General features: G+C 34.4%; 3 protein-coding genes and 1 pseudogene across 4 annotated transcripts; 2 read left to right on the top strand and 2 right to left on the bottom strand.

Moving 5' to 3' along the window:
- The first annotated feature begins 27,603 nt into the window (after nt 1–27,603).
- On the top strand, nt 27,604–27,720 carry LOC145243326 (5S ribosomal RNA; annotated as a pseudogene).
- A 3,402-nt stretch (nt 27,721–31,122) lies between these two features.
- LOC145242197 (uncharacterized) lies at nt 31,123–51,058 on the bottom strand. The gene is made up of 2 exons (XM_080105193.1): nt 50,610–51,058; nt 31,123–45,140 (listed from the first exon to the last, which is right to left on the bottom strand). The coding sequence occupies exon 2, from the start codon at nt 45,016–45,018 to the stop codon at nt 44,164–44,166; it is 855 nt and encodes a 284-aa protein (XP_079961319.1). The 5' UTR covers nt 45,019–45,140; nt 50,610–51,058; the 3' UTR covers nt 31,123–44,163.
- A 22,429-nt stretch (nt 51,059–73,487) lies between these two features.
- LOC145242196 (uncharacterized) lies at nt 73,488–111,102 on the bottom strand. 2 transcript variants are annotated; one of them, XM_080105192.1, is made up of 2 exons: nt 110,982–111,102; nt 73,488–78,646 (listed from the first exon to the last, which is right to left on the bottom strand). In XM_080105192.1, the coding sequence occupies exon 2, from the start codon at nt 77,183–77,185 to the stop codon at nt 75,551–75,553; it is 1,635 nt and encodes a 544-aa protein (XP_079961318.1). In that variant the 5' UTR covers nt 77,186–78,646; nt 110,982–111,102; the 3' UTR covers nt 73,488–75,550. The 2 variants fall into 2 exon arrangements, with proteins under 2 accessions (XP_079961318.1, XP_079961317.1); XM_080105191.1 differs by lacking the exon at nt 110,982–111,102 and adding an exon at nt 94,140–95,719.
- Nucleotides 111,103–111,330: 228 nt separating this feature from the next.
- LOC145242190 (uncharacterized) lies at nt 111,331–127,909 on the top strand. Its single transcript, XM_080105185.1, has 2 exons — nt 111,331–111,473; nt 125,647–127,909. Exon 2 carries the CDS (start codon nt 125,683–125,685, stop codon nt 127,774–127,776), a length of 2,094 nt encoding a protein of 697 aa, XP_079961311.1. The 5' UTR covers nt 111,331–111,473; nt 125,647–125,682; the 3' UTR covers nt 127,777–127,909.
- The last annotated feature ends 16,270 nt before the right edge of the window (nt 127,910–144,179 follow it).

Below are 144,179 nucleotides of genomic sequence, written 5' to 3'. Positions count from 1 at the left end.
CAATGTGTTATAGTCTGATAGGACATCTTTCAATTTGTTATAGTCTGATAGCACATCTTTCAACTTGTTATAGTCTGATAGCACATCTTTCAATTTGTTATAGTCTGATAGCACATCCTTCAATTTGTTATAGTCTGATAGCACATCTTTCAATTTGTTATAGTCTGATAGCACATCCTTCAATTTGTTATAGTCTGATAGCACATCATTCAATTTGTTATAGTCTGTAAGGGCATCCTTCAATGTGTTATAGTCTGATAGGACATCTTTCAATTTGTTATAGTCTGATAGCACATCTTTCAATTTGTTATAGTCTGATAGCACATCTTTCAATTTGTTATAGTCTGATAGCACATCATTCAATTTGTTATAGTCTGTAAGGGCATCCTTCAATTTGTTATAGTCTGATAGCACATCTTTCAATTTGTTATAGTCTGATAGCACATCTTTCAATTTGTTATAGTCTGATAGCACATCATTCAATTTGTTATAGTCTGTAAGGGCATCCTTCAATTTGTTATAGTCTGATAGCACATCTTTCAATTTGTTATAGTCTGATAGCACATCTTTCAATTTGTTATAGTCTGATAGCACATCATTCAATTTGTTATAGTCTGTAAGGGCATCCTTCAATTTGTTATAGTCTGATAGCACATCTTTCAATTTGTTATAGTCTGATAGGACATCTTTCAATTTGTTATAGTCTGATAGCACATCATTCAATTTGTTATAGTCTGTAAGGGCATCCTTCAATTTGTTATAGTCTGATAGCACATCTTTCAATTTGTTATAGTCTGATAGGACATCTTTCAATTTGTTATAGTCTGATAGCACATCATTCAATTTGTTATAGTCTGTAAGGGCATCCTTCAATTTGTTATAGTCTGATAGGACATCTTTCAATTTGTTATAGTCTGATAGCACATCATTCAATTTGTTATAGTCTGTAAGGGCATCCTTCAATTTGTTATAGTCTGGTAGGACATCTTTCAATTTGTTATAGTCTGTAAGGGCATCCTTCAATTTGTTATAGTCTGATAGCACATCTTTCAATTTGTTATAGTCTGATAGCACATCTTTCAATTTGTTATAGTCTGATAGCACATCATTCAATTTGTTATAGTCTGTAAGGGCATCCTTCAATTTGTTATAGTCTGGTAGGACATCTTTCAATTTGTTATAGTCTGATAGCACATCTTTTAATTTGTTATAGTCTGATAGCACATCTTTTAATTTGTTATAGTCTGATAGGACATCTTTCAATTTGTTAGGGTCTGATAGCACATCCTTCAATTTGTTATAGTCTGATAGCACATCCTTCAATTTGTTATAATCATTAAGGGCATCCTTCAATGTGTTATAGTCTGATAGGACATCTTTCAATTTGTTAGTGTCTGATAGCACATCTTTCAACTTGTTATAGTCTGATAGCACATCTTTCAATTTGTTATAGTCTGATAGCACATCCTTCAATTTGTTATAGTCTGATAGCACATCATTCAATTTGTTATAGTCTGTAAGGGCATCCTTCAATGTGTTATAGTCTGATAGGACATCTTTCAATTTGTTATAGTCTGATAGCACATCTTTCAACTTGTTATAGTCTGATAGCACATCTTTCAATTTGTTATAGTCTGATAGCACATCCTTCAATTTGTTATAGTCTGATAGCACATCATTCAATTTGTCATAGTCTGTAAGGGCATCCTTCAATGTGTTATAGTCTGATAGGACATCTTTCAATTTGTTATAGTCTGATAGCACATCTTTCAATTTGTTATAGTCTGATAGCACATCTTTCAATTTGTTATAGTCTGATAGCACATCATTCAATTTGTTATAGTCTGTAAGGGCATCCTTCAATTTGTTATAGTCTGATAGCACATCTTTCAATTTGTTATAGTCTGATAGCACATCTTTTAATTTGTTATAGTCTGATAGCACATCATTCAATTTGTTATAGTCTGTAAGGGCATCCTTCAATGTGTTATAGTCTGATAGGACATCTTTCAATTTGTTATAGTCTGATAGCACATCATTCAATTTGTTATAGTCTGATAGCACATCTTTCAATTTGTTATAGTCTGATAGCACATCATTCAATTTGTTATAGTCTGTAAGGGCATCCTTCAATTTGTTATAGTCTGGTAGGACATCTTTCAATTTGTTATAGTCTGATAGCACATCTTTTAATTTGTTATAGTCTGATAGCACATCTTTTAATTTGTTATAGTCTGATAGGACATCTTTCAATTTGTTATAGTCTGATAGCACATCATTCAATTTGTTATAGTCTGTAAGGGCATCCTTCAATTTGTTATAGTCTGGTAGGACATCTTTCAATTTGTTATAGTCTGTAAGGGCATCCTTCAATTTGTTATAGTCTTATAGCACATCTTTCAATTTGTTATAGTCTGATAGGACATCTTTCAATTTGTTATAGTCTGATAGCACATCATTCAATTTGTTATAGTCTGTAAGGGCATCCTTCAATTTGTTATAGTCTGGTAGGACATCTTTCAATTTGTTATAGTCTGATAGCACATCTTTTAATTTGTTATAGTCTGATAGCACATCTTTTAATTTGTTATAGTCTGATAGGACATCTTTCAATTTGTTAGGGTCTGATAGCACATCCTTCAATTTGTTATAGTCTGATAGCACATCCTTCAATTTGTTATAATCATTAAGGGGATCCTTCAATGTGTTATAGTCTGATAGGACATCTTTCAATTTGTAATAGTCTGATAGCACATCTTTCAACTTGTTATAGTCTGATAGCACATCTTTCAATTTGTCATAGTCTGATAGCACATCCTTCAATTTGTTATAGTCTGATAGCACATCATTCAATTTGTTATAGTCTGTAAGGGCATCCTTCAATGTGTTATAGTCTGATAGGACATCTTTCAATTTGTTATAGTCTGGTAGCACATCTTTCAATTTGTTATAGTCTGATAGCACATCTTTCAATTTGTTATAGTCTGATAGCACATCATTCAATTTGTTATAGTCTGTAAGGGCATCTTTCAATTTGTTATAGTCTGATAGCACATCTTTCAATTTGTTATAGTCTGATAGGACATCTTTCAATTTGTTATAGTCTGATAGCACATCATTCAATTTGTTATAGTCTGTAAGGGCATCCTTCAATTTGTTATAGTCTGATAGCACATCTTTCAATTTGTTATAGTCTGATAGCACATCTTTCAATTTGTTATAGTCTGATAGCACATCATTCAATTTGTTATAGTCTGTAAGGGCATCCTTCAATTTGTTATAGTCTGATAGCACATCTTTCAATTTGTTATAGTCTGATAGGACATCTTTCAATTTGTTATAGTCTGATAGCACATCATTCAATTTGTTATAGTCTGTAAGCACATCTTTCAATTTGTTATAGTCTGATAGCACATCTTTCAATTTGTTATAGTCTGATAGCACATCTTTCAATTTGTTATAGTCTGATAGCACATCATTCAATTTGTTATAGTCTGTAAGGGCATCCTTCAATTTGTTATAGTCTGATAGCACATCTTTCAATTTGTTATAGTCTGATAGCACATCTTTCAATTTGTTATAGTCTGATAGCACATCATTCAATTTGTTATAGTCTGTAAGGGCATCCTTCAATTTGTTATAGTCTGATAGCACATCTTTCAATTTGTTATAGTCTGATAGCACATCTTTCAATTTGTTATAGTCTGATAGCACATCTTTCAATTTGTTATAGTCTGATAGCACATCATTCAATTTGTTATAGTCTGTAAGGGCATCCTTCAATTTGTTAGGGTCTGATAGCACATCTTTCAATTTGTTATAGTCTGATAGCACATCCTTCAATTTGTTATAATCATTAAGGGCATCCTTCAATGTGTTATAGTCTGATAGCACATCTTTCAATTTGTTATAGTCTGATAGCACATCTTTCAACTTGTTATAGTCTGATAGCACATCTTTCAATTTGTTATAGTCTGATAGCACATCCTTCAATTTGTTATAGTCTGATAGCACATCTTTCAATTTGTTATAGTCTGATAGCACATCCTTCAATTTGTTATAGTCTGATAGCACATCATTCAATTTGTTATAGTCTGTAAGGGCATCCTTCAATGTGTTATAGTCTGATAGGACATCTTTCAATTTGTTATAGTCTGATAGCACATCTTTCAATTTGTTATAGTCTGATAGCACATCTTTCAATTTGTTATAGTCTGATAGCACATCATTCAATTTGTTATAGTCTGTAAGGGCATCCTTCAATTTGTTATAGTCTAGTAGCACATCTTTCAATTTGTTATAGTCTGATAGGACATCTTTCAATTTGTTATAGTCTGATAGCACATCATTCAATTTGTTATAGTCTGTAAGGGCATCCTTCAATTTGTTATAGTCTGATAGCACATCTTTCAATTTGTTATAGTCTGATAGGACATCTTTCAATTTGTTATAGTCTGATAGCACATCATTCAATTTGTTATAGTCTGTAAGGGCATCCTTCAATTTGTTATAGTCTGATAGCACATCTTTCAATTTGTTATAGTCTGATAGGACATCTTTCAATTTGTTATAGTCTGATAGCACATCATTCAATTTGTTATAGTCTGTAAGGGCATCCTTCAATTTGTTATAGTCTGATAGCACATCTTTCAACTTGTTATAGTCTGATAGCACATCTTTCAATTTGTTATAGTCTGATAGCACATCATTCAATTTGTTATAGTCTGTAAGGGCATCCTTCAATTTGTTATAGTCTGATAGCACATCTTTCAATTTGTTATAGTCTGATAGGACATCTTTCAATTTGTTATAGTCTGATAGCACATCTTTCAATTTGTTATAGTCTGATAGCACATCATTCAATTTGTTATAGTCTGTAAGGGCATCCTTCAATTTGTTAGGGTCTGATAGCACATCCTTCAATTTGTTATAGTCTGATAGCACATCCTTCAATTTGTTATAATCATTAAGGGCATCCTTCAATGTGTTATAGTCTGATAGGACATCTTTCAATTTGTTATAGTCTGATAGCACATCTTTCAACTTGTTATAGTCTGATAGCACATCTTTCAATTTGTTATAGTCTGATAGCACATCATTCAATTTGTTATAGTCTGATAGCACATCCTTCAATTTGTTATAGTCTGATAGCACATCATTCAATTTGTTATAGTCTGTAAGGGCATCCTTCAATGTGTTATAGTCTGATAGGACATCTTTCAATTTGTTATAGTCTGATAGCACATCTTTCAATTTGTTATAGTCTGATAGCACATCTTTCAATTTGTTATAGTCTGATAGCACATCATTCAATTTGTTATAGTCTGTAAGGGCATCCTTCAATTTGTTATAGTCTGATAGCACATCCTTCAATTTGTTATAATCATTAAGGGCATCCTTCAATGTGTTATAGTCTGATAGGACATCTTTCAATTTGTTATAGTCTGATAGCACATCTTTCAACTTGTTATAGTCTGATAGCACATCTTTCAATTTGTTATAGTCTGATAGCACATCATTCAATTTGTTATAGTCTGATAGCACATCCTTCAATTTGTTATAGTCTGATAGCACATCATTCAATTTGTTATAGTCTGTAAGGGCATCCTTCAATGTGTTATAGTCTGATAGGACATCTTTCAATTTGTTATAGTCTGATAGCACATCTTTCAATTTGTTATAGTCTGATAGCACATCTTTCAATTTGTTATAGTCTGATAGCACATCATTCAATTTGTTATAGTCTGTAAGGGCATCCTTCAATTTGTTATAGTCTGATAGCACATCTTTCAATTTGTTATAGTCTGATAGGACATCTTTCAATTTGTTATAGTCTGATAGCACATCATTCAATTTGTTATAGTCTGTAAGGGCATCCTTCAATTTGTTATAGTCTGATAGCACATCTTTCAATTTGTTATAGTCTGATAGCACATCTTTCAATTTGTTATAGTCTGATAGCACATCATTCAATTTGTTATAGTCTGTAAGGGCATCCTTCAATTTGTTATAGTCTGATAGCACATCTTTCAATTTGTTATAGTCTGATAGGACATCTTTCAATTTGTTATAGTCTGATAGCACATCTTTCAATTTGTTATAGTCTGATAGCACATCATTCAATTTGTTATAGTCTGTAAGTGCATCCTTCACTTTGTTAGGGTCTGATAGCACATCCTTCAATTTGTTATAGTCTGATAGCACATCCTTCAATTTGTTATAATCATTAAGGGCATCCTTCAATGTGTTATAGTCTGATAGGACATCTTTCAATTTGTTATAGTCTGATAGCACATCTTTCAACTTGTTATAGTCTGATAGCACATCTTTCAATTTGTTATAGTCTGATAGCACATCATTCAATTTGTTATAGTCTGATAGCACATCCTTCAATTTGTTATAGTCTGATAGCACATCATTCAATTTGTTATAGTCTGTAAGGGCATCCTTCAATGTGTTATAGTCTGATAGGACATCTTTCAATTTGTTATAGTCTGATAGCACATCTTTCAATTTGTTATAGTCTGATAGCACATCTTTCAATTTGTTATAGTCTGATAGCACATCATTCAATTTGTTATAGTCTGTAAGGGCATCCTTCAATTTGTTATAGTCTGATAGCACATCCTTCAATTTGTTATAATCATTAAGGGCATCCTTCAATGTGTTATAGTCTGATAGGACATCTTTCAATTTGTTATAGTCTGATAGCACATCTTTCAACTTGTTATAGTCTGATAGCACATCTTTCAATTTGTTATAGTCTGATAGCACATCATTCAATTTGTTATAGTCTGTAAGGGCATCCTTCAATTTGTTATAGTCTGATAGCACATCTTTCAATTTGTTATAGTCTGATAGGACATCTTTCAATTTGTTATAGTCTGATAGCACATCATTCAATTTGTTATAGTCTGTAAGGGCATCCTTCAATTTGTTATAGTCTGATAGCACATCTTTCAATTTGTTATAGTCTGATAGCACATCTTTCAATTTGTTATAGTCTGATAGCACATCTTTTAATTTGTTATAGTCTGATAGCACATCTTTTAATTTGTTATAGTCTGTAAGGGCATCCTTCAATTTGTTAGGGTCTGATAGCACATCCTTCAATTTGTTATAGTCTGATAGCACATCCTTCAATTTGTTATAATCATTAAGGGCATCCTTCAATTTGTTATAGTCTGATAGGACATCTTTCAATTTGTTATAGTCTGATAGCACATCTTTCAACTTGTTATAGTCTGATAGCACATCTTTCAATTTGTTATAGTCTGATAGCACATCTTTCAATTTGTTATAGTCTGATAGCACATCCTTCAATTTGTTATAGTCTGATAGCACATCTTTCAATTTGTTATAGTCTGATAGCACATCCTTCAATTTGTTATAGTCTGATAGCACATCATTCAATTTGTTATAGTCTGTAAGGGCATCCTTCAATGTGTTATAGTCTGATAGGACATCTTTCAATTTGTTATAGTCTGATAGCACATCTTTCAATTTGTTATAGTCTGATAGCACATCTTTCAATTTGTTATAGTCTGATAGCACATCATTCAATTTGTTATAGTCTGTAAGGGCATCCTTCAATTTGTTATAGTCTGATAGCACATCTTTCAATTTGTTATAGTCTGATAGGACATCTTTCAATTTGTTATAGTCTGATAGCACATCATTCAATTTGTTATAGTCTGTAAGGGCATCCTTCAATTTGTTATAGTCTGATAGCACATCTTTCAATTTGTTATAGTCTGATAGGACATCTTTCAATTTGTTATAGTCTGATAGCACATCATTCAATTTGTTATAGTCTGATAGCACATCTTTCAATTTGTTATAGTCTGATAGCACATCTTTCAATTTGTTATAGTCTGATAGCACATCATTCAATTTGTTATAGTCTGTAAGGGCATCCTTCAATTTGTTATAGTCTGATAGCACATCTTTCAATTTGTTATAGTCTGATAGGACATCTTTCAATTTGTTATAGTCTGATAGCACATCATTCAATTTGTTATAGTCTGTAAGGGCATCCTTCAATTTGTTATAGTCTGATAGCACATCTTTCAATTTGTTATAGTCTGATAGCACATCTTTCAATTTGTTATAGTCTGATAGCACATCATTCAATTTGTTATAGTCTGTAAGGGCATCCTTCAATTTGTTATAGTCTGATAGCACATCTTTCAATTTGTTATAGTCTGATAGGACATCTTTCAATTTGTTATAGTCTGATAGCACATCATTCAATTTGTTATAGTCTGTAAGGGCATCCTTAAATTTGTTATAGTCTGATAGCACATCTTTCAATTTGTTATAGTCTGATAGGACATCTTTGAATTTGTTATAGTCTGATAGCACATCATTCAATTTGTTATAGTCTGTAAGGGCATCATTCAATTTGTTATAGTCTGATAGCACATCTTTCAATTTGTTATAGTCTGATAGCACATCTTTCAATTTGTTATAGTCTGATAGCACATCTTTCAATTTGTTATAGTCTGATAGCACATCTTTCAATTTGTTATAGTCTGATAGCACATCTTTCAATTTGTTATAGTCTGATAGGACATCTTTCAATTTGTTATAGTCTGTAAGGGCATCCTTCAATTTGTTATAGTCTGATAGCACATCTTTCAATTTGTTATAGTCTGATAGGACATCTTTCAATTTGTTATAGTCTGATAGCACATCATTCAATTTGTTATAGTCTGTAAGGGCATCCTTCAATTTGTTATAGTCTGATAGCACATCTTTCAATTTGTTATAGTCTGATAGGACATCTTTCAATTTGTTATAGTCTGATAGCACATCCTTCAATTTGTTATAGTCTGTAAGGGCATCCTTCAATTTGTTATAGTCTGATAGCACATCTTTCAATTTGTTATAGTCTGTAAGGGCATCCTTCAATTTGTTATAATCCGTAAGGGCATCCTTTAATTTGTTATAGTCTGGTAGGGCATCTTTCCATTTTTTATAGCCTGATAGCACATCTTTCAATTTGTTATAGTCTGTAAGGGCATCCTTCAATTTGTTATAGTCTGATAGCACATCCTTCAATTTGTTATAGTCTGATAGCACATCCTTCAATTTGTTATAGTCTGATAGCACATCCTTCAATTTGTTATAGTCTGTAAGGGCATCCTTCAATTTGTTATAGTCTGATAGGACATCATTCAACTTGTTATAGTCTGATAGCATATCTTTCAATTTTTTATAGTCTGATAGCACATCTTTCAATTTGTTATAGTCTGGTAGGGCATCTTCTAATTTGTTATAGTGTGATAGCACATCTTTCAATTTGTTATAGTCTGTAAGGGCATCCTTCAATTTGTTATAATCCGTAAGGGCATCCTCAATTTCTTATAGTCTGATAGGATATCCTTCAATTTGTTATAGTCTGATAGCACATCCTTCAATTTTTTATAGTCTGATAGCACATCTTTCAATTTGTTATAGTCTGTAAGGGCATCCTTCAATTTGTCATAATCTGATAGGACATCTTTCAATTTGTTATAGTCTGATAGCACATCCTTCAATTTGTTATAGTCTGTAAGGGCATCCTTCAATTTGTTATAGTCTGATAGGACATCTTTCAATTTGTTATAGTCTGATAGCACATCTTTCAATTTGTTATAGTCTGATAGCACATCCTTCAATTTGTTATAGTCTGATAGCACATCTTTCAATTTGTTATAGTCTGTAAGGGCATCCTTCAATTTGTTATAATCTGATAGCACATCTTTCAATTTGTTATAGTCTGATAGGACATCTTTCAATTAGTCATAGTCTGATAGCACATCCTTCAAAGCATTGTTTCGTAATGTTAAAATGAAAGCATTGGAAAACTCAGAAATTTTATCGTAATTCAAATCGTCCCATCACTGTGTGTATGTATATATATGTATGTATATATATATATATATATATATATATATATATATATATATGTATGTATATATATATGTATATCTATATATATATATTTATGTATATATATACATATATGTATATATATTGTTACATGTGGGGGTAAAAGGTGAGGATTTTAGTCAGAAATAAACGTAGGGGTATGATAAGAAGTTTCCGAGAAGAATGAAAACTGTTTATCTTCGTAACACATTGACAAAAGGGGGGTTGTACGGGAAAGCAAACACCCAAGAAGTTTCTCTTTATCGCATATGTGACACAGCAAAAATAAAATAATAATGCAAGTGGATGGAAACGCAAGGACGAACACAATAAAAAATGCGAGAAAATAATGAAATAACAAACTCTTTTCCAAACGATACAAAAATAGATTTATTTAAGATAAAAAAAGGAAGGGTTTAATGAAAGAAAAAGAAATGTATTCAAAATTATCGAATCTGGAATATATCTATGTGTATGGAAATGAGCGAAAGTCCTTTGGTGGCAGGGGGTAATCAAAGTCTTTGCACTTAGAAGTTTCTTTTGTTTTCCCTTTTTTTGGTTTCTTTTGCTGGGGTGTTTCACAACTCGACGACGACGCAGTTAATCCAAGATATTTCCTTCAGCGTGGAAAAAGTTCACATAGCCATCTCTCGTGTTTTCTTTTCTTGCTCGCGCGTTATATATCTGTCGCTTTCATGAGGGATAAGATATCACATCGTGCATTCGGCACATCCATGTCTCTTTCGCATGATGGGAAAAAGCCATCGTCTCTTTCGTGAGGAAGTAAATTCATTGCATTCTCTCGCATGACTGGAGAAGGGTGCGTCGTCCGCATCTCATATATCCATATCCTTTTTGCATGAGGGGAAGAAGTCACCCCCCTCCTCCGACGAGGAGAGAGACCTCTCTTAACAGGTCAGCGACCCAAACCGAAAAGAGCGACTTCCGCTAGTGTCCAGTTAAAAAAAGGGAAAAGGAGAATCAATAACTCTTCCGGTCTCCCCCTCCTTCCTCTCTACTTCACAATCCAGTCTAAAAATAGACTTGACGAAATCTCCAGCCGGTAAAGTCTCTGCAAGTTTTAAAGGGGTGGGGGTACATTAGTAGACTCTTGCTCAGTTCTAAAACGACTACTGCACTAGCCTATCTTGTGGGAATTCTGTTTTTATTTTATTTTTATATCTTGGTGACGAAATATGAACAACAAAAACGATATATATCGTCAGCCTAAAATTAAATATTTAAATTTTGATTTAAATACATAGTCCAATTTAAAGATCATGTCACAATATATATGTATATATATATATATATATATATATATATATATATATATATATATGTATATGTGTCTAACCTCAGAAGATTCCAAGCTAAAACACTTGTTAGTGATGGACTTGTTAGGGAACTGTTGTATGCTGATGATGCTGACCTGGTAACACACTCCCCAGTAGATATGCAACTAGTGATGGATCTCTTTACAAATGCTTGTACCTGCTTCGGACTGACAGCATTAAGAAAACTAAAGTCATGTACACTCCCACTCCTGATGATCTGTATGTGGAAGCTGATATCTTCGTCTGTGGAAAGCGCCTTGAAGTCATAAAAAATTTTGTCTACCTTGGGAGTGCCTTATCAAATGATGGCACTCTTAATGCGGAAATAAGACAGAGAATCAGCAAGGCATCTGATGCTTTTGGAAGGTTACAAGATAGAATATGGTTTGATTGTGATCTAACTCTGACAACTAAAATTTCAGTATATCAAACATATGTAGTACCATCCCTACTCTACGCATCTGAAACTTGGACCTTTTACCAGTCACATATAGAATTGCTCGAGAGGTTCCATCAGCACTGCCTTAGACACATTCTTGGTTTAAAGTGGTATAGCTTTGTCCCTGATACATATGTCTTAAAAAAGGCCCAAACAACCAGTATTGCTACCATTGTTATTAAGAACCAGTTGCGTTGGGCGGGTCATCTCATCAGGTTTGAAGACTATCGACTCCCAAAACAATTGTTCTATGGTGAGCTCTTTCTTGGAAAAAGACCCCAGCACAAGCCCAAAAAACGTGATAGCATCAAGGAGAGTCTGGTGAGCTTTCATATTTATGTTGACAGTTGGGAGACCCTAGCATGTGATCGCAAGCAGTGGAGGACACTGATATACAAGGGTGCAGAATACTTTGAAGCAGCCAAAATAGACCGAGCAAAGCTTAAGAGAGCATGTAGGAAATGCCAAACCTTGCCGCACAACCATGGAGATCTCTGGATCTGTAAGGTGTGTGATCAGGCTCTGTTGTCTAAGGCAGGTTTTGTTAATCACATGAGAGCCCACGATAATACAGGTTCCGCTGCTGTTAGTTTCATACAAATCAGTGAACGTTTTCAGTGTCATGTCTGCTTGAGAGTGTGCAAGTCGCTGGCAGGGCTAAAAAGTCATATTCGGGCGCATGGATTTTAGTGACTGAGGGAGTGGCTCTCGTCTGACAAGACGTTGCAATCATCATCATATATATATATATATATATAAAGCTGAATGTCTGTGTGTGTGTCTGGTCACGAATAGGCTCCTATATGGTTGACTATTTTAAAAAAACTGATTACATATAATGATAGAAGATTTATCGAGACACAGGAATGGGTATGTTTGATCTGGCAGAACGGTGGTTCATTAAAATTGTGGGGTCTGCGTTCGCGCCTGGTCCATAAAGTATGAAAATAAAAAATTTAAAAATTAAAAAAAAAACGTTTACAAATGTTTTTGATATAGATGTACATAAGAATACTTCGATAAGTATGTTTTAACTTAAATAGGGATGGTATAATAAAATTGTGGAGTCTGCGTTCGCGCCTGGCCTCCATAGAATGGAAATAGGCACAGACTTTAATAAAGACTTTTCATATCTATTTGCGTAAGTATACTTTGATAATTATGTTTCAGTTTGAAGAAATATGGTATAATAAAAGTATGGGGTGTTCGTTTGCACCTCACCTCCATAGAATGGAAATATGTCACAAAGTTTAACAAGGTTTTTTAATATAGATCCAAAGAATATTGTGATAAGTGTTTCAGTGTGAACAGGTATGGTATAATAAATTATGGGGTTTATCTATTTTATTTTTACTTTCATCATATTTTGCTTCAGTTTTGATACCCCCAAATTCACCCCAAATTTACAACCCTTCCTTTTCATAACCTATCATACTTTAATAAATCAGAGTCCATTTTCTGTAGGCTGTTTTTGAACCCAGTCAACGACGGGTACTTTTGCTAGTATATATATATATATATATATATATATATATATATATATATATATATATATATATATATATATATATATATATATCGCTGTTTGATGGTACAAAACTTATAAATAGCTTTGAAGAAAATAGCCGGTAAAACTCGAGGGGCCCTTCATCAACAGATTAATTTATTAATTAATTAATCGTTTTTCTATGATCAACGATTAACTCCCGATGAGTCTGCTGATGAAAGGGGACCCTTGGGATTTGCCGGCTATTTTCTTCAAAGCAATATATATATATATATATATATATATATATATATATAGTAATGTTTCGTACATTTATAAGCTACAATCAACATCCAAATGAATGCTTTGACGATAATTACGGTTTTCCAAAGGCGAACAATTAAAAGATACATCTGCCTTACTTAAAAATTGCTAGGTTTATTTATGGTGTCTTTTACATATAAAAAAAACCCACCCAATACTTTTGCTGATGAGGAGACTTTGTTTAGAAAAAAACCCAAAAAACTATAAGTCAAAATTATTGTCCGTGGCTTAATGTCTATCACAATAAAAACATTGTTTCCGAAACGATCGTACAAATTATTGACTTTGTTGTTGTTCCTTCTTATGAAACAGATTTTTAATTTTTATTTCTAATTTGAATTTTAAACTATCAATCACATTACTAAATATTAAAGTAGCTCTAGGATATTTGCCTATCGAGCTTATTATATATCTGAATTACAAGCACTGTTCATTTCTTGTGTTTTAATTAAATTAGTAATTTTACTATCACATTAAAATACACTCTGCTCTTTAGACTACTGTTCTAACCCCCTTTAAATATATATGTATATATATATATATATATATATATATATATATATATATATATATATATATATATATATATATATATATATAAAGTACATAGGTTTAATAAAATATGTTGAGAAACACTTTAGCAAGAGTTAAACACATATTTATCATTATTATCCGGAAAGGAAAGTCAAATAGAGGTGAAAGTCCTTAATCCGCAGAGTTTCAAAGAAAGACTTTTTTTATCGTCAGAGGAGGGGGGTTAGCAAAATGCATAAAGAAATTTTGCTTGTAAAGTATTTAAAGAAACTAAGTATGAAAAAGATCATGCCAGCGTGAAAAGGAAAGATAGAACAATGAAACAGATGGAGTGGGGTAATATATATATATATATATATATATATATATATATATATATGTGTGTGTGTATATATATATATATATATATATATATATATATATATATATATATAATCATTATTTTTATACCTACAAACACTAGTGATTCATGCTTTTCATATCAATAGTGCAGGAAGTGAGAATTCTTACCGGTCAGATGATTCGAAGCCAGCTACAATGTTACCTTTGACTCCATTTACTAAGACGTTACTTTCAGGTTACTAACAATTGCTATGAGAATTAGGGAAATTTAACGCCTATAAACATTAAAAAATTCAAAGAACATGACCCAAGAGAGCATTGGCATAGTCTTCAAACACAACTCCTTACAGTTACAAACTACAACATTCTTATTTTGAAAGCATTGCAGACCTCTCTCTCTCAAAAAAGTATAAAAGGCATACCTCTGTTTATGCTCATCTTAAAAACAAGCATAAGAAAGTTTTTTAGTTCAATTTTCCTATAATATGATTCCAGTCGGAAACCCAAGTTGCTCATGATGCACTATCACCAACCTGCATTTGTGACTGAGCAGTTAAAAATAACCTTAAACAATTTATTTTTAACAGAAATCCCTCCAGACAAGGCATGAAACCACCTGATGTAAGTGGCTAAAAAACATACTACTTCAAGGTCAAAAACTTGTCAACGATAAGTGGCAGATGGAATAGATTCTGACCACAAAAAGCAGCAATTTTTCTCTCTTTGTCAGAAACACGACTCCTTAAATGTGAGGACTAACAGAGAAAATAAGGGAAATGAGAGTTCTGCGTAATTAATCTTGACTTACAATCTCAGATGCCCTAAAGTTGAAGATGGAAGAAATTGTAGTATCACTTCATTCTTTGATAGAGTTAACCATCAGATCTAATAAATTTACTGTTTCACAGAAGAAGCAAAAAAGTCGAAGGATAAACTACCAGTATCCACCAAAGTTTCTATGCCAAATCAAGGTTGCCAACAGACTATTTCTATCAACTCCGAAGTGGAAGGTATAAATCTCATTCTAAAAATTGCTTGCCAGCCCAGATTTCTTGTGCTGACACCAATAGTTAAGCATGTTGCAGCAAACACAAGACTTATTAGTCAATCAGATGAATCAGATGAATCAAGTTGAATCAGATGGGTCAGATGAATCAGATGAATCAAGTTGAATCAGATGAATCAGATGAATCAGATGAATCAAGTTGAATCAGATGAATCAGATGAATCTGATGAATCAAGTTGAATCAGATGAATCAGATGAATCTGATGAATCAAGTTGAATCAGATGAATCAGATGAATCAAGTTGAATCAGATGAATCAAGTTGAATCAGATGAATCAGATGAATCAAGTTGAATCAGATGAATCCGATGAATCAAGTTGAATCAGATGAATCAGATGAATCAAGTTGAATCAGATGAATCAAGTTGAATCAGATGAATCAGATGAATCAAGTTGAATCCCTACAACAAACCATTGGCATAATATCCCGGATAGCAGTAGCACTCCCCAGTACAGTTGCTTCCTTCCAGACATCGATGGCATTAAAACTGGTGGAATACAGAATAAAACATTTGTTTTCATATCCGGGGTTGCCAAGAGCTCAACCAATAATTATGCATCTTATATCTTAATACACAGGCCTTGTGTATCAAAGATCGTTTTGACATAAGCTTGCACCTGTAGCACAATAATAATTATCAAATGTATCCAAAGGTCATCTGAATACAAAATTATAAACCAGACAGGCACCCACGTGTAAAAGCAACAAACTTGGAGTTGTCAGACAGAAAATAAGTTAAAACTACGATGTTTGTAAGGTCGTTTTCAGCAAAAGGTTACACAGGTGTAATTAAAGTCAGTCCAGTGAATCACGAGGACTGAATGAAATGCCTTTGGGGTGTGGTTACAGTGGCAGTAACAAATGTTTATAGAATCACAACCAAAAAGAATATCATTATTAGTTAACCATTGGGCCCGAGAAGAACCAACTCGTCAAATTCCTATGTATGCATCTCCCTCATAACACCAGAAACTACTCATAACCGTCACCAAGAATAAATTGTTGTACTTTTTTTATATAACAGTATGTCATTGTTCTTTTAAACACAGTAAAAGTAGAATACTTTGAGGCAATTTCCAATCTCGGGAACTCAGATGAACAAACTTAAATTACAGCCCCCAGAATTGAGGCACAACCAGAGGGGAAATCTACAAACCAAATCCAAGTTAAATTTTCCACTTATCCATATTCAAAAATCTTTCTAAATGAAGCCAATAATTTTAACTGGGGCGAACAATGTTTGAATTTTTAGAAAGTGTTCTCTCTAAATAAACAAAAATAGACGAACACTGAAGGCCGAGCTTTAAATAAGCAGGGCTGCTAAAGAAACTGGCCTGCATATGCAGAATGAGAAGATTATGCACTCGTTTCTCTGGCTACTCCTGATAACTACCCCCAGGAACTCCGAACTTCCCTGGTCGAACTAGAAACAAAAGCAGAAAAAAAAAGAGTCAGTTTTGTAACTTCCTCACAAATACCCAAGAAGAGAGACGAAAGTCCAAATCACTATACTATGGTCATTCCTTGAAAATTATTGTAACAAACACTTGCTCTATACCAAAGGTTCTCAATCAAGGGGTAAATTTACCGCTAAGGAGTAAAAAATTATATGGTCACGAGTAAATAATTGAAGTACCTGAAACTTTAAAAATAATTTTTTTTGTTATATCAAAGAAATACAATACAAATTAACTCATAATTTTACATTTAGAAAGAAATTGATTTTCTTTATTTTTGTGATACGAATGCATAATATTTTTTTTATACAAAAAATAAAAAAAGGTTCTTTTTGACCTTCTAAAGCAGAGGTTCTCAACCAGAGGTAAATTTACCCCTAGGGGGGGTAAAAAATTATATAATTAGGGGTAAATAATTGAAGTGCCTGATAATTCCAAAATAATTATTTCTTTTCAGATTGTGTTATATCTAAAAAAAAAAAAAAGTACATACTTGGAGTCAAGGGCCATAAACCGCCTGAAAGCCAAGGATAATATGACAGTAGCCTTGTTAGAAACAGCTCTTTGCATAACCAAATATGATTGACTCAATAAATCAGTAGTGTTTCTACTGATAATGGTTCTGGTGTTTCTGTTCATTATTTTTTATAATACAAATTAACTTCATAATTTTTTCATTTTGATTTTCTTTATTTTTGTGATACGAATGTTTAATGCTATTGTGTTTAAAGTTAGTTCTTATTTTAGTCCATCTATTTCTTATGTTGTTAAAAGTTGTCTCTTAATGATTGACATAATTATTTCAATCATTAAGAGACAACTTTTAACAACATGCCAAGAAATAGATGGACTCAAATTAGAACTAACTTTAAAAACGGGCGGAAAAAAGGGAATATCTGCCTTAATACAAAAATGCTAGTTTATTTTTGGTGTCTTTAACCCCCCCCCACCTGCATTTTTTTTTTTGCTGATGAGGTGACTTTGTTTAAATATAAAAAAATCTTTTTATCAAATTATTGTTCAAGACATATTGTCTATTTCAATAAAACATCGTTTCCGAAACGATCGTACACACTATTGATTTTGTTTGTTTTCTCCTTTTGAAACTGATTTTCAATTAAAAAAATTACGAATCATTTTAATCAATATTAAAATAGCTCTAGGATATCTATACCTACCGATCTTATTATATATCTACATTACAACGAGCACTGTTTTTCTCTTTTAATAGTATTAGTACATTTACTAATACATTAAAATAAACTCTGCTCTTTAGACTCGAGGTCTAATTCCCTCAAAATTATATATATATATATATATATATATATATATATATATATATATATATATATATGTATATATATATAAATTTTGAGGGAATTAGACCTCTCTCTCTCTCTCTCTCTATATATATATATATATATATATATATATATATATATATATATAACTACTTCATTTACTCACATAAAATTAATATACGAAAGTATAGATTTATGCGTAAACTTTAAGTATTTACTTCAAAAGTGCTCAATACGTAGGTAGAGCTAGTTTGTAATTTATAAAATATATATGGCGATTAAGTTACACTGAATATTCGACGTTTCATTCACTCTAGGATTCCTCAGGCTTATGCGCGAATTCTGTGGTTGTTTATCGTTTTTATATGGTCCTCTTCTATTGAGGATTTAGTTAGCCAATCAGCTTTCTAGTATCCACCGCGCCGCTTCCTATCAGCCAATGGGCATGCATTTTATCGGACAAAGGATCTGTTTTAAAACAAGGTTAGTGTTTTTTTTGTTTTTTTTTTTTGTTTTTTTTTTGTTAGTTTATATATAAATATATATATGTGTACATACATATATGCACATATATATACATATATATATATACATACATATATGTGTGATCGTTTATGTATATTCATGTTTATTTAATTTATTTATTTGTTTATTTTCTATTGTTTTTGTTATTGTTATTGTTTTAGTTTTAAAACTAACAAAAACAATAGAAAATAAATAAATAAATAAATAAATTAAATAAATATGAATATACATAAACGATCACACATATATGTATGTATATATATATATGTATATATATGTGCATATATGTATGTACACATATATATATTTATATATAAACTAACAAAAAAAAAACAAAAAAAAAACAAAAAAAAACACTAACCTAGTTTTAAAACAGATCCTTTGTCCGATAAGATGCATGCCGATTGGCTGATAGGAAGCGGCGCGGTGGATACTAGAAAGCTGATTGGCTAACTAAATCCTCAATAAAAGAGGACCATATAAAAACGATAAACAACCACAGAATTTGTGCATAAGCCTGAGGAATCCTAGAGTGGATGAAATGCCGAATATTCAGTGTAGCTTAATCGCCATATATATTTTATAAATTTATATATATATATATATATATATATATATATATATATATATATATATATATATATATATATATATATATATATATATATATACACATATATCAGCTGCCGAGAGTGCTCTCTTCTTTTAGCGAAAAGTTTTGCATTATCGCTAATAGCAGCCGGCGATCTCTCTTACCAGAGTGCTCAACCTACAAAGGCATATAATATGTATGCCTGCAGATTCTCAAACATGAAACATGATTTTGAGAGCCATCGATTTGAGAAAAGTTGATAAAACTTGTAGCATCAACGACGCCATCGCCGCACAAAATATGTAACGGTCGTACCCCCCCCCTGCTTCCCGCACCAATATGTGTCACGTTCCCTGAAACGCCATCAAGTGTCTCCAAACAAACACACTGACAACACCTTTCATTTGACAACGATGACAGACTGATACAAGGAAGAAGTTAATTACATATAGTTTTAAGATAAACAGGTTTCCTTGTCATCGCCTGGTTGGACCCGGAAGCGAGATGGGAACGGCCGAGGTAAGATGTGAGTGCTGCCTGAGAAGTAGGTATTAGATAGATTTGATGCCAACGATTGCCAAGACAAACAAGTCTTACCCTTTTAAGCGAACTACCCGATACGGCCAGGTGTCAAGATAAGATAAGCATATAAGTTAGTTGTAAGAAAACAAAACGCCCATGATACTTGGTGAGTTTGGGAAATAAGAAAGACAAGATAATTACGGTATTCAAACTTAAGCGTAATAGACGAACGAAGGTGCTAATGTAAAAGTCAATGTAATCTCAAAAGAATAAAGGACAAAATTTACTCATATGAAATAATTTAGTTGACAACTGAAGACAACGAATTCTAAAGAGTTGTGAGCAATTAATCTCACAAACTCAATACTCCCTGGCAGAGGCAAAAATAATTCCACAATTACAAAACCATACCTTTAAACTCAAATTTTATTCAGTTATAACATCAAAGAAAGGTTATTGGTCTGGGTACAGTCCTTGCAAAACGGTTGGTCAGTTTTGCCTCCCAAATTGGGAGCCAGTAGTTAACTTCCTTTGTTGGAATGGTAGCGTGGTTTTCCTTCGAAAAGGTCCATGATAATTTATGGTGTTCTCGGCAAGAGTTCTGGTGCCTTTAATTAGGCATAAATCGAGTCCCTTGTGACTCTAATTGAATTGAGAAAAGTTCAAACATTTAGGCGATATAAACATGATAAAAATGTTCAAATGATGCCATCCTCTAATTGGGATATCTTCGGCACAATGTAAAGGTGTCTCTGCTTGTAGAAATTTCAAGTCCTTTTTCACCAAACATTTAGGTGACATAAATGTGAAGAAATTGTTGCGGCTCCATTCTCGATAAAGCATTCTTCTCGGAGCCGACTTTTGGTGAGTCTCGCTCTTGCCAGAGGTTATTTAGACTGAAAAACAAATGGATGTTTACAAAAAAGGCGCCAAGTAATTATCTTGGACCATACAAATTAACCAATCACAGGCTGCCTACAAGAAATGTGCGTAGGCGGCTTAAAACATGAAAAAGGCATTGTAACTGGAATTTCTCACAGAATACGTAAAGAAATGAGAATTCAAAGTGTCCAAAAGAAAGAATTGTTAAAAAAAAAAAAATGAATGCTTATTTAGAATTAAACCTATTTTAAAAAACTAAATTGCAGAAAAAATCTTTATAATGTACATACCCGTCACAGAACGGAGATATCATATTCTAAAAAATCATGTAGATTGATCAAGTAGTGTTTTTTTTTTTTAATTAATAAGAAAATAAAAATTTATGATTTTTAGCGATTAATGTAAAATCGTTAGCATTACAAGGCTAATCTCGCAAGTTTGAATTATTGCTGAATTATCTGTCCGTGTTATATATTTTTTTCAAGATGGCCACACAAGACAGGCCCTTTTTACTTACTTATAAAATTTGATTTTTTTTAGTTAAAAATAAAAACTACTTGATCAATTTACGTGATTTTTGGGATATGACATCTTCGTTCCATGATGAGTACATTTTTTTGAAAATAAGTTAATTCTAAATAAGCACCAAAAACTGAGTACATGTATTCATTTCGACTGGCGCCGTGTGCGTTTACACGTGTGAAAATGAATAGATATGGCGATGTGTGTGTGTGTGTGTGTGTGTGTGTGTGTGTGTGTGTGTGTGTGTGTGTATTAGCATGCCTATATTCTGTTAGTGCGAGAGTGTCTCTCTCTCTCTCTATGAACATGTGTACATGTACATTTGTTGAGTGGTGTTTATGTGTAAGACAAAGTGTTATTCTAACATTTAAAACAACTTTATTTATTCGTCTTCGTTAACCTGTGATAAAAGGAAGATGTGATAAAAATAATATGAGTAAAGGAATTCGTCCATCAATATGCACGAAAGAAAAACCTTAGAAAACTCACGCGTTGTTAAATAAATGTCTCGTTAGTAGGGAAGAATAGCTCATATATGAAGGGTAGGATGAATTTCCTGTTTGTAAGGAGTCCATATTAGAATAATTATCCGTACATACGTCTTAGTAGTTCGTGTTATATTAAGTCCGCATGTGTGAGGCTGTTGGATCCTTGGAGCTTCTTGTCGAACTCAAGGGCCAAACAGCCCGGGGGGGGGGGGGGTTGCGGATGAATTCTGTTGCATCCCAAAAGAAAAGTTTGAAGGTTGGCCTGAACAACGTGGAGTTCTTGACAGTGCCTTGTCCTGGCCAAGAAAAAAGAAAGAGCCTAGCTAGCACTCCCTTTTATAATCTCTTGTTTTGTACCTTGTTCGCCTGTGAGATGGTCTCTGATTGAGATACCCACAAAGGAAGTTAAATGCTTGTATCAATCAGTGGTGAGCTTAAAAATTTAGCACAGATTCAAAATCATCATGGTGGCTGTCACTGCTGCTGCTTGTACGAGGGTCGTTCCAAAAGTAATGTCTCCTATTTTTTATTCTGCCCAAATGGATCAGAGGGGATTTCAAATTGCATTGTTATGATGACTAAACTTATGCATTTATGGACTGAAAGTTTCATCACTCTGTTGCAGATATTGATGGTGTGTGAATCTAAGAAAGCAACCCTTGTCATTGACCTGCATCAGAAGCGAAGATGCTTCATTGAATTTCCTACAAAAGTGCATTGAGAATGGTGATGACTATGTAGAAAAATAAATTTTGGAGCACAAAAGGTTGCTCGTTTTAATGGTACCACTCCTGTCTTCGTAGCTCTTCAACTTTTGGAGTTAAAGAAATAGGAGGCTATTCTTTAGAAATAATTCCGTAGCACCACTGCTCCTACATACCTGCTTCACTAGCAGTACAGAGTCGTCCATGAATATTCTTGTCATGTTGTGCTAGCCTTTCAGGTGCCTGGTTGGTTTGTGATATGTGCACGTGTGTTGTCTCTGAAAAATAAGGAAAAAAGATAGAAAAAAACCTGCGTGTTTAGATTTTTATAGTACGCACTGTAATTTGGAGTGAATGTTTTTTTGCATTTTAATCAGTTGAAAGAACCTGCTGATCTGAACTTTTGCCCAATCAAAAGTCGATATGTAATAGCAACATTCACTGTACTGATGCTCCAAACACTACAAGTCTGTCATGCATACGAACTGCTATTCGCTTATCCCATCAAACAGTACACTTCTTGCATAACTTAGTAAAGAATAGATCCAATGATTCACATGTGTTGAGCTTCCTTTTGTGGAATGTGTTGTGAAAATACACTCCTAGGCAAAAAAAAATTGAATGTGACTAATTTGGAGGATATATTTTGAAACAAAGGTCAATAAAATTGATTTTGCTTAATTTTGAATACTTATTTTGAATAAAATTTACAAAAACACAAAGAAAATTGTCATGTAACTAATATCCGATAGCTCCTATGTCTATTGTAATTCGTTTTGGTATGTTGTCTGTCAGCTCCTTACATTATTGCGAAGTGATATTTTCCATATCGTCTTTTGTTGACTTCCAGAGCGACATTTTGTTTGGAAATTTTCTACCAGCCAATTTTCTTTTAACTGAACTCCACAAGTTCTTGATCAAGTTAAGATCTGATTTTGTACAGGACAGAACATTGTGATAAAAAAAAGTTATAGTTTGACCGCGTTTTGGTTAATTTTGTAGTGTGAACTGGGCCATTGTCATACAGAAACAAGACATTTTCCCGGAAAGAGGAGGAAAACAAAAAACAAAAAAATAAATAAATAAAAATCTGAATCTCCTGAACAAGAATCTTTTATGATTCGAAAATTTGAATTCAATTTTAATAAATAGATATGTTTATTAAAAGAAAATTTTGCACTTGTCTGGTCTTAAAACTGTTAAATTTGGAATCTTAAATATCAACAGTGCTTCTTAAGCAATGGATTTCCTACAATTTTTGAACTGTTGAAAGTAATTTTTTTTTTAATGCCTATTCTTAGGTGTTGACACATTCATCACACAGAATTTTTAGTTAATAATGAAGACAACGAAAAAAATTTCATTTTAACATTTAAAATGAAATTTATTGTTACCTTTTTTAATTCAATATTTTTCAATATTTAGCCATTCTGACTAAATTACAAAATATACAAAATATTTTCCGATATTATCAATATTATAATATTGTGGAGCTCAGTTAAAAGAAAATTGGCTGGTAGAAAATTTCAAACAAAATATCGCTCTAGGAGTCAACTAAAGACGATATGGAAAATATCACTTCAAAATAATGTAAGGAGCTGACAGACAGCATAACCAAATGAATTACAATAGACGTAGGAGATATCGGATATTAGTTAAATGACAATTTTCTTTGTGTTTTTGTAAATTTTATTCAAAATAAGTATTCAAAATTAAGCAAGATCAATTTTATTGACCTTTGTTTCAAAATATATCCTCCAAATTAGTCACATTCAATTTGGATTTGTTTTCTCCGAATCTAACCGTCATTAAATAATAACATCGTCACAATCTTTTTCTTTAAATAAAATAGTTATTATTTGGGTTTTCTCTCAAAATAATTTCAAATAATGACTTTTCGTCACAAATTCTTTTCTAATTTTTTGGATTTTTAGTTAATAATGAAAACAACAAAAGGAAGTCTCAGTCTAACATTTAAAAACTTTATTGGTTATATTTGTTAGTAAGAATACGTGAGAGAAACGGGTTAATAGCTGAAAGTGTTCGTGTTGTAAACGTATATTAAATATTATACAGGCTTGTAGAAGGAGAACAAAACACTGTTCATGCGCACTTGTATCTATAGTAGTCGTTGAAAGAGTTTCTGATGTGGAGACGCAGATTAGACAGGTCGGTTTAATGAGAAAGAAAGAAAAAAGTGTTCAGTGGATACGTGTGTTAGAGATAGCCATGTTGGCCTTGTATGTACTCACACTATCCCAGATGATGTCTGCTGCCAGTAAGAGCCGGGAAGAAAAAGGAGGGAGTCTACTGCTGGTTAAACATTTTATACACCAGGTCGCATGACCGAGAGCTAGCCTACGATTGGACAAGCTAGGAAGAAAGTGGAGTTAAAATCTCTAGCCCCGAGAATTCGCTCCTGCTTATGTTTGTTGCAATTTATGTTTGTTGCAATTTTCGTCTGCTACAAATGAACTATTTAATGCCTTATTGTTCAGATATCTCATTGTAGCACAGCTTCCTATTCTACTAGTTTCTTTCCAAGAACTGCAGGTTTATGAAACTCTCTTCATGCTGACTGTTTGCCTCCTATCCATAGTTTTGTTCGTGTGATAATTATCTCTTGTTCTTGTTAGCTCTCACATCAAATGCCATCACACCTTATCTGGGACGATTTGCATAAAAAGAAAAAAAAATGATAGTGAAAATCAACTCAAAACTATATTTCTCACAATTCCATGCCTAACTGGTTTGAAAACAATCAACCTTGAATCTCTAATTTGATCTTTGAAGATATTGTTCGAAAGCATTATCCATAAAAACAACCGCCAACTCATTGGCCAAATAATTCTCTGAAATTATTCCAAGTAGAAGTTCAGTATCAAGTAACAAAGTTCATACTATCTATAATATTCTTTTGTGATAACAAAGGATTTCTGCTAATCATCCCAATGATATCAATGTTTCGTTATCTCTGGTTAGATCTTTGTTTTTAATTGTCTTATCAGTTTCTTCAAACTGAGGATGGGGTATCCTACTGGATGTCAAATATTCACACACTAACTCAGTCCAACTGAGAGATCTTTTTAAGATTCTGACCGTCCCTTTAAGTGCAATTGTTTGCAGCTCTCATACACTTGGATCACCGGGTATATTTGCCAAGTAGTTTTTGAAATCCTTTTTCATGAGTCCGGTTGCTCTTATAATTGTTAGAGTAATAGAGATCTTCCTAAGATTCCAGTTTCTTTTCATGTCATACATAAGACGTTTGGTATTTCGTTATCTTTTCCCTCTCAGCTCTGTTTAACCAAGCATCATTGAAGACACTGACTTCTACTAAGGTTGCTTCTTTCTTCTTCTTGTCCCATATCACTATGTCACGTTTTATGGCCTTGTTTTCTAGGTATATAGCTGTAGAAATTGCATAGCCATAGTGGATGGTGTATGACTTATTTCCAACTGTTTTTTCTGGTAAACATGTTCCTAGGATTTGCTGCTACATTCGATATTCAATTTTTTACAGATTGTCCAGTAGAGATATTTAAACACTCCATTATGTTACATCGTATAGTAGCCGTCCTCCAGCAGAATCTTACAATTGGATGTCAGACACACTGATATGAGCATTCTTACTACAGTTTACTGAACCGTATTACTTTCGTGCTAGTTCATATCACATTGGAAGCAGGTGTTCCTAATTTTGTGACTTTCAGGGTCAACAAGCTCTCTCTACCCTGTTTGTTTTTTCAACAGAGTCTGCGTTTCCGAGATGTACTGCATTCACCACAGCTGAGGAATTTCACTTACCACCTGTATGGTAAACCTCCAGGATATCAGAGGGAGGCTAACAAGTGTTACACCTTGCCCAAGGGTGACCTGAAATTGTATGCTCATCCCTCTGAGGTATTATATATATCTAGTTTACCTGAATACATACAGCACCTAGTATTTCCAAATGATCACTCATTTAGTACTGGCCAGGCTAAATATTACTTACCTTCTGTGATCTAATAAGAACTAGTTTGTCATCGTTGCTTAACTTTGGTGATCTGATGGGAACCTGTGTGTCAAACGTGATTATGCCGTATATCTGTTTTTGATGGCCCCAGAACATCCCCTATATCTCATACCTTTGGGCTGAGTGGGTTTGTCAGGACAACCTGGCGTGAGGATCCTTCACTCTACAAGTAAACCCTGACCAAATATTCAAAATAACATATTCAAAGCCCAAATAAGATCCTCTAGACATAGTTATACACTGTCTTATACGAGGAAAAGGACATAAAAAAGGAGCAAAAAATTTCTTTGATATTTCATTCATTTTACTCTGAGACACATATTCTTTCATTCATTTATAAATTTTAAAGTTTATTATCATTTTTTCGTTTTTTCGTCTTCATGCTGAGTTTAGACATTTCATTGATGACTTTGGATTTCTCCTGCCTGTTACCAACTTACATGTGCTGTCCCCTAGTATAACATTGTCTGGGAACCAACACGTTGTAACCTTGGTCACAAAGTAGACAAAGAATAGAAAAGAACTTCAACTCGCGTTTTCTTTGTTACGACATTTATTTCCTCATTGTTACAGCCATGATGTCACCCATGTGATCTCGAATGTCACCCATGTCTCTAATGTGATCTTGAACATGCTCTATATCTCAAATGTGATTATCCCCTTTCTCTTTTTTATAGCTTTTTTTTCTTTACTGATAACATCATTTCGCATGTATTTGCATATGTGCGCCCATGCTGTTATACTAGGATCAAGTACTCACAATATCCTAAGTGTCCTATTGTGTGACTTTCGGTCATCAACATCGATGTGGGACATATATGATACTGTTTCAGATGATTGACAGAGGATGATGTAGTTGCATCCATTGAGATGATGCTGTGCAAATTTATTACATTTTTTTACAGTGAGGATGGCAATAATCTCCATCCGATATGTTGAAGCGAAGATTGTGTTGTTTGACGATTCAATGTCACTAGAACATGTACCTGGCTGCAAATTAAAAAAATACAAAACACAAAAATATTTATGCGATTAAAAAAAAAAAAATAGTGAAATAAAAATAAAGCAAAAAAATCATCCAGTAGGTCCAGAGATCAGAGTGGGGTAAAAGTTTTTACTGATTTGTCGAAGGGCATTTTAAACCATTGTAATTTACAGCATAATTGCGTTGAAACACCGGTTCTCATCAGATCACCGAAGTTAAGCAACATTAAGCCTGGTTAGTATTAGATGGGTGACCATTTGGGAATTCTAGGTACTGTATGTGCTCTCCGCTTATCTCAGCACCTGTACATACATTTCACTTGCCATTGGTATTTAACAATGTCAACTCGGGAGAGGTGTGGTTGGAGATTGCGCAGCTCCTGCCATAAAAATTTCACGCGCAGGCATCCCTTCGTGGGTATCCATAGTCTGTCAAAGACTGAAAGAGCCTGTGTGTAATTTATTTTATGCATATTGCTTTTACTTAAACATATCACCATGATTGATTTATAACTTTTTCTTCTGAGGATCACAAAACTATAGCCTTATGTTAAAACCAAGAGAGGATATTGAACATAAGTTGGATTCATATTTCCCATGGAAAGCTAAAGAACTTTACAAGCAAAGCATTTATAGGCTCGTTGACAGATAGAATCAAGTTATAGCGAGTAAAGGGCATTAGTAGTATAAATAAAAATTTTCAAAAACAAAAAGTCTTTCATTTTCAAGATGAAATTTTAAATCAGCAAATACTTTTACACTGACCTAATGTTATTTTTAAGTTTTAGATATATACACAAATATATTGCAAAAGTTTCATTGTAATTTATTTTATACATATCGTTATTACTTAAACATATCATCACGATTGATTTATAAGTTTTTCTTTCATATTTTTAAAGCATCGTTCATATTTTTAAAGCATCATTCATATTTTTGAAGCATCATTCAGATTTTTGAAGCATCGTTCAGATTTTTAAAGCATCATTCAGATTTTTAAAGCATCGTTCATATTTTTAAAGCATCATTCATATTTTTAAAGCATCGTTCATATTTTTAAAGCATCGTTAAAGCATCATTCATATTTTTAAAGCATCATTCAGATTTTTAAAGCATCGTTCATATTTTTAAAGCATCGTTAAAGCATCATTCAGATTTTTAAAGCATCATTCATATTTTTAAAGCATCGTTCATATTTTTAAAGCATCATTAAAGCATCATTCAGATTTTTAAAGCATCATTCATATTTTTAAAGCATCGTTCATATTTTTAAAGCATCATTCAGATTTTTGAAGCATCATTCATATTTTTAAAGCATCGTTCATATTTTTAAAGCATCGTTCATATTTTTAAAGCATCGTTAAAGCATCATTCAGATTTTTAAAGCATCATTCATATTTTTAAAGCATCGTTCATATTTTTAAAGCATCGTTCATATTTTTAAAGCATCATTAAAGCATCATTCAGATTTTTAAAGCATCATTCAGATTTTTAAAGCATCATTCAGATTTTTAAAGCATCGTTCATATTTTTAAAGCATCATTCATATTTTTAAAGCATCGTTCATATTTTTAAAGCATCGTTAAAGCATCATTCAGATTTTTAAAGCATCATTCATATTTTTAAAGCATCGTTCATATTTTTAAAGCATCATTAAAGCATCATTCAGATTTTGAAAGCATCATTCAGATTTTTAAAGCATCATTCAGATTTTTGAAGCATCATTCAGATTTTTAAAGCATCGTTTATATTTTTAAAGCATCGTTCATATTTTTAAAGCATCGTTAAAGCATCATTCAGATTTTTAAAGCATCATTCAGATTTTTAAAGCATTGTTCATATTTTTAAAGCATCGTTCATATTTTTAAAGCATCATTAAAGCATCATTCATATTTTTAAAGCATCATTCATATTTTTAAAGCATCGTTCAGATTTTTAAAGCATCATTCATATTTTTAAAGCATCGTTCAAATTTTTAAAGCATCGTTAAAGCATCATTCATATTTTTAAAGCATCATTCAGATTTTTAAAGCATCGTTCATATTTTTAAAGCATCATTCATATTTTTAAAGCATCGTTCATATTTTTAAAGCATCGTTAAAGCATCATTCATATTTTTAAAGCATCATTCAGATTTTTAAAGCATCGTTCATATTTTTAAAGCATCGTTAAAGCATCATTCAGATTTTTAAAGCATCATTCATATTTTTAAAGCATCGTTCATATTTTTAAAGCATCATTAAAGCATCATTCAGATTTTTAAAGCATCATTCATATTTTTAAAGCATCGTTCATATTTTTAAAGCATCATTCAGATTTTTGAAGCATCATTCAGATTTTTAAAGCATCGTTCATATTTTTAAAGCATCGTTCATATTTTTAAAGCATCGTTAAAGCATCATTCAGATTTTTAAAGCATCATTCATATTTTTAAAGCATCGTTCATATTTTTAAAGCATCGTTCATATTTTTAAAGCATCATTAAAGCATCATTCAGATTTTGAAAGCATCATTCAGATTTTTAAAGCATCATTCAGATTTTTAAAGCATCGTTCATATTTTTAAAGCATCATTCATATTTTTAAAGCATCGTTCATATTTTTAAAGCATCGTTAAAGCATCATTCAGATTTTTAAAGCATCATTCATATTTTTAAAGCATCGTTCATATTTTTAAAGCATCATTAAAGCATCATTCAGATTTTTAAAGCATCATTCAGATTTTTAAAGCATCGTTCATATTTTTAAAGCATCATTCAGATTTTTGAAGCATCATTCAGATTTTTAAAGCATCGTTCATATTTTTATGCAAGATTTTAACTCATGTTAACCCAAAAATAACCTTCTGACCCACCGACGAAATGTTGCATCCCTCTGCCTGTTCTACAAGTATTTTAATGGTAAATGCTCTGACGAACTGCAAGCACTTGTGCCCCCCCACAACGTAAATACCCTCAACAAACCCGACAAGCAGCTAAATCTCACCCCTACACAGTAGAGATCCCTAGATGTAAGAGACCCTTCTACTCCAGTAGTTTCTTCTCCAGAACTGCTTCCCCAACTGTAGTGACATGCAGAAGTTCAAGTGTAACGTGAACCGATATCTTACTGCTCAACTCCCTACATAGTATCTCAGTAGCTTATGTCCCTGATAGTAGCCCCCTACACCAAAGAAGCAATGTGCCTTGTTTGGGGTGAAAATGTAAAAAAAAATGTAAAAAAGATGTAAAAAAAAAATTTTTTTAAAACAGAAATAGAGTCATCTTCCATCAAGATAATGCTTGTCCTCGCATTGCATTACTGACAAAAAATCTCATAGGAGATTAGTTTGGAAATCTTGACCCATCCTACATATTCTCTTGACCTAACTCACTTTTATTATCACTTATTTTGAGGATCACAAAACCAATTAGATGGTCTTAGGTTAACTTCCCAAGAGGAGATTGAACACGCGTTAGATCCATATTACACATCAAAATGTAAAGATTTTACAAGCATTTATAAGCTCGTCGACAGATGGAGTCAAGTTATAGAGAACAAAAGTCGTTATTGTTATCAATAAAGATTTTTAAAAACATCAAATTTCATCTTAAAAATGAAAAACTAAGTAGACAAAAAACTTTTGCATCAACATAATAGTTAAAAATAATTTTTGAATGCTTTAATAAAAAAAAAAATTTCTGAAATCCGAGTCAGTTTGAAAATGCATGCTTTGTTTACATTGGATGCTTAATTGATGTCAGATTCAGTATCATGCTAAACTCAGTCCTTTCAGCAGCGGGCATAGCTAGAATATCATCATCATCATCATCATCATCAACTTAATGTCTGTTTTACTTGCCAGCATGTAAAAGACGACGTTTAGAACTTGAATTTCAAACTAGCATATCTCTGATTAAGTCTTTACTTATCCCTCTTTCTCTCAAATCTTCCTGATCATTTCTTTCTGTTTTATTTGGCCTTCTCCTGCCAACTGATCCTGCTAACTCAACTGCTCTACATCTACTGCCCAGTAGTCTCATTCATTCTTTCAATATGATTAAGCCAACAAAGTCTTCTATACACATCTGTCTGAGTACTCGGACCACTGCACCACAGGTCCTCAGTGGTTAGACTACTTTGAAAAATCAATTGTAAAAGTCACCTTCTCCTGAAAGTTGAAGATTCAGTTTTCACTGTGGGCAACTGAAAAATACAATCGCGAATTACTTAGGACCTCTATTCAGCCATGGCTGACACAATGAGAGCATGCTACTCCCATGAAGTAAATAAAGGGTTCCGTTCGAAATTCTGACCAAATTCCCAAGTTTGACAGAAACATTCTCGAGTTCGACAAGATTTTCAGGTTGGAGATATCATTGGCCAAGACTTTGTGAAAATGACACTCAAGATGAGAACAGTAGTCTGAAGAATCCAAATAATATGAATGGCCATAATCTCATTACATTTTTAGGACAAAGTGTATTTATGCAAATATGCAGGGCATTGAAAGGAACAGGTTTAGCATAGCACCAGCTCTGATGTCACCCAACATCTAAACATTTTCACAAACATATACAAAACATGCATTTTTTAATCTTTATTGAGAACAAGTTATAATTCATGCATTAAATAAAAGGGAACTTTTCGAATTCCATAAAGGTTTCCAAGTTTGACAAAGTTTTTCTGAGTTTGAAAAGATACCTTTGAAAAATGTCAGAGGTTTACATCAGGTGAAATGTTGCAAAAATATCAAGCAAGCTGCAAATACCAATCTGAATAATCGGAAATGTTTTTTGGGTTTTTTTCTGTATAATTTTTATAATCATACAAGGTGTCCCAAAATTAACAATCTATTTTGAAATATAAATTAGCATCAAAATAGACGGTTAATTTTGAGACATGCCATACATTGCATTCCCAAACAGCTATTCTCTCAAGTTGTCTCAATTGGTAAAGGTTGTTCAAATTAAGGTCTAATGACTGTCTCAAAAGCTCTCTGAAGAATGCTGCCATCAGCGCTGTTAATACAGGTTGGTTGTTGGTTGTTTTTGTTTTACTGCATCTCAACCCTTTTTAGGTTATTTAATGCCGAATCCAGTGATTTTGAAGAAAAATTTTTTAATAGAATATATTCGTTATATATCTAATCGGTTTCTATTCAACCCATAGTTGGGACCCTAACAGGTACTACCACTCCGGGTCAGAGTGGACCTGGGAGCAATGACAATTAAAAGGTGGCTCTACACTCCCCGAATCCCACAAGCTTGGGCCTTACCATCAGATATAATTTAAGGTCATATCCAGGACCTGTAAATACAGAGGTATTAGCTTCAAACTGAGCTGATTGGAGGGTCACTGATTGGTCAGTGAAAAGAATCTGAGTCTACATTTTTTTTTTTTTTTTTTTTAAAGATGAGGATTGATAATTCGTATTACTCAGACTACTCTTCTTATCTTCCCTGTTATTCTTATATATCGGTTGATGTAACCCCCAACCTTCTTCAGGTGAATTGTGTCGAACTCAGAAATCTGTATGGAATTTTGAATGGAACCCAGTCATGGCTGACAGAATGAGAACATGCTGCTCATGCAGATTAAATAAAGTGGAATTCTGTACAGATTCCAGAGTCTGACAAGGTACACCGGAAGAAGATTGCAGATTACATCAGCCAAAACGTTGTAGGAATAACATTCAAGATGAGAAGAGTAGTTTGAATGATCCAAACAATAGAAAGTCTGAGTCTTATCAGTCCAAACATGGGTGACTGAATGACGTCGCTAAAAAGGACAAGTTCAAGTCTTTCAAATTTCAGATTCATGTGTAAATCGCACGGGAGTGAGCCTGTCTATTCAGAACTAGACAGTAAGTTACATGCAGTTCATTTTTTTTTTTTTTTTTTTTTTTTTGCGAATGAGACACCACTTAACAAGGCTAAAAGTCACTTGAGCATAAATATTAATGAGATAAATGGATTGTTTCTATTTACTAGTTAGACTTTAAATCTTTTTCTTTTTTTATGCAGGGGTTATTCAGCTTCACAAAAAAAGGTCACTCCGTATGAGAGAGAAATAAAAAAAATGAAAAAAGGGGTTCTCCTTCCCCAAACAACGACAGAACATTTTTATCCCAGTCTGAAGGCCAGATTGATTGTCACTTGAACAATGAAGAATATTATGAAAGGATTGAAAATGATGAATGGAATTAATAAAATTTGATTACTTATTATGAGGACGGTTTATGGCAAGTATTTGTATACAAATACAAAGATTGCGTAGCTTCGCTAATCAAAAATTTTCAAATTAAAAAAACAAAACACTGAAATAAAAATAAAAAGTGCCTTATTCTTCCTCCATACTCTCCCTCTTTATTGTGTAGCTAATAACAAATGTGACTTGACTTTTTAAAAACCTTTATTCACGCCAAATAAGGCATATTTTTACTAAGAATGTACTGTGATAGGAGCCAAATTTATAAGAGACCAACCTGAATGGGGAGTTGTGCAACAAAATACTTGTTCACATAACATTTAAATTTCTGCATGTTGGCACAGTCGGGGATTGAGGAAACAAGAAAGGAATTCAAAAGGCTAGCAGTATGGGAAAAGCAGCTATTCAAATAAGCTTTCCAGCATCTAGGGACAACTACAGTGAAGGATTGGGATTTGCTAATAGTCCGGTGGATCGTAGGTATCTTCATTGAGGGGATACAAATGCAGTAATTTAATCAGAACACATTCTGTGGAAATACTTGTAAAATAAGCACAGTTATACAATACTGTGGCGATGCAACAGGGGCTGGATCATGGTAGACAGTGCATGTCCTATAAGGTTAGAAATTCTTTTTTCTACCTTATCCAAGAAAGAGAGGCTTATGATTTGTGCACAAGCCCAGATGCGATAACAATACTCAATGTATGGGCAAATGGTGGATTTATTAATATAGGGTATTGGCAGGTGTGAGAAGTTTTCTAGGCTGTTAGAGGGAGCCTGCCTTCTTTGCAGCAAACTTGGCAATATCCTCTATATATTCTAATTTATGTTATTGAGAAGTAATTAAACAAGCTGATAATTTTACATAAAACGGGCAATTAAAAAATGGGGAGGGGAGGGGTATAATTCTATGTCCTCTTCCTACTTTTGTTTTTCTTCTCTGTAGCTAAGTCTTCCTAACCTCCATGTATGTGTTCTGTATTTACTTTTACTTTTCATCCTCATATCTCATGTTGAGTTAAAACATTTCATAAATGACTTCCAACTTGTGTCTGTTGCCATTTCACTTGTGCCACATGATAGGATCAGGTCAATTAATTCCCTTCATATTCTTAAACGGCCTACGACACAGCTTTGAGATATCGACATCAACATGGAACACACTTTGGAGCATTTCAGATGTTTCATGGTGGGTGACATGGCCATGCTAGTTGAGACATCATTGCACAGCAGAATTTCTCAGAAAGCCTTTACGTTGTTGCCACATTTGGGCAGGAGCTGCTAGAAAGGACTTGTCCTGCCTTGATAGAGTTCAAAATAGACTTCGTAGCCTCGTAGGGGATGTCCTTTTCTCTTCCCTGCAACCTCTTTCTCACAGAAGAGATGTTGCGAGTTTGTCTCTGCTTTATCATTATTTTCATGGCAAGTACTCGGCAGAGCTCCAATCTATGGTTCCTTCCTCGCCAAACTTTCACAAGAAACACCCGTCTAGCAGAAAACACTATCACTAATTTCCCCCGCTCTTTATCTATACCTAAACCTAAGCGTAGATTCCATGAGCAAAGCTTCTTTCTTAGAACTGCACGCCTATGGAATTGTCCTCTGTTTTCCTGCTTTCCAGCTGACTACGATATGGTTGTCTTCAAGTCTAATGTAAACAAGTTTTTGATGAACCATTCCATATAAGTTAACAAATTTATCGACTTTCCATTACTAACGATTACTATATTGTCCAATTTCTACTGTACAAACCCTTATCCCCGAGTGGCCTCTTGGCCTTGATAAGTGGTGATAAGTGGTGTAAAAAACACAAAAAAGAAAAAAAAACTATTTATTTTTCAGCAAACATGCTGCAGTGAAGATCGTTTCGTTTTGACATTTCGTCATCAATCACGTTTTGCAGCCAAACAAGAGAACAGGTTGGATATGTAGCAGTGATGGGTGGGACAATTCCAATATTTTTCCTCCGATTCCGATACAATTACCGATTCTGATTTTTTTTATAAATTTCTAAATATTTACTATAAACTTGCTCTTTTTTCCCCAATTACAATAACGACACATGTTAAATGTGCAGATATTTTCTCAAACGTAAAAAAGTACACTTGTGAAGGATGATCTATAGACTTTAGTTTTACTGATAGTTTAAAATCAATAAATATTTAATAGAAAATTAATAGAAAATTAATAGAAAATTAATAGAAACAATCTAAACAGTTGGTAAGATCTCATTATTTTTTCTATACTACCAGCAGTGGAAGATTTTGTTTTGAAAAAAAGAATCAAATAAAAAAAGACAAAAGAATCATTTTTTTGCATCAGAAAATAAATACAAATTTTTCTGATTCCTATTCTGATACCCTCAAAAGTTCAAATTTTTTCCGGTTTCCAATTCATTGTCCCAACATTAATATGTAGTACACACAGCTTCTCTCATATACAATGGATTCGAGTATTTTTGTAAAATTGTTGACAGCTACTTGAAGAGTGTTCATTTGGTTTACAAATGTTGTTTTATTAGATATCATAACGCAGTTTAGTGTGTGTGAAAATAAATAAATTATATTAAAATTCTGTTTAATTGGAATTCATTCTTTTGGTCTTTTGTTTTTGATAAAATTTATATCTACATAGAATTTAATCTTTTTTCTAATCCAATCCATCCTCTCGTGTCATTTATAGTTTTTTCTCCTGAGTTAGATTACTATTTTTAGTAACAGGTGATTTAATTTTTAACATCAATGTTTTTCAACTATGTGCATAATATTGCGTGTCACTACGCATATAAAAATAGTTCCATCTTAAAAAAAAATGGCCACTCATCAATATGGTTGACTTAATATAGGATTTTAAGTTGTCTTTCACTAAAATATCCAAGTAAAGAAAAATTTAGCTTTATCTCTAATTTGCTATGAATTATATTAAGAAAATTCAATGTGTTAGCTGTTGAAATGAATCTTACATGAACAATTAAAGTTGCACTTGTGTTATTGTTGTATATTTTCAAAAAATAATGAGATTTTGCATAATGTTTACACTTGCTTGATCTCATAATCATTGCTTTCATTATGATTAATTTATATTCATCACAAGATGACATGATACATTTGTAAGAATTTTTCACTTGTTTATAGCTTGCATATTTAGTTTGATGCCTCCGTTCAGTCTTAAGAGACAATGGATACTCCTTGTAAGGATAGCTGCACAAGTAATTGTGAGGTATGCGCAATCCCCAACCACACCTCTCCTGAATCAGTACTGCTATATTTAATTATGGGTTGTGAATATTTACTTCTGGTTCAATAGCACACAAGACAGCAAATTTTCTAATTTCCAACAAATTTTGAAGACTATAATTTAGTGTGGAATTGTGTTACGAAAATAAATTTGCACTTCTGTGCCATTTTTATTTTTTTTATAGTTTCTCAAGAGATAATGAGATTTTACCAACTATTTAGATTGTTTCCATTAATTTTCTATTAATTTTCTATTAATTTTCTAATTTCCAACAAACTTTGAACAGTCATAATTTAGTGTGGAATTGTGATACTAGAATAATTTCGGTATCATATTTTGTTTTCATGTTTTGCAAAGATCTATATGCTAACATCAAAATATTTTAGACATAATAAAAATAAAATTTTGGCTTGCGACAGTCTTTAAGATTTGTCAGTTCTCCCACTGCAATGAATTGTGTTTTCACGGTAACAAAATATTTAAACATATTCTGTAGGATTAAATTTGGCTTGACTTTTTTTCTTTTTTTTTTTTGTTACCTGTGGATGTTAGACTGAGGAGTATCAATGATGACCTCTCAGCTGGAGTTTTATTATCCATGTCAATCAGTAGTTGTTACCCTAATAGACAAAATACCTATAATTCTCAATGGTGATGTTCTTGAAAAGGTTGAAGGTTTCAAATACCTTAACAGCATCATTACAGCTACGAGTCAAGACGAAGTTAAAATCAAAGCGCAAAGTGATCTTGTATGTCATGTCTTCTGCCAACTTAATTCCCAACTTCAGTGAAGATTTTAAATATGGTGCAGCACCAAAGTAAGGATCTACCAAGTGTTGGTACGCATAATACTTCCTTATAGCAGCAAGTCTTGACCAAACAGAATAGAAAACATCAAGTGGTTTAAAACTTTCAGTAACCAGTGCTTGTGTTACATCCTTCATGTCCAATAACAGCACTTAATCTCAGACAACCAAGCATATTTCCTCTGTAAAAATCAACTCCCTCCAACAAGTCATCCTCATGAGACATATGCGCGGTCAACTGTAAGAGTTTATCTATGAAACAACTGCCCCTGCTCCCGTAAAGTGATGGAAAACTCGATGTGCTGAACAATGAAAAACATTGTTGATGATGGTTAAAGTAGATCTGGAACCCAACACGAGCCTCTGTGTCTACCGAGTTCAGATTTGAAATAGCAAGTGGCAATAAATTACCCAATCATCGACATAATCATTGGGCATAGTCGACCTTTGTGAGAAGGACAGTGGTGAAGATAGGTGGAGTCACCTCAACCTACTCTGGGTGAATGCCATTTCAAGTACAAGTATATAATCTCACCAATGTGTACAGGCAATTCTGTTCCAGCAAGTTGACAGCCAACAAATAATTGAAAATGTTATTACTGTATGTAAATGTGTGAGAGTTATTCCCCTTTGCTCGTTTGTCGATATTAATGAAAAAGGCATACTACTTATACACTGCCTTTTTTTTTTTCTGGTATTAATTAACAAGCCAGACCTACAGGTTCAATACTGTTCTTTTGAAATGACCAGTATGATGCACCATGTGTAATATTGTCATATCAGCTAAAATTTTCTTTTTTTTTAATACTAATGTTTCATCCATAACCCAAACCAAAAGTCAACTGAGGATAAGGATTAGTGAGATTTTCGGTACTTATTTAGAATTACACTTATTTAAAAAACAAAAAATAAAAATACAGATAAATCTTTTCGTCACAGAATGAAGATGTCATATTCCAAAAATCACATGCATTGATCAAGTATATATATTTTTTTTTTAAATAAAAAAATCAAATTTTATGAGAAAGTTAGAAAGAGGGCCATGAGCGGCTGTATTGTTTTAGAATGTTAAAATTCAAAAACCGACAACTCAATTCGATTACCGAGATTTATAGACCGTGCTATTTTATTATTTCAATACAATAAAATAGCGCGGTATGCAAACCTCTAAATCGTTAATTGCTAAAAATCGTAAAATTTGATTTTCTTAAAAAAAAAACCTACTTGATCAATTTATGTGAGTTTTGGAATATGACATTTTCCTTCCATGACAAGTATATATATTATAAATTTTTTTTTTTTTTTTTCAAATAAATGTAATTCTAAATATGCACCAGATTTTCTATTGGATGATTGAACAATTGAGAATTATGATTAATTGAGATGACAACGTCACAGATATTTGTTGACATTAGACTTGAAAACAAGTATGCTGCAATCTGTCGGGGAAACATTCTTGTTGTGATGTGTTCGTCAGGTGAGGATTTCTTAGAAAGAAACTTTGTTCATACGAGTTCAGCTAGATTATAGGTACATGGAAGAAAAAAGAGTTCTTAGTATTGTTGGTAATAAAACAAGTTCTTGCAGAGAAGGTTTTACAGGTAAAGTGAGTGTGTTGGGGGAAGGAGTAACGAAAGCTTGAAATTCAGTCGAACACCTACCATGGAAATACCGATAGATTAGGGAAAGACATCTCGTGTGTGAAAAAGGAGAAGAGAAGAGATCAACTCTCACAACAGGAAAAAAGAGGTAAGTACATGAGAAATTCCTTGGAATTTGTAGTAGTCACAAATAAAATAAAGATCTATTTTCCCTCGCGGATCAATGTCGATGCCAAATGATTCGGCCACACACTGACAAATCCGTTGGCAGGATGCATTAATTCCATGTCCCCATAAGAAATTTCTTTAGCCCCTTTAGATTCTTTAGAATCACGGTTGGCCAACAGAGAGAACCCGACAAGCATCAAAGACAGACCTCTCTACTTTCTTTCCTGCCCCTGTTCACTCCAGCATAGACGATTTTCGCTAAAGATAACTCCTGGCCAATCTGGACCACCCCAAAGAACTGCTGTCGGACCGGCGATATCCAAAGAACTTTCTACTCTTACTTTTTTCTTAAATGGACGCAGTCCAACTTTTGACTGCTAAAACAAATCTTTTGCTGTTTTGCTTTAAAAGAGGTTTTGTTTATTCCATGCTATGTATTTGACTATTCATTAATATATCATTTGCATCCCTAAAAATGATTCCAAATTCAATTCAGATTTAAAATTTATAGTTTATTCTCAGTTTTCACATCGGAGAATCTGTTGCATTAAATTTATGATGATTATGTGCGTTCAAATAAGTATCCTCCATCATCCAAGCTCGCATTCTCATCGTTTGGCCCATGCCCCAACTCCTCTCCACCATGTGCACTAAAAGAGAATCCTATTTTGTACAGCAGCCATTTTGGGATACCTTAAAAGAGATTGTTCCGAAAGAATAGGATCAAATAGTCAAAAAAATTACAAAAATATAAAATTGATGGATCAGGTCATGCAATTGATAGGAAAATAATTGAGGAGCAAATAAGAAATTCGATAAACATATGAAATGCAGTTTGGTTTTATACTTTGGTAAATTATTAATGATGCTATATTTATCTGGAGACAAACAGAAGAGAAGTATCTTGGTAAGATGAAGAACCTGTATTTTGCTTTTGTGGATTTGGAGAAAGTTTTTGCAAGAGTGTCAAGGGATAATGTAAACCAGGGAAAATGAATGATTGGTGAAGATTATTCAAGCAATGCACACTAATGCCCAAAGTTTTTTAGGATTAACAGCACATTTGGTGACAATTATGACGTTTAAGTGTGTGTTCATACAGATTTGTACTAAGTCCATTGCTTTTTATTTGTGTCTTAGACGTGTTTTCTATGGCGTTTCATATGAGTTGTCCAGAAGAGATGCTGTGTGTTTATGACTTAGTACTTCCTCGTAAAACGATGGAAGGCTTACATGCTAAGTTAAAGACTTAGAGAAATGCTATGGAAATAAAGGGCTAAGAGTGAATATTACCAAGACCAAAGTAATGTTCAGCAGTTGTAGAAAGAATGAGTTTCCCCTGTTTAGTTTGTGGAAAGGGGGTTTGGAGTAATTAAATCTTTTCTGTGATACTTGTAAGCATCGAGTACACAATAAAAGTGGTGAAATTAGAGGTAGATTCAGAGATGATAATCAGTTTGTGTACAAAACATGTAAGACAATGGCGACGGATGAGAATTCAGATATGGAGAAAGTATATTTGGATGATGCTATTGTGGTCATCAAGGTTTGTTATCTTGCTGATATCATTAGAGGACAAGGAGAAACTGATTCTGTGGTGATTGCAAGAATTAAGAATTGATGGAGTAAGTTCTAGGTCTTTCTGCCATAACTAACTAGCAGAGTATTACCAATGTCAACCAAGGGAAGAGTCTATCAGGCATGTGTATGCAGTGTGATCATGGAAATAAAACTTGATTATTGAGGGTTGAGGATATGTGTTGCATGGAGAGAAATAATACAAGAATAATACAATGGATGTGTAATGTGAGTCGTAAAGACAAAGATGACCTCAGAGGAAGATAAAATCGGGACAGCATATGTAGATGTATACAGAAGAGGAACCTTTATTGATATTATTAACATTAAAAGAAGTACTTGGGTTGGTAGATGTTCAGTTGAGGTAGCATGGTCAGTTGGCCAAGGTTAACACGAGAGAAAGTGATAACGATAGATTTAAGAAAAACTGCTGTTCTTATTTAAAGTTTTTAAAAGAGTTGAGGATATGTGCTGCATGGAGAGAAATGATATGAGAATTATATGATGTGTGTGTAATGTGAGTCTTGGCTTAGATCTGGTGACTTCAGAGGAAGATTAAATCTGGACATGTTAAGTCCATTGCTTTTTATTTGTGTGGTGATTTGTTTTCATTATGATTAGTTTCTAATGGATTTAGTATGAGTATAACTCAGTGCAGAATAGAAGACTTTGTTGGTTTAAACATATTCAATAAAAAGGATGAGATTGCTTGGATTAGTAGATGTAGAACAATTGAGGCAGCAGAGTCAGTTGGTAGAAGAAGGTCAAATAAAACATAGAAAGGAGTGATATAAGAGAGAGAGAGAGAGAGAGAGAGAGAGAGAGAGGGTGATAAGTAAAGAGAGAGAGAAGGTGATAAGTAAAGAGAGGGAGGGTGATAAGTAAAGAGAGAGATGGTGATAAGTAAAGAGAGGGAGGGTGATAAGTAAAGAGAGAGAGGGTGATAAGTAAAGAGAGAGAGGATGATAAGTAAAGAGAGAGAGGGTGATAAGTAAAGAGAGAGAGGGTGATAAGTAAAGAGAGGGAGGGTGATAAGTAAAGAGAGAGAGGGTGATAAGTAAAGAGAGAGAGGGTGATAAGTAAAGAGAGGGAGGGTGATAAGTAAAGAGAGAGAGGGTGATAAGTAAAGAGAGAGAGGGTGATAAGTAAAGAGAGGGAGGGTGATAAGTAAAGAGAGAGAGGGTGATAAGTAAAGAGAGAGAGGGTGATAAGTAAAGAGAGGGAGGGTGATAAGTAAAGAGAGAGAGGGTGATAAGTAAAGACCTGATCAAGGATATGTTAGTTTGGAAGTCAACTTCTGAAAGTCGGCATTATAAGAAAATACTTGGGTTCGTAGATGCTTGAGTTGAGGTAGCAGGTTTAGGGTTAGAGTTAAGGTGATGGATTTAGGACAACGAGGAATAAGTAAAGATCCAGTTGGGAGTCAAATTGTAAAAGTCGTCCAACACATGCCAGCATGTAAAAGCAGATGTTAAGCCGACAATGACAATGATCAGACGAGTCCACGGTTGTTTACATTTATACAAAACTATGGGATCTGCACTGTCTTAGAATTGTTTTCCATGGAGTTTTATGTGGGTTGTCCAAAAGAAATGCTGCATGGTGATTATTTAGTACTTGCCAGTGAAGCAATGGAAAGCCTCCTAGTTAAGTCAGATATTTGAAAGAATGTTATGGAAATAAAGTGATAAGAGTGAAGATGAAATAATTGTCTCAATTATGTGTTTGTTGATGTTTTTTTTTTTTTGACATGGAGTTCACCACTTATCAAGGCCCAATGGCCACTCAGGGATAAAGGTTATTTTGTGTACAGTAATCAAAGGGATAGCGTAGCAATAGTATTGGAGAATTGGTAAGGTGTCATTACTTAGGGGGGGGGCGGTTCATCAGGAATTTGTTTGTGTTGGACTTGAAGACATCCAGGTTGAAGTAGGGAGAGAAACAGGCAAGCAGAACAGAGTTGCACAGGTGTGCAGTTCTAAGAAAGAAGCTTTGTTCATGGTATCTACGTTTTGATTTAGGCACAGATAGGGAGTGGGGAAAATTATTGAAAATTATTGTATCTTGAGAATTTCTGAAGTACCCTTTCCTGCAAACCTCACATTGGAATGACTTGTGTGAGTTTGTTTATACATCATGAGGTACACATTCCTGGAAAAGGTCTTTGCGCACACATTACATTTAACTTGCTTCTCGTCAAGTTCTGAAAGTCGTCCAACACATGCTAGCATCGTTAATCCGAATATGATGATGATGATGATGATGATGATGATGATGATGATGATACTGCATAACGATGATGCAAATCCACATTTATTTACAACCATGCAAAATTATGGAACACAAATATGAAATATTTGCCTCGTTTATGTTGGAGTAAAAATCCGGCCAGAGATATGTTGGTTTGGAAGTCAAGTTCTTAAAGTCGTCCAACACATGCCAGCATGTATAAAAAGTAGATGTTAAGCTGGATATGACGCTGATGATGATGATGCAAGTTCCTGGTCATTTACATTTACTTAAAAGATTAAATATTCACCTCATTTATTATGCGTCTGTCAATGTATCTTGAGGTGGGAATTTCTGAAGTAGCCTTTCCTTCAAACCTCACATTGGAATGACTTGTTTTCTCTATCTGTGTGTGTGTATGGGTATATGGGTATATGCATTCTTGGAAAAGGTCTTTGTGCAAATATTACACTTAACTAGCTTCTCATCAAGTTCTGAAAGTCGTCCAACACATGCTTGCAGCGTTAATCCGAATATGACAACGATTACGATGACGATAACAATGATGCTGTAAGTCCACATTCATTTACATTTATGCAAAATTATGGAACACAAAGATGAAATATTCACCTCATTTGTAATGGGTCCGTCAATGTATCTTGAGGTAGGCTTCCTTCAAACCTCACATTGGAATGACTTGTTTTCCGTATGTGTGCATGCGCATGTGCATCACGAGATACCCATTCTTGGAAAAGGTTTTGTGCACACATTATATTTGACTAGTCGTCCAACACATGCTAGCAGTGTTAATCCGAATATGACGATGATTACGATGATGACGATAATGATGACACGGTAAGTCCACGTTCATTTACATTTAAGCAAAATTATGGAACACAAAGACGAATTATTTGCCTCATTTATTATGCGTCCGTCGATGTATCTTGAGGTGGGAATTTCTGAAGTATCCTTTCCCGCAAACCTCACACCGGAATGGTTTGTCACCTGTGTGTGTTCTCATATGCATCACGAGATATGCGTTCTTGGAGAACGTCTTTGCACACACGTTGCATTCAAATGGTTTTTCGCCCGTGTGCGTTCTCATGTGCATCAGCAGGGAAGCCCGCGTCGAGACGTTCTTGCCGCACAGCTCGCACTGGTATGGCTTTTCTCCACTGTGAATACGAGAATGCTGGAGACAGTTGCCGCTGTCGGCAAACCTCTTGCTGCACACCATGCACTGAAATGGTTTCTCTCCTGTATGCGTTCGAATGTGCGTTAACAGCGTGGTGTTCTCAGCAAAGTTCTTGCCACACACTTCGCAATGGAACGGTCTTTCACCTGTGTGACGGCGCAGGTGCTTCGACAGATGCACGTTCTGTGAAAACTGTTGCCCGCACGTGTCGCAGTTGAACTTTTTCTCACCGGTGTGCGTCCGTCGGTGCCGCGCCAGGTTAACATTCTGCGAAAACCGCTTGCCGCAGTCATCGCAGCGGAATGGCCGCTCGCCAGTGTGGGTCCTCATGTGGGTCAGCAGGTGCACCTTCTGCGAAAACTGTTTGCAGCACGTGTCACAGTGGAACCGTTTCTCGCCGCTGTGCTTCTGCATGTGCGCGAGCAGCCGCGAATTGTTCGGAAAGGTCTTTTTACAAAGGCGGCAACTCACGCCACTCTTCATGCTCATCTTCTCGGGTCTTGGCTCTTCTTCGGCGGGAGTGTGGTTCTCCTCCTCTTCCTCCTCCTCCTCCTCCTCTTCCTTTGGAAGACTCATTCTTTATTTTAGAAAAGCATGGAAGACGTACGATTAAAAAAGAAAGACACAACTTGAAACGGGATTACTCTCTTGGATGGACAAATTTCAATCTTGATGGACTGTGTGGAACGGACCAGATCCTTAAAAAGAAAAAAAAAAAAACACAAAGATTAAATGCTTAGAAAAGGGTAAGACATTAAAATATAAGTACTTTGTACATAAGAATGAAGCATTAGGAAAACAATACACAATATGTATATTTGTTCAATCGATTATTGTATTAAATGTGAGTATTTATTTACTCCCCCACCGAGCAAATTAGGCACAAGGCCGATTTTTAATGTGAGGAGTGAAGGGAGAGGGAAGGGAAAACGGGGACCAGCTCCCGAGAGGTGGGAAATGGGAGCTGGTTAGAGGTCAGGTATGTGGAGTTTCCCCCCACATCTGGTCTTTGCTTGCAGTATCTGTCGGAACAGATACTACACTTTAATCTTGTCGCCCGGGCCCTGGAGGGCTGGATTTATTTGCTTCCCCACTGAGCAAATTAGGCACAAGGCCGTTTTTTAATGTGGAGAGAGAGGGAGGGGGAGAGGGAAAGGGGGGACCAGCTCCTGAGAGGTGGGAAATGGGAGCTGGATAGTAACTGTGGTCTGTAGGGTGATCCCTACATTGACCAAGTTCAGATATGTGGGGTTACCCCCACATATGGTCTTTGCTAGTCATAGCTTGTCTTTGCTTGCAGCATCTGCCAAAACAGATACTACACTTTGATCTTGTCCCCCGTGCCGTGTGATGAAAACGATAAAGTTGTTGTCCTAAAGAAAACAACACTACAGCTTTATTTTAAAACTTTTATTGAAAAATCAATTTAGGTAACTTGATTATGTAGTAAAGTTGACATCTATTCAATGTAACCGCGTTCAGCCTCAATCACCGCCTTGATACAGGTTCGGAACTGGGAGCATACCTTTTCCACAAGCACTGGCGGGAGCGTGGTGAATACTCAGCAGACGGCGGCAATCAGGTTGGCTTTGGTGTTGTGGGAGATCATGTTGGTGACATTCTCAATGTATGACCAAACAAAGTAGCAAAGTAGTCCAGCGGGTTTTCAGGTCAGGGAAGAAGGGGGGGGGGTCAATGAAAGAAGGGTACAAAGTTGTAGCCCTCCTTCTGAAACCAAGCCTGGGTCTCTTTGGACTTTTGGGCCAGCACCAAGTCTTGCTGCCACACCCAGGGTCTGCCAGCAGCCACCTGATTACACCAGGGAATCACCACACTCTTCAGCATATCTAGATACATATTGGTGTTGACTTTCACGCCGACTTTGAAGATGTGAGGTCGCATGATGTGGCCCTCACTTGAAACCACACCAAAGACCATAACCATGGCAGGAAACTTTATTTTCATCACCTTGGGCATGCCCCTGTTATTCGTGAGAATCTAGCAATGGCTCTGACTGTTGTGCACCTGGTCTTAACAGAAGTTCTTTTCGTCTGAAATGAACGAGAGCATGTTTGGCTTCTTGAGATGTTCCATTTTGGTGAGCAACCTGACAAACTTGATTTGCCTGAGGTTCTCTGTTTTCTAAGTCAAGATCTGGCTTAAGTCCTCCTTCATAAATGCATTCACAGTTGTGTGTGAGATTCAAAATCTCTGGAAATTTGCCAAATATGCTGTTGGGGAGTTTCATAAATGGTTGCCTGGACCTTTTCAATGAACTCTTTGGTCTGAGTCTATCTGGTGGTGTCCTCAGACTTGGGCTTCCACTCAACCACCTTCAAAGGGTCGTCCGATGCGTTGAGCTGTGCTCTTAAGCATTAAACTGTCCGGATTTGCATTTTGAGGGTGCTGGCAATGGTCCTGTTGTCATAACTTGGATTGGTACAGAGCATGAGTTGTATAGCAGCCCATCTCAGATCTCGCTTGTTGAACATCGTGTTACTTTCAGACATGATAGAAGGCTTGTATCGCTCTTGAAATTTGTACACGACTGGTAAACTAGCCTGCAGCAAAAAAAAGAAAACCGGTTTTCATCAAACAGGATAGGAATAATGTCATCTTTTATATGGCGATAATTTTATCGTTCCACCTCGTACATAGAAGATACTGCCAAGTCTGCTACAAAAAAGATGGGCTCCTTCTATCGGGCTATAACACTTCTCACATCTGCTAGTATCCTGTATCTCTGTAAAGTCATTATTCGCTCATGCATGGAGTATTGATGTCACATCCGAACTGGTGCACCAACCACTAGTGTCTGTCTCTCTCTGTCTCTCTCTCTCTCTCTCTGTCTCTCTCTCTCTCTCTCTTAGACAGGGATAAAAAAGTAGAAGTACTTGTCATATCTGACAAGTACTTTCACAGAATGTGCTCCAATAAACTTAATGCACTTTGTACCTCCTTCAACATAAAAAATAACTCAACCCACCTGACTAACCACAAAATCCCACCCATTCACTGTAGAGCTCCCCAAATGTCAGAAAACTTTTTACTCTAACCTCTTTCCTCAGATCATTTGCCTTTGGAATTCCCTCTCTGCCCCCTGTCTTCCTGACTGTACGAACATGCAGAAATTTAAATGTAATGTAAACAAACATCTTGCTGCCTTACTCACCACTTACAATGCCCTCTTCAAATATGACTCATAATTACAGTAGTCGCTTACATCTTGGTGGTAATATGCTTTGCTAAAGGTGAATTAAAATTTAAAAAAAAAATGTTATTTATTTCTGGATTTTTGAGATGGTGATCGACTATTTGGACTACTGTTCTCATCTCAAGTTTAAATCTTAAACCGTTTTGGCCGATGTAACCTCCGACCTTGTTTCAGAAAAATTACAATATCATCACATTTGACATTTTTGTTTTATTGTTATAAAACTAATAATGTTGTAAAAATAGTTGAAAAAATAGTTGAGAAATCTTTCTTTTTTTCTTTTCTTACAATTCTTAGTAAAATAGAGTTACCTCTCTTAGAACAATAGGTTGGCCTTCGCACCAAGATCAAAGTGTAGTATTCAGATGCTACACTTCAGTTTCTTGTTCTCTGTCAGTGGAGATGAAATCCTTCACGATTGAGACATTTTTTTTTTTTTTTTGCTCCTTTTCTCTAGGTTAAAAAATGACCCTGATATCTAACTCTGTCCCCTGGTGAGGCATTATAGATAGAACCCCTAAATACTGGTATAAAATTATTTTTGCATGATTGATGACATTTATTAAAGGGTTTTCTCTTAGTATTTTGCTCAATTTTCCATTTTTGGATGATTATCGATGGTCGTCGAAATGGCTATAACAAAACAGCCTTCTTTTCTGTCCCCCCCCTTTTAATTCAGCAGACTTGACACTAAACACTTAATACTTAAAACACACCAAAAAAATATATTCCGGTAGATAACAACGTAACTTATCTTGCTTTTAGTAATATTTATTTTGGTACCGTGCTGAAATAATAACGTTATTATTTAAAAAGCCATTCTTGACATGGGAAGGGGAGGGTGTTTGGTACCTATTCTGTACTTTAACCTTACAATTGAATAATAAAAAAAACATATCATAAAACTAACTTTAATTAAACTTGGAAATACGATTTTAAAAAAATAGCGCGGATCAGTAAGTGCATTACTGCATTAGCACTTTTATTTTTGTTAGCTATTGTAAAACATACCCCAAAATGTACATGGGATGCCTGTTTTTTTTTTTTTTTTTTTTTTTTTTTTAATTATTTTATTTAACTTTAACCTAATTAAACTTATTAACTGTTTGTCAACGACCGAAATCTTTTGAAATAGCAACAACGGTTTCCTGTAGCATAGGCACCGCCAAAATTGGGGGGGCAGGTCAGTACTTTTTGACGGACCGTCTTTTTAAAAATCTACCAAAAATTAGGTAATTATCCGATCAATACGAAATTTTCAGCGATTATTAGGAGAAGAATGAACTTTATAACAGTGTACTTATTTTTCATAAACGATATTTATATATATATATTTTTTTGCTTACAAACCCCCCCCCTTGTTTTGAAGTGGGAACAAATATGGTTAAAATAATCATCTGAAACTGAACAAAACATATTGTGTTGTTGTAAGGGACAGAATTATAGATTAAAAAAAAAAAAAAAAAATTGTTTGCATACCTTATTTTGACGTCTGAATATCAGAACTTCGATTGTGTTTAATTATCCCGCTTTTGAGTTTTGAAGTGTGAAATTCGGTGAATATGTTAAGTAAAATAATTAATTTAAGTTAAGCAAAACAAAAAAAAAATTTTTTTTTAATATTTATACGAAAAAAGCCATTTTAAAATTTTTGATAAATAAATTAACATTTTTTTTTTAGCGAGCCGAATAATGCATGAACATTATTAAACAGGGCATGCTTTGAATAATCGATACAAAAAAAAAATTCGATAAATGTTGTGCCCTTTGTGTTAAAAATAGCATCATTTTTTTCGATCCCGTTTGAAAACGTTTGCCGCCTTTCGACTACGGTGGACCAAACGCGCTGAAATAATTTTTTTTTATTCTGCTTTAAATTGCCCCCCCCCCCATTTTGGGGAGTCTGGCCCCCACACACATACACATTAAAAACCAAACTCATACAAATGGTCACCCATCTGGTACTGGCCAGCCTCAGCTTAATAATACATTGAAATGTTCGTCACTGAAAAATAAGTTTTTTTGGCCTGTTTGGTCTTCCATAGTTTTCTTCTTATAATCCGCAAACGTGAACAGAGTCGATCTCGACTCTACATGGACGCGAAATATCTGGTTACCTATATGAATAAGTGGAATTATTTGACATTCAGGTACTTATATTATAATATTTTTGCATATTCTCTTAGAAAATCATCCTAAATCTTAGTTAGACAATAAATAAATAAATTAATTATTTCAAAAACCTTTTTTTTTAAATATTTAAGTACGTTTTTTGTGCAAGACAAAAAATGTCAATTGTTAATTTTTTGGGAAAATTTAACATTTAAAATTTAATTAAAAATAGTAGAAAAAGTTTTACATTATTCTGTTTGCTATATGATAAAATTCAGGGTTTTATCTCTCTGGAAAAAAAAAAGTTACCCAGAAATAATGGATTTTAATAAATGTAATTTAGTTTTAAAAAACAACAACAACTTGATTTTGCGGCCATTTTTGGCGGTGCCTCTGAGAGGCACCGCCAAAAATGGCCGCAAAATCTCTCTGATTCTACTTGCTTTTGCTTGAGGTATGTGAGGGAGAAAAAGTGCTAGTAGAATCAAGGATATATTTGCTACAAGAGTACCTAATAAAGGGTCTTCTTTTTTTCCCCCCATGTTTTAACAAAAATTCTCGAACAAAAAAAAAATGTAAAAGTTGTGTCAATGTTTACCCGTCTGAATCATGGGAAAAAAAGTTGTTTTTTTTTTTAATTTGACAGATCAGTTTAATTCAACCTTTCTCCGGTTGTTTACGCACATTTTTAACCGGTAAAAGTCGGTTTAATTTGGTTCTAATTCTGTAGAAACACCAAGGGAAAAACATTAATTATTTTCGAACGCTCCTAGAACCGAATTTTGTTTTTGAAAAAAAAAAAAAAAAAAAATGTTGCTTTTTTTTTTATTATTAAACTTACCTTTTTCCTTTCTTTTTTATCTCTTTGTTTATTTATTGTTCTCTCTTTCTCTTTTTTCTGGGAGTTATTATCATTATTTTATGGCTGAGTGTTTGAGTTCAAAACAAAACAACCCATATAAAAATCAACATTTCTTTCGTTTCGTTTTAATATATATTATGATATAATCTCACCGAATTAAACATTTCAAATATATATACATTAATTCTGAGTTTTTAGAGAAAGAAATTTCGACTGGTTTGAAGATCATAGTCAAGAGAAAAAAAAAAGAAAAAAAGGCATTTAATACGAGAAAATTTCTCAATAAGAGAATGTGTTATTTTTTTTTTTACAGTCACAATAATAAAGAATTTTTTTTTAAGGGGGAGGCGGAAGTGACCGGTGAACGTGGATATTTTGACCCTAATCAGAAAAAGGCCACTAAATTTCCAACTAGGCAGCCTACGAGATGACCATGGATCCGCTCCTACACTTTTGAATGGCCTTGTGCCTAGATTGTTTGTAAGAATTGTACTTTTCATAAATAAATAATTTTTGTTTCAAAATTTGTCATCTGTTCTCTTCTCGGTCGGAGGGTAAGAAGTCTTTCTCGACTGGGACATTTTTTTTTATTTCAATCCAAAGTGTCTCTTAGCGTCTGGTAACTTTTTAGGGCGTTTCTACAGAATTGGGACGAGATTTTCGGAAATCGTAAAACTGAATTCCACATGAAAACAATAGTATCTACGTATTCTTCGTATTTTTAAGATAAATAGGAAAAAAATTATGAAAATTGATAGGTAGAAAAATTTTTATTAAAGAAAATAAAAATAGAATTTTATGAAACCGAGCGTAAAACACAGGAGAGTTCAAAAGGGAGGTAATTTTCCGATCGAATTAAACAAAGATGGCGGCAATTTTTCTTGTACTAATACGATTAAAGTTGTTGTTTTTTTTTTAATAATTCAGTAATATTCAGGTAATTTCGACTGCACAATTTGGAAGCTATCAGTGTAGGTAGCTTATTAGAATTATTGAATAATTGACAAAAATCAGTTGAAACCATTGTTTTTTTTTTGTTTTTTTTTATCTGAAAACTTCATTTATCGACTACAAAATCTCCTCCTAATAATGTAGGAGCATCTTCTTTTTTTCTGCTTGGCTGAAGTATGGTTCTGTCCAATCGTATGAGGTCCATTCTCCCATGCTTTATACTCTCTCTCTCTCTCTTTTTTTTTTTTTTTCTGGATTATTGCTAATTACTTGATAATCGCAAATTGCCAGTGAGTTGCTCAGGCATTTTTTGTAGGTTAAAATGCACTTATAGTCTGCTGGCTGACTTTATGTTTTATCTCTTAAAGGGTGAAAAAAAAAGATTAAAACGAAACGTAAATTGTAATGACTGCATGAATTACTTGCGTCCAAAACGGCAAAACGCCTGCCTACATCAGATCGACATTGTAAATTAAAAACAAAGCACCCCCCCCCAAACTCACACACATTGCGATAAAGGAAATAAGCAGGATACTATTTTCCATTCACCCAAAGAGGTTAGATAAAAGATCAAATCTAGGTTTGATGAAATTGTTACTTTAGAACGAACGAACTGGATTCGAACTTGGCACATCCATCAAGAATGTCGTTTTGGTATCAATATGGGTGAGAATATTGCGTAAAAATATGAATGAGGTTTTAATAATCTGAAAGAAAATGTTTTAATTAATCATGATGATTATATTTAAGTAATAAAAATAAACACAAAATAAATTACAATGGGTTAAAAATGCCTCTTCTACAAACTGGCAAAAAGTTTTTCACCAACCTGATGTTAAGAGGATACCAATAAAGTAAGTTTATCAGAATACATTCTGTGGCAAAAACAAGCACAGGGATGCAATACTGCAATGATGTTACAGGGATTGGAGATTGGCAGACAGTGTGGTATCTATAAGGTTGAATTCTTTTTTGCACCCTTTTAAAAAGGGAGAGACTAGTGATTGATGCACCAGTCCAAGTGTAGTGGATTTATAGAGATTATAGGATACTGGCAGGTGTGACAAGTTAAATTTAGTCACAAATAACTGGTTTATGCTGTGTCATATGAATTACTTTCTTATGTGTCACATCTATTAATTTTAACATGTTGTGTTAGAAGGATTACTTGCAAATGTTGTGTCACATCTTTTTTTTTTTTTTTTTTACTCACGTTTACATCCAATCACATCACCATTTGGACATAAGGGTCTGCTATTTGGGATCATACCTAGGAAAGAATTACAAGATGTTTGTTTACGTTACATTTAAACTTCTGTATATCAGTACAGTCAGGGAAGCAGGTAGCATGGAGGGAATTCCAAAGTGTAACTGTTTTAGGGAAGAAACTAGTAGAATAGAAATCTTTCTGGTATTTAGGGACCTCAACAGTGAAAAGGGTGCGATTTTGTTGTTAAGCAGGTTTGTCGGGGATATGTACGTCAGGAGGTACAAGTGCAACGAGTTCATCAGAGAACATTCCATTAAAATATTTGTAAAACAGGCACAGAGATGCAATATTGTGGCGATGAAACAGGGGTTGGAACTTAGTTGACAAGTGGGACATATTAGATTGAAGTTTCTTTTTTGGACTCTATCCATGAGGGAGAGACTAGTGGTAGATGCACCATCCCAGATGTGGCAACAATACTCCATGCGTGGGCAAATGGTGGCCTTGTAGAGGTACAGGATACTCTCAGGTGTGAGTAGTCTTCTAGCTCGATAGAGGGAACCCATCTTTTTTGCAGCAGCCTTTGCAATGTCCTTAATGTATTTGTTCCAGTTCATATTGCCTGTGAATGTTAGGCCGAGGAGTTTGAAAGAAGGATTCTCATGTAGAGTGTTATTTGTCAATTTATTAATTTTAACATGTATTAGAGAGGTGAGTTTCACGTGTTGTGTCACATCTATTACCTTTAACATGTTGTGTTACATGAATTAATTTTCACATGTTGTGTCACATCTTTTAATTTTAACATGTTACAGGTATGACTTTCACATGTGTCACATCTATTAAATTTAACATGTGTTACAAGGATGACTTTCACATTTTTTTTTTTTTTTACACAGGCATCACCACATTATCAAGGCCAAGAGGCCACTCGAGGATAAGGATTAAAGAGTGTACAGTAGAAATTGGACAATATAGTAATCAATTCGGTAAATTTGGTAACTTATGTGGAATGGCTCATCAAGAACTTGTTTACATTAGACTTGAAGACAACCATATTGTAGTCAGCCGGAAAGCAGGAAAACGGAAGACAATTCCACAGGCGTGCAGTTCTAAGAAAGAAGCTTTGTTCATGGGCTCTACGTTTAGGTTTAGGCACAGATAAAGAGTGGGGGGGGGGAATTATTGATGGTGTTTTCAGCTTGACGAGTGTTTCTTGTGAAAGTTTGGCGAGGGGGGAACCATAGACTGAAGCTCAGTCGAACACTTTCCATGAAAATAACGATAAAGCAGAGACAAACTCGCAACATTTCTTCTGTGAGATAGAGGCTGAAGGGAAGAGAAAAGGACATCTCCTACAAGGCTACGAAGTCTATTTTGAACTCTATCAAGGCAGGACAAGTCCTTTCCAGCAGCTCCTGCCAAGATGTGGCAACAGTATTCCATCCTTGGACGTACCTGGCTCTTATATAGATAGAGAATTGCATCAGCAGTGAGATATCTACTGTGTCACATTTATTACCTTTAACATATCATGTTACAGAGATAGCTTTCACATGTGTCACATCTATTAATTTTAACATGTGTTACAGGAATGACTTTTAAATGTGTCACATCTATTACCTTTAACATGTCACGTTACAGGGATGACTATCACATGTTGTGTCACATCTATTAATTTTAACATGTGTTACAGGAATGACTTTTAAATGTGTCACATCTATTACCTTTAATATGTCATGTTACAGGGATGACTATCACATGTTGTGTCACATTTATTACTTTTAACGTGTGTTAAAGGGATGACTTTCACATGTGTCACATCTATTACTTTTAACGTGTCATGTTACAAGGATGACTTTCACATCACACAAGAGTTTTCTTTTATCCTTACCAAGAGATAATCTACTTGAGTGTTTTCTCTTCCAGATTCATACATTTTTTTTTTTTTTTGAACATCATATTCATGTCAAATAAGACAGATTGTCACTGAGAGGTAAGAAGCAATCTGAATGCCTACAGAGGAACTCTAAGTAAACAGTTGCGCAGCGAACTGTCTGTTCGCATTACCATAAACTGGAGTGACTTTGGCCACTTGGAGTACTCTGAGCCATTAATAAAAATTTTTAAAATAATGCGTAAATAACTCTACAGTAAATATTTGTTGCTGCACTACAATGTGTCTGTAAAATTATGAAATCGTATAAAACCTGGAAATTATGTTTAAAATGCAGAGATCATATAATATTTATGTATTATTATTATCATTATTTATTTATTTTTATTTTTAATGGCTCAAAGTCACCCTGAGTGGTCTGAGTCACCCCAGCTTGCAGTATATTTAAATTTTTGCATGTTTGTAGTTGGGAAAGCAGGGAATAGAGATAATTCCAAAATGTTGCAGTTTGAGGAAAGAAACTTTCAGAACACAAGGCTCTCTGGCATCAGGGAACCTCTATAGTGAAGGTGTGGGATTTTGCTGCTTTTCAGGTTAGTCAGGGATATCTATGTCAAAGGGGCACCAGTAATACAAATTTGTCGAAGCACATTCCATTAAAATACTTGTAAAACAGGTACAGGAATCCATCATTGGGGCGATGGGACAGGGGTTGGAGCTTGGTTGATAATCCAAGACCTAAACTCTTTTCTGAACCCTGTGTAACAGAGAAAGACTAGTGGTTGATGCACCAGCCCTAATGTAGCAATAATATTCCGTGCACATAATGATATGGTTTTCTTTTTTCTTGAAAACTAATTCTGCAACCAATATATTAATGTTCATGATCCGTCAAAATTTGAAAAGAATTTGGAAGCATTTAAACTGTCATTTGGCAAATCTTTTCTGGCTTTCATTTTTTTCTAGCAAAGATACTGTAATAATCGAATTCAACTGTTAACCTCCTTTTTGAAAAAATATAAAAGCAAAAAAACTAAATGAAAGTAAAAAGACTCCTAAACAATGCTGAGTTGATACAACTGTAGAAATCAAATGTTTTAATTGATTATTTTCTCTGCTTATTTAAATTAGCCCATCAACAAATGGAATAGCTTGGCGTATGGATACACTTTATTAAACTAGTTTTTCAAAGTGCACCTATGTAAGTGTTTTTCCTGCTTTTAAACAGTTGGAATCAAATCACACAAGAAATCAGATGTAGTAAGGTTAGTCTTGTCCATATCACCCAGAACAAAATCTGCCAAGATACATGTTATCCTACTTTTGAAGAAAATTTTTTAGCGCTTCTACACTATCAGAACGAAATTTTGTAGTCAATAAATGGAGTTTTCAGAAAAAAACAAACAAACAATGGTTTCAACTAATTTTTTGTCAATTCTAATAAATTACAATGTTAGTTTCCAAATTATGCAGTCGAAATTACCTGAATATTACTGAATTATTAAAAAAAAAGAACAACTTTAATCGTGTTAGCAGGTGAAAAATTGTGGCCATTTTGTATTTATAAAATAAATCGAAACGGAACGTTACTTCCCGTTAGAACTGTCCTATGTCTTACATAAGCAAATATGATTGTTTTCTTCAAATTTTCTAATTTCTTTAATAAATAATTTTCTACCTTATCAATTTTCCTAATTTTTGGATATAATCATCTTAAAAATATGAGAAATACGTAGATACCATTGTTTTCATGTGAAATTAAGTTTTACGATTTCCAAAATTTCGTCCCAATAGTGTACAAGCGCCAATTATTTTTTTAAATGTTGTGAAAATTTGAATTTAAATTTGTAAGTTTAAGAAGCCAATACCACGCCAAATTATTTTACTTTTAAATAAATATTAATTTAATTAAAATTAACAAAATTTCGATGATATTGCATCATCTTCAGGCATTGAAATTTTGCATGATGTTCAGTGATTTTTTTCAAATGTTTTAATCAAGAAAATCACGGTGGCTCACATGAAATGAATTAAAAAAAATTTTTCTTGCATAAATTTGAAATTGTAAATTTAAGAAACTAATACAATAAAGCATTATATCATGAAAACTTGGTTGATTTTAAATAAATAAATATTGATTCAATAAAAATAAGTTTTGCGTTATATTGACTTATTAAATTTGGAATTTTCAATTTTATTATTGTCTGTTGTTAATCCCTTTCTATTAGTGCCAAAATAAAAATATATATATATATTCTGTCAAACACCAGTTCTGTTCTCTTCTTTTTCTTCTGTAAACCAGAGAGATTTTCTGTTTCGAACATTGAGTCAGAAGGATTGTTTAATTTAAACAGCAGCCTCAGAGAGTTCTCAGACACCCACATGAAAAATGTGTCCTCTTTTGTTCCAATCAATGACTCTAAACAAAATTACCTTCCTTTGGAAGATATACTTCTGGAAGAACTTTGGCAGCTAACCCTATCTTACTTTATTTTCTTCACTGTGATACTGTCTTAACTGTTGGCTATCTGTGTTTAAGAGTGCAGGTTACTTAAATAAATATCATTGTTGTTTATAAAGGGGTTTTCCCGTTCATTTGACGATCTTTTGTTTAACTAAACTATCATAGGAGCTTGCTCTACAGTTGCTGCAAAGATAAGCTCCTATGCACCAACACACATGCTTTTTCCTGTATTAAAACAGCTGGAGTTAAACTGCACAAGGAATTGGACCTGTTAAGGCTGGTTCAATCCAACTTACCCAGCTAGAACGAAGTCTGCTAGAATATGTGATGTCACTTTCTGTAAAGGTTTTTATTGCCTGTTTTTAATCCCTTCCAGTATTGCCGAAATACAAGATATTTTCTCTTATACAACAATGCTTTTTGGCTAGGAGCAAAGTGTAGTAACTGTTCTGATATTAAACTTCATTTTTTTCTATCCTCGGTCAGTAGAAAAGAAATCCTAGATTGAATCAATTTTTACTTTCCTTCTGTGGTAATGGTGTGGAATGGCATAGCAATAAATGCCCATGGTTGGTGTATGTCTGATGTAGAGAAGCACTGACATGTGAACCTGGAACCCTTCTGTTACAAGAATAATACAAATATACAAATTTAGGCGCTGTTGAGGTCACAGTATAAAAAAACAGGTTTTTTTTGTTTGACACAAGTCTTTTATTTTTGCATGTTGCCTCATTCGCTTGTGAGTTTATCGTTGGTTAAAGAGAAAAAAAGAAAAGAAAAGGACTGCTGCTATTTAAGTGAAAAAGCAAACATTTCAATGTGGGTGAAAGAACACAAAAATAATCCGACTTGAATGTGTATTTTGTTCTCAATTTGAAAGAAGTTTTGACTAAAATAAGAAATTAATTCCCTAAAAAATATCACTCGGTCACGAAAGAATAATTACAGATAATCTTTCATCTTCCAATTTGAAGTGACATTTTAAATGAGTTAAATTTTCCCAGCATTTAAAACTGACCATTTTCTAAGTCTGTTCTTGTGAGAAGGAAATTAAATAGGGACAATATCATTGTCTATTTTTTCTTCTTTGGGCCAGAGAGATTTTCTATGTAACTGTTTTGAACATGAAACCAAAAGGACTGTCAGCTTCAACTAACATTTTATTTATAATATTTAAAGACATCCAATCATCTCAACTGCATTTATTATAATCACTATTATACAGCAAAAGACTCCTAAGCAATGCTTAGATACAGCTATCATAGCCTTGTGTCCCTGGAGGGGCACAGGCCATCCACAACTTTGTAGACGCTTTTATAGCGAGGAGTTCTTTTTTTCAGTGTGAGAGTGCTGGTCCCATACCTAACCTTTCCATAAGGTACATACAGCGCCTAGCCTTCTCAAATGATCACCCATCTGGTACTGGCCAGGCTCAACATTGTTTAACTTCGGTGATCTGAGGAGAATCGGTGTGCCAACGTGATTGTGCCGTACACAGCTATATCTATGGCTACAAAATTCTTCAGGCTGTTTTTATGTCGCAGAAAGATGCGGTACGTAGGGAGAGAGCCATGTGATATCACGTTATCAATCCATTTTGTAACATAAAAAAAAGACTATTAATGAAATGAAAGAAAGAAAGAATTGTACATTTATAATATAACTAGCAAGGAGACCCGACATTGCCTGGGATTGAATGATGATCAGCAGACATGTTTTACACTTCCATATTTTTATTATCATCGAAATCGGTGAAATCGCACATTTTTCAATCAAATCGATTGATTGCCTGCACTAATTGGAGATCCATCATGGTGCACTGGGAGGAAGCTTCACATGCCTCCCCACAGTGACTTAGTCCACAATACATTGTAGTTGACATTGCACTGTTGAGAACCTATTGTTGATTTTATAAAATTATTTTTTAATTAAATTTTAAAATGCAAAAGTCAAGTTTTATGGCTCAGTTGTGCTCTGAACAGAAACATTCATTTCGAACGCATCCCTGTCATATTAAAGAATTTACTGTTGATTTTATGCGCCCAGCCTTACTGCTTATGCGGTGATAATAGCTTAAATTTAAGTTTAAAATGAAAAAGTCAAGTATCATGTTGTAATTGTGCTTTAAGCAGAAACATTCATTTCAAACGAGCCCCTGTCATATCAAAGAACCTACTGTTGATTTTATATGTTGTGCCTTTTGGCTTGCATGGTAATAAAACTTCTCAAATGCACTTTTGATGTTAGGCTGTGTAAGGTGTTAACTTTGGTGAAATGACATGTTCCTTCTTTCATCGGATTATTTCAATTATCGATTATTAATACTTATCAAAGGCATTCTGATACAAAACGTATCTAAAAACACTGCCAGATACATAAAGTACCTTCATGTGAAATTTCATAAAAATCGACCCAGCCATTTTTGAGTCCATAGGGAACGAACACACAGACATACAAAATTCCTTTTATAAAATAGTAGAAAAAAGATAAAGATTTATGAATGAAATTTTAAAAATCTGATTTAAAAAAAAAAAAGTGAATTATGAAATTAAATCTACCACAATGCATTTCCAAAAACGAAAAAAAAAACAACAAAAAAAGCTCTTGAGCAACATTGAGTAGTAGTAGTACGTTTTGATGCACTATTTTTTTTTTCTTGGCGTAAATAGACAAAGTTTAGTACACAGTAATCGTCCAGTGATGTATGAATACAGTTTATTGCATTAGCTCTTTGAAGTTTGCCGATGCAAGAGTTTTTTTTTTTTCAGCTTTCAAATAGTTTGAGTCAGACCTCACAAAGAATTGGACGCACTAAAGCAAGTCCCACACTGAGTCTTGGATATTCAGCACAACAGCAATATCAGATGAAAATTTAAAAATTATATTCTTTTATGCATTGTATCTTTAGCGATTAGGCAATCCCATCTTTAAAAATAAGGGGGATGGCGATAACGTAAATATGAACATGAAATTGCCTTAGCATATTATAAATAGGGCTATGACAACAGCATATTCTTTTCATTGTTTTGACTCTCGAGTATATTATCCGACATAGTTAGACACAATTAATCAACCGAGAACCACATCACTCTACATAAAAACATATAAAATATCAATGGATATATACATGAGAATAAAAAGAAGGAAAAGAATATGCTGTTGTCATAGCCCTAATTATAAAATTTAATTTAGAAAAAAAAAACAAAAAAGACAGAAGATAACAAAAAACTAAATTATCATTTTCACCCTTTGTTTTGGTAATTTACCCAAGCAGACATACTCTCAGCTATAAACAGTAACAGATCAACAGGTACTGCTCAGTGTGAAGGTGGGTGCTTATGCCTGTGTTGATTTCATTCGACAATGATCATGATGATGATGATGATGGCCCTTTCCCTGAATCAATGCTATTAGGCCCCAATAGACCACTCTTTGTATGAAACTGTATTACTTTATATAATCTTTATTTATATCTAATAAGAATGTCTACCTAAATAAATAAATATACAACGTTTGTGTGTTTGTATATACACCCATAACTTTCTCAGCTGAGCAGATTTTAACCCAATTGAGAACCTTTGGAACATCATGAAGTCTCGCCTCTATGCAAATGGATGCCAATTTAAGAGCGAAGATGAGTTGTAGGATGCTCTCCAAGAGGTATCACGAGGAATAACTGTTGACAAAATCACAAATTTGACTAATTCTGTGGACAAACGTCTTTTACAAATCATTCATAAAAAAGGATTACATATCTCCAACTAATTATATCAACGTAGAAATTGCTATGTAGTTATTGTGTTTTAAGCATTTTTCCTAGTTCATTTAATGTTTGAAAATTATTTCAATAAACAAGTTATGGATATATTGTGTTTTTTCTCAACCTTGTTAATAACTTGACACACTGAAATCAACAGACAGTCCTATCTTCTGCCATAGTTTCGCTAATATTACTTAAAATACTTTTATTTTCTGACTGGAGTAGCTGAATAGTATTGTAAGCACTTTCTCAAAGTTTCATGGATTTTTATTAACTCGTTCCTTAAATATTTAAAAAATGTAAACTCGTTAATAATTTGATACACAGTGTAGATAAGAAATAGGATATCTACCTAAATCAATAGACAACGTTTGTGTGTTTGAATATACATCAATGACTTTCTCAACTGAGCAAATACAGAATTGAATTCTGATTTACAAGTACACATCAATAAGGCATATAAAGTGATGAAGATGGGGACAATGAGCAAGTGGATGCAGTGTGAAAAGATCATCCAATGTATTCTTCCCAATTATATCCAATTCACTAACACTGACTCTATACAATTCAAATGTTGCACTACTAGTAGTTACAGGCTGTCCGTCTGTGGAGCACAATACCACGGGCTGCTTCCCAGCTGACTATAACATAGTCGTTTTCAAGTCTAATGTAAATAAGTTCTTGTTGAGCCGTCTTTTTAAATAATCCAATCTTACTCAAGTTCCACCATTACTGATCATCATGGTGTTGTCTCACTGTCTACTTAACACTCATTAACTTTTATCCTCAAGCAATCTTTCGGCCTTGATAAGCGGTGACACCCTAGTAAGAAACAAAAAACAAAAAATGGCTCTTTACAAACAAACATCTGTATCTATATATAAAAATAGCACAATACTACAGGGTTGCTTCCCAGTTGACTATAACATGGTCGTTTTCAAATCTAATGTAAATAAGTTTTTAATGAGTTCTTTTAATTAATCAAACCCGACCCAATTTCCACCATTACTGATCATTACAGCATCCTCGAGTAATCTTTGGGCCTTGATAAGCGGTAATCCCCTAATAAAAAGCAAAAAACAAAGAAAGGCTCTTTACAAACAAACATCTGTATCTATATATAAAGTTAGTTATGTGTATAGATTTGTGTTTACAGGATAGACGCCTACACCAATCATAATGAATTTTGAAACACAGCTATTAGGTGTAAGGGAATGTAATGTGGGCTATATTTACTTTTATACAAAAGAGATAAAAAGGTGGAAGCTCTTCATGAAAATTCAAATACCTCCGATTTTGATGAAATTTTAACATTTGATATCAAACAACATTTAATAAATATTTCTCAAATTTCAGTTTCTTTAAAATATTTAGAGTCTTTAGAGGTGAGTCGAAAATTCAAATATTTCAGATTTGCATTGAATTTGGTCCATAATTATTCGACACCAATTAAGCAAGATTTCCTGAATTTCAATTTATTCATATCACTTTTAGACATCTTCTAGAATCCAAATTATGTAATGGATTTTGATCAAAATTGGAATAAGAATTCTAGACATAAGGTTTAATGGCATTATATGTTGATTTTAATCTTCATAAAAGGCAATAAAAGTGGTACAAAAAAATTTTCTTTTACCTTTCCTGGGACGGGTATTCTTCTAGTTTGTTATATTTTCTAATATTTTTATATTGTTATGATAATTTACTCAAACACACATGTACTCTCTAAGCTGTAAACACTAGCAGGTCCCGCTTTTAGGAGAAGTCTATATTCCAGCAGACAACCTTGATAGTTGGACCAAACAGTTTTCTTGGTAAACCTCTAATTTGTGTGTGTTTTATATTACTGTTCATTTTTTTTTTTTTTGTTTACTCAATTTCTCTGTTTTGTGTTTATTTTTGACCACAAGACCACAACATCATTCTAAATATATAAATATGTGCATTCAGTCTTTTTTCAGTAATTACTGTAGATAAGTTACAAGACTCAGCATTCCTATCCTGTTGCGGTTAATTCATCTTTAAAGTTGTTGCTGTTGTTGTTTCACCATGTTTTGGTCAACTCATCCTCTGGCCTTCTTCAGGTGATTAACCGCAACAGGATAGGAATGCTGAGTCTTGTAACTTATCTCCAGTAATTACTACCTTCCATAGTTGTCTCACTATGTTTGGGCCAATTAATACTCTGACCTGCAGATAGCAGTTTCAATCCTACCCAAGCAGGCCAAAGGATTAGTTGGCCAAAACGTGGTGAGACAACAACTATGGAAGGCAATAATTACTGCGGATACAGTTACAAGATTCAGCATTCCTATCCTGTTGCGGTTAATCACCTGAAGAAGGTCAGACGGTGAGTAGGGCAAAACATGGTGGAAAAACAACTATGAAGATGAGGATAACAGTCCGTAAAAAGAATGAATCCACAAATCATGAAGCCTCATCTCAAAGGATAAAAAAAAAAAAAAAAAAGAAAAAAAAAGCCCTTGTTCTGTCAAATTGGCATATAATTCTGTTCAATTCTAGGAGGGTCTACCTTCTAGATTTTATCTTCTCTCTGAGAAGCAGTTTACTGCTAATCACCTGAGGTGCCCCTATCAAGGAATGCCGATGGGACTTTTCAGGCATCTTTGTAGACCAGAGTGCGCTGGCTTTTAAAAACCACATGATTTTGTGTCTGGAGAGGAGGTAAATAAAATATATTTGTATAATTTTTATTTAATTATTTGGACTATTACCCTCATCTTCTAGTTGTTTTTCACAATTATTCCTCTGGCCTTCGTCAGGTTAACTGCGATGGAATAGGAATGTCGAATCCTCCAACTACATCCACGGCAATTGCTGCCTTCAATAGCTGTTGCTATCTCACCACGGTTTGGTCAACTAATCCTCTGACCGGCTTTGGGTGGGATCGAAACTGCTACCTCCAGACAATTCTCACCTGGAATCGTAGATATTCCACATCTCTATCCACTGCACCACAGGCCCCGAAGGGTATTCAAAGTTGGATTTTTTGGTCTTATAAATCCACTTATTCTTCCAATTGTCGGGTCCGTACAGATTGTTATTGAATTAGTTTGGAATTATTTTGGAGTTGAGTAAATTGTATTTTTTTTTTTTTTTTAATTATTTGGACTTTTTTCATGACGTTTCAGACAATTATTCCTCTGGCCTTCGTCAGGTTAACCACGACGAGATAGGAATGTCGAATCCTCCAACTATATTTACAGCAATTGCTGCCTTCAATAGCTGTTGTCATCTCACTACCGTTTGGTCAAAACAACAACTAGAAGATGAGGATAAAAGTCGAAATAATTAAATAAAAAATTATACAAATTACTCATCTCCAGAATAATTTCAAACTAATTCAATAATAAAATATATTTGTTTGGTGTTTAATGACTTCATCAACCACTCTAGGGTCATTTTAAGGCTAAACAAATTTTCTTTTTTTTCTTTTTAAAATCAGCATATATGAAATATGCCAGGATTAAGGATCACTGGTGCTATATTTATTCTGAGACAAATACAAGATGAGAAGCTTGCAGATGCGTATCTGGTTTATGAAACCCTTTTGTCTTGTAGAATAGAAGTGGTTATTACTCTATTTTTAGATTTTCCAGTACAGTCCAATTGTTTTATTTGTACAGCGTTGAAGAGTTTTTCTTGGTTGTTTACTTGGAAGAACTGGTATCTTATTGTTTCAAATTCTTTAAACTCAATTAGTATGTGTTTAATGGACATAAGTTTTGCTTCATTTAGTGGTTATAGTCAGTTAATGTACTTTCTAACTTCTAGCGTAGCACTACCGGAAACTGTGACAAGGCAAATAAGTGCCTTCACTTTTTTACTTTCACACCTATATCTCGCCTGTGCATGTACTCTTCTTTTTATTATGCTTTTTCCTATCTTTCTTTTTTTATTATTCAATAATAATTGAAAAGTTTTTGGGGTCGTATTTTGATTAAGAATTATTGAAATTAGTTTTATTATTTTTTTTTTTTTTTAGAATTATTGAAAACACTTTTTAGAATCGTTTAAAACTATTTTGGAAATATTATTATTGGATACATTTTTCATGATGTTTGAAACTTTGTTATTTTGATTTCAATAATTTAATTTGTTATTTAGATTTCAATATATTTATTTTTATATATTGTCATAAATATATATTTATTACATAAATTCAAATAAAAAAAACAACTTATTTTTAAAATTAAAAAAAAAATTTATTTTTATAATTTTATAAACATATTTTTCTTATAAAATTTCAAATAAATTAAAAACTTTTATTTTTTAATTTTGTAATTAAAAGAGCAAATAAAGAGTAATGTGTCATTTTTATCATTTTGTTAATTTTTATCGTATACTTGTGAATAATGTCCTTTTCTTATATTTCATTTCGATAAATCGCCAAAAAAGTGAAGAAACTGATTTGCCTTGTCACTGCTTCTGGTAGCCCTACGCTGGAAGTTAGGAAGTATGTAAGCTGACTATAACCTATTTAGTTTATTCTGTCATCGGACAGCAAAGGATAAATCATTCCAGAGTGAAGCAATCTTTATTTTTGTTCCAATCCAGAATGCCCCTTTTTGGGGAGCTAGATTTTTCCCCCCACATGAAAAACCAACTTTGTGTTTAACTTTTTCTCTCGTGAGGGTGCAAATAAACAAGAATCATGAAAGTATGATACAAAAATGTTGAATTTTACAGTTCAGGAATCAAAGGAGAGAATTGCTGTCAACTTTCTGATAAGTCAAGATGATCTACAAAAAAAAAAAAAAAAAAAAAGAATGGATGGCAAAGCTATTGAGGTTGTTGAAAAGTTTTATTACATTGGTGATAACATTGGAGGACAAGGGGTAGCAGGTGCTACTGTGATTGCAAGAGTTAGGAGTGGGTGAAGTAAGTTCAGAGAATTTCTGTCATTACTAATCAGCAGAGAGTTATCAGTCGACAAAGGGAAGAGTCTATCAGGTATATGTACTGTGTGATGATATATGGAAGTGACACTTGGCCAGTGAGGGTTGAGGAAATGTGTTGCATGGATGAAATGATATGAGAATATGATGGATGTGTAATGTGAGTCTTAAAGAAAGACAAATCTATTTATTTCAGATGAAGAATAAAATCAAGATAGTATAGGAAGATGTGTGCAGAACAGGAGATTTAGATGGCATGGCTACGTTGAAAGAATGGATGGCAGTTCTTGGGGAAGTAGATGCAGAACAGTTGAAGATACATGGGAAGACCAAGAAAACATGGAAGGAAATGATAAGAACTGACTTGAGCAAAAGAGAGAAAAGTAAATATCTGGCCAGAGATAGGTTAGTTTGGAAGTCAATTTCTTAATTTCTTAAAACCAACATTTAAAAGCTCAAGGAGGAGGAGGAGGTGGTGGTGGTGGTGGTGGTCATCATCATCATCATCATCATCATCATCAGGTCATAGTTTTAAGAATCATTGAAATTAGTTTTATTATTTTTTTTTACAAATTATTGAAAGTTGGTTTCCAATTCCACGTAAAAGCCAGAAGTCCTCAGACTGATTTCCCCCTTTTTTCTTTTGTTTTTGTAAAACTGATGAATCTATAAATTGATAGTCAAAATGAGTGTATGTGCATGTGTCTGTATGCATACACATATATTTGTATGAGTGTGTAGATGTGCATAGATATATCTGTGTGAAATTTTTTGTATGTGTTTGTTTGCGCATGAAATCAAGTTGGAAAGAAAGTAATGTCATTTTTTTTTTTTTTTTACTTCATCATTTTGCAGCCTCCCTAAGCTGTAAAAAGTCCTAAATTTTTTTTGATAAACTGGTGTCTCAATATCTTGCTTTATCTTTCAGGTATAGTAATCAGTGGGAAAATATTAAGTTTAACTATCGCAGTCGCCAAAAAATAGATATTAGTGAGGATCATCGGAGACATTGCATGCTCTACGAATTTCAAAAAAAGGAAACTCAGCTGCAGAAGCTACAAAGAAATATTCGGGCTGTCTATCGGATGAATGTTCTGAATGATCAAAAATGTCAACGATGGGTTGCAAAATTTTCTTCTGGAAACTTTAACCTGACAGATTGGCGACGTCTGGGAAGGCCAAAATCAATTGATGAAGAAAATTGATGCAGGAAAGATGGTGGGATCCTTCTACCGCTCCAGAAGATATCTCACTACTGATGCAATTCTCTATCTATATAAAAGCCAAGTACGGCCAAGGATGGAATACTGTTGCCATATCTGGGCAGGAGCTGCCAAAAACAGCCTATCATGCCTTGACAGAGTACAAAATAGACTTCGTGGTTTAGTGGGGGATGCCCTTTTCTCTACCCTGCAACCCCTCTCCCACAGAAGAGACGTTGCGAGCCTATCCTTGTTTTATCGTTATTTTCATGGCAGGTGCTCGTCTGAACTCCAATCCCTGGTCCCCCCTCGCCAAACTTTCACGAAAAACACCCGTCTAGCTGAATCCACTGTGAAAAATTTCCCCCACTCTATATCTGTGCCTAAATCAAAACGCGGATTTCATGAGCAAAGCTTCTTTCTTAGAACTGCACGCCTGTGGAACTCTGTTCCGTCTGCCTGCTTCCCTCCGGACTACAACTTGGATGTCTTCAAGTCTAATGTTAACAAATTCCTAATGAACCGCCCCCCTAATTAAACACTTCATAAAATCTCCTCACTAACGTGATGTACTTGCAATAACCCTTATCCCTGAGTGGCTTCCGGGCCTTGATAAGTGGTGATCACTGTGTAAAAAAAAAAAAAAAAAAAAAAGAAAAAAAGACACCATTAAAGACGATGTGGAGGCCAATCCAAAGTTAACCAGCAGAGAATTAGTTCAACAATTCAAAACAACTTATACCCCAATCATTTCATGCTTTCACGGGTTAAGAAAAATTTGACAAACTTGACACCAACTTCTACATGATTTGACTAACACTCAACAAAATCAAAGATTGATTGTTTGCATATTTTTGCGTTCTAGAAATTGCTGAGAACCATTTTTGCAAAGAAGATGAACTGGAGATGAAAAATGAGTTCTTCACAAGAATACCCAATACAAAAGACAATAGTTAGACTGAAACCAAAGTCCATAACCTGTTCCAAAACAAGGACTACATCCAAAGAAGGTTATGATCTCTTTATGATGGGACATGAAAGGATTGATTCATTATGAGTTACTTGAGCGTAATCAAACAATCACATCAGTAAAATATTGGTCACAACTGGACGATCTAAGAACTGCTCTATTAAAAAAATGGCAGGCATTACTCAATAGGAAGGGTGCAGTGCTTTAGCATTATAACATGAGACCTCACACAGCAAGGGTCACTTAGGAAAAGGTCACAAGTTTCACTAGGGAAGTTTTGCCTCATCTGCCTTATTCATCTGATATTGCTCCATCCGACTACTATCTTTTCCGGCACTTGCAGAATCACTTAAGCAATAAAATTTATGAAAATGACAACCAACTAAAAAAATGACCAGAATTTGTTTTTCTCTCAAAAATCAAAGAAAGTTTTTGAAGAAAACATCAAGACGCTTGTTGATCGTTGGACAGAAGTCATATAAAATATTGTAAAGATTAAAAATGCCCTAATGTGAATGTTTCCGATAAAATGTTTTGGACAAAAACGACATTACTTTCTTTACAACCTTTTATATGCACACACACATATATATATATATATATATATATATATATATATATATATATATAGTAGCGTCCAAAACTAAGGAACAAAATTTTAAAATTTAATATTTGTTAGAAAACTGGCAGACCCCGCAAAACTTCAGCAAGAGAGAATCAAATAATACAGTGTATGTCATTAAGTGACCATTTTAAGTTTTGCACAGAAATTAAAAGGGTTATGAATAGTACCTCATGTGTTAATGTGTCAAGACAGACTGTTTCTAGATGACTGCCAGAAATAGAGCGGTTTTAAAAGCATTAACTATTTTGCCGTATCATTGTAGGATTTAACAACCCTGCCTACAACACTCTTGGAACGTTTCACTTTCTCTGAAATCTCTCTAATGGTGTGCTTGTCCTTGTGTAGCTTCACAATAGCTTGTCTCACAGAGTAATCAACTTTTTGGCGTTTCGCCATGGTGCCAACTGATGCAACGTTTACAAATGACTAAGTAAGACTTATTCTTTAGAGGAAATCAAACAATTTGAATATAGCATAGTGTTTACATTGTTTTTCTCAATTTTGTCCCTTACTTTTGGACGTTCCTATTTTGAAAATAAATAAATAATTGTTACAATTCTTTTTCTATACTTTGCAAATGATTCAAATTTTAGTATGTTATTATGGATAATAGCAACTACCAGTTGTCAAAATTTCAGCTTTTCACAGTTGTTATTTCTAACAAATATTAGGTTTTAAAATTTTGTCTCTTAGTTTTGAATGCTACTGTATATATTATTTTAGCATAAGTAAAAAATATATATTAATTTAAAATATATTAATTATATAAGAAATTTTTCAGAAAATAATATATAAAAATATTTTCAGTTAAATCATTCTTGTATTACGCCTTCGTAAATATTAAATTTTTCAAAAGATTTTACTACAGTAAATTTTATGGATTATTTCATATGCATGACTTTGAATTTCAAAGAATTCACATTTGAGCCTTTTAAAAAAAAACTTGCTATTTGTTCTGGAATATAATTTTTTAAAAAACTCGCTATTCGTTCTGGAATATACATTAAAAAAAAAACGCGCTATTCGTTCTGGAATATATATTAAAAAGAACCCTCACAATTCGTTCTGGAATATATATTAAAAAAAAACCCTCACAATTCGTTCTGGAATATACATAAAATCAAACCTCGCTATTCGTTTTGGAATATACATTTAAAAAAAAATCCTCGCTATTCGTTCTGGAATATAAATTAAAAAAAACGTCACAATTCGTTCTGGAATATACATTTAAAAAAAAACCTCGCTATTCGTTCTGGAATATAAATTAAAAAAAAAACCTTGCTATTCGTTCTGGAATATAAATTAAAAAAAAAAACCTTGCTATTCGTTCTGGAATATACATAAAAAAAACCTCGCTATTCGAGCTGGAATATACATAAAAAAAAAACTCGCTATTCGTCCTGGAATATACATTAAAAAAAAAACGCGCTATTCGTTCTGGAATATACATTAAAAAAAAAACCTCGCTATTCGTTCTGGAATATACATTTAAAAAACCCTCAGAATTCGTTCTGGAATATACATTAAAAAAAAAACCTCGCTATTCGTTCTGGAATATACATAAAAAAAAACTCGCTATTCGTTCTGGAATATACATTAAAAAAAAAAACCTCGCTATTCGTTCTGGAATATAAATTAAAAAAAAAACCTCGCTATTCGTTTTGAAATATACATAAAAAAAAACCTCGCTATTCGTTCTGGAATATACATTAAAAAAAAAAACTCGCTATTTGTTCTGGAATATACATAAAAAAAAAACTCGCTATTTGTTCTGGAATATACATAAAAAAAAAAACCTTGCTATTTGTTCTGGAATATACCAGTATTGATTGTTTTGGATTTTAAAATTGTTCTTGTATCCTCATTCATTCAACCATAGAATATCCTTTTCAAACAATCATTTTAGATTTAATTTTCTATTTATGTGCTAATAAGCTATATTTATAATTACCCATATCTATTTTTCGAATAAAATTTCCTCTGATGAGATGAGCCATTTATTGCAAATCTATGGATCAACTTTCTGTATTCCTTGTCAAGCAATAAATCTTGTTGGGAATTTACATAATTTAATTCAAAATTTCCATATATACATATATATATATATATATATATATATATATATATATAACTACTTCATTTAATCACATAAATTAATATACGAAAGTATAATTTTATGCGTAAACTAAGTATTTACTTCAACAGTGCTCAATATATAGATAGAGTTAGGTAGTAAGTTAGAAAAATATATATGGCAATTAAGCTACACAGAATATTCCACATTTCATCCACATTAGGATAAGCCAGTGTGGATGAAATGCGGAACATATATATATATATACATATATATATATATATATATATATATATATATATATATATATATATATATATATATATATGCATGATTACTTCATTTAATCACATAAATTAATATATGAAGATATAATTTTATGTGTAAATTTTCAGTATTTACTTAAACAGTGCTCAATACATAGGTAGAGCTAGGTAGTAAGTTATGAAAATATATATGGCAATTAAGCAACACAAGAATATTCCGTGTTTCATTCTCGTGAAAATTCATCAGGCTTATCTATAAGATCTGTATATTATCTATAAGATAAGCCTGACGAATTCTCACAAGAATGAAACACGGATTATTCTATGTAGCTTAATTGGTATATATATTTTCATAACTTACTAAATATATATATAGTGTGTGTGCATGTGTGTGTGTGTGTGTGTGTATGATGTCATCGACTGTTCACATCCTTGAACACCATATAGTTTGTGATTTTTTTCTACCTTCACCTTCTATTCATTTAAGTTACTTTTCTCTTATCCAGAGGTCGAATGAACGAATGAAACAAACTGGTAATACCAGGTGTGGTATTAGCCCTGGTCATGCTATGCCAGTTTCCTCTAAAGGAGAAAGCTTATAGAGAATATCAAATTCACAAGCTGACTCAAGCTGTTTGTATATTCCAGTTCTGGCAAGATGACATATAGGGCTTAGCATTCCTAAATAGTCACCCATCCTATAGTGGCCACACTTCATGTCACTTAACTTTACTGTTCTCTGACAAGAAACACTGTGTTAACGCAATTATAATGTATTTGCTTGTCCAGGAATCAGACATTTTTTAATATTTTACAACCTCATTCTTAAGTACTCATGGGTCAACAGGTCAACTAACCCCAAATTTCAGTTTGTACAGTCTTGTCGAATTATTTGCTTCCAAGTTTTCTTTGATCAGCCAATATTCCTGCATTTCAAGACATTCATGCTCCTGCAACAGTTTATCCAGGAGGATGAATACTCTGTATGACCATACCAAACCTCTGTAATGATTTGTGTGCATGCATGTATCTGTATGTGAATGTATATATATGTGTGCATGTGTATAGCTATATCTGTGTGGTAATTTTTGTTTGTGTGTGTGTACATGGGTATTTGTGTCGATGAATATGTGTATATTTATGTATATGCACAAGTGTGTGTGTATGTATGAATACATCTTGCTGCCATTTTCCTTCATGTGGATTAAAAACATCAGAAAAATTTATAAACTTTTTCCCATCTATGATATAAATCTCACTTGTCTGTTTAAATGTATGTATGTCTGCCTAAAACTTTCGACAGAGGTGATGGATTTTCACGAGATCGGTATCATTTTGAAGCTTGACCCTTCAGACGACAAATATCGAAAAATTGGCTAAAAACATTAATTCCTTCACCCTCAACTGGGCACTTTTCTACAGGGAAAGGTCGCTTTTTTTGCCGATATTTTCAAAAGTCAACCCCTCTTTTCAATTGACTAGCCTTAAGTTAAACCTACATCACTTTCAGTTTGGTGATGGGTGCAACAGCAAAGATGTCATTTTTTTTTTTTTCACATTCTTTTCCTCCTTCACGGTATGGGTTCGAGCCTGCCTGCCTACTACCACTTTTTTTTTTTTTTACGCTCAATACACATCTCCAAACACTCAAGCAATGTCAGGCACCCTGGCTAGTTTCATATAAAAGACAACAAAATTGAATTGAAAAAAAAAAATTGTGGGACCAAAGAAAAAAATCAGTCACCTAAAAAACGAAACAAAACAGAAAATCACTATTTAGTATAATTAACTTGATATAGATGTTATCTGAAAGATGAAGAATCGATTACGCTAGTGTGGTCATGAGGAGCATTCATCCTCTTGGATAAACCATCATAAAAACACGAATACATTCAAGCAAGTGATTCAACAAGAACGTACTGAGTGGAATTTGGAAACAAGTCATCCACTCATCGTATATATTTTTTTTTAATTATTGTTTTTTAAAATTTTTTTGAGATGAGGCTTCATAATTTGTGTATTCATTCTTTTTGAGGACAGTTATCCTCATCTTCATAGTTCTTGTTTCACCACAGATAGAGGCGTTGAGTCTACGGTTCCAGGTGAGCATTATCTGAAGATAGCGGTTTCAATCCTACTCAAAGCAGGCTAGAGGATTAGTTGGCAAAAACGTGGTGAGACAACAACAACAAAAATTATGGAAGGCAGTCATTACTGGGGATAAATTACAAGACTCAGCATTCCTATCCGTCACAGTTAATCACCTAAAGAAGCCCACAGTTAATCACCTGAAGAAGGCCACAGTTAATCACCTAAAGAAGCCCACAGTTAATCACCTGAAGAAAGCCAGAAAATGTGGTGAAACAACAGCAACTATGAAGATGGGGATAACAGTCCGCAAAAATAATGAATACAAGTCACCCACTCGACCACGAGTGTAATGTTACCCAACATTTGAACCTGGAACACACACGTTGCATGCAGCCTACATCATAAAGGAGACCAAGACAAAGAATAACTTGACTTCTTTTTTTTTATAACAATGACATTTATTTCCTTATTCTTCTGCCATGCATGACTTCGCATTACGACGTCACTCCCATGACTGTCCTCTCTAACATGCTCGCTGTCCTTTTTATAGTCTTTTTCCCTACAGTGAGGTTTTTTCACATTTCGTATGCATGTGTATACACGCGTCTACGCTCAGTTACACAAGGACTGAACAGTGAGTTTAGGAAATATTTTTCAAAAATGCCTGACTCTTTGGACAACGGAAAAGTGATGTCAAATGAATAGAAAAAGAAGATTGAAAAAATGAAAACTCCACAAATTTTATGGTCTTCACTCGCATCATTTATCAGGTTGGAAAGAAAGTTCTGGAGATTTTTAACTTTTAAATTCAGATGAACATATCTCCACTCAAACAGAAATCTATTGATCGAAAAAAGCACCATGGCCAATGCAAAACAAATGTATTTATGCCAGTAACATAAAAATCTTACTTTCTAGTGGCGATGAAGTTGCTGAAGGTGTTTTTTTATATCACTTAGATTTTGAAGCATTTCTCACGCAGAAAGTTGTTGATATGCTTGAAAGAATGGTAGTCAGTAGGTGAGAGATCTGCAGAGTATGGCAGATGAGGCAAAGTTTTGTAGCCCAATTCTTTCAACTTCTGCAGGGTCGGTTTAGCAACGTGGAGGAGAATTGGACCTTTTCTGTTGACTAATGCCGGGTGTTGTTGTCAAAGTTTCTGATGCATTTCATCCATTTGTTGACAGTATTTGTCCGTCGGCATTCAAAAAACCATAATGGATGAGACCGGTTGCAGACCACCAAACAGTCAGCATGACCTTCTTTTGGTGCAACTCTGGCTTCAGGAAATGTTGTGGAGCTTTGTCGGTATCTAACCACTGAGTTGAGCGTCGCCAGTTGTTGTAAAGAACCCACTTTTCATCACAAGTACCAACTTGATCGAAAAACGGGTCGTCCTTGTTGTGTAAAAGAAAGGAAGATGACACTTCATAATGGCATTTCCTTTGGTTGTTATTCAATTCGTGAGGCACACATTTATCAATTTTTTTTTTTGTCTTTCCAATCTTTCTCAAGTGGTTGGAAATCACTGTATATACATTAAGTCTAATGCAAAAGCAAGTTCCCAAACAGTTGTACGTGTATTGCCTTCAACTAAAGCTCTTAATTGATCGTTGCCAACATCCGATGGCTGACGACTATGCTCATTATCTTCAAGACTCTTATCACCGCCACAAAATTTCATTGAGCAGCGCATTCTGTAGTGGTTCTGCTTCGTTGATATCACAAGCTGTTTCAGCAGCTTTTCAGCCTAGCTTGAATTGAAATAAGAAAATTGTGCGAATTTACTTTTTTTCCATCTTGTATTCAACTTTCTGTAAAGAAGACATAATTGTTTTAAAACGATTGTAATTTAAACGATTGAATAGAGCGAAAAAAATAAAACCCCTTTAAAATGCTATATAAAGTAAAGGTATTATAAGAAAAACTTATTTGAAAATACATCATTTGAAATCAAAATTAAAAATTCTGCAGGAACTTTCTTCTCAACCTAATATAACAGATGTATCTACAATGTGAAATCTGATTAAACCCAACTCAGAGGATTTGGGGAATGCACTATATTTGCTAAGCAGAGGCTGTGTGAAGGATGAAACAGTTATTTTGATATGATCGAGAGGAATGCTCATCAGCAAAAGCATGGATGTCTTGAATTGTATAGAAAGTAAGCTGATCAAGGAAGACTTGGAAGCAAGGGATTGAATGAGACCATACAGGTTGGAATTCAGAGACTTTTGATTCAGTTAACAATAAAGAGTGAGCTTGTGAAATATCAAAAGAAAAAAGTCCAACTCCCAGACAAGTGAAAACAAACGAAAATGAATAGAAAAAGAGAGATGTATACGACTGAATTTGAAAAAAATAATTTTGGAATTCTCTCCCCACCCCCATGAGATTGATCAGGCACTGTTATTGTGAATGCAAATGTATATGAGAGATGACCGGTGATACATGAGATACAAACGTTCTACAACTGAGCCAATATCTGAACTCAGCCGTATACGAGTCCCTGATAGCTCAAAGTCTTTTCAGGATTGTGCGTTTTTAAATGTTTCATGAGGTGATCGTTCCGTGAAAATTTCATACTGCAAAATGCACAATGGAAATTCTTTTCGCCGCTGTGTGTGAGTTGGTGCCTCACTAGGTTTCCCTTCTGTGAGAAATTCTTGCCACATAGTTCGCAAGGGAACAGCTTTTGCCCCGTATGCGTGTTCATGTGTCTTACGAGGTGAGCGTTCTGCGTAAAGCCGTTGCCACACACTTTACACACGAATGGTTTCAGTCCGGTGTGGGTCAACACGTGCGTCGCCAAATGCTCGTTTCTAGCGAAGCTCTTGTCGCATATTGCACACGCAAATGGTTTTTGTCCACTGTGAATGACTTGGTGTCTCAACAGATTCTCATGCTTAGAAAATTGTATTCCGCAGGTTCCGCATTGGAATGTTTTGGAGTGGCTTTCTACGTGTTCCTTGCTTTGGAAATCCGACCCGCAGATCTTAACTGGGAAAAATGTCTGTACAGGTTGCGTTTGTAAGTGATCTGTAAGGTTAGAGTTTGCAGAAAACTCCTGATTGCACATTTTAGTGGAGTACATATTCTCTTGACACTGCTTGTTCATGTTTATGGAAGAATCGTCACTTGTAGATAAATCCTTGCAACAAATCTCACAATTGAAGGAATCGGTCCGTGTGCTTGTGTTTGAGTGACTGATATCAGTTTCCTGGCAGGTGGAATCCTTGCAGCATAAATCACACGATGACATTTTTTGCTCCCTTGTATGTATAAGTGTATGCCTTATCAAATGTGCCATCTGGGAAAAGTTTTTGCCGCACGTATCGCAATGGAATGGTTTCTGTCCAGTATGCGTAAGCATATGCGTTGTCAGGTGTGCATTGCGTCCGAAAGATTTGCCGCAGAGCTCACAAGGATAAGGCCTCTCTTTGTTATGCGTGAGCCTATGGCGGACTAAGTGCTCTTTTCTGGAGAAGTCTTTGCCACAAATTTCACAATGAAAAGAGCGCACACCCGAATGTACTGAAACGTGATGTCGCGTCAAGTTTTCCTTTGTCGAGAAAGTTTTCCCACAGATATCGCAGTGAGCCGCTTTCAGGCCAGAATGCGTCTGCACATGTCGTGTCAGATTCTCAAACGTCGAAAAATCTTTGCCGCAAAAGTCGCAGCTGAAACGCTTTTCTAAGCTGTGTGTCTGTCGATGCCTTGCGAGGTTCTCGTTCTTCGAGAAATCTTTCCCGCACATCTCGCAGTGGAAAGGCTTTTCCCCAGTATGCGTCAATCTGTGGCTTAGCATGTGTGCTTTACGCGCAAAGGCTTTATCGCACATCTCGCAACGGAACGGCTTCACGTCGTTGTGGGTGAACATGTGATTTACCAGATGTTCCTTTCGGAAAAAACGTTTGCTGCAAACGTCACAGCAAAAACGTCTTTCACCTGTGTGTGTGCGTATGTGACGAGCCAGGTTCGTGTTGTCCGTGAATCTTTTGCCGCACGTTTCGCAATGATATCGCGTCTCCCCTGTGTGTGTGCGTGTATGGTTCACCAGCTTTGCATTGTCGTAAAAATCCTTTCCGCAAAGATCACAATGGAAGATTTTTCTGTCACTGTGCATGTTTGTGAAATTCTAAATTTGTGAAAAAAAATTTTAAGAAACCAAAAATCTTTGGAGACATTACTTGTTGAAAGGCATTTTTTTTTTATTGCATAAAGATTAGTGATAGGACGATTCCAAAATTTTCCCCGATTCTGATACAATTACAGATTCTGATTCTTTATAAATCTCTAAATATTTAACTATAAAATTGTTATTTTGTCCCGATTACTGTAAAAACACACCTTGCATGTGCATATATTCTCAAACGTAAACAACGGACTTGTGAGTGGATGATCTAGAGATTTTAGTCTTACTGGAAGTTTAAATCAATAAATATTTATTTTATTATTACCACAAGCAGTGGAAGATGTTTCTTAAACCAAAATCAAATAAAAAAGATAATTTAAAGAATCGATTCTGGTATCGGAAAATAAGCTCAAAGTTTTCCGATACCGATACCCCAAAAGCTCCGAATTTTCCGATTCCCAATTCCGATTAATCGTCCCAACACTAATAAAGATGCATTAGAGAGTCAATATTTTGTCAAAGTGTCTTGCTACCAAATCTCAGACATTGAAATGTCCTTCAACTTGTCTGGGATATTTATTCCTCAGTATAATGTATATGTGTCACTGACTTTGCATTCTTGTAGAAATCCTTTCCGTGCAGATCACAGTGGAATATTTTCCTGTTCATGTGCATGTTTGTAAAATTCTAGAATCTTGAAAAAATAAAACAAAACAAAACAAAAAATAGCCAAAAACTCTGAAGACACTGTTCGTTAAAAGTAGTAATGGGACGATTCCAATATTTTTACAGATTCCGATACAATTACTGAGTCTTCTCTAAATTCATTACTATGACCGATTCGGATTCTTTTTAAATCTTTAAATATTTAGGTATAGAGTTGTTGTACATTTTTTAACATTTTTGGATTACCATACAAAACACATGTAATATATGTATATATTTTTGCAAACGTAAGAGTATAGTTGTTGGGGTGATCCATAGATGTTATATAAAATCTAGTGAGTCGCCTTAATAACCGTTGTTCACAGTCATAGCTGATAATATAGTTAAGCTTTAGGCATATCTCTCAACATCTCTCTCAGGCTGCTATACCTGTCTGTATTTATGGTTTACATCATCCAATCATATTCTTGTGAGGCAGAACGCGCGTGTATTCATATTCATTAAAATGTTTATAGATTTGTATACGCATGATTCACTCCTAAACTAATTAACCCATCATTATGAATTTTGGGAAACGACTGTTCAATGTAAAGAATCCAAATGTGGGCTATATATATATAACCTTATGCAAAGAGAATGAAAAAAAGAGAGTGGAAGCTGTTCATGAAAATTTGTATAAACAGTCATAAATAATCAGCAAAGAATGTGCAATCGTTTCCCAAGAATCTCTTTCTTGCCCGGGTTCTTCAGTTTCAAACAGAATCATATCTTTGTGATGAAAAATATCTGAAAAAATAAAAAAAAAAGTAAAAATTTAAGTAAAAACAAAAAAAAAAACCTTTTATATATTAAGTAAAAAATAGATAAATACCTGTCTATTATTTTGATCGTTCGAACAATTATTCTTATCCTGGGTGTTATTGAGTGTTGATTGAATTTAAAATAATACAAAGAAACTGAAATTTTCTGGCTTAAATATATTTTAATTTATGCAGATTTCGTATTTCATATTATAGAACCAATACTCTATTGATTATTACATTGTACCCAATATATAATAATGATTTGAAAAGTTTAAATAAAATATAACTTGAGTGCCATCAGTTAGATTCGAACCCAAAACATACAGCTCTCCAGCCTTATTTGTTAGATCATATGGCAACAAAGTCTTATTTGTTACCATCTGAGCAAACAACAGATATCAAAACTCTAGAACTTAACCCACATTAACATAAAACCTATATTTGTGTATGCATAGAGAAGCACTTAAGCCTGCCAAATTCAATTTTTTTCAATTTTGATTCCTTAACAGCTAATACTTTTACCATCTAAAAAACAAATAAAAGTTATGAATACCCTATATATAAAGTCTCAAGTTTGTAGATACAAAATTGACAAAGTGCTTTGGTAGAGACCGTTCCTTACACAGATAGATAAGGTCAATTTTATATATATATATACTAGCAAAAGTACCTGTCATTGACTGGGTTCAAAAACAGCCTACAGAAAATGGACTCTGATTTATTAAAGTATGATAGGTTATGAAAAGGAAGGGTTGTAAAGATATAGCTTCAAATTTGGGGGTATCAAAACCAAAGCAAAATATGATGAAATTAAAAATAAAATAGATAAACCCCATAATTTATTATACCATACCTGTTCACACAGAAACACTTATCACAATATTCTGTGGATCTATATTAAAAAACTTTGTTAAACTTTGTGACATATTTCCATTCTATGGAGGTCAGGTGCGAACGAACACCCCATAATTTTATTATACCATATTTCTTCAAACTGAAACATAATTATCAAAGTATACTTACGCAGATAGATATGAAAAGTCTTTATTAAAGTTTGTGCCTATTTCCATTCTATGGAGGCCAGGCGCGAACGCAGACCCCACAATTTTATTATACCATCCCTATTTAAGTTAAAACATACTTATCAAAGTATTCTTATGTACATCTTTATCAAAAACACTTGTAAACGTTTTTTTTTTAATTTTTTAATTTTTTATTTCCGTACTTTGTGGACCAGGCACGTACGCAGACCCCACAATTTTAAGGAATCATCATTATGCCAGATCAAACATACCCATTCCTGTGTCTCGATACATCTTCTATCATTATGTGTGATCAGTTTTCTATAATAGTCAACCATATAGGAGCCTATTCGTGACCAGACACACACGCAGACGTTCAGCTTTATATTATATATATATATATATATATCAATTTATGTCCAATCCTTATTGTAAGAATTTCACAAAAATCGGAGATATCTAGATTTTCATGAAGAGTTTTCAGTCCCATTTTATTCTCTTTCCATAAAACTAAATTAAACTAAATATAGCCTCCATTATGACTCCTTATGTCTTGCAGTTGTGTTCCAAAATTCATAATGAACTGTTAATTAGTTAAAGAGAGAATCAAATACAGTGATACAGGGCTCTTCTTTTTTTTTCTTTTTTTTTTTACATAGGCATCACCACTTATCAAGGCCAAGAGGCCACTCGAGGATAAGGGTTAAAGAGTGTACAGTAGAAATTGGACAATATAGTAATCGTTAGTAATGGAAATTCGGTAAATTTGTTAACAAATGGGACGGCTCATCAAGAACTTGTTAACGTTAGACTTGAAGACAACCACATTGTAGTCAGCTGGAAAGCAGGAAAACTACATTGCGAGTGAAACAGTCGCATTTGCGAGTGATTTTTCAAAGTGGCGACTAGAAATAATGAAATGCTTATCTTTTGGCGATTGTATTTCTTTCACTGACAATCTTCCAAAGCTCACTACTGAGTGAAAAATATCTTTTCAACTTTTTTTTTAATAAAACGATGTTAAATTATTTAAACAATAAAAGTTTAATAGAACAATATACTCTTTTTTTGTTGTTGTTTTTTTTCACGAAGGCTGTTTAAAAAACATCTGAAGAAATTAGAATGTTTATACCTTCAAATATCAACATAAAATTTAGTTGTATATTTAGAATTACACTTATTAAAAAAATACAGGAAAAACTTTACATAATCATCACAGAACGAAGATGTCATATTCCAAAAATCACATGAGTTTGGCCAGTAACTTTTCTAGTTGGCTAGTAAACGAAAATATTTAGTTGTCAAAGGTTAATTAAAGATAAATTTGTTCATAGATCCCTCTGATGTTTTGGTGGTCAAACAACTTGGTGTTCAAACCAAAAGTTAGAGATTTTCTTGTCTCAGAGTCAAATGAAATTTTGGAGTTCGAACCGCCAGCTTCGCTTTGAATGTAAACAAATAGTAGGGTTCCTCAATGGAAAGTTGTAATTCATACTGGTCATGATACTTTTGAACTGTAGTATGACAACTCAACCTCACTCTGACAATGTCGCCATGCAAGTCTGAACTTTGCGACGAGAGTTATATTTAAAACAGCCTCATTGCAAATCCTCGACAGTCTAGATGGTGTCTGAGTTATTTTTAGGCCATGGCACCAGAACCACACAATTCGATTAGTCGACCCCTTTTTTGCATGGGACAACAAAGGACCTTGAGGTGTCCAAAAAGTAAAAAAAAAAGAAAAGATCTGTAGACTTCAATACGACAAACGAAGCGGACATATCTTGAGACGACATCAAATAATTGTACAAAAAAAAACTTGTTCAAATAATTTGTTTAGCATCGTGTAAGGACTTTAGAAACAAAGAAGAAATGGACATTCTTTTACCATTGGATAAAAAGAAAAATAGAAATAAAAGCAGTAATGTGAGTGCAAAACTGTGCAAATGAATTTAAGATGAAACTGATAGAGAAATTTGAAAGAGGAATATGTGTGTCGGCGCAAAGGAATATGAAATGGCAGTACAATTAAATGTACAAAATTCTTAAAGTTTACAGATAAAAAGGGACTTTTAAACTTTGGAATTAATTCCATTTCAGTTAATTTAAAGGGAAAATATCGTTTTGGTTGTTGAACATTTTGGTGTTGAAACAAACATCTGGAATGAATTATGGTCAAGTACCGAGGTACCACTGTATATCAACATATCAAACTTTATAAAGATAAAGATATAAATGCATGTGAGCGTGTTTTGCACAGAAAGAAAGATTAGAGAATTTACAGAAAAACTAAAATATGTATATTTAGGCAGCATTTTTTCTCTATTTCATATTTCATTAAATGAAATAAACGTTTTTTTGACTATTAATTCTATTTTTTTTCGATCCTTTCCAACTTGCAAATAACAGTCTTCACTTCTGGCAAACATTTCAGGATGTTATTAATTTTAACCAATGGGAAAAAAGGATGAATAAAATAATTAACCAATGAAAAAAGGATAAATAAAATAATTAACCAATGAAAAAAAGGGTAAATAAAATAATTAACCAATGGAAAAAAGGATAAATAAAATAATTAACCAATGAAAAAAAAAGGATAAATAAAATAATTAACCAATGAAAAAAAGGATAAATAAAATAATTAACCATTGGAAAAAAAGGATAAATAAAATAATTAACCAATGAAAAAAAAGGATAAATAAAATAATTAACCAATGGAAAAAAAAGGATAAATAAAATAATTAACCAATGAAAAAAAGGATAAATAAAATAATTAACCAATGGAAAAAAAGGATAAATAATTAACCAATGAAAAAAGGATAAATAAAATAATTAACCAATGGAAAAAAGGATAAATAAAATAATTAACCAATGAAGAGAAAAATAAAACTTTATAAATTGTTCAAAACCAGTTAGATTAATTTATCCCTGACAATGAATCCTGAAGGATTGGAAAGTACTTGGACTCATAATAAATATAGTGATTACATCAGCCAGTTCCCACCAGAAGTGAAAACTGTTATTCACAAGTTGGAAAGGATCGAAAATAGAATTAATAGACAAAAAAAGTCTATTTTATTTAATGAAATATGCCATAGAGAAATCCTAAAAGCATATTCATATATAAAACTTCCAGGGGAAGATAATGGAAGTAGCCCAGAATTTCTAAGTATCCTAAAAAAGAAAGCTATGGGAGACTGAACATTCCTTAAAGCTTCAAATATAACTTATCTTGATGAAATTTAAATCATATGTATAAAACTTTTTTCAGAAAATAATAGAAATGCTCCTGAATATCTACATCCCTCTTTGTGTGCCGAATCTTTATGTGCTCCTCTAAGGGATAAAACTTTAAGGTGCTGGTTAAGCTTTGGAACCAGACAACACCCTTTGTTCAGCTTTCTCTGACTATTTATGTAGACAACTAGATGTTGAATCACTTATCCAATAAGAAGGCAATAAAAAAGACAGAAAAATTAATTTATGAATTGATTATATTGTAAATTGTACCCAGTCAAACAACTTCCTTCCACTTCCTCTACATCTTTTTCATCGTCTGCACTAATTCCAAAAGAAAATATTCAGAATTGTAGAAAATAACTACAAAAATCTCTCTCGCACAATATATATATATATATATATATATATATATATATAATAAAATATTTGTGAATCTGTGAACCTATTTGTGAATTACTCCACGGATTTCGGCCTTTTGGATTATTTTGGACCATCTTCCAATTACGCGATTCCCTTGGATTTTACTTGTGCGAATGGAAATGTAACTTTCTTGGATTTGCATTTTTGGATTTTACCGTCATTGGATAATTTACCTTTTACCAGACTATCCATTCACGTGAAATCACTTTTTTCTTCACCCTCTTCTCTCTGCTTCACTTTTTGTTATCAAGTAAGATCTATGACTTACTCGTGATTTCATCAAATACTTTTGCAAGCAAAATCCGATCCCGCATTTTTCTAAATCCTACCCTCTGATGAGAAGGAAAGTATTTCTTTGAAACTCCGCAGATTAAGGACTATCCACTTATTTAGTGTTTCCTTTTTAAATTAAATATGTTTTAACTCTTTTTCAAAGTGTTTCTTAACATGTTTTATTAACTATTTGTTCCTAAGGGCTTTACATTGCGATTGATTTTTCCAAGTGGTGACTAGAAATAATAAAACGCTTATCTTTTGGCAATGGTGTTTTTTCACCAACAATCTTCCAAATCTCATTACTGAGTGAAAAAATGTCTTTTCAACCTTCATTTTTTTCTTAATAAAATGAGCAAAGTCAGAAGTAGCGACTCCCCTGTAATAAAAACAAAAACAAATCTAACAACCAAACTCCAACCCCTGTCACATTGCGGTATTGTGACAGGGCTTAGAGTTTGACATTGCAACAATGTGACAGAGGTTGGAGTTTAGTTGTTAGTTTTTGTTTTCACTTCTCAAGGCCCGAAAGTCACTCAAGAATAAGGGTTAATGCATGTACGGTGATGGAAATTGGGTAGCAATTTACTATTTCAGGACAGCTCAACAAGAATTTGTTTACATTGGACTTGAAGACAACCATGTTGTAGGCAGCCAAAAAGCAGGCTAGCAGAACAGAGTTCCAGAGTCAGGCAGTCTTAGGAAAGAAGCTTTATTCATGGAACTTGCATTTAGATTTAGGCACAGATAGAGAGTGGGGGAAACTGTTGATAGTCATGTAGCTATGTGAGTGCATTTTGTGAAAGTTTGGCGGGGAGGGGGGGGATAACCATAGATTGAATCTCCGACAACACCTCCCATGAAAATAACAGTAGAAAAAAGCTAGGCTTGCAACATCAATTTTTTTAGAAAGAGGTTGCGGAGAGAAGAAAACAGCATCACCTATCAGATTTTAAACTCTATCAAAGCAGAATAAGGTGGTTCGAGCAGTTCTTCCCCAGATATGGCAACGTATTTGGCTCTTGTAGAGGACTAGCCTGGGTGCCTGGTGTTTTCCGGGTGTTTGGATGTGTGTGTTAAGCAAAAACAAAAAGTGGTAGTAGGTAGGCAGGCTCGAACCCATACCGCGAAGGAGAAATAGAATGTGAAAAAAAAAAAATGTGACGTGTTTGCTGTTGCACCCATCACCAAACCGGAAGTGACATAAGCTTAAATTAAGGCTAGACAATCGAAAAGAGGTGATGACTTTCAAAAATATCAGCAAAAAAAAAACAAAAAACAACCCCTCCCTGTAGAAAAGTGCCCAGTTGAGGGTGAAGGAGTTAGAGTTTTTGGCCAATTTTTCAATATTTGTTGTTCGAAGGGTTGAGCTTCAAAATGATACCGATTTCGTGAAAATCTGTCGCCTCTGTCAAAAGTTTTAGGCAGACATACAAACATACATGCATTTAAACAGACAGATGATATTTATATTATAGATGGAGACTTTTTTGGACCTTGTCTAAGAGAGGAGACTAGTGGTAGATGCAGCAGTACATATGTAGCAACAATACTCCATGCATGAGCGAATGGTTGCTTTTTAAAGATATAGGATCACTACTAATGCCCTTTGTCATTATGCTCATAACACCAGATCTCTTTTTCTTTCATTTTTACAACCTTTCGTTTTACTCGTTAATATAGTCAGAAGAAACTGAAATTTAAAAAAACTTTCTGAATAAATATCTTATAGTATAAGTTATATATGTGGTTTCAATTTCATTAAAATTAAATATATGTATTTGAAAATTGCAGTTGTCACATTTTTGAAGAAACAAAACCAATTTTTGAAGATGCAAATTTACGTAAACAATCGGAAAAAGCTGAATAAAAACAAACTGACGTCAAAATTGAAATGAGGTTGTATTCCAACAGAAAAGAATAACGAAAAAAAAATTTAAAGCAAAGAAAACGCTCACCATAATTAATTTCTATGAAAAAGTATTTTTGACAAATAAAATTAACAAAACACCTTTTCTAATTTTTTTTTTCACAAGAAACTTAGATTTTTTTCAATTTTTTTTTTTTTTTGCAGAATTTTTTTAAACGTGTTTGAATATATATAAGTCTCTACAGACAAATTTATCTTTAGTTGACCTTTGACAACTAAATGTTTTCATTTACTAGCCGTATAGAAAAGTTACTAACCAAACCCACGTGATTTTTAGAATATGACATCTTTGTTCTATATACATCAGAAAAATTTTTTGGTATTTTTTTGAATAAGTGTAATTTTTTGAATAAGTGTAATTCTAAATATACAACGAATTTTATGTTAAAATTTGTAGGTATAGAAATTAAAATTTCTTCATATGTTTTTTAAACAGCCTACATTTAAAAAAAGAGTATATTGTTCCATTAAAACTTTCACCGTTTAAATAATTTGACTTTATTTTTTTCTGATATGCAGGAGTTTAAATGTAACGTAAACCAACATCTTGTTAATCTTTCCTAGGCATGGTTCTAAATAGTAACCCCTCACATCCAAGTGGCAATATGCCTTGTTAGGGGTGAATGCGAGTAAAAAAAAAATATATTCAACCCATGCTGATGATTGCTAATTAGGAAGAAACATGTGTCCATGAATAATTTTTATATACATAAATATATAATATATATTAAAAAAATTTGTCTTGTCAAAAGGGATAACATAATGCAGACTAGTGGCATAGTAAAGGAAGGGCAGGAAGTGCGGTTCAACACGAGCAGCATGTTCCAAGGAAAGGCATTCTAAGGGAGCAGAAATAGAAAAAATTAAAATAATAAAAAGCAAACAAAAACACTGAAATTTTATACAAAAATTAGTTTTTAAGGTCGTAATATGCTTTTGTGTTTTATGTGTGTAATACTGTTTTTGAACAAATTTTTCAACTGCAACATCAGTTTTATGTCCAATGAAAATAAATATTTTAAGTTGATATTTATTTTTATATCGTCTATATATATAAAAGCGAAAATGGGCGTACGTATGTATGTTCGCTTTTTGTGTATGTCTGCAAAAGGCTTTTTTCCAGCGGATTCTCAAGACCGTCGCTCATTTTTTAAACTTTTTATATCACGTCTAAATGATAATATCTACGACTTAACAATGGTGGTCGCCTTTCTATTTAATTTGCCCGACTTTGAAACGTTAAATATTCGACATTTTCAGATCGGCACATGTTGCTTTCATTTTTCGGTATAAAAAAAGCAAAACTCGATTTGAATCACTGGCCCATGGCCAGTGGTCTCCAGAAAGCGATTTAACATTTGGTCAATGTCAGCTTATCATCGTCATATCAGATGGTTGCATTCATTTCGAGACGAGACACTCCCCCTAATAAACAGGGAGCTGGTTTTCTGCAAAGTTAGGTAAAAATAAACAAACCGGGTTATTGACCTCATTAAAAATTGTCCCACAGAAAATGTTAACTGCTGAATAGCTATTGCTTACATCGTTAACTCTATGACTTCTACTTGATGTCATTAAGTGCGGGCACCTGTCAATTCTCTTCTTACTTAAATAAGTTCAAACATCTTTCAGTAACTCATTCTGGCTGGCCGAGCGGTTAACGTGTCATTTTTTTCACATTCTATTTTCCAACTTCACCTCAGGGCTTCGGGTTCAATCCTAGCTATTTACCCCCCCCCCCCCCCCCCGTGTTTCTTTTTGATTTAAGAGCACATACCTTGAAACACCCGGGCAACGTCAGGTACCCCCCGCTAGTTTTATATAAAAGAATGATTTCTTCAAAAGTTTTGTGGAATTATATTTATACCATTGTTCTATACCAAGCCCAGCTATTAGCATTGTCATCTGTAAGCACTCTTTTTCAAAACTGAAGCTCATAAAGAACTACCTCTGATTAGCAAACGGATTATCAACAGCCAGTGAAAAGGGGGGAGGCAAATCTTACGACTGCCCCGGGTGGCAAAAATAGTTGCTATGCCACTGATGCAGAAACTTTTAAACCACTACTTTAACTAATAAAAACAACAAAAAATTAACTTATATATATATATATAATATATATTAGTGAAAGTAGTGGTTTGAGAATATGTATATATATATATATATATATATATATATATATATATATATATATATATATATATACAGAGAGAGAGAGGGAGGGAGAGAGAGTGATTTTAAGTAGCCAATCAAGTAAATGCTCTACTTACTGAGCTTCACTATGGTTTCCCCTGGTAAGTATTTTGTGGCGAACACTCAACTAGCCACAACAACTATCAGTAATTTCCATTACTTTCTATCCATACATAAATTTAAATGTAAATTCCATCAGCAGTTTTTTTCCCTAGAGCTGCTTCCTAGTTAACTATAACAGTGTTGTTTTCAAGTCAAGCGTTAACAAGTTCTTGAAGAGCCGTCCTCTGAAATAAATAATCAAATTTCCATTACAGTATCTATTAACCCTTATCCTTGAGTGGCCTCCAGGCCTTGATGAGTAGTGACTATGAAGTAAAAACAAAAGCTTTGAGTGACGGCTAGGTTAGAAGTAAATCTTTGATATGTTGAAAACAATAATTATGTTATGTAACAAACAGATGCAGCAACAGCAGCATATACTTGCGGTTTAAGATATGTTTGCTATATTACATCATTGCTGATTGGTTGTATCAGTGAAATTCCTTGCTAGCTTGCCCAATCATATGCCATATCTCTGACGAGCTGAACACATGACAAAACTTTTTTCTTCCTGGATCTTGGACTGACAACAACTCTATGTAGATCGGACCTGTCCCCAACTTCTCTCTTGGAACTCAACAGAACTCATCTGGCCTTCAGGCCCGGAGTTCGACTAAGAGGGAATACAAATAATCCAGCAAGGCAGCCAGACTTCAATATTTTACATAAATAAACTCTTCTTCCTACAGCACAGTCTCTAATCTTTTGTGCCCGTCCATAGATATGGACGCACATTTCTACTACTACCTGAGACACACACATACATGGACTCTTTCTCTTTCAACAGGCCTATCTAACGTCTCTATACAGAAACTCTTTCCACGACTAACCCTTTCTCTAAACAAACCTACTAATGAACATGATCAATGAAACTGTTATTTAATGTTAGAATGAGACTCATGTTGTCTTTTCTTAGGGATCGCGTTATCGTCAGCATATTCCGGGCAGGTTCTGTAAACCACCAGAAGGTGTTGAATGAAAACTTTGTGATTTTTTTAACAAAATATGATGGCCAATGTTTAAAACGCCAGCAAACAATTAAAAATTAAGAAAAAAAAGCATATGATTATAATCGAAAACAGGCATTGTATGATAATTTCAATGAAAAAAAAGGTACTTGTGCAGTTTATGGACCATGCTGAAATAATAACGTTATTATTTAGAAAGCCTTTCTTAACATGAAGTGGGTTGGGGCTTTTTAACTATTCTGTATTTTCACCTAACAAGAAAAAATTAATGAATAAAAGATACCATTTGCCGATTTTTGACTGCTGCAATTTTATTGGATAAGTGCTTTGGCACCTCCCAGCGATTTACGTAACCTCCCTGAAATACACCAATAACGTGATCCCTATTCTGCATAAGCACACAAATATTTTTATAAATATTTTGTTTTAAATAAATTATTTTATATAACTAGATGGTTTTACTTCTTTTCGCTTGACATCTTTTACATTCCTATTTTCATATTGACTACCCACCCATGTCGGATCTATGCTAGTATATCAACAAATTTACTAATTTAAAAAATATCCTTTATTCCAATTTCATGCGTAATACTAAATTGATTTTAATGCCAATATTTTTTTTTTTTTTTTTTTTTTTTTTTTTATTACATTTTCACCCCAAACAAGGCACATTGCCACTTTAATGTAGGGGGCTACTATCAAGGGAAACATCTACTGGGGTACTATGTAGGGATTAGGGCAGCGAGATGTTGGTTCACGTTGCACTTGAACTTATGCATGTCAGTACAGTTGGGGAAGCAGTGACCTGGAATGGAATTCCAAAGTCTAGCAGTTCTGGGGAAGAAACTACTGGAGTAGAAGGATCTTTTACATCTAGGGATCTCTACAGTGTGGGGGTGGGATTGTGTAGCTTGTCGGGTCTGTCGAGGGTGTTCACGTCGTGGGGGCACAAGTGCTTGCAGTTCTTCAGAGCATTCACCATTATAATACTTGTAGAACAGGCAGAGGGATGCAACGTTTCGACGATGGGACAGAGGCTGAAGTTTTGATGCCAGTTTAGGGCCTATCAGATTTGCGACTCTCTTTTGAACCCTGTCAAGGAGCGAGAGACTAGTAGCCGATGCACCGGCCCAAATATGACAGCAATACTCCATACATGGGCGAATAGTGGCCTTATAGAGGTACATGATACTTTCGGGTGTTAGAAGTTTTCTAGCACGGTAGAGAGAGCCCACCTTCCTCGCAGCGGCCCTGGCAATGCCCTCGATGTAATTGTTCCAGCTCATGTTTCCTGTGAACGTTAGGCCAAGGAGCTTGAAAGACGTACTCTCAGCTAAAGAGTTGTTGGCCATTGCTATAGGTGGTAGAGAAGGTTTCTTGTAATTATTGAATGAAACCAGTTTTGTCTTGGTGGCATTGAACGTTACCATCCATTTTTGTCCCCATTCCACTACTGATTTGAGGTCATCCTCTAGTGTTTCTGCCATTACTTTAGATATATGTTCATTTGTTTTCCTGTCGTGCCTGCTATAGAGTGTGGTGTTCATATGTTCAACATAAACTCTTAAAAATATAATGCTTGAACTTCAGCATATTGTCTTTTTGATAAAATTACATGTGTCAGGAAACGACATGATTACCTCCTCAAAAAATCAGACATATGGTGAAAGAGCTAAATAATAGCTCTTTCACCAAATCAGACAAAACATAGATAAAATTTGGCAGCAAACCATTTCAACATACCCAAAAATTGGTAATCGGACATTTTTTAGTCATGAACAAAATTTATGACTTAATATTGAGGATGTAAATTATTTAAAGGGAAATATAATTGGAAAATTAGTTGAAAAATGTTATTTTAGTTTATTTATTCATTTGTAACCTTTTGCCTAAAAAAAAATTTTTAAGTTACAATAAATATCAATTCTAAGCAAAGTAGCCAACTTTTTTAGCTAATTGTTTATGTTATGAACATTACTGCCTCTGACTAGAGATGATTACTTCTTTTTTTTTTTTACAAGGGAATTAATACATATCAAGGCCTGAAGGCTACTCAAGGATAAGTGTTAATGAACGTAAGGTGATAGTTTAATAATTGTTAATGGTGTATATTGAGTAAAATTTAAATTATTTAAGAAAACGGCTTAACAAGAACTTGTTTGCATTCGACTTGGAGGCTACCATATTGTAATCAGTCGGGAAGCAGATCAATGGAACAGTGTTCCACATGCAGGTAGTTCTAGGAAAGAAACTTTGTTCATGGAAGTTGCATCTAGATTTAGGCACAAATAGAGAGTGGGGAAAATTGCTGATCGTGGTTGTAGCTAGTTGAGTTTTTTTTGTGAAAGTTTGGCAAGGGGGAACCATAGATTGGAGCTCAGATGAGCACTTACCATGAAAATAACCATAGAGCAGAGACAGGCTCACAGCATCTCTTCTGTGGAAAAGAGGTTGCAGAGAAGAGAAAAGGGTATGACCTACTATGTTTCGAAGCTGGTTTTGAACACTATTAAAGCAAAATAGGATGTGCCGAGCAGCTCCTTTCTAGATGTGGCGACAGTATTTCATTTTAGGACATATTTGGCTGTTATACAGATAGAGAATTGCATTAGCAGTGAGATACCTACAGGATAGGTAGAATGATCTAACCATTTTTTCAGCAATCTTGGCAACAGATTTGATATATGTTTTCCATTTTAGATCAGGAATGAAGGTCAGTCCCAGAAGCTTGTCAATGGTGCTTCCCCAAGATGAGAGACATTTATTTCAATTGGGGCCAGATGGTGGTCACAGCGATTATGATGAAAAGAGAGAAGCTTGCTTTTAGATGCATTAAAATTAACCAGCCACCTTTTTCCCCCATTGCCTCACGTGCTCAAAATCAGAAGAGAGAGAATCAGAAAGACTTTGGTCATTGTCGGCTTTTGTGGTGTTGTTTGCATAAATGTCCACAAATGATCTAAATATGTGATTTGCGAAATCATTGATGAAGATCAAGAAGTGTTGGGTCCAGGATGGAACCCTGAGGGATGACAGCATTCATACTATGAGCTTTTGATTTCTGCCCCTTAACAACTACTCTTATAAGACTATCAGAGGGAAAGGATTTAATAATTTAGAGGACATTTTCAGCTATTCCATAGCTGGAAATCTTGTGAAGTAGACCTTTACGCCATACCCTATCAAAAGCCTTTGATATGTCAAGAGCTATTGCTCTAAAAACGAAGCCATTATTGAGATATTCACTAATCCTGTGTTATATTACAGTTAGCACATCAGCTGTAGATCTAGTAGAACAGAAGCCATATTGCATGTCACTGAGTAGATTATTTCTGCTGAAATGGTTAACCACTTCTCTATTTATCACAAATTCCAGCAACTTACTCATGACACACGAGACTGATTTATCTGTACTGAGAAGCAGATGACTGATCGCAAGAATTTTTAAATACAGGGCAGACTGATGAAGTTTTCCAGGGTGTTGGGAAGCATTTCTACTTAAGGCAACATTTAAACAGCTTTGTAAGTATGCGAACTAGTTCCGGTTGAAACTTTTTGAGCACTATGATCGGAACGCCGTTGGGAATCAAGGTTTTTGATAAGCTTGGCAACATCACACACAGATATCTGCATGTCCCATAGCATATTTTTAGACACAAGGGACCATACGGTGGGTAGGTGGCCATGGTCAAAAAAGGTAGAATTTGCTGCAAAGTTTACGGCTGATGAAATTACCTCAAGTCCATTAATGATGGTTGAGATAGAGGACACATCTCTGTTCAGGACCAAAACTGGTGAGAACCGAGCCGCTGCTCAGCTACTTTAAGCTTAATTTCCAGAGCATACGAATTTCTCACATTCTTTGTTACTCTTTTATAGTGATTGCTAGCAGTTCTAAAGGTGGCTTTAGTTTCATAACATCTTTTTCGTTGAAAGCAATTGAAATAGTGGTTTCTGTGCACAATGGCAGTGGCATATTCTGGAGTGAACCACAGCTGGCTATTAGGATTTTGATGGAATTTCTGGAAGAGTATGAAATGGTCTGTGCCAACAATTAACCATTCCATCAGGTCAGATACTATACAGAACATATTCTTTTTAAACAAGGAACACAGAGGTGTATACTGATACAAATGTTCAGAAGTTATCCCAATCAGCCGTAGAGTATCGACCTACAGTAATGGAGAGGTACATCTCAAGACTTATATTTTGTTTTTATCTTAACCAAAACAATTGAGTGATCAGAACATCCCAATGGAGACAGAGCAGAAGATAAGCACAATTATGGGCAAGTTGTTAGGAAAAGGTCAAAGAAACTTAACTTGCAAACTGTCCGCCAGTGCCAGGCATACGGATGAGTTTGTGAACAATTTGTGTTAGTTCATAAGCAATTGAGAAATCATGACAGTACCTCCCCTCGTCATCTGTCTTGTTTGAGTGGGCCACTAGCCAGCCATTCAACATTGTGAATATTGAAGTCTCCACGGATGTGAAGGTATATAGTACCCTTCCACTGCAAGAACTGTGACACCAGACTGGGGAAATGAGATTTGGAAGTCAGTGCCCTCGAGGAGGGACACTCTGACCTGAAAAAAGTGCCTGGGCAGCCCGGTCGGTATTCCCCGGTAAGGGTGCCTCAGGCAATAAACTAGCAATAAACTAGCCTCTTCTCAAAGAGAGAAGGCAAAGCCTAGGAGAACAAACCACCTAGAACTGCACAGAACTAAACTCTCATCGCAAAATCAACAGAGACCAAGACATTACAGGAATGGTTTAAGATCTGTTGATGGGGTGGGGGTAGCATAAAAAACCGAGGGATGAGAAGACAGGATGTGGTCAATTTTTTCAGAGATACTCTCAATGATAGTAACTCCGCTGTTATGGGGACGATAGATAACAAATATTACTTGGCTCAGAATCAGTAATTTTAAAGGTTTATAACTTATATTATGTATTTTTTTTTTCAATTGCAAATCAAAACAAATTGTTTTTGACTAATTTCCGAACTGTATTTGCTTTTAAATAATTTATGTATCTAAGTAACGTTTACCCTGCAAATGAAAATAATTTTTTTAAAAATCGGAAATTTAAATGGCAAAAAAAAAAATCAAATGCCTTTAAAACTTTAAATACCTCGGGCTGCGTTTAAAAACAAGCAAACTCTTCCAACGATCCCTATTATGCGGGTCAAATCCCTAATTTAACATAAAACGTAATGATGGATTAAAAATTCGATGAAAATAAAATTAAAATTCTTTGCATCTGAAATAAATAAATATATAAATAATAAAGAATAAAGAAAAAAATTAGGTACTTTTTTTTTCTTACCTTCATTTTGCGTTTTTTTTTTTTTTTTTTTTTTTTGTTTCTTTTTTAAAATCTTCGTCCGATTTTTTTTTTTAATCTTTCATTCTATAATCCCCACATGCTAATCGGTTGGAGATTAACCCATAAAACCAAACTTAGAATTAAAATAAATAAAATTGAAGAAATAAATTTTCATTGTAGAAAAAGAAAGAAAGGCAAAGCAATCAAATATTTTTTTTGTTATTTTGTTTTGTTTTCAATTTAGTTTCGAAGAAAAAGGATGTTGCCGGTGTAAAGGGAGAGGTTGTCCCCTATTATAAAGCAGTCAGGGATCCGATTGCCTATTCACGAGAGTAGAGTTAGACAGAAGGTTTGTCTTACATGTGGGAAAAAATCCAGCTGCCCAAAAAGAGCCACTCTGGTTTGAAACAAATATAAAAATTGCCTCCGTTTTGGAGGATTTCTTCTTCACTAAGCAACCACAGAATAGTCAAAAATGTAGTATCAGAACAGATCATACTACACTCTACTCCTAACCCAAAAGCAATCAGGGTTATCCAGATTTAAAGTGGCTAATTTTCTTTGTTTTGTTTATTTTTATTCACCTCAAACAAGGCATATTGCTAGATTTATAGGTGGGCATCTTGAATGGGGAGTTGTGCAGCAAGGTGTTTGTTCACATTGCATTTAAATTTATGTTGGTATAGTTGGGAAATAGAAAACAGAGCTGGAATTCCAAAGACAGGCGATCCAAGGAAAAAAGTAAAAAGTTTTATGACACCTGGGAACTTTTCCAGTGAAAGAGTGCGATTTTGCTGCTAGTTGGATGGATCGTGTATTATGTTCAGGAGGTAAAAGTGCAGTAAGTTCATTGTAGAAGATTGCATGGAAGTACTTGTAAAACAAGCACAGTACCGATATGAAAAGGGCTGGAACTTGGGAGATGGTGCTCGACTGAACCCTAATCTATGGTCACTCCTTGTCAAACTTTCACAAAAAACACTTGACTAGCTACAACCACTATATACGATTTCCCCCACTCTCTATCAGTGTCAAAATCTAATTGCAGATTCCATGAATAAAACTGCTTTCCCAGAACTTCCCGCCTGTGGAGCACTGTTCTGTTGGCCTGCTCCACGGTTGAATACAACACATTAACCTTCAAATCCAATGTAAACAAGTTCTTGTTGAGTTGACCACATAAATAATCCAATTCTACCGAATTTACACCATTAACGATTACTACACTACCATCTTACATTCATTAATACTTAATCTCGAGTGGCCTTCAGGCCTTGATAATGTGACTTTCTGGGTTACCGGCAACCAGACGTGATCTTTTCTGGTTACCGGCATCCCTAATAAGGATCCCCTTGTCACATATGTGTTGTGCTCGTTCTTCACAGGGAATTCTTTGTAGGATGTGTACGAGCCTTTTTCAAGTCTCACACAAAAACACACATTCACATTTCAAGCTATGTCATATACATACGTGCACACAAACATACGCGCCCACGTCCACACATGTACATATATTCACGTTCGCGTACATACACTCACATTCACGGTATATACACACACGCTAACGTATACATATGTACTCACACACGCGCACACGAACGCACACATGGATGACGTCACTTCCGCTTTCCTAGGAATTATACACATGCGCAAATGACCACCAGAAACAAGTATAAAACAAAGAGACAAGCTGTTTCTACCCTTTTAGGACCAACTCTCAACCAGAGAGGTTGGGCTAACCAGCCGCCTCCCGAAAGGGAGGCGCACGCTTGTGCGCGTCACGCCCACTTACTACTATGTATAGGGCACGAGCTAACAGACTGTATGTACACATTCCCACTCTTTCTCTCTCTATCTACTACTGGTTCCTGAGAACACCTTCGCGTAGCTGACTACTAACTGATGTCAACTCTCTATCCACTTTTTTGTCTACACGCTGGACTATCATTCCCATTTTTCACTACAACACTCATTTCTCTTCCCACGCGCGAACAAACGATAGTGACCCGAACGCGCGGACATGAACACATGTTATAACTAAAAAGTTCATTCTTTCAACAGCAAATAAACAACGTTTATCTTATCCATCAATTGAGTCTTTGTTTCCTTCAATTCCATTCGTTTCATTATTTTCTTGTGGCAAGCTAGGGTATTATATACCCAGGGTCCACTACATTATTTGGTGACCCCTTTATTTAAAGTGAAATGGATGAGGTTGAACGAAGCACTCATACACACACAGACTCTCTCTCTCTACAACAATAAACCAGCTAACAACAAGAGACGCACGCAAAACTAACCACGTGTGGTACCCTTTTCTTTCGCTTGTTTCTTTCACGAAAGAAATTCCTGTTCGTTTAATTCAATTTAACACGTCGTTCGTTTCTTCCTTGAGACAATTCATTACCCCTATTCGCACCACCACCACGAAATGGTGACAACCGGACACAAGACGAACAAGCATTGCCTCCTATACCACAAGTCCACAACAAACTGGCGCCCGACTGACGCGAAAACAAATAAGCATGGCGACCCTACCTTTTTTTTTAAATTAATTGTTTTGAGCGAGACGCACGTTTTATTTGATAAAGAAAAAAACGCACTTTTCAACAAGAAAACCACTACCGACAAGGACTACTACAAACAACAATGGCGAAACCCTCGTCAGACTCGGCAGAAAACGAACACGGAGCTGTACACTTTGTACCGAATTTTAAAAACAAATTCGAGCTCGACAAACATTTTCACGGTTTCCTGACATTACCAACAAACGCGAGGAGCAAAACCACATAGGCCTATGCAATTTCCTCCCGCACAGCAGACACAACAACAAAGAAACAGGACATCCCTATCAACACATAGGAAGAAGTTGAATCAACAATACGAGTTGAGATGCACCACGCATGCTGATAAACTCAAAACTTGGAAGTTTCGTTGACAGCCGGCAACCACGAACGAATACACAACAAAGGCCCGTACAGACAATGTACACACACTACCGCAAACGCACATGCGAAGACAACGGCAACCAAACTCATCGTTCAACAAGAACGAACGTGCAACCAGCACCAGTCCAAACGATGCACACATATCTGCAGACTCACTTGCGAAGATACCGTCAACTGGACACACACACGACGTCACCACGAAACAAAAATATTTTCCTTCCAAACGAACAATTCACTTCTCTGTCCAAGCAACTCGTTGCACATGTCAGCACACAACAAAAAAGAAACCAACAAACAAATGTCAGCCTAAAAAAAAAAAGAGTAAACGCTTTTCCACGCGTAAGTAAATACTTTTTTTTACGAACACACTCCGTTTTTGACATTCCGTTTTTTTTGACGTTTTTCAAACAACCACACCAACAAAAAAAAAAAAAACAGGACAAAAAAATCAACTGCCGAAAACATTACTCACAAAAAAAATATATATATATATACATAAATATATATACATTGCATGTATTTTTTTCCTAGGAAGGGGAGTATTGTACGAGCCTTTTTCAAGTCTCACACAAAAACACACATTCACATTTCAAGCTATGTCATATACATACGCGCACACAAACATACGCGCCCACGTCCACACATGTACACATATCCACGTTCGTGTACATACACTCACATTCACGGTATATACACACACGCTAACGTATACATATGTTCTCACACACGCGCACACGAACGCACACATGGATGACGTCACTTCCGCTTTCCTAGGAATTATACACATGCGCAAATGACCACCAGAAACAAGTATAAAACAAAGAGACAAGCTGTTTCTACCCTTTTAGGACCAACTCTCAACCAGAGAGGTTGGGCTAACCAGCCGCCTCCCTTTCGGGAGGCGCACGCTCGCGTGCATCACGCCCACTTACTACTATGTATAGGGCACGAGCTAACAGACTGTATGTACACATTCCCACTCTTTCTCTCTCTATCTACTACTGGTCCCTGAGAACACCTTTGCGTAGCTCTACTACTAACTGATGTCAACTCTCTATCCACTTTTTTGTCTACACGCTGGACTATCATTCCCATTTTTCACTACAACACTCATTTCTCTTCCCATGCGCGAACAAACGATAGTGACCCGAACGTGCGGACATCAACACACGTTATAACTAAAAGTTCACTCTTTCAACAGCAAATAAACGATGTTTATCTTATCCATCAATTGAGTCTTTGTTTCCTTCAATTCCATTCGTTTCATTATTTTCTTGTGGCGAGCTAGGGTATTATATACCCAGGGTCCGCTACAGATGTCTCGGTACACCAGGACATTGCTCGATTTGGTCGGAGTCAATTTTACCTTCAAGTTGATATGCTGCTGTCATGCTAGAAGTGAATAGATTTTCATGTATGCAAAAGAAAGAAAGACTCAGATATCTCTATTCTACTTGGTTAATTCACGTTAGATATACAAAATATGATATACACTTATATACAATTGTTCAGTTGTTGATTTTTAACAAACACTATTGAGTCCCAATTAGATTTAATTTCTCTCAGTTTTGCGGTGGTGATGTTGGGACGAGAGGAGCGGTGACGACTCTTCGATTAGGATTCGATTCGCTCAGAACTTAGCTCTAACTACTGATTTTGGTGCGAGGATTCGCTTATGTACAGAGGTATTGGGGTAGGGTAGGTTGCTCCCTAGACCAATCACCAGTAAGTATTCCCAATTCCCTGCATGCACCTGTGAATCTGCGAACGCTCTCAGTTGTGTTTCTCAAGAAGAAGTCACCCCCCCCCCTCCGACCTCCTGGTCGGGTATTGTACTTGTTAGCATTGGAAATGAAATTATATTTTGTTAAGTCTCTCAAAGTGATATTAAATTGTCACGTTCACCAAACAATCAGATTTATATGTTGGTTTCATAAAAAAATAATAAAATTCATAACTTAACTCTTCCTTTCAGCAGGGTCGGCCGCCGCTGCCCAGGCATACAATAATACTTAACAAATAACACAAGCATAGCTGCCCAGCATTCTCCAGAGTTGGGAGCCCTGCCACTCCTTGTGATGGTCACATCACATTCAGTGATAACTTCGAAGTAAAAAAAAACCTAAGAGGTTAATGACTTTGCACCCTGTCTTAGAGGGAGAAATTAGTGATCGGTGCACCAGCCGAGATGCGGCAATAATACCCCTTGTATGGATGAATGGTGGGTTTATAAGAATATAGGATACTGGCAGTTATGAATAGTTTTTTAATCCGGAAGAGGAAACCTAAATTCTTTGCAGCAGACTTGGCAGTATCTTCTTTGCATTTATTTGTGGTTTGAAATATACAGAAATTGGATGTTGCTTGCCTAATTGTTGGAGGAGAAAAAACATGGCGTCAATGATTGATGCCAGAAAAGAAAACTAGGTTTAAAATACCTGCAACTTATGTATCTTTTCATGTGCTACTTTTTTTTTTTTCCTTAGTTATTATGTAGTGGTTGAATCGTGATGTGAGTCCTAGGAATGCTAAAAAGCAAATGGCTCTAATTCGTACACTCTTTCCTTCTTTGTTTTTTTTTGGGGGGGGATTCACTTTGTTTCTCACTTCCTAAAACAAGTAAATTTTCACAGGAACATGTGAACTCAAATTATTTTCAATCAATAAAAATCGTTTTAAGCTCCAGAATTAACACTTACATATGAAAGTAATAAGCCAGTGCAAACTTAAAACTCTTATAAAACCTGCTCAACAAACTCAGTTTTCTCCAGAATTCTTAAGTCAGCGCACATGCCCGACTCCTGTGCCTTTGGCCAGGGGAGGAAGGGCAAAAAGAACTCAATTGACTCATGTACCAATCTTCTACATCTTGTGCACATATACTTTCATCACGTTCATCCCTAACAAGGCATATCGCCACTTAAACGTAAAGGGCTACTATTTTGGATCATGCCGAGGAAAAATGAACAAGATGTTGGTTTACATTACATTTAAACTTCTGAATATCAGTACAATCAGGGAAGCAGGTAGCAGGAAAGGAATTCCAAAGTCTAGCTGTTTGAGGGAAGAAGCTATTAGAGTAGAAAGCTTTCTGGCATTCAGGGACCTCAACAGTGAAGGGGTGTGATTTTGTTGCTAAACAGGTTTGTCAGAGATATGTACGTCGAGGGGGCACAAGTGCAATGAGTTCATCAGAGCACATTCCATTAAAATACTTCTAAAACAGGCACAGGCACGTGTCGTTTATTTACTGTTGAAAGAATGAATGTTTTAGATATAACATGTGTTCATGTCCGCATGGGTGTAACCATCGTTTGTTGCGAGACTAGTAGTATAGAAGGAAAAAGGAAATGTGTGTACATCTCACGTTCGGGTCACTATCGTTTGTTCGCGCGTGGGAAGAGAAGTGAGTAATGTAGTGTAAAATGGGAATGATAGTCCAGCGTGTAGAAAAAGAAAAGGATAGAGGGTTGACATCAGTTAAACTGCGCGCCATGTTAGCAGTCAGCTGCGCGAAGGTATTCTCAGGGACAAGTTGCATATATATAGAGAGAGAAAGAGTGAGAATGTTAATCCAGTTCATGGAGAGAGAAAGCATATAAAGTCTGTTAGCTTTTTGTCCCACATAGTAGCAAGTGGCGTGAGGCGCGCGCGTGCACGCACCTGCCGAAAAGGTACGCTGTCGGTCTGTAGACTGCCCAGCTCGGAAGCTGGTCTGAAAAAAAAGAAGCTGCTTATTGCTCTTGCTTTTATAGGTGTTTCCGGTGGTCTTTTGCGCATGTGTGGATTTCCTTTGAAAGGGGAAGTGACGTTGCCCATGTGTGCGTATGTGTGCGCGTATGTGAGTACAAGTGTGTACGTTAGCATGTGTGTGTATACACGTGAATGTAAGTGTATGTACGCGAACGTAAATATATGTACGTGTGTGGACGTGTGCGCGCATGTTTGTGTGCGCGTATGTATATGACAAGAAATATGGCTTGAGCTGTGAACGCGTGTTTTTGTGTGAGACTAGAAAAGGTTCGTGCATGTCTATTTTTTAAGAGTGTGAGGAGCTTTATAGATCTAGTCTAGTCTCTGTGAGGTCTTTATACATCTTCAGGATCTTCTTAGCTCAGAAGTAGATCTACAGGATCCACTGGTGTGTGATTTAGTGGTAGGCTGCTTTATCCATGTACGTGATACCTGGCCCTCAGACCTCCTCTAGCTAAGGTCTAATGATGACCTGTTCTGAAGTGTGTGTGGTGTTGGAACATTTTTGATGTGCAGTTCCCTTTGTGATGCAATTTCTTCAGATGCATGTGGTTGGTCAGATCTACCGTCAAGTATTGTTTCTTTTAGCTGGTCTGATGGATTGCCTATTCCTTTGGCAGATGTGACTACTTTCAGACTATGTAGGATCTTGGTGCTGCAGCAAAATGCTGAACGATTCTGGCCTAGCTTTCTTTTCTTATGCTGGACATAGGTTTTCTGCCTTGCATACCAAAGTGGGTGGTGTCTGTTAAGCTGCTTGTCATAACTGATCTTTCCTTGTACTGCAGTACTGCTATTCTTGTCTGCTCATCACTGAGTTTCAGCTTGGATAAAAGTGGTGTCTGTATTTGTCAGCCATTAAGCAATTTTGCTGGAGAGCTGATGTTTGCAGATATTTCTGTGTCCCTGTATACCATCAGTGCTAGATAACTGTCTTGTCCAGTTTCTTTTGCCTTTCAACAATATTTTCTTGTATATTCTGACTCCATTAGATTTAGGGTAATGTGGAGACAATACCTTGTGTAGAAAGCTGTACGATTTGGAAAAGACTTAAAATTCCTTGGCCATGAACTTTGGACCATTGTCTGAGTATAAAACTTCCGGTACACCTCGTTCACCAAATATTGCCTTTATATTTTTGATCCTGGCTGATAATGAGGTGGAGTGCAGGCATCATATGAATGGACTTCAGCTGTACTGGTCTGCTACAAGCAAATATTCCTTCCCAGCTATTGAGAATAAATCTGTGCTGACATATCACCAAAGAAAAAGCAGGGATTTCATGTTGGTACATCGATTCAGCAGGGATACTCGCCTGATACTTTTAGCAGGTGTGACAATCAAGCACTTTATCCTCAATATCATCCCCACCCAGTATATCACTGAATGAGCTCTTACTCTGGTTTTCTTAACTCCTTGATGTGATGGATGGAGTTCTTCCAATATACCTCTTTGCAGGGAGGCTGGTATTATGATTTTGTTGCTCTTAATCAAAATACTATCTTGAACTCCAATCTCATCTATAAAGTTCCAAAATGATAAGAGGTAGCTTGGGCAGTCAGCTCGACTGGCAGGCCAGCCAGACATTACCATATTTACAAGTTCTTTTAGTACCAGTTTTTGCAACTCTGATGTTCTCTACTGAGGATTAAAACTTCAACCTCCAGAAGAGTGTCACTTAGAACTGAATTTTACTTAGTACTTTATCTGTTACACTACGAATCCTTGGGAGTCTGAATAATCCAAATAATACAAACTGGATCTTTTTATAGAGCAGCTGGGATGGTTGATGGAAGAGATATGCTTTTAATGGAGTTGCATACAAGGTTAGGGATATCCCAGCAACTGTGCATACTGTAACAGTTGAAAAATAACTGGCAGAGGCGAAATCTCGCAGCTCCAGATTTAAATCTTCCGTCTTATTGACTTGCCCAATCACAAGCCAGCTCCCAGTCACATGATCGAATGTATAAAAGGTAAAACCGACAATGCTCTCTTTCATACTCTCTTTTTCTCCCTGGTTTTTGCTGGCAGCAGACATTCGCCTGGGCCTTTGGCCACAAGCTAATGTGAGTACAATAAGCCAACATGGCTATCTTCAAACTCCCACTTATTTCCACGTGCAGTACCCACACAAACTTTCTTTATCATGCTACAGAACTGGTCTCGTCGATACACCGACACACTCCTAGTATCCACTACAACACGTAAATTTACTGAATACCTTCCCCTTTCTTTCTCCTTTAACCGACCTCCTTTGTCCTGACAACTATTGGCTACAAACACGTGTAAACTGAACTGGTATAATATTCATACTATCTTTACACACAAGAACACTTCCAGCTACTAACCCGTTTTTCTCTTGTACATGCTACTAACGAAGATGACAAATAAAGTTGCTTTTAAATGTTAAAATGAGACTCTCTTTTCTTATCTTTATTATTAGACTAAACTGCTCTCTTACTCATACTTAATCTGGTATGCAGTAAACGTTATTAGCAAACTCTTTAGATTGAGCGTAATATACATTCCTGATTATCTATGATGTGACAAAACTGAAAAAAAAAAAAAAAAAAGACAACTGAGCATGCCTTCTTCAGTTGTAGTAAACTTTGTTTGTTCTGGAAGCATGGCAATTGCGTGTCAGCTAGAATCAATCCCAAGCAGTTGCTATCCATGTAAGAATCACTGTTATATATTAGGGACCCTACGTCAATGATGATTAAGTTACCTAGTGTGAATTTTGACAAGGGTCACATTTAGTGCATGTCATGATAACCTTAATCTGCAAACAGTATTGTCCCCAGAGACAGGTAACATAGAGTTTAGGTAGGGACAGCAGGTCACATTTTTCGAGCAGGAAAAAAAAAAAAAAAGATTTCCAGATCAGTCTCTCTGCAGAAGCCATGCGAATGATACCTCGAGGTTTCTGTCCGTGCGTATCACTCATTTCATTATGTTAAAAGGTTAAGTTAAATCGCAAATTATTGGCTAAGAGAACATCCTCCCTCTTGCTCCTGAATCGATTCTTTCCAAATAAAACCATTTATGAAAACGCTTTGTGAACATTTCCTTGTGTCCTTTTTCTTCACAAAAAAATGCTTACTTCTCTAGCAACTACTAGATGAAACGGTGACGAGAAAAAAGAAGCGACTATAATGCATAAACACCTCACACGTACGTATAAAGATTTTATTTTGTTGTTGAAAATGTTACACCATATGTGACCAACAATATTGAACCTTATGGGCTACAGAGAAACGGATGATGTTTCTCATGATACTGGCTATATTCAGAATGCTGCTATGGATAATGCATCTGAAAGGATTGCATGGGATTGAATCTTTTTCATCAGGATCAGATTTTATTCTTCAAGCATCAGCTTAAGGTTAAAATTAGATGCGGTAGAAAACAATTACATTCCAAAGAATTCAACAAAACATGAATACAAGTTGCAAGCATATGTGGATGAATGGAATTCAGTTCCGTTCGCCTGTTTCCCACCTGACTACAACTTTTTTCTTTTTTTTTTATTCAATTTTCACCCCAAACAAGGCACAGTGCCACTTTGAAGCAGGGGGCTACTATCAGGGACTTAATTAGCAGGGTCATTATGAAGGGAGATGAGTAGAAAGATGTTTGTTAACATTACACTTGAACTTCTGCATATCAGTGCAGTTGGGAAAGCAGAATCCCGGAAGGGAGTTCCAAAGACCCGCAGTTCTGGGGAAGAAACTATTGGAGTAAAAGGCTTTCTTGCACCTAGGGATCTCTACTGTTAGTAGCTTGTCGGGTTTGTGGGGGTAGTTACGTCGAGGAGGTACAACTGTTTGCAGTTCGTCAGAGCATTCACCATTAATGTATTTGTGGAACAGGCAGAGGGATGCAACATCTCGTCGATGGGACAGAGGCTGAAGCCTAGATGACAGTTCAGGACCTATCAGGTTGGCGACTCTCTTTTGAACCCTGTCCAGGAGCGAGAGACAAGCAGCAGATGCACCAGCCCAGATGTGACAACAGTACTCCATACATGGGCGAATGGTGACCTTATAGAGAAACTTGGATGTCTTCAAATCCAACATAAACAAATTCCTGACAAACCGCCCCCTTAAGTAAGACACTCTATCAAATCTCCAATACTAATGATTAGTACAATACTATCTCATTGATTACTGTACACGCAATAATCCTTATCCCTGAGTGGCCTCCGGGCCTTGATAAGTGGTGACCCCCATGTAAAAAAAAAAAAAAAAGGTATGAGTATGTGTTCCCTGCCCGAGTATGGTTCTGGCTTCTTTTGGAGTCCATCTCGGTTAAGGTAGCCTCTTAGCTAGTCAAGTGAGTTTTGTCCCTTTTTTTTTATTTTTAGGTAATATAGATCATCAAAAATGCTACTCACCACTTCCTGAATTTGATTTATCTTGGAAGTATATCACCACTCTAAAACTTCATTCTTATTTCATTTCTTCATACTTAATACTTAATTTTCACTCCCACTTAGAGGATAAATAGACTTGTTTCAGTGCTTTTTATTTGGTTTCTTTGTTTTGTTTTCTTTTTTTTCTTTTTTTTTTTTGTTTGGTGTTTCTATTGTTTCACTCTCCACCATTTTTTATAGAAATCGCTCGAGACAAGGCGTGATGCTACTTGATGTAAGTAGCTAGCAAGAACAAGAGATGATTATCGCAAAGACATGACCAAGGTTGTAGGTAGGAGGAAAACAGTCAGCAGGATGAGCGTTCTGCAAGCCTACAATTCTGGTAATGAAACTACTTGACTAGGAAGCTGTATTACAGTGAGATATGAAAACAGCAAATTGATGGAGACCACTAGATCAATGAGCCAAACGAACTGGAATAAGAGAAGCAAGATCCAAGGATTCTGAAGAATATTTACCATAATAGTATTTATAGAAAAAAAATAGACATTACTCGTATCAACTGATGGTCTCGCTGCTGTCACCAGAATTGTTGGGAGCCAGACATGTGTGCTGATCATCTGCCATCCCTTCATTGCCACGAAGATACTGTCTCGCTTCCGTCACCATAATACTGTCTTATTGCCATAGCTGGTTGCTTCTTTGTTCATTGATACACAAAACTATGACAACACGTTTGAGGCAGCAATTCTCACTGGAATTAAAGTTAGATGCACAACACAGCAGCATTGTTTTTTATTCATAACAAGCTTTTAATCAAAGGCAGAGCATAAACTTGCACGAATGAGAGAAATAGAAAGAGAGAGAGAGAAAGATAATGAGGGAGATAGAGAGAGATAGAGAGAAAGATAGTTATAGAGAGATGAAATAGAATGAATAGTTTTTTACTCCATTGATCGCTCTTCACCTGCTGTCCCCAGTCCTGGAGACCTCTGGTAAACACATCTTCTTTTATTCAAGTCTTGCCAGCCAACGCCTAGAAAATGAAAGAGCAAAAAGAGAAGGGGACCTCTGCCTGAAAATCATGATTTTCATAATTTCTGTTCAGTGCAAAGCCCCTCTCCGACCCCAACCCTTCCATTAACCTGTCTACCAATATCTAATAGTAAGGTAGTCCACAGAGTAAATGCGGTATTGTGGTGATTGTTGAACAGAAGGTAATAGGAGAAAATGTGTTGTGTTAAGAGTAAGATAGATAGAGGATGAGTAAAAATGTTCTCCCATGTCAGGTTGTATTATTTGCATGTTTTCTTTTTTGTATTGAAATTGCTTCAGACAAGGTATGAAACCATTTGCTGTAGGGAGCTAAAGGAAAGGATAGACAAGATACTTGTTAATGTTTCACAGACAACTACAGAGCAATAGAAAAGCTTTTATATGAAGGATGCGAATGTGATTGTTTATATAAAAGTGGAATGGCTTACAAACGAAATGGCAATAACATTGTTAAATCTGGCACCCCCACACTTTCAGGATCTTTGTCAATATTACATTCGTCAAAGTGTAGTGGTTTTCAAAGTGTAGTATTTTTCAAAGTGTAGTATTTTTCAAAGTGTAGTGTTTTTCAAAGTGTAGTGTTTTTCAAAGTGTAGTGTTTTTCAAAGTGTAGTATTTTTCAAAGTGTAGTGCTTTTCAAAGTGTAGTGTTTTTCAAAGTGTAGTATTTTTCAAAGTGTAGGGTTTTTCAAAGTGTAGTATTTTTCAAATGTAGTGTTTTTCAAAGTGTAGTATTTTTTAAAGTGTAGTGTTTTTTCAAAGTTTAGTATTTTTCAAAGTGTAGTATTTTTCAAAGTGTAGTGTTTTTCAAAGTGTAGTGCTTTTCAAAGTGTAGTGTTTTTCAAAGTGTAGTATTTTTCAAAGTGTAGTATTTTTCAAAGTGTAGTATTGTTCAAAGTGTAGTGTTTTTCAAAGTGTACTATTTTTCAAAGTGTACTATTTTTCAAAGTGTAGTATGTTTCAAAGTGTAGTGTTTGTTGTGTCCTCAGTCAGAGGGAAAAAAATTCTTCTTGACTGGGCAAATTTTTATTTCTTTAGGAAGTTTATATGCGTAACAGGGTATCAGACATACAACACAAGTAGACCATTAGCTGACCTTTCTTCAACTAGGACTGTTAGGGCTCCTGTACTACCAGTCGGAAACAGCAGCCATGAACTGTCAATCCGGTACCCTCAACCCATCAGAAGAAGGTCACCCTGATCTAATTGCATAGGCATGTGTTGTACTCAAGCACTCCCAAATGCCCAGTTTTGAGGGGTGGGATGTGTTGAGAGTGGGTGAACGGCATTCATTGCCCTAGACAGGAAACAAGATCTACCACTAAGTGTTTTGTCGATTCACTGTGATAGTGTCTCTGCGCCTGATTAATAGGCAAAGAAGGAGTATGGAAGCTGGGCGATAGACAGAGCCTATCTACTCCTTAAGCAATTTAGGTTTGCAGACCGGTAATTTGTTTGAGTCACCAGCTCTAGGAAGGTTGTCATCCAAGACTGGAGAGGCCTCCCTCCCCTTTGGTTTAGTTTCAGAGTTTTCCTTCTCCTAGACGGGTGATCTGGAAAGATCTATTGGGTCCATCAGCCCTGAGAGGGTTTGCTCCACGCCTGGATCTTAATCCAGGTATTTCTGCTACCCCATGCGGTTAGTTAATGTTACAGGGTTAGTTTGTAGAGTTTATATATCTAATGAATAGTTATACTCCTCAAAGTGATTTAGGGACATGCAGTGGAAGCAGTTATGTGAGCAGGCTTGTTAGAAAGGCGCTAGTGCAGATTAAGTCTTTTACCTTAGATTTTTCCATTTAACTTTATGTTAGTTTAGGTACAGAATAATGTTATAGAGTGAGTACGTATTAGGATTTGAGCTAAGAATTTTGCCCAGTCACTGTATATTTAGATTTAGGAGGGTTAAGAAGTGTGTGCAGTACAGTAAGGGTATAACTGGAGGTACATTTTAAGTCATGGCGTATTCCGTATGTATAATTAAGTAAAATAGATATTTGGGCAAGTTTTCAGTCGATGCAAATAGATAGAAGTTGTGTTAGTGTTTCTACTATTGAAGGGAGATAATTTCAGTTTTCATTTAAGAGTCATCGAGCGTTTTGCATAACAGGGAGTATCGGATTTGGTTTAGTATTGTTCAGTGCAACACCATCTGGGGGGGCATTGTTATGTAATGAAGATCGCTTTGCATCCGAGTGCATACGTTGGCTGGTAAGTACCAAACTGGATAGGAATGAACTCTAATGCATGTCAGAGGTAGAAATGTATAGATGTTTAGTGATGACTGTTAGGCGGTTAGCATGTGAAAAGTTAGGAGCTGGAGGCTAAGGATTCCACTACTAAGACGTGTGTAATGTAGGGTTTTAGTGGCAGCTAAAGCGGGGGGAGCAGATTGTTAGCTTTCAAGGGTCAGGTTATTTACTTACAGAATACAGTAAAGTTTCATTAGGATTTAGAGTTTCAAGTATTGCTTTAGTTTGGAAGAAAGGATTAAAATTTTCCCTTCTTTTCCCCTATTTTGCATGCAGGTTAGACATAGGCAGTCGTCTTGGAGGTAAAGAGAAACAATTATTTCGTCATGATTCGGAATTCATATTCATAGGCAGTCATTAAGGTTGGGGACAAAACAATTGTATCTATTCAGAAAAAAGTCCTAGTGACGCAGCTAAGATCACTATAGATTTCAGTTACAATTATAGTAACAGTTGATTATAAGCTATATCCAGTGGTTTGGTAGAGATATCAACGAGGCTTCTTTATTAATACAAGCGAGCATAGGGCAATTGTAGATATTAAGTATATTACTTAAATAAAGTTCTTCTGACTTCTACGGTAGCAAAAATAAATCCACGTCTGTGCTAATTTCGGAAAATTTATCTCTAGCCTTAGTACAGAGCGTGGAATTTATCATTTAAGCTGCATCCCTCTGCCTGTTCTACAAATACTTTAACGGTGAATGCTCCGACAAACTGCAAGCACTCGTACCCAATCAGCGTAAATACCCCCGACAAACCCGACAAGCAGCTAAATCACACCCCTTCACAGTAGAGATCCCTAGATGTAAGAGAGCTTTCTATTCCAGTAGTTTCTTCCCCAGAACCGCTAGACTTTGGAATTCCCTTCCGGGTTCCTGCTTCCCCAACTGTACTGACATGCAGAAGTTCAAGTGTAACGTGAACCGACATCTTGCTCCCCTGTAGATTATGTCCCTGATATTAGCCCCCTACATCAAAGTGGCAATGTGCCTTGTTTGGGGTGAAAATGTAATAAAAAAAATTTTTTTAAATTAGAACGAAATTTTGGAAATCGTAATACTGAATTTCACATAAAAACAATGGTGTCTACGTATTCCTCGTATTTTAAAGATGATTATATAAAAAAATTACGAAAATCGATAACGTAGAAAACTATTTGTTAAAGAAAATAAAAATAGAATTTGATGAACACGATCGTAATACACAGAAGAGTTCAAAAGAGAGGTAATTTTCCGTTTCAATTCAAATAAGATGGCGGCAATTTTTCATCTGCTAACACGATTAAAGTTGTTTTTTTTTTTTTAATAATTCAGCAATATATTTTATTTTTTTCAGGTAATTTCGACTGCATAATTTCGAAACTACCATTGTAATTTATTAGAATTGACAAAAAAAAAATCAATAGAAACCATTGTTTTTTTTGTTTGTTTGTTTTTTTAGCTGAAAACACCATACATTTTAGTTTCAAGAACGGCCGGTAGAGGGCGTTTTTGTCATCCTAGAACAGGGTCGATAACACCTACTTTTATTTTGAAAGAAAATATATTAAAACTTTAAAATTATATTTTGATACATTTTTTATACAATAAATGTTTTGATTTTCATATATTTTCTTGTTGCTCTTTATTTCGTTTATGTAGATTTTTGCGTTCTCAGAGACATTTGTTTATATTTGAGGTTCACAGAACGAGGGCATTCGAAGAACACTAACAGGGGGCGATAACTCATTTTGGACGCCACATGTCATTGACATGCAGAAGTGCCAAATTTCGTCCCAAAAGTGTAGAAGCGCCTTAAATTTTCCTTGTGAATAATATACTTCTATCTAATAACGAAAGTTATGGCTTATTCATGATAGAATGTATTTAATTATTTTTAATTCGTTTTCGTGCTCGTCCAAATTTTGTCCTATATTAATAAAAAAAAAAAAATTAAAGCAAAATCTGTATTATGAACCGCAACCGGTGTACACACAAAAAATCATGTAGTAAATTAATCTAGTAGTTTTCTTTTAAAATAAGAAAATTAAATATTGTTGCTAAACGAACAGCGGCGATATCGCAACGTTATCTTGAAAATATGCTGAAGCAACAAGGGAGAGGGCTCAAAATAATTCAAACTTGCGAGATTTTAGAAAGCCATTCTTAATATGAGGAGGAGAAGACATTGGAAAAACTCAAATCCGCTAAAAAATGATTTTCTTCATAAAATAAAGGTGCTAATGCAGAGAGTGATCCGCGCTATTTTTTTTTAAATCGTATTCTCACGTTTAATTAAAGTTTTATTATATGTTTTTTTTTTATTATTATTCAATTGGAAGATTAAAGTACAGAATAGGTACAAAACACCTTCCCCTCCCATGTTAAGAATGGCTTTTTAAATAATAACGTTATTATTTTAGCACGGATCACTCTCATGAGTACCAAAATAAAACTACTTGATCATTTACGTACTTTTTGAAATGCGATATTTTCTTTCCATCACGGGTACATACATCATAAATTTTTCTTATTTGTGTTTTTGTAGGAGTGATTTGGGACAAGGAAGCAACCTCATTTTTAACGTTTAGACGAGAACATGCTCAAACGCGCTTTAAAATTCGCGCGTTCGTTTGTTCTATATTAAGAAAAAAAAATGCGGCAACGGGAATATTGATTTTATTAGTACTTTTATTAGTGATTAAAGCGGTCAGGTTTCCCCAATCTATTATTATTGGAGTTGTTAAAGGAATGGTTTATGAACTTTAGCTAATATATATTTTAAGGTTCATTTTTTCTCCGAGGGGACTATTTTTCCTTTTACACCGTCAGCCTCTTCTCGTTCCTGCAGCGTTGGCGTAGCGAGCAACCGAAAAAAACTTACAACTTTATTTAACAATTAGTTTTCGTCGTCTGAAGTGAATCGTTTCTTTTGTTTTATCATAAAGTAATTGCCGCATTTCTGAAGTAAGTAATTGATTCTTGTATTTTAGAGAATATGTAATGTGATTGTTGTCTTCAATTTTCTTTTTTGTTAGATCAACAGTTCAAATTTGAATCAGTAATCACAAAACTGAATCGATCTTTAAGGTGCTTCTTCATAATTTGAACCGAACTAAACCGTCTTTTGCCGAATTATACGTAAAACTTTAGAGTTAGGGTAGGGCAATAATAACAAAACAGTTCGGTTCAAATTATGTAGAAGTGCCGTCTTTCAAACCAACTAACTCTTAAGAAAAAGATGAAAATCATTAAGGATACGTAAAGAAGTCGGTGCTTTTGCTTATGTTTATTTATTTTTTTAATAGTATTTTTAAGTTAAATTCAAGTTTTACGATATCTTTATTATTATTATTATTATTATTATTATTAAATTGTTAAGTGAAAGAACAGATTAGTTACAAAACAATCTCCTCTCTTTTCTATATTAAGAATAGCTTTCTAAATAATAACGCGATTATTTCAGCACGTGGATGCGTATCTAAAAGCCGTTTTCTTCTTTTTCTTTTTATTTTAGAGGTGCATGCACCCTCATAATATTTGATTTTTGCATTGTACACTTTAATTCTATTCTTGGGAGATGTTTACGTTAGGATCCTTAACTCCATATTGCCTAAAAAACACACACACACTAAAAAAAAAAACAACAACATTAACTTGTTAAAAGTTTAAAATAAAAATCAACATTAACGTGTTAACAGTGTCTAAGTAAAAAGTGTATTATAGTTAACAACACAAGGGGGGGGGGCAAAGTAAATATACAGCAAATAACTGTTACCAAACGCAATAAAATACATTTTTCTACCTATATATCTAATTTTGCAACGGGAATATTGATTGTTAGATTTTTTGATATTTGTGCAGTTTGTAGATCGTGCTGAAATTATTTAGAAAGCCATTCTTAACATGGAGATGGGTGTCTTTGTTAACTATTTTGTACTTTCACCTAACGATTTAATAAACAAAAGATACAGTAAAAATTGAATTTAACTTGAAAATCATATCCAAAAGAAATAGCACAGTCAGTAAACTGCACAAGTACTAATTTATGATCATCTAGCAAGTATATGCTCACTCGAGTTGCATACTTTTGTTAGACTAAGGGGAGGGGGGATAATAAATTTGGAAAGAATTGCATACACTGTTCCACAAAAGAGGAGTTAAAGCCTGGGAGGATAATACCATGATGAATATATTGCATACATTTATCCCAAGGGCACAGATAATGTCTGGGAAAATATCATGACGACAGAATAGATTGTACACTGCCCCCCGCCCCATCTCCCAAAGTAATTTTGGGAAGAAGGTATCTGGAAGAAAGAACATGTAATGTACTTCCCCCACCCCCACCCCAGTGTAGGTTATGTATGGGAGGAATGTATCATAACAAATGAAAATATACTACACTATCCCTCAAAGGTAGAAAAAAAGCTTGGGAGGATTCTCCCGCCCCCTTGCCAAAAAAGGAGGTGGTAATGCCTGGTAGAATGGTATCCTGATGAATGAACATAAATTAGATTATCTCCCCCACCCCTTAAGGAGATAATGCTTGTGGGATAGTATCATGACAACAGAACAGATACTACAATACCCTCTCCAAAGTATACCTCCAGAGAGGTATTATCTGGGAGGTTCCTTCCACTCTTGTAAAAAGGAGAAGGTAATTCCTGCGAGTATCGTATCATGGAAACAAAAGATATTACACTACCCTCCCCCCTACACAAGCAAAATGAAAGTAGTCTCATGACAACAGAACCGATACTACACTACTACTCTCATTAAAAAAATAAGCTGCTTATTTAAAATTAAACTTAGTTATACAGAATGAAGATGTCATATTCCAAAAAGTATATAAATTGATCAAGTAATTTTTTTTTTTAATTCAGAAAATAAAATTTGATTTTCTTAATTAAAAAAAAAAATTACTCGACCAATTTGTTTTTTGTTATACAGAATGAAGATGTCATATTCCAAAAAGTATATAAATTGATCAAGTAAATTTTTTTTTAAATTCAGAAAATAAAATTTGATTTTCTTAATTAAAAAAAAAAATTACTCGACCAATTTGTTTTTTGTTATACAGAATGAAGATGTCATATTCCAAAAAGTATATAAATTGATCAAGTAATTTTTTTTTTTAATTCAGAAAATAAAATTTGATTTTCTTAATTAAAAAAAAAAATTACTCGACCAATTTGTTTTTTGTTATACAGAATGAAGATGTCATATTCCAAAAAGTATATAAATTGATCAAGTAATTTTTTTTTTTAATTCAGAAAATAAAATTTGATTTTCTTAATTAAAAAAAAAAATTACTCGACCAATTTGTTTTTTGTTATACAGAATGAAGATGTCATATTCCAAAAAGTATATAAATTGATCAAGTAAATTTTTTTTTAAATTCAGAAAATAAAATTTGATTTTCTTAATTAAAAAAAAAAATTACTTGACCAATTTGTATTTTAGAATATGATATCTCCGTTCCATGAAACTAAAATATATATTGCTGAATTAAACATAATCATATATCCATTATGAATTATTGCAGAAGAAAAATTGTATTTTATACAATGGATAATTTACAGGCAGGAGGGGGGGGGGGCTAATCTACAAAAATCAGAAAATATTAATTGATAGGCTGAACCAATTTGTCATGTCACTTGATACAAAGTCAAACAAAACTCATTGAAAAAATTTGGCAGCCATTTTTGGAAGCTAACTGCTTCAATATAACGTCTAGTATTATGGTTGCGCTTCTCTAAACCAAAACAATAATCTGAGTATTGACCTGTGACCCTGTCATATCAAAACTATCAGCCATTAACTCCCCATAAAAATGAGGAGGTAATGTCTTGAATAATGAGCTGAGCCGATAAATATAAATCCTATTTACAATGCCTCCCCACGGGACAGAGTTAGACACCAGGGTCGGTTTTTAATGTGGAGAAAAGGAACAAAAATTAAAAATTGTCTCAGTCGTGAAGGACTTCTCCTCCAACCCAAGTAATAGACATAGTAAACCCAAATTTTATTTTTATTATCTTAAAACAATTAATGTGTAAAAACATAAAGAATGATGCCAAATTTATTTTGGTAACACAATTAGCCAACAGAGTAAAGATTAAAATTTGTTTACATCCAAATTTATATAAAAAACAAATAATCTGTGATACCTACTAACATATAAGAACAGTTTTTAAAAAGGTAGATGAACATGAATTTAAATATTTGTGAAGAAGGTAGACTCCCTTTTTTGCCAAGAACGTAGACTCCCTCTATCGGGCTAGAAAACATCTCACACCTGCTAGTAGTCTATATCTCTACAGGGTGGAACGATAAAAGTGTCACCCTAAAGAAAACAACATTACAGCTTTATTTTAAAACTTTTTTTGAAATATCAATTCAGGTGACTTAATTATGTAGTAGAGCTGACATCTATTCGATGTAGCTGCCTTCAGCCTCAGTCATCACCTCAATATGGGTCCGGAACTAGAACCATACCTTTTCCATAAACGCAGGTGGAAGCTCAGTGGATGATGGTGATCAGGCTGCCATTGGTATTGTGAGAGATCATGTTGGTGATGTTCTCGACCCTTTTTTTTTTTTTTTTTTTTTTACACGGTGGTCACCACTTATCAAGGCCCGGAAGCCACTCAGGGATAAGGGTTATTGCAAGTACAGTACGTTAGTGTGGAGATTTAATGAAGTGTTTACTTAAGGGGGCGGTTCATTAGGAATTTGTTAACGTTGGACTTGAAGACATCCAGGTTGTAGTCAGGTGGGAAGCAGGCAGACGGAACAGAGTTCCACAGGCATACAGTTCTAAGAAAGAAGCTTTGTTCATGGAATCTATGTTTTGATTTAGGCACAGATAAAGAGTGAGGAAAATTTTTGACAGTGGATTCAGCTAGACAGGTGTTTTTCGTGAAAGATTGGCGAGGAGGGGCCAGAAATTGGCGTTCAGACAAGCACCTGCCATGGAAATAACGATAAAACAAGGATAGGCTCGCAACGTCTCTTCTGTGGGAGAGAGGTTGCAGGGTAGAGAAAAGGGCATCCCCCACTAAGCCACAAAGACTATTTTGTACTTTGTCAAGGCAGGATAGGCTGTTTTTAGCAGCTCCTGCCCAGATATGGCAGCAGTATTCCATCCTTGGACCTATGACAAAATGAAGTAGTCCAGCAGCTTCAGGTCGGAGGAGAAGAGGAGCCAGTGAGAGAAACATACAAAGTCATAGCACTCTTTCTGAAGCCAAACCTGGGTCTTTTTGGTCTTGTGCGTCAGCGCCGAGTTCTGCTGCCACACTCAGGTTCTGCCTGCGGCCACCTGATTGCACCAGAGGATTACCGCACTCTTCAGCACATCCAGGTACACTTTGATGTTGACTTTTAAGCTGATTTCAAAGATGTGAGGTGGCATGATGTGGCCCTCACTTGAAACCACATCAAAGATCATAACTGTGACCACAAACTTTGTTTTCATTCTGGGCACGTCTCTGTTATTTGTGCCAATCTAATGATGCATTTTGAGGGCGCTGGCAATAACTTGTCATAACTTGGATGCGTAGAGAACATGAGTTGTACAGCAGTGTATCTCCGATCTCACTAATTGAACATTGTGTCACTTTCAGATATGATAGAAGGCTCCTATTGCTCTTGGGATTTGTACACAACTGGCCAACTATTAGATGGTCTGCAACAAAAAAAGAAAACCTGTTTTCATCAAACGGAAATGGAATCATCCCATCTTTTCTAGGGCAACAATTTTATCGTTCCACCCTGTATAAATCCACAATTCACTCATCCATGTAGTATTGTTGCAACATCTAGGCTGGTGCAACAATCACTCTTGGACAGGATGTGAGAAAGAGTCTTAATAAGTTCCGCTCTATCAACCAAGCTCCAACTCCTGTCCCATCACTGTAGTGCTGCATTCCTGTCTTTATTTTACAGGTACTTTCACGAAATGTGCACCAATGAACTAACTTCACTTTTATTCCCCTCAACGAAAATACCTTCAACCCACCCAACTAGCAATTAAGATATATTTAAGCATACTTAATGATCTGGCTACGTCAGGCATCCTTGCTAGCTTAGATAAATACTTTTGCAGTTTTAACAAGAGGTACAATAATATCAGAGCATCTCTATTTATACCATGAATACCAACATCAATATATTACATATGAGTGAGTCCTCTGTGGAATTTCCACAGGTCCCGCTAGTTGTTATTATTGCATCTTGTTTTTTTTTGGTTTTTTTTTTACAACAAAGCAAATAAATTAAATAACCCACCAAATTTATATAATTAAAATAATATTTAAACATTCATAGAAGGAAGGCACATAATAGTTAGCGAATCCCAACGTCCTCTCCATGTTAAAAATGGTTTTCTAAATAGTAACATTATTATTTAAAAATTTGTTCGTAACAATGGGGGGGGGGGCGTTGTTAATATTTTGTTCTTACATCGTTTTCTCAGTTTACCTACTATTTTACCGTTGACTATTTTCAACTGTTTATGAAAACTTTCAAGTCGCATGTTGTACACTAATGACGAACTGATGCAGTTTTGCTTTGTTTAAAATCAATATTAATCTTTTGTTGTCTTTCAGTTTGCAATAAATTACAAAGAAAACATTTGAGAAAAAATATACCTGGAAATTACCCAGGGATTTATGTAATAATTTGAAAATTTACAAAAAAAAACCCAAATCTCCAATTAAATATTTATAAATATTAAAAGAATCGGAATCAGAAATCTAAAACTGAATCAGTAATTAGATCGGAATTAGGAAAAATTTTTGAATCGTCCCACCACTAATATATATATATATATATATATATATATATATATATATATATATTCTGAGGAAGACAGGGAAGTAGACTTGAATCTCTCCATGATCCCTCTAAGGAGCTATGAAGGCAGAACTTCCCTTAATCCATGAATTTTTAATGAAATTTTATGTACTTTGTTTAACTTATTCTCTTCAAGTTGAGCTAACTTTGGAAAAGGCTTGTAGCAACAAATACTGGCGGTAAAATGTATTCCTCAATGTCTCTAACTCTTACAAAAACAAATATAATTGGTCAAGTCCAAATTTAATGACAATTTTTCTATTTTCTGCCGTGCATTATGCATGAAACGGTTTTTAAAAAGTGTCTGTTTCAGTGTTGGAGGAACAAATCTTGGGGCATATTTTTCACACTGAAAAGAGTTGATATATCATTAAAAAATAATTATTTTTCGTTATTAAAAACGTGTGTATCATTATCAAATAATTTACCATGGAGTCATGCACATAAAAGACCATTTCTATGAAATGGCCGATTGAAAAGTTGTACATGGCCGCCCGTTGATGATTAAAGAATGACTGGTGCTTGTTCAGAATTCATCCATATTAAAAAAACAAAAATACAGAAAAACTTTAGGATGGTCAGAATGAAAAGATCATATTCCAAAACTTATGTAAATTGATCAAGTACTTTTATTTTTATAAAGAAAATCGTTTTTTTTAGGATTTTAAGTGATTAATACGGAATCGTAAGCATTACAAGGCTGATCTCGCAAGTTTGAATTATTGTGGCGTCATCTGCCCTTGTTTCTTCAAGATGACAATGCGAGATGGTCCCTTCTTTTGTGTACTTATAAAATTAGATTTTCTTAGTTAAAAATAAAACTACTTGATCAATTCATGTGATTTTTTTTTTTTAATAATGTTTTCATTTTGTCACTGATACGTACATCATACAGATTGTTTTTGTTTTTAATATCGGGGGGAAATTCTGGACAAGGACTAAATGACCTTATGGTGGTGGGGGAGCATGTTCTATAAAGGTTATCACAGAAAGGTGGAACAATCTCACTATGCAGGAACCTATTAATGGCTAGATGAGTAAATGCATGGAAAGTAATTTAGGGAGGGCAATGGAAGTGAGAAGTAGAGGCATGGTCTTTATTCACACAAAGTATTTTATTTATGACATGTTTTAATATATATTTGCAGTAAGGAAAAAAGAAAGATCCATTAGATATCTACCTGCTGATGCAATTCTCTATATGAGCCAGGTACGTCCAAGGATGGAGTAGTGTTGCTACATCTGGGCAGCAGCTGCTAGAAAGGACATCCTGCTTTGATAGAGTTCAAAATAGACTTCATAGCCTCGTAGGGGATGCCCTTTTCTCTTCCCTGCAACCTCTTTCTCACAGAAGAGATGTTGCGAGTTTGTCTCTGCTTTATCGTTATTTTCATGGCAGGTGCTCGACTGAGCTCCAATCTATGGTCCCTCCTCGCCAAACTTTCACAAGAAACATCCGTCTAGCAGAAAACACTATCAATAATTACCCTCACTCTTTATTCCATGAACAAAGCTTCTTTCTTAGAACTGCACGCCTATGGAATTGTCTTCCGTTTTCCTGCTTTCCAGCTGACTACAATATGGTTGTCTTCAAGTCTAATGTAAACAAGTTTCTGATGAGCCGTTCTATATGTTAACAAATTTACCGAATTTCCATTACTAACGATTACTATATTGTCCAATTTCTACTGCACACTCTTTAACCCTTATCCTCGAGTGGCCTCTTGGCCTTGATAAGTGGTGATGCCTATGTAAAAAAAAAACAAAAAAAAAACTTAACAGCCATGATAGATTTCAAAGGCATTCAGTAAATGACTAAAATTTATAAAAAAATTAGATTTATGTGTGAAACTGATTCCACACTCTAAAGTCTAAATTAATCATTTTTATTTGTTTTCTTTATTTTAATGCCAAATTTTTCAAATGGTTTACATGCATATCTATAAAAGTGAAAATGTCTGTGTGTACACTTCCCTACCAAATAACTCTGTCAATTTTCGGTCTACAAACTCGAGATTTGATACAAAGGGTATTGAGATTTGGCAAAATCTTTTTAATCGGGTTTCGGCCAGAAATTTGGCTGTTAAGGGGTCAAGGTTCAACCATTTGACCTTTGAGAACTCTACCAAACTCCTCCGCCAATTTTGGGTCTCAACACTTGAAATTTTAGATATAGGTTACTTGGACATGGATCTAACTTTATTATTTGATTTGAACCCAAATGTTAAGGGGTCATAATTGGGGTCAAAGCTTTTTTAAAAATTGACCTCTGCAGTCTCTATCAAATTACTCAGCCAATTTTTGGTCTAAAGATTTGAAATTTTATATAAAATTTATTCAGAAATAGGGCAAGCTTTTTAATCGTTTTTTTGCTAAAAATTTGGCTTCCAAGGGGTCAAAGGTCAAAAGATTTTACCTTTGCGGTCTCTTACAAACTATTAAGCCAATTTTGGGTCTAAACATTTGAAATTTTACATAAAGGGTATTCAGACATGCAGCAAGCTTTTTAATCAGTTTTTGGGTGAAAATTTGGCTGGCAAGAGGTCAAAGCTGAAAGAGTTGACCTTTTCAGACTCTACCAAACTCCTACACTAATTCTGGGTCTAGACACTTGAAATTTTAGATGTAGGTTACCTGGACATGTGTCAAATGTTTTAATATACAGTGCGGGTAAAAAGAATGTCTGCACTTACATTTTTTTTCAAAAACTGCAAATTTAAGCTAAATTTAATGTAACTGTTTGAACAACCTCTACCTCATTTGATTCACCTTTTATTCCTCTATAATTTTACCTCTTCATATTTAACTTTTAATTGAAATATTCTAGTGTTCACGTGAATTTTAAAAAAATAACTTCAAATTGAGGAGGCAAAAAGAAAATCCGCAGCAACAAAACCAGCTTTAATTATCGCCCTTAAATCAGTTTAAAGTATCCACCAACAGGCAACAAAGCATCTCTGATCGTAATTGTTGTTGTTCCAGGTTATATAATGTAACATTTAGTCCATATGCCACAACCTTCTCTTCGTCAGGAGCTCATTAATTTTCACCTTTCTTGTTTATCCAACGGAGAAATCGGCTGCAGATTGAAATGTGATGAGAAAACAGTACGAAAGACTGTGTGAAAGCACTAAAAACACCGGCAGTGTTCATGATGCCCCTAAATCTGGTCGTACTAGAGTTACTTCTAACAAGGAAGACAATGCTATCAAGACTGCAGCCTAAGAAACAGATTTGAAATGGCTCCCCAAATCCAACAACAGTGTAATCTTATTAAAAAGTGCTCTTTCTACTGTCAAGAACAGATTAAAGGAATTTAATTTGCGAGGATATGTTGCAAGACGCAAACCAATGATTTCTGCAAAGAACAGAAAGCGCCGTCTGGACTTAATCAGATACAATGAAGACCATGACTCTTCATATTGGTCAAAAGTGCTTTTTAGCGACGAAAGCAAGTTCAATAGGCTAGGCAGTGATGATAGGCAGTACGTCCGTCGGAGGAAAGACAAAGAATTTAATCCTAGGCGCTCAGTTTCAACACTGCAAGGTGGTGGAGGTTCAGTTTTGATTTGAGGCATTATCAGTACCAATGGTCCAGAGCCTATAGTTCGCTTGCAAGGTCGAATTAATTCAACCAAGTACATTAATATATTGACTGAGCATTTTCTACCCTACTTTGGTCGGAATTTGGATGATAATCCCATCTTCATGTAGGATAATGCTCCCATTCACACAGCTGGCAATGTCAAGAGGTTCATGGAAGAGCATAATATTCCGTGTTTGAACTGGCCTGCACAATCTCTAGACCTCAATCCTATCGAAAACATATGGCATTACATCAACCAACAGCTACGCAATGATAAAATTTCAAATTTGGAAGAACATTGGAGAAAAATTAAAGAAAAGTAGGTTGTCCTTTCCCCGGAGTATTGCTGCAGTCTAATTCAAGGAATTCCCAAAAGATTGCAGGCTGTCAAATTGCAGAAGGGCTATGCTACTAAATATTAACTAGTTCATTGTGTTCCTGTTGTATTTGTGTTGCATTAATGTCCTAAAGTTACATTTAAATAACAATTTTCCATTGTTCGGACTTTCTTTTTACCTCCTCAATTTGGAGTTATTTTTAAAATTGACTTGAACACTAGAATATTTCAATTAAAAGTCAAATATGAACAGGTAAAATTATAGAAGAATAAAAGGCGAATCAAATGAGGTATAGTTTGTTTAAACAGTTACATTAAATTTAGCTTGAATTTGCAGTTTTTGAAAAAAATACAAGTGCAGACTTTCTTTTGCCGCCTGTGTATATATATGCATATAAACATAAAGTTATGAACAGTACATAGGGCTCGAGCAAAGCCGGGCTGAACTGCTAGTCCTGAAAAAAGTAGAATATTAAAGGGAGGTAATTAGCATAAGGTGCAGACATTTAATTTAATTTTTATTTTATTTATCCTTGTTTTGTGTATGGGTCAAAAGTCCCCCCTCTAAACATAGTTAGCCAGAAGACATTCTAAATTTGCCAGGGTGCAGCACAACTTGACCTTATTTACTTTCCTCCCTATGAGGGTAGAGTTAGACACAGGATGTTTTTTTTTAATCTTGGGAAAAATTCAGCTTCCAAAAAAGGGGCATTGGATTGGGACACAAATTAAAAATTGACTTGGTCTAGAATGATTTCTTCTTCTGATTCAGAACAGAAAAACTAGATTTGTATTATTTGGATTGTTCAGACTACTGTTCTCATCTTGAGTGTTATTTTTACAATATTTCACTCGATGTAACGTCTGACTTTCTTCAGGTTTATTTTGTGGAATTCGAGAAAATTCACTTTATTTTGAACTAGTCTGAGTGCTCGGCGTTGCTCGGAGGTGTGTGTTGAGAAAAAAAAAAACCCAAAAAAGTGGTAGTAAGCAAGCAAGTTCGAACCCATACCGCGAAGGAGGAAAAGAATGTGAAAACAAAAAAGTGACGTCTTTGCTATTGTGCCCATCGCCAAACCAGAAGTGACATAGGTTTAAATTAAGGCTAGACAATCGAAAAGAGGGGTGATTTTCGAAAATATTGGCGACCCTCACCTTGTAGAAAAGTGCCCAGTTGAAGGTGAAGGAATTAATGTGTTTAGCCAATTTTTCGATATTTGTTGTCCGAATGGTTGATCTTCAAAATGATACCAATCTCGTGATTATTTATACTAAACAGTCAAACAAACACATGACAGAATGGAATAGCGCGAATTTTATAAAAGTCGATCAAAATAAATCTAGACACAATGTCCCTTCGCAAATCATAGATATTATGATCTGGGGGGGGTACATAAACAGTTCTACGAAATAGTAATCCCACAGAGAACCCTCGCAAAAAAAGCCTTTGCTGGACATACAAAAATGTGCACGCCGCTTTTGCCTTTTATATATATAGAAGACTAGCGGGGGTACCCGGCGTTGCCCGGGTGTTTGGAGGTGTGTGTGGTGTTAAATAAAAAAGAAACCGGGGGGGGGGGGGTAGGATCGAACCCGAAGCCCTAAGGCGAAGTTTGAAAATAAAATCAGCGAGCTAGAATCAGTTACTGAAAGATGTTTGAATTTATTTACGTAAGAACCAAATTGACAGGTGCGCGCACGGAAGCAATAGCTATTCAGCAAATGAGGTCAATGACCAGGTTTGTTTGTTATAAGCGAAGTAAAAAAAGAAAACGAACGTTAAAACTTAAGCAGGGGGTGGAGTAATCAAAACATCGAAAAAAAAAGCAAAAAAACTAACGTAAGGCAAACGAACGATGTTAAATGTAAAAATAAAAAAAAGAAAACAGAAAAAAAACACGTGAAAAATGGCTTACATAAGTCTGTTTCGATATTAAAATTAAAAAAATCGGTGGGTACCCGGGTGTTTTTGGGTGTGTGGTCGGGAGTGGATAAGCGAAGTAAAAAAAACAGAAAAATGAATGTTACGTGAAAAATGGCTTAAATAACACTGGTTCAATATTTAAATTTAAAAAATCGAAAAAAAAAAAAAGAAAAAAAAAGAAGACATCTCACACCACAATTCAAACCCAAAACATTTAGATAATGAACCAACGCGCTAACCAACTGAGCTAACGCGACGTACATGAAATTTAGTCAGTTTTTCAACTATTTAAAGTAAATCAGGTCATGATGTCATCTGACGCATGCGTAGAACCGGTCGTCGTCACGAGAGGACCGTTTTTATTGACCCCCTCCCTGTCGAAAATTGTCGATTTCGGGGTGAAAAAATGAACGTTTTTGGCCAATTTTTCGATATTTTTCGAGCGAAGGATGGGGTTTCAATATGATACTAAGTTTGTGAATTTTCGTCGTGTCTGTCGAAAGTTTTTAGCAGACACACAAACACACGTACAAATATACATACATACACACATTTTCGCTTTTCTATTTATAGATGGAAGTCTTTATTTAATCCACAGGGGTAACCTGCTCTCATACAGTCAGCCATGACTGAGTAGAAGTACTAAGTAATTTGCAATTGTATTTGGACTGTTGCTTGAGCGGAAGATTGAACCTTTAACCTCCAGAAGAGTATAATTTTTTACTATTGAATTTTACCAAGTACTGTAACCACTATACCATAAGTCTTTGTGTAAAAAGCTACTGTAGTATCAAAACAGATACTACACTTTACAAAAAATTCCATAGCATACAAGTCAATAATAAACTCACTTTTTTTTTTTTTTCGGCCTGATTAGTAAAGTGTGTATAAGATAAAATAATTTTTCTTTTTTATCCCCCCCTCCCACTTGTTTAACCCTCTGAATGCTGATATTTTTTTTTTTTTTGTAAAAAAATTATTTCTTAAACCTATTTTTAAAATCACTGTAATCTAAGCATTTCATCGTATACCCAAACAATGCATATAATATTTGTAGCATATAAGTAAGACTAACAGAATAAATTGTAAAATTTGATTAATTTGCATATTGTGATGGCGGCCATCTTGAATTTATAAGGTTGACTATCTGCTGATGAAATATTGTGATTTTCTTATGCAATTGCTGAATTTATTGTGTAGAGTTTTCATGCTGTGTCTTATGTTGAAAATAAAACAAGTTTTGTAGAAAATAAGTTGTGACTTTTATTTATTTTTTTTTTTTCAGGGACATCTCCTACCTTGCTCCATCTTCAAAACGCCTTGTCAGCATGTTAAAACTTTTTTATAAGTCCAAGTAACAGCATTTGGAATCTTTTAGGGTGTGGAATTGTCCAAAAGGTCTCGCATGCATTTGAAGATAATTCAGTGATGCTTTTGTTGTTCCTTTTTTTTGACTGTCCCTCGCACTCGTATCTCTACATACGATGCAATCTGGCCTTTCTTTACCAATGGTGGTTTGAACATTTCTTCCAGTAAGTCTTTGAGGACTGTCTTCTACCATGGTACCACCCCACCAATGCATATTTCCTGAAGGTGTTTTGGTGGAACTGGGTTGGCTTTCTTCTCAGTAGGCAACTGAATATTCTAGGATACGACTTAATTGATGTGTTAACACAATATGATTTTTTTTTTTTTACATCGCACAATCCAGTAGCATTTTGCTTAAACCAGATTTGTTTCATGATACAATTTTTTCACATATTTGTAAGCATGCACAGTTCGGAAATCTGCAAAATATCTACAAAATTCAATCAAAGATTGCAGCAATAAGTTTCATTGCGCCATATGCAAAACTAATTCTGATTATTCTGATTACTGATCTCGCGTGTTATTTGCACAATGTTTCAGCTGATGTAACCTTTAACCTTTTTCAAGTAACTCTGAAATTTCTTCATCAAACTCTGGAATATGCACAGAATGTTGAGTGGAACCCTTTATTTAATCCAGGGGGGGGGGATCTTTCCGTCAGATATGACCAGGTAAAACTCTTAAGTAGTTTGTAATAGTATTCTCCCGCACTGAGGATTGAACTTTCAACCTCCAGAACAGTGAATTTAACCTAGTACTTTATCCATGATACCATGAGTCTTTAAAGGGCAAAAATATTCCTGAATTTGACAAGATACTTCTGAAAATGGTCAGAGGTTACACTGGCTGAAACATTGGGTGAATAACACTTAAGATGAGAACAGTAGTCTGAATAATCCAAATTATCAAACCTCATCTCAAAAATTCAGAAGCATAAATAAATGAATTATCTACAAGTTGAAACGATAGGAAATTCACTATATTTGTTCATTATATGGACCCATTTTTGCGTATTGAACTCTTATTTATTATATGATTTTTATTTTATGTTTTTTTTTTTCAGATTCTGTGTTCTCGAATCAATTATCCGTGGAATAATATGGATATAAAAAAGGAAGCATGTTGTGAAAAATGTGACTTGTCATTCTTCTCTTATCAACAACTGACTGCACATCAGAAAATGCATACATTTGAAAAGCTCTCAGCAAATGAAACCTCATCGAAAGGTTCTGGCAGCAATATACCGAAACAAGATTATCAGAAATGGATCAAATGTAAAGTCCAAAGCGATACAAACCTCGATACAAATGTGGACTTGGAAGCCGATCTGGGAAGCCATAGAAGACAGAACCGTTTCCGATGCGAAACCTGTGGACAAAACTTCTTTTCCAAGATTGGGCTTGAAGTCCATATAGAAGTCCACGAAAAACCGTACAATTGTGAGACGTGTGGAAAATCCTTCCGCTACAAATCGTCCGTATATAATCATATGAAACTCCACGAAAAAGAATCATCGCTTCATTGCAACGTATGTAACCAGGGTTTCAGTACTTTTTCCAAGTTAGAAAAACATTTCAAAACGCACCCCGCAATGCCTTCATATAAATGCAGCGTCTGCGTCAAAACTTTCTCCCAGAAAAAAGCCTTAAAATTCCACATGGAGACACACATTCGAAAAAAATCATTCCCTTGCAAATGGTGTGACGAGAAGTTTTTCTCTAAGGTTGCCTTGAAATTCCACCGGCGTATACACATGGATGAGAAGCCATTCAACTGCGACGAATGCGGGGATACCTTTTCGCACAAGTCGGGTTTAAAGAATCACATGAAACGGCATATAAGAGAGAAGGGCTTTCACTGTGAAGTATGTGAAGAGGGCTTTGCGCACGAAAGAGATTTGTGCCGCCACATGAAAATTCATACGGGGGGGAAGAAACTATTTTACTGCGATGTATGCGGCAAAAGCCTCTCCAGTAATCGTAACCTGCAAAACCATATGGCGATACATGAAGAGAAACCCTTCATGTGTGAGGTGTGCAAACAGGTTTTCCGCAGAGATGCCACGCGTGTGGCCCACATGAAAACCCATCTAGAGGAGGAGGAGGAGGAGGAAGCCTTTGACTGTGATACGTGTGGAAATGTGTTTTCGGATAAACTAGCTTTAAGCAAGCATAAACGTAATTGTCCTCATGTGAAATTTTTTCCATGTCCGCTCTGCGACGATGATTTTAAGACAAACGCAGAGGTCGAAGAGCATATGAAAATACACAATGTAACACCAGATTTTCAGTGTAAGACTTGTGGAAAGATCTTCTCGTGTGAATCAAGTTTGAAAATTCACATCAACACGTACGTCAGGGCTAAGCCTTTCCCATGTGTCGTGTGCGAAAAACCGTTTGCTTACAGGATAAAATTACTGACGCATATGAAGACGCACTTCAAAGAGAGGCCACATCAGTGCGTGTTGTGTGGCATGGGTTTCGTGTTGCACTCTTCCTTAAGAACTCATATGAAGGGTCATGTAACTGACATACCATTTCGTTGTCAGGCATGTCGTAAAACTTTCACTCGGAAGTATGTCTTGAAGTTTCATGTTAAATCTCACTTAGGTCAAACTCGTTTCTGCTGCGACCGGTGTGGGAAGACATTTCTTCTTGCGAAGAGCTTGAAACTACACATAAAAACCCACAAGTTGGACGACCAGTTTCTGTGCTCGATTTGCGGAAAGGGTTTCTCTCATAAGAGATATCGTGCCGCGCACATGAAGCGACACTTTGAAGAGGATTTGACGTGTAAGCTGTGCGGAAAAACTTTTCCGTCCAAGTTTGTCTTAAAAAATCATATGCCGGAACACAAGAAGGGATTCTACTGTCAGATTTGTGGTAAAAATTTCTTGACGTTAGCATTGTTGCAGAAACACGAGCAGACGCATCCAGAAAAAACAACTTTTTCCTGTGATCTCTGCAGCGAGACATTCGATTCCAAATCGTTTTTAGCGAAACATATGGTCATTCACAATCGGAAGTCACTTCCTGTTTGTAAAATCTGCAACAAGAACTTCTCTCGCAACTTCAGTTTAAAGAGACACATGAAATTCCACGCGAGACAAAAACACCTTTACTGTGAAGCATGCGATAAATCGTTCACTCGGAGAGATCGGTTAAGTGCTCATTTAAAGAAACATAAAAAATAAAACTAAAAAATTACCCCTTTTTTTTGGGGGAAAGAGGGGGCGGCGGATAGTCAAATTGAAGCATTTTGACTGACCTTTATCTGTAAATTTATTTTGAATTTTTTCTTATGCTGAGGTGCGGAGAAGAATATTTGGTGCTTCTATATTATAAGAACCAAAAAATATTGAATTTCAAGTAAAACAAACGATACCTACGTAATTGTGATGTTCCAAATAGTAACATATCCAAAAATTATGGAAACCGATAAGGTAAAAAAATAATTATTAATGAAAAACTTGGTTTCGATAAAGTTTATATGGGGAATAAATTTTGTCATCCATACGTTCATCATGTGACATAAGTAACAGAACTTGATTATCTCCCTTGTCAACTTATCTCTATTTTAGTAAGCGTAACATAGTGATTTTGCTTTTTTTCTTAAATTTCTTTCTTCATTAATAATTATTTTTCTATTTTGTCGTTTTCCGTAATTTTTGCATATGTTAGAACGTGAAACCTGTTCCACAGATATCATTTGTTGCACTTGAAATTCAATATTTTTTGGGGCACTCTGCATGAGGCGACTTAGACGAGTTATCAACCCCTGTTCTTTGAATGAGAAATGCCCTCTACCGGCCGTTCTGTGAACCTCAAATATAAACAAGTGTCTCTGAGAACGCAAAAATATATAATAACGAAATAAATAACACAAAAATATTGGAAAAGCGAAACATTTTTTGTATAAAAAATATCATTTTAATGTTTTAATATTATTTATTTTAAATGAACGATTTATAAGTGAAAATAAAATAAATGTTAAAAACATGAAACATTTATAGGTTGTTTTTAGAATTATTTGGGTTTTTTTCAAGTACGATTGTATAAAATGTAGCAACATATTTTTTTTTTTTTTTTTTCACAATAAGATTCTATAAAAATATATCAAAATATAATTTTAGCAAAATGTAATTTTAAAAACATAAAACAAAGGTTTAAGAATATTTTTTTACACAGATTTTTTTTTTTTCACAATAAGATTGTATAAACGTACATCAAAATATAATTTTTGGTTTGTCAATAGAGCAAAATATAATAATTTTAATATAGTTTTTATTTATTTATAAAAATTTATAGAAATTTTTAATATTTTTTTTTTATTATTCAAGGAGTTATACGATTTTTTGACCCATGTTTTATTGACACACGCCCTCTATCGGCCATTCTTGAAACTAAAATACACACATTTGCCTCATGGTACTGTCATGCAGAAGTGCTTTTTTTGTTGTTATTATAATATAGAAGTGCTAGATTTTTTTTTTTTTAAGTAATTATATGTCGCTCACGATTTATTCTAAGATGGCATGTTTCACAATCTGTCACACTGAAAATTTGAAATAACATTACAAATGCTGTTTTATTACAAGATCAAATTATGTTGACTGTGTAGTAACGCCCCCACTTGAGTTCACCCCGGCCATCAGTGTGTAGTATCTGTGCTACCTTCAGTTAAAGAGGGAGAAATCCTTCTTGACTGCAGCAATTTTAATTTTTCTCATTTATTAGGGAACTGAATATCATCATCCTTCTCACATAAAAACAAAACATATTTGTGTCTAACTATGCCCTCGTAGCTGTTCAGCGTGAATGAAGATCCTACGATATTATTGTATCCCTTTTGTTAAAACTGCAAAAGTATTTATCTAAGTAATCTGGTTAATGTAGTGTCAGAATATACCTGGCTTATTTCAAATATAGGAGTCTGTGGAATATTCCCATTCTATTGATGTCTGGCGCAAACTAAAACTCAACTCCATGATATCATTATACCATCTTTAGACAGAACTGATACTACCCTTGGACCCTAGCCCAAAGACCAAGAAGGTATAGTTTAGTTTCACGTATGTCCCAAATATGAGTTGAGAAAATAACTATAACCTATGGTTAGACTATAATAAGCTAACTTCCACACACACCTATGGAATAGAAACAATAAGATACATTGCCAAATCTCTCATATTAAATAAACATGCAATTACATCACACCAGAAAAAAAAACTATATCAATAAAAAACAACAGTATGGTATTGCAACAACATATTAAATTTCATCAGAAAACGTCCTTAGGTTTAAACTGGTCAGCTGATATAAACAAAAGAAGCAGTTTTGCCAATAAATTGAATATAGTACATTTTACACTAGAATTTATACTACAGTATACGCCTTCCCTATTTGCAATGTCTCCCGATGGGACAGAGTCAGACACCAGGGTCGTTTTTTAATGTGGAAAAAAAAGGAACAAAAATAAAAATTGTCTCAGTCATGAAGGATTTCTCCTCCACTGACAGAGAACAAGAAATTGAAATGCAGTATCTGAAGATCAGATACTACACTTTGATCTTGACCGAAGGCCAGAGAACAATGTATACATACTCATGACGGAACGAAAATATCATATTCCAAAAATCATATAAATTGATCAAGTAGTTTTATTTTTTCAAAGAAAATCATTTTAAAATAAACTTGAGTCTTACCAGTATTTCCCCCCTCCTCGTGTTAAGAATCACTTTCTACACACACACACACACACACACACACATTTTCCATTTTATATAATATCAGGTAATTTATGTCTCTAATAGTAATGATTACATGTTAAAATAATTATTTCTTTTCTGAACGAGTTCCAAAGCTTTAGAGATCAGAAAATCACCTGAAGGAGATACCCTGACTTCTAAAGCTTTAAATTTCATTTGAAGAAAAAAAATTATTCAAATTTTATACATACATATATACTGCTATGATAGGACAAGTGTGGTCTAATGGATACTCTCACAGACTATGAAATAGCTGTTCTACCAGTTAGCCGATTGTCTTCTATTCATTTGTAATACTGTCACCTTGCGGTAAAATTAAAAACCTAGAAATTGTAAACAAAACAAAATATACCACAAATAACTTTAACTACATATATTTAAAAATGATTACTTTCCTAATGGCATATTAATCTTCTGGAACTTTTAATCTTCTGAAACTTTTAATCTTCTGAAACTTTTAATCTTCTGAAACTGTTTTCAATATTTTTTTAAATTTCCAAATTATAATTCATTGAAAGCTCTTTTTCAAAAAAAAAAAATGTAGCTCTTCAGTTCCCTGTTGTTAGTTTATTGATACCATTTAAAATTGTTTTCATGCTTCAATATTTCATGGGTGACAAATTCAGAGTTAATAAATCTTACAATCAGTTTCCACATTTTAAAAGAATACAGGTCAGTAGAAAATTAAATGTTCATGCATTTGGTGAAAGTTATTGTATTTTTTTTTTTTCTTTGATAAAAGTTATTGTATTTTTTTTAATTAGACAGTAAGGTTGTTGTAACACCATTAGGGAAAGATTATTTGTTTGATTTTCTCATCTTGGATATTATTTTCATAATGTTTTCGCAGGTGTAACTTCTGGCCTTTTTAAAGTCTTTCTTGTTGAACTTGAGAATGTTAATGTCAAATTTTGGAGTCTGTACTGAATTTTAAATGCAACCCAACATGTATTTATAAACGCTGATCTTGAAGACGATCATGTCTGTAGGAAAGCAGTCCTGTGGTAATGTATTCCACATACAGGAAGTTCTTGTAAAGAAACTCTGTTCACAGTTCATAGAGGAAGGAAGGAAAGTTTTTTTTTTTGTAGTGGTGGTAATCGGACGAGTTCTTGTTGTGAATTCTCTGGTCTGCTTACAGGCATAAAAGCTTGACATGGTAGCTTGTTCTTGTTCCATCATCCATAACAGGATAGAAGTTTTAAGTAATTCTTAATTGTTTTTTAATGTCGCTCATACTAAGGATTGAACCTTCAACCTCCATAATTACTTAGCACTTTGTCAGTTGCACCATCATTGGCTACTACCCTGAGATTTAGCAGACAGTGTCATTCCTTCCCAAAGATTGCTCCACTTTACCTTGAAAAAAAAAATATCATATTTATGGGTTTGTCTTGTGTAGATTCTGACTTTTAGCTGGACACACACACACACACACACACACACACACACAACCAGACAATTTCCCTTTATATAATAAATTAATGGATCTGCTTTCTTAGTTTGATTAATCTCTTTTTGCTGCAGAGAGTAGATATCACGGTCATAACGTACTGTCCATAATTAAATTTTGCATGATTTATGCACAAAAGGCTAAAATTCCTCAAATGGTTAGACATGACGTTGTTTCTTAGAATTAGGTATTACAGTGTTGACACCTCTGTTAATGATGTCACATGTATAACACTGTTGAATTCTCCTTGCATTTCTAGAAGCATCTTCTTCTTCTCTCACAGGTTTGTTCGAAAATGAAAAAGGATTTTTCATTGCCTACATTTATTATTGGTCTGTCGAAATTACCTTGTTCCCATATTTATCTGTTTATGTACTGTGGATGTTCCGCCATATAAATGAGCACACAAAATGCCTTCACGACTCGGTGATAATCTTTGTTGTGCCATCTTTTCATCGCTGATATCATTTCTCCAAATTATTTCTTTTCACGCTTGTTTCTCAAAACAACAATTTGTCAAATTATCATTTAAATTACAAAAGTGTATTTCAAATCGCATTCCAATCCGAATTTGTTTTATCAATCGACTTTTTTTACCATACTTTCATCATTCTATCATAAGTTGTTGTGTTTTTTTTGGTTTTTTACTAGTAGGTCACCACTTATTAAGGCCAGGAGGTCATTCGAGGCTCAGGGTTCGGGACAACAGGGTAGTAATCATTAGGAGTGGAAATTGGGTATAACTTGATTATTTAAGGGGACGACTAAACAGGAACTTGTTCACATTGGACTTGAAGACAACCATGTTGTAGTCAGCTGGGAAGCAGACCAGTGGAACAGTCCCACAGGCGGGCAGTTCTAGTATAGAAGCTTTGTTCGTGAAATCTGCATTTAGATTTAGGCACAGATGATCCAGATTGCTAGAGCCTTACACCCTTATTTTTTCATTGCTATTTGATTGAATTTTCTCTTTCTCTCTCTTGTTTTATCTTTCTCATTTCCTGCCTTTTCTCTTTTCTTCTGCCCTCTACATAATTGATTAACACACAATCTTTCTTAATTTGTTCTTGTCATCTTTTTTTCCTGTTTAAGACGGTTCTTTCTGAAAATTAAAACTGTTAATTTTGCCACAAAGACTAAACAATTCATGGCAGGGGTAGGGGAGTTGGATGACTTTTACTTCATCGAAGAATGACTTCCTATCTTTACCCCCCCCCCACACACACACATTTGCACTCGGTGTCTTTCTCTTAATTTTGGCATTCTTAGTTAAAAATGATTGAAGTTGTTTATTCTGTTGCCCTCTACATACATATGGGAGAACGGGGAGAGGGGGTCGATCCTCAGCGTTGGGAAATCCATTTTGATCTCAGCTTTTTTTTTTTTTGCCATTGATTTTTCACATCACTGAATATTTTTGAACTCCTTTTATAAATCATGATCTTTTTTTTTTCTCTCCATTCCCCCCCCCCCCGATGTTTTCACATATTTCATAAAATATCTATCTACAGGACTGACAGCAATTTTAGCGTTAGATATGAAACCCTTAAAAGAAATATGTTACGGAAACAGAAAATGTCATTTGTGGTTAACAAAAAGTATAATCTTATTTTTATCTTTAGAAGAATTAGGACAGGTTATGGGGTTCCAGTAAAAGATAGTTCAACCGTAGTTCAATGCAGTCAGAAAGCCTTTTTCGTTGACTACTACACCAAGATATAGGGGAAGGCACCACTTCATTCCCTTGGTCCTTGACATATAATGCTGAACAAAGAGACATCAAGTAACTTTTTTTCTTTTTCTCTTTTTTTTTTGGGGGGGGGGTTTGGTATGATTTGATTAACCGATTAGTGAACATTCCAATTAGTAAGCCAAATTGACTCTAGTAATAATAATACCCAAATGTTTTAAAATCTATATTTTTGGCGTGGTGTGGTATACTGCAGTACACTTTAGTCCAAAATTGTATTTTATCATCTAAAGTTGTTTTCAAATATCCAATTGTATAATTTTGACAAGATGCATCGCGCAACAACCAGTTTAAACAACAGATTCTGCTAATCAATCTTTATAAAACAAAGAATGTGTTTTGTTATGATTGATTATGAATGCCACAAAGTTTCTTTTTGTATGTGTTTCAGAAGAGTGAGACCCATAAGACAGGGGAAGAAGAAAGTTTCGGAACCCTTGATCTAATTTATGACAATTATAGATCAATGCTTTTTTTTTTTTCTAAATATTTTACATGGCAAAAAAATTAATTATTGTTTTTTTGTTTTTTTTAACTTTTTTGGGGCGCTGATGGTTGTAAAACTTTTTTTTATTTACAGAGGTAGTATTGTTTTTTATTTTCTTTATGTACTTTTTTTTTTTTCGCTTATATAATAATCCTAAATAACTTTATTAAATAACCAATAAATCATTTATACTAAATGTGAGTTCATCAACATTTTTTTTTCATATATACTTTAACTAGAAGAACACCTGTCTCAGGACGGATAAAATTAATTCCCAAAATAGAACAGTTTTGCACCATTTTAATGCCCCCCTCCCTTATGAAGATTACAGTCAAGGTATAATGATACTAAACCTTATGTCTAGAATTCGTATTCAAAATTTGATCAAAATTCATTACATGGTTTAGAGTCCAGAAAATATCTAAAATTTAAAGCACACGTTTAACGCGTCTTAAGAGGAAATTGAAATTCAGTGAATCTTGTATAACTGAAGACTGATGACTATGGATGTGGATCTAATTTAATGCAAATCTGATATATTTGAATTTTTAAATGAGCTTGTGTCCATATGTGCGTCTAGATCCTTTCAAAATAATGTTAAAACTGAAATTTGAGATATTTATTGCTATTTTCTTCTTTATTACCATTGGTGATTTCTTAACAGAGAGAGATGGAAAAGAGAGCGATAGATACTGTATAAAATAATTGTGGGGGGGGGAGGGGGATCAACTAACATAGTGATAGTGGTAGATAGAAACTGACTGCTGAAAAGAAAAAAAATGACATGAGTGAAAGTAGTAGATGACGCATAGAATAAGGGCAAGGATGTCAAACATCTAAAGTGATAGACGGAAACTTAGTAATAGATGGGTTGCTTGGTACGTTAATTGCAAATTACAGCTAATTAGAATGATTAAATGTTTGGATTAATGTTCTCACTTTGAATGTTATTCTCACCACGTTTCAGCTGATGTAACCTCTGACCTTTTAGTTGTGTCTTGTAAAACTTGGGAATCTGTATTTGTACCATTGAAACCATTTGTTTAATTCACAGGGATAGCTTGCTCTTGTTCCGTCAGCCATGACTTGGTATAAGTCTTTAAGTTATTCTTGATTATATTCTTAGTATCGGCCATATTGAGGCTAGAACTTTCAATTTCCATAAGACAGTGTGTTACTTAGTACTTTTATTTGTTGTGCCACTTGTCCTTCCAGATAAATTCTAAAGTATGACAAGACACACTTGAAGAAAGTCAGAGGTTATATTGGATGAAACATTGTGAGAATAACATCCAAGATGAGAACAGTAGTTTGATTAATTCAAATTTTCAGTCCTCATCTAAAATTTTGAAATATTCTTACAATTAAAAAAATTTTCTTCTTAACATGTATTTTGTGCAATTAAAATACATAGGACAAAATATCTTAGTAAAGCAAACGCTGATTAACTCAGGTTTAGCAATGTGTGTGTGTGTGTGTGTGTGTATATATATATATATATATATATATATATATATACACCCACACTAGCAGGCTGCCCGGTGTTAAGATTTGCTTAAATATATTTTAATTAATGCAGATTACGTATTTATTATTATCGAGACAATTCTCTATCGATTATTATATTAAATTTGATATATAGTACTACAATCAAAACTAAAAGAAATGTATATTTGATTTAGGTGTCATCAGCTAGAATCAAAACTAAAATATACCATTCTTCACCCTCGTTCCTTAGCCTCTGATCCACACCCATACGCACATATATATATTCACCTGTCATTTCTTTTTTAAAAGATAGGATCACCCAAGATAAGATTCAAACAAGGGTGCATGGTCCACAGAGTTTTATAATTATATAGATACACACACACATGCATATGTGTGTGTGTATTGCATTAAATGATAAGTTATATAATCAAACGTATCATAACATTCCATACGCCGTGACAGGAATTTCTAAATTTGAGTTTCACTCTTCAGTAAGACACATCCAAATTCTGTTAATTTGAAACTAAAGTCACTTGTGTGTGGTTGCAACTGAGTCATAACACTGCATACAAGTCGTACACCCATTCCAGAAAATGCAAACTATGGTGAACGTTTGATTGATTCTCAACAAGGAATGCGATCATTCAAGTAACCAAAACACAAGTTTTGATTATATATATATCGTAACACAAGCCTCATGTACAGTTGAACATTTTTTAATCAAAATTTTTTTTTATTATTGTCAAATTTAAAACAAATGTATATTATTGGTTTGCAATAAAGATTAAATTTTTCTATTGTTTTTGTTAAATATTATTTTTATGAATTAATATAGAAACCAATCTATGTATGGATTGTAAGACAAACTATTTTTGTAACAACACACATCAAGCGCAACAGAAACAAACCCCTTTTATAAACAACAACAAAAGTTATTTATATCAACTACACCACTGGGTGTAGATTGGCATAAATTCGAACAGTGTTCGATTTAAGTAAGGAATAATACAGCAAGAAAGTTCAGCTGCCGAAAGTCTTTGAGCAGTTTATTTTCAAGCTCTATCTGGAGCTGCCATCTGGAGTCTTTTCACCCCTGACCAGATTTTAATTTTTGTTAGTGGTCACAATTTGATCACCCACAGGCTGACTATTCAAGATATCCATTGAAGATAATGACTAGACAATGTTAATTGAAAAAGGCTTTTTCTATGGATAATCTTGATTATTTGTTTTGTCTCAGCATGATTCCTCATTTAATTAGGTACTGATTTTATTCAAAACATCTCATGGTTGGCCGAACTCCATCCAAAGACATTTTCAATTCTCTATGCCTCTTTTCATCGACAATTTTCATCATTTCTGTATGTATCGCGTCAGGTCCAGGGGACTTTCTCAGTTTCGTTTTGTTGATTGCACATTTTAATATTGGTTGACCTTCGATGTTCTTGTGTATAACTGGTTTCTCACAACGAGTGTCGTCAAACAAGTCTCAAATGTATTCTTCCCGTCTGTTCAAGATTTGTTTTTTTTTGTTTTTTTCAGTAAGATGAGTTTTATGCAAGCCAAAGTCAAGCACAAATTCTTCAATGTTTTCTGTTCTAACGAGGAACACTAGATATGGATGTACTAAGGGATTGCTGGTGGAAACTATCATGAAAAGACAAATGACTTTCTTAGAATATATTTAGCATCAAAGGGGCATAGAAGATCTAGTATTGACTGGTAAAATGCCAGGATCAGATAAGAAAGATCGATCAAGAATCACTTTGATTGACAACTTGATCGATTGGGCAGGATTATCATCAAAAGTTGAGCTGTTTCAGCTTAAGTATTTATGGATAGCTGCCCAGATTGGAGAGCCATAATCGCTGACGTTAAACTGCAGGGCTGCTAATGATGATAATGCCTGCTCCCTTTTTCACTTGGCCAAACATCTATCACCTGTGATGTCTGGCATTCACATACATCACTAAAACATGCAACATGCTTACATCTATACTCTTTTTCAACAACACCATTGTCAGTTAAAAACTTGGGAACAATGTGCTTGGTAATGGAACTTCCTTGCACAGTATGCTCTTCACCATAACACTTTCAATACTAATTTCTATCACTCAATAATCTTAGTCCATGAACAAAGCTTCTTTCTTAGAAGTGCACGCCTGTGGAACTGTCTTCCGTTTTCTTGCTTTCCAGCTGACTACAATCTGATTGTCTTCAAGTCCAACGTAAACAAGTTCTTGATAAGCCGTTCCACTTAAGTTAACAAATTTACAGAATTTCCTTTACTAGCGATTACTATATTGTCCAATTGACTACTGTACACTCTTCACCCTTATCCTAGAGTGGTCTTTGGGCCTTGATAAGTGGTGATGCCTATGTATTTAAAAAAAAAAAAAAAAAAAAAAAAAAAAAAAAAAATCCGTGCTAAATTGTGACTGGCAACTTTTATTTGGCCATTCTTTTATTGATGGAAACATGTGGGCGACATGTATACACTTGTTTTTTTATTTACGTGTTAACAAAGGCAACTCAATAAAGTTGTTTTAAATGTTATGTAAACATGTTTTGCTAATACATGTGAATGGTGGACGTTCCGTTGACGGATGCTTGCCCTGAGAAAAAGGGGGTGGTGCAGAGAGTGAAAAATATCCTTGATGAATCAGACCACCTAAGAGTTATTTTCTTTGTTTAAAAAAGCAAGTGCCTCATTTGAGAGTAGTTCTGCTAGGACAAGCCTTGTGAGAGAAACAATTTCTGAAGACCAGTTGAATGTTTTCAGAAAATGTCTCCTATGGGTGGCTGAACAATGACTACTAACTAAAGGCAAAAACAAAGGTGGAGATAGATATCTCAGGAGAATAGAAAGAAAGGTAGTTATAAGCCCCTACCTCCGGAAGAAGAGTGTGTTGAACACCTGAGGGGGTTTACTCATGGACATATTCTTTTACCGACACCCTTCTCTTTCATTCTTTTTATTTACGTGTTAACAAAACCAACTCAATAAAGCTGTTTTAAATGTTACGTAAACATGTTTTGCTACTACATGTGAATGGTCAACATTGCATTGATGGATAAAAGGAAAGTTTTTTTTTTTTTTTTATAGCGATGATAAGCCAGTATTATTTTCACCACTTGATATGGGTTCTTGTTTACCACGACTGCCACGTATGGAGTTTAGATTTGCTTTACTTCAATATCACTGAATTACTTATATTTATATTTCTTGAATTCTAATTTTCTCATGTGTTTAAAAGTTAAAAGATAGTAAAAAATGGAGGGGGGGGGGAGTAATCCAATTGGATTAGAATAAGCCATTTTGGTTATGTCCAAAAATTCAGTACACAAAGTTAAGACACTTAAAGTGGACTCGGTTTACGTAAATATGGAATGGAACTCAGTAAACATTAAACGAAATACGAAACCATATGGAACCACTTCTTGTTTTATCATTAAACAATAAAAAAAATAAACTTTTACTTTTTACATTGCCATAAATATTTTTTTAATATTTAAAATATATTCAGATGGAAATATTTAAAAAAAAAAAAAAACAATACATTTATTTAAAAATTCCATTCATTGATTTTAAGAAATTTTTTTGATACAAATGTTTAAAATAAGTTTTTTTGATAACACAAAAAGTGTTAATAAAAAAAACTTTCATACATTATTTATGACAAAATTCTGTGATGAAACTTGTGAAAGACAAATATATTTAAAAAAAAAAAAAAAAAAGACACCATTTATAGAAATGTAAATAAATAAAAATTCTCATTAGTTTTTTTTTTTCATGATAACACAAGAAAAAAAAAACTATAGAAATGTAAAAAAATAATTCTTATTTTTTTTTTTCTTGTGTGATAAAAAGCATTAAAACAAAAAATAAACAAACTCTTTATAAAAATGTAAACAATGAAAGTTTATTTCTTTTTATTGTTTCATGATAGCATATCAAGTGTTAAAACTAAAATAATTTTTTCAAAATAAATTATTACAAGAAATTTATTTAGGTAAATTCAGTCAACTTCCGGTGTCTTAACTTTGTGTACTGAATTTTTTGTACATAACTACCTTTTCTTTGTATTATCTTTTAAGCCCGAAATTCACGACCAACTGGCTCCAAAATTGGTGTTCATGATGGAAACCATGCGAACTTGGCTAAGTAAAGGTGATAATCAGGAATGCATCATTAAACTCACGTGAAAATTATATCAGTGAGCAAAAAAAAAGTAAATTTTTCTTGCGTTTGGTAAGAGTTATTATTTATTTGTTTCCTTTTTTTTTGTTATCTATAATATATATTTGTCGAGTAAAAGTATTTGTAAGGTTTTGAGGTAATGTTGCTAAAGAGTGTTTTTTTTTTTTGCGTAAAAAGTTAATTCATTTTATCCATCAAAACTCGAGAAATGCACGGCTAAAATGTGTAAGCATTGAATAAGCCAAGAATCAACTTGGCTCCTACTTGCAATTTTTGTAGACTAAGAAGCAGCCTTGACCTAGAGATCAAAAACTAAGATCAAGTCAAAACAGTGTATTTATTTGTTTCCCCACTGAACAAATTAGGCACAAGGCTGTTTTTTAATGTGGAGAGATTGGGAAAATGGGGACCAGCTCCCCGGGGAGTAGGGGAGCTGGATAGTGACAATTGGTATGAAGGGTTTCCCCTAGATTGACCAATAACTGATTGCCACAAGGGCAATCGTCTTATATGTGGGGTTGCCCCCACATATGGTATTCGATTGCAGTATCTGCCGGACAGATATTACACTTTGACCCCAGCCCAAAGGCCAAGAACAACAGAAAAAAGGCAACCCTTTTTTTTCTAGAACGGGACTTCAATTAATCTGTTTAGTTCGTATCTTTATAAATTTATGTTCAGAGAGTGTGTGTCATAAATAAATTTGTCGAGGGGGGGGGGGGACATGAAAAATAAGTTAAACAACTTTTTAACAAATTGTTTTTAAAAGTTTAATTTTTTTATACTTTAACATTACAAATAATTTAAGCAACTTTTGAACAAATTGTGTGTTTGTATTACTGTACACATAGATTCGAAAAAGTTGTCAAAAAACAAATATATAACAAATAAATATTATCAAAGGCAAGATAAGTTACTTTTTTACCAAACTGGATACATTTTTTTTTGTTTTTATTCAATGTAACATGTTTATTCAGATCGAAAAACACAGTTTTTACCGATGTATTGGAAAATTCAAAATGGCGCCCGACACTCTCTTTAACATGGTAAGTTTGGGAAAAGGTGTTATAAATAATAAACTAGACAAAATACTATTAAAAAAAACACCGAATATATGTCAACTTATGTCACGGTAAGATATAATGAGCGAATTTCTAACAGTATTTTGTCTAGTTTATTATTTATAACATCTTTTCCTGAACTTACCGTGTTAAAGAGAGTGTCGGGCGCCATTTTGAATTTTCCAATACATCGGTAAACACTATGTTTTTCGAGCTGAATAAACATGTTACATTGAATAAAAATACGAAAAATATATCCAGTTAGGTAGAAAAGTAACTTATCTTGCCTTTGATGACATTTATTTGTTATATATTTGTTTTTTTGACAACTTTTTCGAATCTATGTGTACAGTAATAGAAACCTCAAATTGTTTTTAAAAATTTATTTTTTTTTATATTTTAACATTACAAATAATTTAAGCAACTTTTAAACAAATTGTTTTTAAAAATTTAATTTTTTTATACTTTTACAAATAATTTAAGCAACTTTTAAACAAATTGTTTTTAAAAATTTAATTTTTTTATATTTTAACATTACAAATAATTTAAGCAACTTTGAAAACAATTTGTTTAAAAAATTTAATTTTTTTATACTTCAACATTACAAATAGTTTAAGCAACTTTTAAACAAATTGATAAAAAAAAAATTTAATTTAATTTAAATTTTTTTTATACTTCAACATTACAAACAATTTAAGCACCTTTTAAACAAATTGTTTTTAAAAATTTAATTTTTTTATACCTCAACATTACAAATAATTTAAGGAACTTTTAAACAAATTGTTTTTAAAAATTTAATTTTTTTATACTTCAACATTACAAATAATTTAAGCAACTTTTAAACAAATTGTTTTTAAAAATTTAATTTTTTTATACTTATACATTACAAATAATTTCAGCAACTTCTAAACGACTTTTATTTTTAAGTAAAATTTAGTTTTAATCTAAAATGAAAAAATAATTTATGTAGAATAAATGCACGTAGATGCAGCAAAGGATTTCGCTGAATTTATTTAAGCCACTCAGCCACTCACACCCACTCTCTCCACATAAATTCATAAAGATACAAACTAAAAAGATTCACCGAAGTCGCGTCGATTTGTTCTGTTTTGTCAGTGGGAGCCATGTTGAGTTTTTGTTTACACATTTTAACCGTGAATTTCTCGAGTTTCGATGGGTTAAAATAAAATAATAGTGCTTCTACACTTTATTGCCGAAATTGGAGACGCCATTTTTTCTCACGCACTTGCTATCCAAATCTAGGGGAGACATCATTATATGGCCGAACGATTGCTTCCGGAAGGGAAATAATAAATTTATCAAAATTATCATTTATTACTTCCAGAAACTTGATAAACCGATATTACTGGAGAAAATGAATCTTGACAATTCAAAAAAATGTTTTAAATTATTTATTTGTTCGAAACACACACACACACACACACACACACACACACACACACACACACACAAATGAAAAATAAAAAAAATTTAAAAAAAAAACTAAATGTTTTGGTTTTGTTTTGGTTTTCAAATGGCGCTTGCCCAGTTTAAACTATTATGAATATGTCATTTCAATTTTTTTTTAATAATAATAAAAAAAATGTTCCATGAAAAACTTTCCCGTTCTCATTAATTAAATCGAAACATTTCCAATTAAGCAATTACGGATATATGTTCTCTTTCACTTTATTTACTTTTAAAGCAACGTTGGACTTTTATAAAATAGTTTTGTGTGTGTGCGTGTTTTTTTTTTTTTTTTTTTTTTTTTTTTTTAACAAATAAATAATTTTAAACATTTTTTTTGAAATGTCAAGATTTATTTTCTCCAGTAATATCGGTTTACCAAGTTTCCGGAAGTAATAAATGATAATTTTGGTAAATTTATTCTTTCGGCTATAATGATGTCTCCCCTAGATCTGTATAGCAAGTGCGTGAAAAAAAATGGCGTCTCCAATTTCGGCAATAAAGTGTAGAAGCACCAAAATAACTTTTTACATGAAATGACTCATCATGTAAGTTTAAGATAAGTAAGATTTTTAATGCCTTATTTTTCTCATATCATCCGCAAACCCTATGTGACCACATTACATTACTGTTGTAAGAAAATGGACACCCGGAGTCCTCTGAGTGATACTTTGTTTTTCTTCTCTTTTTGGAGAAAGTAATTTCTTTTTTTTTTTTTTTTTTTTTTTTTTTTTTTTTTTGTACATTAATGACTAAATTTTTAAGCCATAACCTAACTCTTCACATGCTTAGTGTCGTCTGCCCTTTTTGTTTACATTTTCTCGGGGTTTTCAAATAATAAACTCAAACTGACTTTTGATTCTCCGTCAGTACTCAGAACTGACTCCATTAGAACCGAAATCTTGTTAGAGCGCCCATTTTTTACAAATACCAAAGTAAATTAGAATCTTCTTAAAATAATAATAATAAAAAAGCTCTTTTAAACCAGCAATGAATTTTATCTAAAATTTGAATGAAAACAACGCGAAATCGGTGAAATTTTATTTATTGTTTAGAAAAAGAAATCAAACGGAGAGAAATACATTTTATTTTGAAAAATACATATAAATCGAAGATTTTTTTTCTTTTTAATATTTTATTTTTACACAAACGTGAATCAAGGGAGAGAACCCAATGAAAGCACGAAAAGGGACAGAACCCAATGAAAGCACGAAAAGGGACAGAACCCAATGAAAGCACGAAAAGGGACAGAACCCAATGAAAGCACGAAAAGGGAGAGAACACTCATAACCTGGACATTAATTTTAATTCGGAAATTATTTTCTACCTTAAATCAATTTAAATCACTGATATTGGCAACATTATTTTAAAGGAAATACAGTTGGAAAATATTTCAAAAACAATTTATTTTGTGTTTTACCTATTCATTTGTGACCTGCTGGCGTTAAAAGCGTTAACGTTTAACCATGTTAAGCTTACAGTAATTCTTGGTTGTGAATAAAATAAGGGATCAGACATCTTTTTATTTGAGAAATAAAATACCTGATCGGACCAGAATGAACTAAGATAAATGCCGTATTTTGATCTTATCTATGTTAGTTTCATACTTCCTGAAATATTCCTTGACCTTTTTTTAAATTTTTTTTATTCCATCTTCACCCCAAACAAGGCACAGTTCCACTTTGATGTAGGGGGTTACTATCGGGGACATAAAGTTGCAGGGGTACGATGTAGGGAGTTCAGCAGCGAGATGTTCATTCACATTACATTTGAACTCAGCAGGAATAACCTTCTTAGTGACACACAATATGGTTTCCGCTCTGCAAGATCTACCGCAGATGTGCTGACGGTTATATCCCACAGGATTAGTGAATCTCTTGACAAAGGCTTCCTTTCTAGGGCAATTGCTCTTGACATAT

This window comes from Euprymna scolopes, chromosome 21 (genome assembly GCF_053919585.1).
Source record: "Euprymna scolopes isolate OS-2025 chromosome 21, ASM5391958v1, whole genome shotgun sequence".
Classification (NCBI taxonomy): domain Eukaryota; kingdom Metazoa; phylum Mollusca; class Cephalopoda; order Sepiida; family Sepiolidae; genus Euprymna; species Euprymna scolopes.
Note: the sequence above shows the minus strand (reverse complement) of the source record. Positions and strands in the feature narration are given on the sequence as shown.

Bases quoted from the DNA above. Each gene is read 5' to 3' on its own strand.
- LOC145242190 (XM_080105185.1), top strand. From the start codon at position 125,683: ATGGATATAAAAAAGGAAGCATGTTGTGAAAAATGTGACTTGTCATTC.
- LOC145242197 (XM_080105193.1), bottom strand. From the start codon at position 45,018: ATGAGTCTTCCAAAGGAAGAGGAGGAGGAGGAGGAGGAAGAGGAGGAG.
- LOC145242196 (XM_080105192.1), bottom strand. From the start codon at position 77,185: ATGCACAGTGACAGAAAAATCTTCCATTGTGATCTTTGCGGAAAGGAT.